Source organism: Glycine soja, chromosome 11 (assembly GCF_004193775.1).
Source record: "Glycine soja cultivar W05 chromosome 11, ASM419377v2, whole genome shotgun sequence".
Classification (NCBI taxonomy): domain Eukaryota; kingdom Viridiplantae; phylum Streptophyta; class Magnoliopsida; order Fabales; family Fabaceae; genus Glycine; species Glycine soja.
Window position 1 is genome coordinate 48,159,896 of NC_041012.1, and position 129,498 is coordinate 48,289,393.

Consider the following 129,498-nt stretch of genomic DNA (forward strand, 5'->3'; position numbering starts at 1 on the left):
GGTGATGACTTGGTGAGGACAAGATGTTGGCATGAAGTCTTTGAGTGCGCTGGCCTGAATTAATACTTGGATTTGGAATTATTTTGGTGTAAGGGAAGGAGGAGAGAGGTTAAGAGTTTGGGTTAGGTGGATAAGAGGGGCATTCAAGAAGGGATTCATTGTTTTGTATCATACTTTGCTAGACTTTGAAAAAGTGAACATGGGAGGTTTTAGGGGCAAGGTGAATGGGGTGGGTTCAACCACCAATGTGGTTCAAGTTTAGTATCTCTCGTCTTTTTTTTTTCATCAGTTTTTTATGGAAGGTGTTTTGTTTTTATAATGGTAATATAAACATTTAAGGTTGACAAATTACAATTATATAGCCTGAGGAAAAAGTATTGGTCAACAAGTGTGGGGTTTCGTTAGAAGTCAAAAGTCGGATATAAAGATTCATAGTTTTGCCCTGTTCGATGCCAAGTAAGTTATTGGTTTGCTTGCCTTATCCTAAGTTATATTGCTATTTTTTTCCATAAGTCTTTTGTTGATACCGACATAGTTAGAGTTACAAATACATATACTGTCGTGGTTGATTTCCGTTAATAATCAGTTAGAGAGTAGGTGATTATTTGACCATAGGAATAAATTGATCTCTATCTATAAATGTTTTATTTTTATATTCCTATATTGCAAATCTATAATTAAGAAACTTCACAACATGGTCCTGCAAAAGTGCCTATGAATTGATGTTGGATTGGGGATGATATTTCCGGTGGATATTTGGCAGCTTTAAAAACTAAAGGGTTCAACATATACGAAACTCATTGAAAGCTGAGTACTTGAAGAATTTGGATTGGCCAATACATTGTGAAATTAACAACATTTCCATTTTTTCTTTTTTCTTTTTTATGAACAACACCTTTTGCATTTCAATCATTTGTCATGATAATTTATTCATGAAAAAGTGCAACGTACTTTAATAAGTTGTTGAAAACTTTTATGAATTTTCAAGCTTTATTGGCCGTTCCCAAAATATTTATCCCCCAAAGTACCAACTGTCACCTTACTCCACGCTTACTTCTAGAAGCAATGTGGATTGGTTAATCCAGAAACAACCCTAGTAATGGGTGGTTATTATCTCCCAAGTAAAGCAATCATGATAATTTTCAGAGTGACACATAGTAATAAAATGAAGTACAATCAGTTTTCCTTTTCAGGTTCCACCCCTAAATACCATCAATTTTGTTTTTGTTTTTCAGTTTGAAGCTAAGAATCATCATATGGCATGAGATAATTGGATGAATGTATCTGATTTCGCTTTACTAATCAATTATGGTAAAAAAGTGTCATTTCAAAAGCAATAAAAAATCATTGCAAGGTGGGTGTGGCATTGACATTCATTAAACTTGTTTCAATTTCACAAAATTGATTACGAGCGACGTTAATAGGATATTTATTTTATTATTAGATATATTAATATGAGAGTTTAATTAAGCAGGCAGTATTATTAAAGTTGGGGGGGGGTGGTGTGAGATAGAAGCTAAAGGGGGAGAGAGTACTTAAAAAGTGCTTAGAGGTTGAAAGTGCAAATCAGAGAAACTAAGCAGGTGGGGATAGGAGGTTGGAAGAGGGGTTAGGAGTGAGAAGTATGGATTTTTGTGTTACTTATTTACGCAGCAAGCAAAAGCATAAAGCCAATTAAATTCGCTACAGTTACCCAATAACTGTCCACAGAGTGGATTTTTCTGTCAAATAGCATCAGCTACTTGGAACCGTGCAACTTTCTTAAATGGACTATTTATAAGGTGAACAGTTCTTCAATCAAAAAATTATATGAAATTCTATTTATGCATTTTTATCATTAATATTCCTAAACTAGTATAGGAGTAAAAAAACTAATGTTAAAACGCGTCTCAATACCAGCATTAGATTCATCCAAGTAAAATTATATTCAAATATCTTAATTAAAATTTTAAGTTCGATTCTTATATTAAAAAAATAATTAAAAAGAAGAACACCAATTAAAGTGTTCGACCAATTTTTTTTAAAGATAATTTATCAGCAAAAATGATAAATATTTTGCAACTATAACAATTTGGCCTAATGATTTAAACTAAATAATAAAATAAAAGTTTTTACTTCTTAATTATGAAAAAATAACCATCCAACATATAAATTAAATGATGTGGGATCGTTTTAATTTAACTAATAATTTCAAATTTAACTCTTGGATAAACAATTAAGTTGAATACTTAGAAGTAAAACTTTATTACTCATATTTATTTTAATCAAATAATCTACTTGACTCAAATAATATTATCACGTAAAAGGATATGTTATTTATATAAAAAAAATTAGAGTTGTTAAAATTAGTGAACCGATTAGAACCAGGTCAATATTTAGGCTAGTTTGTACAATGTTGGTCTTAAAATTCAAATAAGTTAAAATAATGAAAAAAAGAAGATGCGCTAATTTTGTCCAAACAAAATTTGCCGAAGCTGGACCACTTTCCAGGCTTTGGCTCGTGCATTTTTCACAGCTCTATAAAAAACTATGAGAAATAAAATTCACTTCAATAATTTTGACATCTTAAAAAAAAAACAGAAGAAAGAATGAAATGCGAATGACGTGGTTGAGAAGAAATGAAGAATGGTTTTAGTGTGGAAAGATGCTTGGATCACACGCAAGTCACGTGGTCCTATTTTCTTTTTGGTTTGTATGAAAAGGGTTTTGGCGTAGGGCCATTTCTGAACACGTGTGAATTAGAACAACACGTTTTATATATGAGGACACCAACGTCCCATGTCTTTGCTGCAACGCCGATAATCTACTCTCTATATACTCCTTTTTAGTTTCATAATAATTCTTCTTTGTAATTTATATTTCATATGGAAATATAAATATCAAAAATAAAATTGAATTCAAAGTAATATTATCTTCTGAGTTTTCAAAATATTAGACTAAAATAACACTATTTAAAATGATAATTATTTCAAAACGGAAATTATATAATTAAGAAGCTTGAATAAAAAATAATTTAAAAGAAGTTAAATTTATATTTCACATTAATAAGAAAAAAGGAGAATAAAATAAAAGGAAGAAACATCTTCTAGCCTTTCAAAAGTCACCATGGACCTTAGTTTAAGTCCATTTGAGCAAACTCATTTGAAATAGCTTTTGATACAAACAATCATTCATTTTGAATTAAATAACTTTTCGGGAACAATATTTTCAGGAATAAAATCTTAAGAATTTCTAAATTTTTTATTTATTGATATTCAACTTTCATAAGAATATTATCTTTACAACCAATTATTATCACATAAAATAGTTTAATAATTTTACATTTAATTATTAGGGAAAAGTTTCACTCTTACATAATGAGAAAAATTATTCATTTTTCTCTATAAACTAACATTTTTCAAATCTTTTATACTTAAAAAAATTCTATTAAAGAATGAGAAAATTTTATTTCCATTCACTTTTCTTAATTAGAAGGTTAAAAGACTTTTGTACCAAATATCACCTAAAAGACAAAACTTCTTCAAATCCAAAACATTTATAAAAAAAAAAAAACCAAACTCCTTTTCACTTAAATCCCATTACATAACTTTAACTGGAAAAAAGAAAAGAGTGATTCAAATATACAAAAACTGAAGAGAAATGTAGATAATGGGGGCATTGTTTTGATTTGAAGTTTGAACATTGTTGCTTTGTTTGTGAGACTCAAAAAAGGCCAAAAAGAAGAAGAAAAAGTGTGGCACTTTGCTCTCATCCAATGATGGACTTGGTTAGCCAACAAAAATATAAATAAATGTGTAGGAGAAGAATAGAATGACGTTTCATATATGTTTGCTTTGACGTTCCGTTATGGTATGTGTGGTGGTGCCAAGTGCTGTTATTAAACAAGATCGATCGATCGAAACCAAAGGAAAAAAGGTTTATCCTTTTGTCCCTTCTTCGATGACCATGGACCTTAAATTGCTTCAAAGTGGTAATTCTGTCTCTCTCTTTCTCACAAAGTAAAGTGGAATGATTCAAATGAGTATGAATAATAATATATCACCCTGCCTTCATTGCTTTCTCTATTCCTTTTAAAGAGAAAATGGGGTTTTGCAAACTATGCGGCACCTGAAGTATAACGTCACTTGTTGCAAGCATGTTACCACGTCACTCTTCTCTCATATATTAGCATGAGGACATTGGAAATTCTATAATCAAGCAATATTAGCTTTATCTATTTTTTAAAGAATTTTTTAATAAAAAATATTTAAAATTGTAAATTTGAATAATCATCTTACTACGGAACGCATGAATGAATTAATGTAGGATTGTTTTAGCTTAAATGATTTCGAATTAAAGTTTTAGATACATAATTTCTTTAAATATTTGGAGAAAAAATTATCACTATAATAATAGTCATATTTAACTTTAGAAAAAAATCAATACTTTTTTTAGGAAAAAAAAAAGTTTAAGTGCTTTAAATCTTTAAAAGACATTAGCTCACCTAAACTTTACTGGTTCTCCAGCAGATTTGCATAAACAGGTAGCTTATATGAAAACAATATTTATTACAAAAAAACTATATTATAAAAGCAATATGTGTGCAAGTCTATAACCAATTATGTTATTCCACACAACTAATGTTGTCTTAATGTATTATTTCCTTCACCTCAACTTTTTCCTCACTCAGATCTCTACTTTCATCTTCTCTCTGTCCTTCCAATAGTTCAGCATCTTTCTGGGATCCAACAACATAGAAAATTATCGTAGACACTCTTAAGTTATTTGATGTCCAAGTGTGACTAGCCAATTATATTCGATCTCTAATTACATGTTCTCATTGCTTTTCGAAAGTTGAACGATTTTTGTCTACACAACGAAAGAGCGTTGTCCTTGAGCCTCGCGATCGTAAAATATTCGGTCACCTAGTGTGACAAAGTGGAAAACCTCCATGAAAAAAAAAAAAAACAATGACGCATGATAAGCATTATCTATTGTCCAAGCTTAAGTGATAACTTGATTATATTCAGGTTGCAATTTGTGTAAATGTTATTAAAATGAGGAAGTTATTTGTTGTGCAGTTATTATAGATACAGTTTCCACAAAATGGAGTTTAGTTTAGTTATAACTTATAACCATCTATTGAGTTCTTATCACCCTCTCCCATTTTCTCTTTTTCTTCGGTTATCTAAGAATAAGGCTATCTTTTTACCCTAACTCCCCTACATGAAAAAAAATCTCAAAATCAAATTATTTCAATCCGATTAAAACAACCTTTCTAGCTAAAGTCACCAACCATGATCTCTAGCACATGAACAGAATAAATACCATTGAAGCAACAAGCTTTTATTTTATAATGTCTTGATTACATAATATATACGACAATAGCAAGTGAATTTACAAACGTTTATCACAAGTTTAAAGTTTGTTATAGTGTCTGGCTAAGGCACAATATGCCCCAATGAATTGGACAAGACTGTACTTTATAATGTAAATAATACATTACCCCCACTTTGCTATTTATCATATTTTAGGGAAATAAATCACCAACCGTCTCTTCCCAAGCAAGCAACTAATTTAAAATGCATATAACAGTCTTATGTTGATTCAGCAAATCCAACTTTCTTATTGCCATAAAAGAACACTGTATGATAGCGACCCATGAAAATATCCCCCAAAATCCTGTATTTTAGAAGCAACATTCATAAGGTGACAGATTAATATAGGCATAAATATGTAAAAAATTTGAAGGAACATTGGTGCATCCCATAAAAACTATATTTCTATCTCAAAACTACTACCAAAAAGTTGGCCCTTTTCAGTGTATGTAACATGCATGTCTTGTGAGACTAGAACAGTCATAAAGACGAGATTCTTCAAATTGTTATTAAGATGACAGACTAGTTAAGGGGTAAAACTACAATAAGTCATTAAATCAGATAGTAGCCAGAAGATATTACAAGTAAAAGCTAAAACAGAAAACCGTACCATAAAGGTCCACGAGGAGGAGCAATGTCTAAAGCTATAAATCCCCTAATGCATTGTGCTGTGGCCCCTTTTCCCACTTTAAGAATATACTGGTTCATGTAACAAGCATTCATTAAAAAAAAATTGTGCTAAATAAGTAAGGCTTAACACTAGGAAGTTAAGATAGGACAGTAGAAAAGACTTGAATATGGAGGGTGTGATTTTTGGAGGCTAGGGAAAGATAAATTAAATACAACATGCCTTGTTAGCAAGTTACTAGTATCTCTCGATAAAAACTAATTGAGACACTATGGCGAACCAGGAAATAAAATTTCAATTAGATGCCACATGCTACACCTTGGAAGTGATTATTCCTGCTCTGGGGAAAGCTCAAGCACTTTTCCCCCTATGGTGAATGAAACATTAGGCATTTCAGATAAAGTACTGCATTCAACAACTGATTCTCCATTTGGACTGGGAAGCATATCACAGAGCTGTAAATGCAATAGAGATTACACAATATGAGATTCTTGAAAGGACATTGATTATTTTCCAGAAACATTCATACGATGAATGATTTACCGCATTGGCATAGTCTAAGATTTGATCTTCTGTCTCATTTAATCGTAGAGGATTTTTTATCCATACCACAGCCATCTCACAAGCTGTGCATCCGGCATCATTCCAACTATAAGATGTCTTCTCTATGGTTTTATCAACCACACTCTGGATGCCCATACTAAAAATTATACGAGAGTTTATGACTATTTTATTTTAACACAACACAATTGATCATCCAAGTACATTTATCAGAACACAACAGATTGATCAAATCATACCTTACACCTTTTGTACCATCAAAAGTACATAATTTGAGAGCAGACCTGTTGTGGCAAAGCCTGTGAAATAGTAGGAAAATTAGAAGTTGTTGAAAGTAGAAAATATGTGGATGGAATGGATATAAAACTTAATAATAATACCTCATTTATCAGCTTATCCAATATGGTTTTTCCATATTGAGCAACCACTGCTTTGCATTCTTGGTTCACTACACCAACAGCTCCAATTGCATGATTGATTTGAGCAATGGCACCCTAAAATATGCAACGGTTTAAAGTTGAATTAATTTCACATCTCATTACATCAGTTGCTGGATATATATATATATATCAATGAGATAACTATTTATTCCAAAAAATTACGTTTGATTTTGATTAATGCATTAAAAGGAATTTCTTTTCATACCGTTGGGCCAGCTAACAAAGAGGTTCCAGAATCATCAATCGCGGAGCACTTGGAAGCACAAAATTCTGAAAAATGAAAGCATACATCTTATATGATTTATCAATAATTAAGGCTAAACCAGTAATTAGCAAAGAATAGTTTTCATTCTCAAAAATGAAAAACTAGTATAAATTGAAATGTCCCCACTTTCAAGAATATTATTAACTATATATGTTCATATGTCATGGATACCGGTTGTTTTGCGATCAATTAGTACATCTCCTATTTCAGTCTGCAATTTGAAAGGGAAAATAGTTAGTAAAAAAAAAATACCTGTAACATATGTCACTGCAAAACATTATTAAAGTTTCATTATGGATTACCTGCCAATAGCCTTTATGAGTAACTGGAACATATGTGTGCTCACCCTAGTAATGATCTGAATCAACTCCGCCAAATACAATTTGTCCGCCTTGCTTCTCGTCAGTATTGAGGTTTAACCAGAATGAAAATACCGGTTGTGCAAGAAGATGTTGATTGAGCATATTATACCTATGACAACCAGCAATAAAAAAAACAAAGCAATTTTTTCAATTTAGAAACCGGTTGTGCAAGAAGATGTTGATTGAGCATAGTATACCTATGACAACCATCAATAAAAAAACAAAGCAATTTTTCAATTTAGAAATAGAGATAATAATGAGTCTACTTAGATGATAAGGTGTTGCAATTGAGTTGTTGAATATGATAGTTGAAAATTTCATATGTATGCTTCAAATTTTAGTTAAATTCTCCATCACATAACAGAAAGCATCCATGAAATTACCAGATAGGAGAAACCTTCCCAACAGATATGCTCTCTAGTTGCTTCAATAAAATCCTACAGCCAAGTAGATTAAAATAAAGAGACTCATGAAACAGTACTAAATTGAAGAATAACACAGAAGTGTTCATTTAGCAAAATTTACCTGGTCAAGACAATCAAGTCTCCAACCTTGACATAGTCCTGGCTAAAGAAACCTGAAATTTGCCCAGTTCCATAACGGATTTCAGCTGATGACCCTGCAAAAAAAAAAATTAAAAGAAATGTTTCAAAACATCATCATACGGACATGCGAAGTAAACAGATCAATAACCGATCTAAGAATTTGATGAGCAGTAGTATGTCAAAATCTATTTGGAAGAAAATACGGATTGAACCATGGTAAGCATCAGGTTTTGCTTAGTTAAAGTAAAATTGATATTTTATCTAATATCTTTTGCCAATACATGCAAAAGAAATTCACAGGTAGCTAGTAACTTTTTATATTTGTAAATGTACATTGTTATTTCTCCACAAATTTTCATTGCAATTAATAATGTACCTTGATGCTGAAAAATAAAAGAGTATGATTTTCTTTTAATTTCCCAGATGTATTAGAAGACAATCCTGCTAAAGATATGGTTGGACACTAAATGTGCCCTCTATGGTAAAGAAGAGTATATGAACCTAGTAGTACAAAAATGAATGGATGTCTAAAGTTTGTATTTTCTTTTCTTTCTTTCTATTTCTTAGATAAATATGATCATTTATTATGAAGTCTAAATTTGACCGCATTTAAGAAGACCATTAATTAATGATTAGTAATCCTCTTGATAACTTTTAGTCTTTGTTTAATAATTAAATAAAATGAACAAAGGATAAGCAAGAAAAAAGGCATGGGGTAAATTTTGAAGAGGAAATTTCGGAGAAGTAAGTTCCATGGACCAACTACCAAGAATGAGGGATTATGCCATTTTTATTCTGAGTGCTAGATTGGCTTGACTTGTATCTTGAGTGCAAATAGCAAGCAACCTGCACACAACATGGAATCATAGTTTTTATTCTTTTCACCCATTTTAATGAAAAACTAACAAATTTTGTGGAAAGCTTTCAGCAAATATATATAAACAAGGAGAAAATTTTGAAGACTTACTGAAAAGTAACACTTGGAGGAAGGCACCCAAAGATTGGAACTTCCAGTGTCAAATATTACAGTAAATTTCTGAGGAGTACCAATACCAATCTCCCCCAAAATACTGAGCATTCATGTAGTTCTTTAACCGAATAATACTTATGTCATCAGAATTTTCATAGCCACCAAAAGGCCTGGCCTCTCTCAATGTTGCTTCTTCTGAATCAATATTTCTTTTGAGCGTTTTTCTTTGATCAAATTTGTTCTTTTCCAACCCAACTCTAATTATCCCATTACTAGGCCCCGAGAGAACCACATGGAGGAGAAGTAACAGGAGAAGCGCGGCCAAACAATATTGTTAAATAAATAACTATCCCATTCTCATTCCCCTGAATTCAAAACTCTTGGCTATTAGATAGAAGCCACAAGACATGTAAGAAAATTCGAGTATTTCACAATTCCTAGTAACTAAATAAATTTGTTAAAATAACGTAAAAATTGAAAAATTTCTCAAAAGGTCAACATATTTAGTTAAATAAGTCTTTTTTTTTTAGAAGAGTTAAATAAGTCTTTTAAAAAACTTAGTATATGTTGATAATATTTGGACAAATAAATTTCAGAATTTAATCTTAATCTAATCCCCAAGTCCAAAATCCTTTGGACTGATAATTTTGTCCGATGAGAAAAGATTCTCATTATACTTAAGCCTTCACTTAATAAACAACAATCTAAACACTTACATCAACTAAATATGTATTTCACCTTCCTTCCTCTACTTTTAGGTGAAGCCACTACAACGGGACGTAATTATTTCATTACATGTAGTTAGTTTCGTGATATATAATTACAATAAAATGAAAGGAAGAAGAAGTTGAGTCACCCACCTGAGCTGAACAGTGTCACAGCGACGAGAGTAAACAGAGTAATGTGGAAAGAATAGCACGTAACATACATTCACACAACCAGAAAGTTACAGGCCCAACTACCATTCAGCCTTGCTTTCAGTGTGGATGCTCATGGATGCCTCGGACACTCTTTCTACTTTTCAACTCAAGGCCTTTTTTAGGTCCATCAATCTAGGCCTTCTATAAGTTGCGGCCTGGTCAGGTCTCAGTGATCACCTGAGGGCTTTGCTAGGTGCACCTGCATATTGCTTCTGCACCCAACATTAAAACAAAATTCCAAAAATACTTGTTTTTTATTTTTATAGATTACATAATTCATATAACTCATATGAATTACGTGAGTCACACAAATTAACTCATACAGATTACGTAATCAGTATGAGTCATACGGATTATGTAATCCGTATAAGTCATACGGATTATGTAATCCGTATAAGTCATACGAATCACGTAATCCATATGAGTTATGGATTACATGATCCGTAAGTGTTTTTTTTAATTTTTTAATAAATTAATTTTTTTAATAGAAAATATTTTTTATTTATAAAAGATATACAAATTAAATAATTCGTATGAGTTATATCCAAATTAATTGTCACAAAATTTATTATTTAAATTTACATGCGCCTTAAATATACATTAGAAAATTTTAGTGTTATATATAACAACATTATTTATTTTATAACATAATTGAGCTATTAGCTTAGTTTGTTAGAGTGTTGTGCTAATAGCTTGAAAGTATGGGTGGGTAAACGGGCTCAGGTCCATGGACTGACTCGTGGGACCCGCAGTCCGCGCGGGTAATGGATTAATTTTTATAAACGGTCCATGGTTATGTCATATTTTTGGGTTCGCCCCGCTTAACCCATGGACTATGCAGATTTGGCCTGTGGGGTCCGCGGGTTACCCGCATTAGGATTTTATTGCTTCAAATATGAAATCATTTGTTGTTAGAGATGTTTAAGTTTCAGATTTTAGATTTATTGCTTGGATTTTCTTTTGTTAAGACATTATTTATTTTATCGATGTAATTGACTAATTGTTAAGATTTTATTTACATTTATATTGATCTTAATTTGATTGAGTTGCATTTTTATTGATATTGAAATTCTTTTAAAATTAGGCTCGCGGATCGGTTCGTTTGACCCACAGGGTCTACGGGGTGGGGGCGGACCAATTTATTTGGTCCGTGTAAGAATGCGAGGCAGGCTGGCTCGATCTGCTGCCAATGCGGGCTTATGCGGGTGGGCCTTATGCGGGGCGGACCGGCCCGCTTACCCACCCCTACTTGAAAGTCACAGGTTCGACTCCTGCTTGGACCATTAATTTTAAATTAATTCGTAAAACATATTTTTGAAAGAAAAATTAAAAAAACTTACACATGAGGCTTACAGATTAGTTGATCCGTATCCCTTTTACGAAAGGGTAAAATGGGAAAATGGTAAAATTGCTGGGTGTACCAGCAATTTTGTTGGGTGCACGTAGCAATGCCCTCCTCACTTTAGTCCTAGGACAGTCCATTTGGTCCGCCATAATGGTCCTAGGGGATTTTCTTCCTGCATCCATAATTTTTCCAATACACCTAGCCGTGAGAGGAAAAAACCAAAAATATCCTTACCCTGCATTTACAAATACCCTTATAAAATTTATTATGTAAACTTATATGTGTATTAAATATACATTACAAATTTTATTGTTATATATAACGACATTATTTATTTTTTAACATAATTGACATATTAACTCAGTTGGTTAGAATGTCATGCTAATAACACGAAAGTCACAGGTTTGAGACTCGCATAGACCAACGGATTGTCAATCAGTATGAGTCCATACAAATTGACAATCTGTATAAGCTATACGCAAGGATAATGTTGAAACTATAAAAAATATGTTGGGTGTAAAAGAAAAATGATTGATCCAAGAAGAAAATCCCTAGTACTAAAGGGTTTTAGCCCACCTAATGAAAGGGCCTAAAAGTCCCCAACCCACATAGTCTCACTTAATCCCACTTAATATGAGATCAGGTCTAGGATTAACCCATGGATCATGTTATTTTAAAAATATTTTTTTCAACTATAAAAAAATATAGTTTTAACTTGGTCATGGTCTATTTTTGGCCAGCTTTAGTTAGAGCATTTTTTATTGACGTGTTTGTTTACTGGCTTCATATAATTCAGAAAGCACTAGTTTTCTTGAAGCTTCTTGTTCATATCTCTCATTAAAATGTGTTATTTGATAATGTCTTTCTAGCATACTTCCTGCTAATCCGAGCGAGCATTCAAATATTTGCCCTACATTCATTCGTGAAGGTACCCCTAGTGAATTGAAGACCATATCAATGGGTCTTCCATCTTGCAAATAAGGCATATCTTGTCTAGACAAAATTTTTGAAACGATACCTCTATTTCGGTGTCTCCTAACCACTTTATCTCCTACTTTAATTTCACATTTTTGTAAAATATATATACGAATTGTTTCTGGATCATAACTGGACCCCCCTTTTTTTGGATCCATCTCACTTCAATAACTCTACCCCTACCACTTGTAGGTAGTAGACAAGTTTCCTTTAAGGTGAATACCTGAATGCCAAGTATAGCTCGTAATAATCTATCTTCTGGGGAATACGAGGATTCTTTTACCATTTGAGGTGTTAATTTACCCACTAAAATATGGCCTGTTTCTATCCACGACCTAAGGATCACAATTCCATTTTTGTCTAAATTTCTGAGTAAATAGGCTTATAGATATGAAATTTTATTAGTGATTTAGTCAAAGGAATTTTCTAGTGGTTTGAGTAATGGTTATTTTTTGCAAATATCAACAATGACTATTTTTTGCAAATATCAATGAGGACATTGTCGATTAACCTTATCCCAAACATTTAGTCAACTTAGGTTATGACATTTTTGGTCAATCGAGACCAAGACAATCTCCAGTTGACCTTGGTAGGGGTTATTTTTAGTTGATCTCAACCAATGTTATTTTCAACTAATCTTGACCAAATGCTATTTTTAGTTGACTTTGTTTGGGTCTATTTTCAATAGTCCTCAGTTAGCACTATTTTCAATTGATGTTAGTTAGGATTATTTTTTAGCTATCTTAATTGCGATTATTTTTATCCAATGTCGACCTCCGCCTAATATGTGAAAATATTAAAACTTAAGGCTTATGTAGCCCACAAGGCTTTGTGGGCCTTGGACCCAAGTGGACCTAATCCAAGCACTGTGGGTCGGGGCAAATTGATAGCTCTGTTTCTTCCACTTAAAAAGGCTAATCTAAATGTAATTTTATATTTTGGTTGGTGTAGGAAGCAATACTTGGAATGGAGAAAGTAACGGCCTAAAATAGTAAAACTGGCCCCACCAATCGTACATGTAACATTACAGCCATTAGCCACGGTGAATGCATGCGTTATAGTAAACTTGAATTTTTTTTTCCTGAATTTTATAGTAAACTTGATAGTAACACGAATATATTATAAAACAATTTATATAGTATATTAAATGATAAATTAGCGAGTAATAACAAGTCACGTTTTTCAAAATTATCAACATATTAATATTAAATGTCATGTTTTAAATATTTTAAAAAAAATATTTGTTACCTAACATGTTTTTCATATTGCATAATGAAATAAAATTGAAACGCATGCACCGATATTCAGTAATCAGTATTCCAATTGGCGGCCAAATAAAAAGTAAGCAATGTACAAAAAGTAATAAATGTAAACGCATAATAATGGTTTTTGGTACTAACCATGGATTCAGTTTGGTTGTTTTTATATTTCTGGTTTCATAATGTTGTTGATTGTATTTTATCAACGGAGTAGCCAACAGTTTGAAATGTTTCTTCTTTCTGAAACAAAGTAAGATCGTAATAAATTATTTTAAAAATCAGACTAAATCTCATAAAAAATCTAACTACCAAAGTGTGTGATCCTCAACAAAAATCATTATTTATGAAGAAACTGATACAAAAACGAAAATATATATATAAAATGCATTCTCCAACTCCGAAAACGTACCGGATTAGAAGGTTAATATAATCCATATTAACAATCCAATTGGAAGTTCACAGACCCTATACAATTAATTGAATTCCTTACTTGATGAAGCAAAAGCAACAATGTTTCATGCAGTTAGCGTGAAAAATAAAACTTTAATTGAACGATCATGGAGGGCTCGTGCAGCAGAGAATTATAATCTTTGGTCACTCATGATGATTACAGAAAATTTTGTAGAGCAATATGATTCGTGCTTTTTTTGCTGGGTAACATATGAGTCAGAAGCACGGGAATAGTCAATTAGGCTGAGTATTCATGAATCATAGCTAATATATTACTTACTTGAGCTTTTAAATTGGCAGTGAAGGCATGCAGAAAATAAATGATGAAGCCCACAAGGCTACGGCCAAAACCATCAGAACTTCCCCACACAAGTGCTAACATATCAGTTACAAACTCAACTCAAAAGCTACACATTTCAGCTACCTTTTTACTTTACTGCCGTGGGTGGAGTACGTTGCTACTGTTAGGCGTTGGCCTTAAGATACAATAAGGCATTAAAATTGAGTTTCAAGAGTGACCAAAGGAAAGGAAAAAGTACTTATCAATCAACACAAGTATGCAAAAATATGCTTCAATAATATTAGTTTTACCAAAGCCTTATAGTTAGAAAAATAATATAAATTTAATAAACGACGTGCTTGAAAAAAAATGAGATGAATATATGTTTATAAATTATAATTATTATTTGGTATGTAGTATTATAATTGAGGCGGCACAGGCCGTTATGATAAAAAGAAATGTCAAATCACCAGACGTTGATTACTGGTCAAGAAAAAACTAAAAAACCTTCAAGGAGTTGTGTTTTATTTAGGTGGATACAGTTCATTAAATTTTAAAGCTACTAGCTAGCTATCAGTGATGAAACTTGAAGAGTATTGATTAAACGTGAACAATCGGAAAAGTTCTCCTTGGCATGCATTCGCCGCCAACAGAACTACAGAAGGTTTGATTATAAGAATTAATTAAGTTCGCATTGTTTAGACTTTTAACATGGTCACTAGGTCAGGACTCAGGACGGATTAAAGATTACCATACCAACGTTCCTTCATCTTATTTGTTATTTCGTAGAATCATGATTATTTAACCTACATTAAGCTTAGACTAGGCCAAACATTCTCTAAGAAACAAATTTTTATAAAAGCCTATTTGATTAAAATAACAAGGTTGTGTTAGGAATTATAGTATAGAGTTATTAGAAGATATTTATATAGTTAGTTATAAAGAAGGGATGAACATGAAGCACATATGGAGCTTTGAGCCCCTATCCACCCTCACTTGGCCTTTGTCATACGTTTCTTTTTCTAATCCATGCTCCCAATTTCAACGCAGATTTTAATTTAAGTATAATCATAGAAGACGCAACCACAAGAGAAAACTGGAGCCTGTCTAGACCGACTAAGGTGGTAACATTTTCACAACAATTTTTAATTCTTTCTTCGTTATTTTATTTCATTTCTTTTTCTTATCTTTATCTCTCTTGTGTGTGTATAAATTATAAAGTTTTATTGTATAAATGTCATTGCTTATATTAAAATTAAACAAAAGTAAAATACACGATCCTTCACATTATCATTCATCACATATTAATAATTTGAGACCCAGAGGAAGAAGAAAAGTGCCAAAAAAATTATGAATTTTAATTTGTTAGATTCAGAAAATCATGTATTAATTCATGCAGTCACCAATATTGAAATCTTTATATTAACATCGGACGGTTCAAATTATATTATCAATAACAAAGCAACAAAAAAAAACACTTAAAACATGAATTGGTAAATTTTTATTCAACAATTTCAATTTATATGATTGCAACTTTGAAATTGTTAAATAAAAATTGACCATTTCGCTTTCTCTACTACCCAAAAATAAAAAATAAAAATTGATCAATTCATATTTGAAATGTGGTTTTGTTGTTATTTTGTTGATAATTTTTTTAAACCGTTTTATTATAAAAAAGAACTGCGAAGTTTGGTAATTGGATCAATTCTATTTCTGAAAATGATGAGATTAGACGGAATGGACTTTATGAGCTTTTATTATATATATTCCATATTTATTTTGCATCTCAAAGTATAAAACTTATTGACTTTTGTCCCTTTTCGTTTCATCCCCTTCTGCCAATTTAAACATAATCCTAGGAAATATAAATATAGTTTACTTTCTTTTATTTTACAAATGATTATAAAGTATTATCTTATTTTTATTTTATTTTATATTTTAAAAAATAGTTGATAAAATAGTTAAATCAAGATTTTGTTGTTTTTACTTTCTTATACAAATTTTTGAATAGAGAAGGTAAAATAAAAATAAGGCGCATATTTGTAATTATTTGTTAAAATAAGAAACATAATTAAATAATGTTTGCTCAAACTAAATCATAATAGAAATAAAAATAAAATAAAACAAAATGAAATGTAATAAAATTGTTCCGACTTCAGGTCCATTGTATTGTTAGGCTAACGGTCTATAAGATATTATCTGTTTTGGTTAACATTGACTTTACAATTTTGTCCTTGAAGTTGAACACGTCTTGAATGATAAGTTTAACAGTACAATGGATTTTAGTTCGAAAAAAATAATTAATTTTATTATTTGAATATTTCATGAAAAAAAAAATGATTTCATTTCATACTTTAAATTGAAAAATAATCTATTTTATTTATAATCTTATATAAAATAAAAAGAAAAAACTTAATATCAGGTTATGCTATGTTATTGTATAGAATAGAATAAAGTAAAATGGAAATGGAGATCATTAGATGAATGAGATGATCCATTTGGTCTTATATAAGGTGCATGCCAAGTGGGCTATGGATGGCAAAAGACAAATTGAAGATGTCCCCTTGTCTCTTATCCTTTTCCCATACAATCTTAATTTCTTCTTCACATGTCCCAGGAATGACATCCTCTTTCAACCACTCTCAGACGGTTTTCTTGACCCCCCATTTTTCCTTCCCTACTACTTCTTGCCATTTGGTACACAAAACATACATACAACACCTACTGCCCTCCCCTTCTTTTATCTTCTATTCCTTGTTCTTTTCTCTTTAGGATTTAGCCTCTTCCATAGCCAACAAAAATACAAAAGGGCATCAACATCATCATTAAAAGATTCATTCAAGAGAAACCAACCCTTTTGGATTCATTTCCATATCCGTACAAAATATGGGAAACTAATCTACTAATTTCTCTTATATGAAACATGTAACGTTATTTTCAACCTTATGTATGACATACAATTTTTGAGCATATTAAAGAGACATATATATAAAAAAAAGAATATCAACTATCCTTCTTATAATAATATATCCTGAGTCGAACAAATGTAAAAGAGAAAAACAGTATTCAGCTCAACTTAAATTTTGAGCTCAATTGACAGGGGGAAAAATCAAATTAATCTAGCAAAAGATTAAAGGGAAGAAAAATTGGAATAGAGTAACATGTGAACAATAAAACAAAACTATGACTAGTTCAATTTCCATGAGAAATTGGAATAATTGTTGATTTTATTTGTTGTTGCTTGATGTAATATTGCCATTGCTGGTGTTGGTCGATGTGGTGCCATTATAATTAGTACTGGTAGTACTATTGTTGTTTGGCTGTGCACCCCCAATAATGGAAGTGATGGCTGCTGCCAAAGCTGCAGTGAAGTTTGGATCAGCTGCAATGGCAGCACTAACTGTGTCAGCAAGGTGTGGTGGTGGCCTTTGAGATTGATTACTCAATTGGGAAGGGTCTGAATCTTGAGACATTTGAAGGCCAGAAAACTTGGATTGGTTATAAAGTGCCTGACCAAATATCTGAGGCAGCAATGAGGCTTGTGAATTGGCAAAGTTCTGAGGGACACCAGGGAAGGGGATTTGGAATTGGCTTGGTTGCTTTGGGAACTGCAATGGATTTGGAGACTGAGTCAAGTCCAATGTAACAGTTGGGAATGGAGCTGAGGCTGAGATAGTTGCCATGCTAGAAGAGCAAGGGAGGAGTGTCCTTGTGAGGAAGCTTGCATTCATTAGGCCATCAGCACTTGACATTGATCCTGAAAGCAGCATTCTTGCTGCCGAGGAAGTGGTTTGTGCCATTGCCATAGCTGCTGGAGGCAAAGGGTGGTTGTGATTCCCTTCATATGTTGTGATCAGTATTGTTCTGTCTTCAGCACACCTTTGCACCTGTTTGCACATAAATAATGGCAGATATTTTAGTTACAAATATCAAACAATGCAAATAACTTGCTAACTTTGTCCTATTGTTGAAGTGTTGAAGAATTATCCATGAGCCATAATTCAATTTTATTTCATACTTGTTAGTTATCACTCTTGTTAAATTAATCTCAAACTCAACATATTTTTTAGTAGAAGAACATGAGACATGCAACTTTTTTGTTTTTGTTACACACGGGTATCCTCCTCCCAAGACAATCCTAACACTAAATGTGACTAGCTCTCTTGGTGATCATTCGAACCTAGTTTTCCGACAACTAGTCTCTTCCACTAGATCCTATTTGTTGAGATGTTCAACTTAATTAATTTGCAAGAAATTAAGGTTGAGAAGCGACATGACATACCTGTTTTCTCACTGGGCAACCTGCTGCCATGGTACATCTATAATATGCACGAGGACATGGGTTTCCTTTGGCCATCTTCTGCCCATACTTTCGCCATTGACACCCATCAGTTATCTAAGACGATAAACAATCTTGTATTAGTTGAAAGAAAAAAAACAAAACAAAAATTGAACTTAACAAATTGAAAAACTTACCATAGGTGCCTCTGATCGAGCTCTAACAGAAACTCTAGCCTTCCTCATGGTGGCCTCAGCTTGATCAACATTTCTTGGAGGACTAAACTTTGGAACATTGTTATTAGCAGCTACCCCTTGATCCGAGGGACTATCCTCTCTTTCAATTCCCCTACCAAATTCCTTCTTGTCTTGATCAAACACTAGTCCTTCATCACTAGCACCCCCATTCTTCTTGGATGCCACCTCTGTATTATTTGTTGGTGGTGAATCCTGACTTCTTATCACGGACGAAGAATGGGAATGCGAAGTTTCATTGGTGTCAGCATTAGTGGCCAATCCAAGATCCATAAATTGTCTTGGCACCAAGGCTCCACCACCATTCCCAGCTTGCTTCTCTTCTAGTTTTCCATCAAACACTTGATGCGGTTGTTGTTTATCATCCTCCTTGTCCATCTGGTCCTTCATCAAACTCACCAAATGCGTCTGCAAGGCATTGTAATTGTTGTTAACCTGATCAAGCATGTTCTTCAGCCTATGATTCTCCACCTTCATTCTCTCAAGCTCAACTTGAAGAACAACCATCTGAAAAAAAAATTGCATGTCACATATCAAACACACAACAAATGATTTAACTCCCAATTCATGGTGTTACATACAAATCTATTTACCTCACTCTTAGCTCGTTTGTCTCCTGAATTAGGGGATATGTCATCGTCCACCACCATAGATTGATCACTGCTTGCATTGGTAGTAAGAAGATTCAAACCAGTCTATTAAGAGAATATTCACAGATTCATTAACCAGCACAGGATCAACATCATAATTTAAATACATAGATAGATACATAACAATGAATGGTGATCATAAAAAGATATGTGTTGTTGTTCTAGGATAAAGGGTGACTCACGTTTACTTTCAATCCCAAGATAGCGGAGGAATGATCATGTGTGTGATGAAGGTGGTCAAGGGAGGGAGGTGTAGAGGTGGAGGCAGAGGCAAGGTTGTTGTCATCGTCATCATCCTTGTTGCTTTTGTTGGGGAAGAAGTTCATCTCGTCGAGGTGAGGCATCTTGTCATCAGAGGTAAGGTGGTCTTGGAAGGGGATGGTGGTGTTAGTGTTAGAAGTGGATGATGGAGAACTCTTTCTGCTAACAGTGGCATCCATGTTTGTACCAAGTTTCCACTTGTGTTGTTGGCGACTGTTGTTGTCTTTGTTGTCTTCAGGGAAGGAGTTTAAGACTATTGGCTCGTGGGGGAGGAAGCTCCCAATTGGATCTGAATCAATGGAGAGTCCACCCCCTCTTGCCATCAATTTCAATGGAATGAGAGAGAGAGAAAGATATGGAGACTAGGGAGGGAGAGAGAGATGCAAGTCATAGTAAATGATGCAATTGGACTCGGCAATAAAAGAGGGGAGTTGAGCCTTCACAACAAGATCAAAAGTGAAATACAATACAAGTGTCCTTTATATTTTTTCTTGAATATTATTGTAGCATTCCATTGGATTTTAATGCACAGTCTTGTATAGAAAGATAAATACTACTGTACAATGTCACCACCTGTCATGTGTAATTAAGTAATTAATAAGAACCATGAATACTTTTTATATATAAATTTGAAAGTAAAATGGTGATGGGATTATTAATGAGAGTAAGTTTGGCCTCTGACTCGTGCTGTGCTTGCAACGTTCTTCATTGGTGAATATATTATTTAATAAAATAGTAAAAATACAACAAAAGGACTCTAAAAGAAAAAATAAATACCGATTCTCATGAAACAGTTTCTTTATGCGAAACTGACTGCGAATGAGTCCGTGCTGTTTGTCAAATACTTTTTTGTGTGGGTGACTGACTGTGTGTTATACTTTTTTGTTAACAAATAAGAGAAGGTAAATCAGAGAATGCAGCTGTTATTTTGTAGAAAACATTCCAGAAATATAGCAGAGCTGTGAAAACAAATCTTAAGTGATAAAGTGAGAAACCTATTACCCCATATTGATATGAGTTGATCACGTAATATATGGGTATAAACTACTCTCGACCTCGCTAATGATTCTGAAAATAAATAAAAAATAACGGCTTCCTCACAATTTTTGGCAGATTATTGTAGGAAAAAACTCAAAAACAGGTGTTTTTTCTTCCTTTTATTTTGTATCATTTAAGAAGCTTGTATTTTTTTTATACATCATTTAAGAACTTCATATATAAAGTACATTTTGTGGAGCTTTATTTATAATTTATAATTATTTGATGATTATAATTCAATTCATAACACATTCTGAGCTAGTAAGAAAGAACATGAATGCACTCTTGTAAATATATCATTGAGCAAGGATAATAAATTTTAAATATGATTAAATCTTGTCGAATTAGTCTCATAACATGTAAAGTCATTAAAAATTATGAAAATATATGTTAGAATTTCACCAGATAACCAAAGATCTTAATAAGATAGTTGCCGAAAAAATTATGATTTATATTTATATTCACGTAACTTTATAAACTTAAATTTCACATACATGGTTATTGCAAATTAAAGTTTAGTTTTTTGTTTAACATATCAGACGGGAGTAACAAGTCTTTCGTGCGCCGCTGAGAAAGCGCGTACTTGTGCGTCACTTTTAAGTTTTGTCAAATGGAACTTGGAAGAATTTTTATCAAGGTTCCGAAACATTCAATCGTTTCAAAACATTTACGAATTTAATAATATAATCAAATATTAATATATAAAAGTCTTGCGTTGAAAATATAAAAATGTATTCTAATCTGATTGGCATTGAATAATCAGAATTATGAAGATGTAAAAAAGGTATTAAGAAAGATATAGAAGCAAAAGCAACATTAGAGAGTTTAATTTGTATACTGTGAAATTTTCATACTCTGAAGCAATTATAAACTATTCTATTATTTCTATATATATATATGAGATCCAAAAATTTATTGGCCTTTTTGGGTTGTAGCCTGAACCTAGCTAGTTCAAAAGTGAGATATGGGTCAATGGCTTTGACTGAGTTGTTGGAACTGATCGGTGGGATCCTCTTAGACACGTACATAGTGAGAATCGGATCAAGAGGAATATATTATTATTGACCCAGTCGACCCTAGTGAAGTGGATCTCTTTCTTGCTTTATTCAAATTTGTTAAGTTGTTGTAATTATCTTCTAAGTAGTATTTACTGTTTAGTTACACACACCCATTTTCCTTTGTATATATCTTTTCTCTTGTGACCTTTCTTTCGCTTTCTCTTTTCCACATCGCACTGAACTTTTTCCAACACCTTAAATAAATTTCGAGGCTGCAACCGGGAAATATTTACAACTTTTGAAGAAATCGTTAACATCAATTATATTTTTATTTTATGAATTTTGATAAATATATAAATAGATATCAGTGAATATTGCTTTGTAACAATAACCACTAGTCAAAATATTATACAACAATCCTTGAAACAATCATAGCTTAGATGCATCGATCAAACATATTAATAGTATGTTTGGTTTGGTGGTAAAATCGCATAAAATGTGAAGAAAAAAAAATTGACAATGATATATTGTTATTTCAGATTTGACATGAAAACTTAATGGTTTGATGCACCACCGCTTCAAACACACACTCCATCAAATAATTAAAAACGGTTAAAGAAGAATCGAGAAATCTCCTTATATAATATAAACATATAAGTTTATCTTTTTTTTTTTATTATTATTTCACTCTTCTCACTTTGTCTCACATTCACTCTCATTTTATTATTTTTCTCTCATGAAATAATGATGTACTTCACTCTTTCAACATGCATGTGTTATATCTTCTTCTACTTTCAATATTAATCATTGAATATCAAAATTTAATTATATATATATATATATATATATATATATATTATAATTATGCTCTCTCTCTCTCTATATATATAATATTCCCTTATACTTTTAGTATCAACTGAACCCTTTAACAAGTTGTAATAGTAACAATAATAAATGAAAATTTTGATATAAGTTTTGTAATTAAAAAAAGTCATATTCCTTTATTAAATCGATCAGACTAGAATTTTTTCACGTACTAATTTAAGGTGCCTATAAAAAAACTAATTACAAGGTGCAACGCTGGCCCAAGACTGAGTCTCTGACTTGGAATAGTAGGTTTTATTTATTTCACCATCAACATTGCTTTTTTGTCATGTATATGATTTCATGGTCAAAGGAAATACTCATAGATGAAGCATAAAGGTAGCATAAATTAATACCAAGAACGTAAATGCGTGCAATAATGGGAAGTGGCAAAGTGCTTAAGAGTAAACATGCAAATGAAATGATTATCTATATATGGGACAAACTAATTAAAGAGATGTTAAAAAAATAGTTTATTTGAACTTACAAAAATAAATTTTCATTTTTTTATGATGAATATTTTAATAAAATTTACTATTAAATTAAATTTTCAATTAATAATATAAATATATTTTAGAATCAAATTTATAGTATAATGTGATAAGAAATTATTAAATAAATACTTAATTAAATTATTTATTTAAATCCACCTAAAGAATAAATGAAGAACAAAATATACACATATGGAAATTATATTATAACTTGACTGTTATGTGGAAGTTTATGTTTTTTCTTTAACTCTTTAGTTCATAAAAAAAATGAATCTTGCTTAATTTGAAATTTGATAAAAAAAAAATAAGTACAATCTAATTAAAAATTATTTTTATTAGGTATCAAACTCTTTAATTATTTGTTACCCGTCCTTAGTGGTGTCTTTCTTAATTTGCTTCATCACAAAGAGAAAAAGAAAGAAAAAAAAAACTTGAGTGTTCAAAGAAAAAACAAATAAACGATAATGTATATTGAACTATTGATAGATGATGTGAACAAGATTTATTAGAAAGCAACGTGGGCCGCATTATTTGAAGCTTCAAGAGCAGGTCCCCAAGGGCACAATACATAGCGTTTCTTGATTCTCCTTGTGTCCCTATGAGTAATTCACCTCCACTTTATTTGATATTTATTAGACACGTGTATCATTTTTTAGGGAATTTTATAAAATTTTAATTATAAATAATTTTTAAAATCAGTTAAACTTCATAAAATGTCAATGAGCTATTTAACTGGTATTTTAAGGTAAAATTAAATTAAATATTCAAATAAATAATATCAAAATGAACATAATTACATGCAGCAATGTAGAAGAATAACTAATTCATATACCAATAATAATAATAAAAATTTCCCTCACATCAAATTCTAAATTATATAGTAAAGTGGACTTTTATAGTCCAATTTTAAAAGTCATACTTAAGATGATTTTTTTTTTATTGATTAGTAGTAAAAATATTTTTATTGACTATGTTTGAAAATTAAACTCTAATGATTTTTGAGGGAAAACTCGAATGATAATATGGTTATGCGTGACTTCACTAAGTGTTAGATAATTAATTTAATTGTTTAAATAAATGAAATCTCAAAATTTTAATTTGGATTATCTGTATGATTATTTACAAGGGAAAACAAATTTATTTTGTTACATAAAAAAGAGTTTAATTAATTTTAAATCACTATTAATGTAAAGATTTTATACTGTCAACTAATTAAAAAGTACTATAAATATAATTCGTAAAGTAATTATTGTAAAATTTAATATTTTTTTAATTATATAACAATTTAAATTGAATAGCAATATAAAAAAAACCTTCCCATAGTAAATCTATTCCGTTTAAATTCTATAATGAATACTTATTTCAAATTTATTAATATTAAATTTTCAAAACATCTTAAGAATATAGTCTATAACAAGCTAATGTACATACACAAAATTACTTAGTCACTATGAATAGAGAAAGAAAAGAAGAAGAAATAGGCGGGTAAGAGAGAAAAATGACTTTAGTTTAATATAAATTAGTGCGCGCGCGCGCATATATATATATAAAAAATGTTATGTCAATATTAATTACATGAATCACATAATTTGGGTTTACAACCATGTAATAATTTTTCCTTCAAATAAAACGGTGGCCCTATGGTGCAAGAGCAAATCCAAAGTTAAAGAGATGCAAAATCTAATTTAGAAATTAAGTTGCGTGTATACAGTGGGCAGCAAATTGGTAAACAAAAAAGGAGTAGGTGATCATGTTCCATGTGAATATGATTTTTGCATGGAAAGTTGTAGGTTTTTAGAAGAAAAACCAGATTCAATTCACATCCAGTTCTTTTATCTTTCTAGTCAATACAAGACGAGGGTCTCCTCACTTTCTGTCTCTTATGAGTAGCATCTCAATATTTTTGTTTTTGAAGGAAGTAGCATTTAATATTTAAAAATTTATATTAACTAGCTAACGTTATTAGTCTTTAAATTTAATTCATTTAAGCATTTATTTTTTGAGTTAAGTTAACGTAAACAATTTTTGGAAGACTCTTTTTTCTGTTTTGATTATAGTACTGGAATGAAATAGTTTTTGCCGACAAATTGAATATTTCTCATCTAACACTGTTTATTCCTTATTTAAGATAAAAGATTATCTTATTAATTTAGCTAAAATGCATTTTAAGACAAATTATATATGTGTGTAGTTTTTTTATCATAAAAAGAAAAATACAAATAAAAACTGTATGTGAAATCCGTACAAGTAATATCATGAAAGTGTTATAAATGAATTACAGAATAAGATATACTTTTTAAAATCATCTTCTTATAATTCTGCTTTGTATCCAAACTTACTCAAATTTCTCTATCGGGCACAGTTCACGCAATCAATCCATTTTTAAAGTAAAAATTTATCTTGACTTCATTAAAAAAAAACTTTTGGCCATTGTTGAAACTACATTGATAGAGATACTAAAAAAATTAATTTTTTTAAAAAATAATTATAATTATAAAACTATAACTAGTTTTATATAAATAATTATTTCAAATAACTTATTTTTATTCATCCAAAATTAGTTATGTAATTGATTTTAGATATAACTTATTATATAACTAATTTATTCATAACTAGTTATATATCCATATTTTAAAAATAATAACTAATTATATCAAAATTATACTTATTTTGAAAACTAATTAAGATTATAGTCATTATACTCAGTAGAGTTTTACATCTCACCAATGACAAGTTCGAGTTTAGAGTCATCAGTATGGAAATATTTTGTCAATTAATTTAAGCTAAACATTTTTTTTAGAGAAAGTTAAAAACTTTTAAGAAGATATATAATGTATAATTATTTAGATGAGTTATTTCTTATAATTTTATGGGACCTTATAATTTCATATAAATTTAAATATTTTACGTGAAATTTACTCGAATAATAAAATTATTAAAGTAAATAATTAACTTAATTTTATGAGTCTTGCTTAAAAAATAGTCTATTTATAGTTTAAATTTATTAAATAACAATTGCTTGCATTAGCAATACCATCTCATTTGTTCTAATGAAATAAAATATTAAAGCTTAAATTAAATAATTCATGTAAACACTCTCGTTAAACAGATTCTATAATTATTGAGTAAAGTCAAATAAAATGTTAGGGAAAAAAAAGACTTCATTGTTTTGCCATTATTTATCATTTTTTTAAAAGAGCCAGTATTTATCATTGATAATTAAGTAATCTGTAAACATCATATATTGAATTTTCGTTGTGACTTGTATATGCTGACCTCTCTTCAGTCTTCTCCTTGAACCTTATATATTATTTTCCACCAAGCAAAATAAAGTGTAGAAGATATTTATTTTGAGAAACAAAATAAGTGAGTTGAGCATATTTTAAAAATCCATTTCGACCGGTATCATAATTTGGTTGGTTTAGTTATTAAATTGGTTATGCGTTTTATCCGAGATGATTCAGTCATACCTGATCAAATCCGACTTATTTAAGATAAATCCGATGATCTGGACCGATTTTTAAAACACGTTTCACGTAAAAAAGATGTTCTAAAACACTCTAAAAAATAACTTGAGACTTGTATAATTGTGTTATTAAATTATTATTTGTGAACTTGTGTTATCAATTTTAATACTTCAATTCTTATTTTGGATTTTGAAATATGAATGAACTTTTCTTAATTAAATAATGTTACTCATATACTTATATATAATAAATATACATATAATTTTAAAATTTTTAATATATATCAAACTAATTACTGATTTACCAGTTAAACCATTAACCTAGTATCTCAACCGAGTCAATAATCAGGCTGGATTACTTAACTTTGGAGTTGAGTTCCTGCAAACCAATTAGAATTAGAATAAAACATGCCTTGAGAAACTTACAGATTGTTTGTCAACAAAATCCACACATAATGAGATTTGAATCCACAACATACGATTTAATCTTACCAGCTTATTGGCAGCGCAAGAAATTCAATATCATTAATTTATTGACATTTATTAAATGTCAAAACTATTGTGTTAGCTATTTAATTATAATATCCCCAATGTATTAGCTATTTCTGGAGAGAATACACAGCATCTAGTAGTTTTTGACTATTTATCTTGCCCAATGTATAGATGTCTCACTTGGTGCTTTTGCTTTTGCATTTCGAGTGACAAAATATCCAACCATTACATTACATATGATTAGGCAGAGGGAGAAGAGTGCAATGCGTGCACCAAGAATGGGAAAGTAAACATGTAACGGTGACACATCTGAATCTTAAAATGATAAAGTTTTGGAAATGTGTGGTCCAATTATTGAATTTTATGGTTGGTAGGTACGCAAAATGACTGGCTCAAGAGATTGGTCAGAGTTAAGCAGCAACTTTTTAATTAGTCTTTCTTATTTTCCAATTTTGTCACATGATTCTTTTCTTCTTATTAGAACTGTCAATTCCTTAGTCCACACCATGGCAATGCGTTCACTCCTGCCCGTGAAAAAATGTACCTACTAAATGATCCTTTACATGTTCAAATATGGCTAGATTCTGGTTTCCTATGTTTTCTCAAAATGATAGTGGAATGCCAACAATAACAGATTCTTTGCATAGTTTCTAGTTTCACTTTCAATTTTCAACTCAAGTAACCTTATCCAAGAAAAATTGAGTGTTTCTGATTGGACATAGGGCTTTCGATCTGCTTTCTATTTTTTCTTTCTTTTTGGTCATGGTTTTGATCTGCTTCTGAATGGTCCATTTTTTTTTGCAGAAAAAAAAACCAATTTAGTTAATACGCGCAAAAAAATAATCTTATTTATACAATGAAAAATTAGCACAATAAGATATCTTATGAAAATAAAAAATCAACGTTTCAAAGGAGAGGACCACACACTAAATGCATAGTAAGTACATGTTTGGAAACGGAACAGGAATATGATTTTTCACATCAAAATAAACACTACTATTTCACTTCTTCGTTTTCTAAATTAAAAACGTGATTTTGGGCTCTCAAACGTGTTTCCAACAAATTAATTGGTTTTGCACAAAGGTAAAAATTGATGGTGTTAACTTAATTTTGTAGCCAGAAAAATAATGTAAAAATGATAAATCAGGTATGGATGGAATCATGTAAGACTCTTTTGTCCTTTTTTATTATCCTTGTGATGCATCTAACGGTTGGGATCATTCTCTCTCTGAAACGGTTACAATCCTCTATCTGGTCGTGTTTGTGTTATCTGGAACTTGTGCCCATCGTTCATCTGCTAGCTAGGAGGGAGGTAACTCACCCTAATCCTTCCCTTTCCTTTTTTTTTTTTTTTTTATGATTATCAATGTTCATATGGTTGCTAGTAAAAGTGTAAACATTTGATTCAAACCACTATCCTTTGAATATTTAAAACAAATAGAACGATTGAAAAACTTAACTATTGTGTATAAAAATAATAAATGTGTCTTACAGGTTATACTAGTCAATTAATGATTCAATGAGATCTCTAATTTAATGACTCCAACCCAGTCAATGATCGATCCTAGCATAAAAAGTTGATAAATATGCATTATACAAATTTCACAATGTCAAAATTGGGAAATTTTTTACATAAACTCGGAAACATATGATTTATTGGAATTCATAGGTAAATTTGGTTTATATAGGAAAGTTAGTGAATTCATTCTTATGGCATGCATGGAAATAACAACACAATCAGTTTGGTTCGGAGCTGATTGGAGATGTGCAGCTTGGCTTCGTTAACATTGGGTGCCCAAAAAGGCAAAATCAAATGATTATGCACATTTGGTCCAAGGAATTCAACGTTTCATGCACCACAGTAGGTCCCGTACAACTACAAAATAAAGTGCAACAGCTTCTCAAAACCTATCTTCTACAAGACAACATTCTCTATCAAACTAATGCACATCGCTTCTTTTCATCACCGGAATGACAAGATAAAGAGTAACAGGAACCACACAAAATAAAGTCAATGACAAGAAGAATGAACAACACACCACCACTAGCCCAAATAGTTTACTTTATTGAAGAAAAGCCGCAACTGTTTCAATATCATTCCCAACTCAAATTTCACAAATATGCATCCAAACTTCAGGAAATAACCATAGTGTAGCAAGCAGCAGAGCTTCCACAGTTTGTGGGGCCATTAAACGGGTTCTATATAACCACTTAAAAGGTGGAATACACTGCAGCATGTGACTTTAGAATTTGAGGTAGAAAATTATCTAACAAGACAGATAATGGGTCATCCATGTCTCGAAGCGAGACCAAGCAAGCTGAACTGAAGCTTCATCTTCATCAAGCATTCCCATGTTCTTCATCCTCTGGATTACTTCAGTTGACCTGTTCATGAATGCATGTGCATTGCCAGGATAGATATGTACTTCGTGCGGAACTCCGGATGCCTTCAGCTTCTCTTCCAATGCCTTGGCTGCCTGAGACATCAAACAATGTCAATACAATATCCAGTGGATTAAATTTGAACATTTTCATCTATGAACACAATTGTGCCATCTCTCTTTTTCCTATTCATGATGTCTAATAACAACAACTAGCGGTAAGTGACTGAAATGTACCTTGTCCAACAAAATACTCATCACAAAATAAAGGCTATATATTTCAAATAAGTTCTAAAATGAAGAGCAAGATTACAATTTCCATGTTAGTTATTATGAAAACAATGGAAAAAAATATGTTTCACGACATGCATGCAATGGCAACAGCCGAGTGATAGAAAGGTCAGATACCCAGTTTATAAAGGTTTTGTTTCCCAAAACAGTTTTCTCTCTTAAAAGACACCCACACTTGGGGAAATTGAAATCTGTATCAGTTAAGCTTCAAATTTTCCTCAATTTTATTTAGGGTGTCTGGGCATGCTTGGTATAAGAGGTTGATGATGGGAAGATGAAAGACAGAGCAGGGAATAGAAAGTTATAGGGAGAAAGGTTTTGTTTTTGCTCAATGATACTATCAAGAAGGTGAAAAGCTCAAGTTTATAAATTATTTTGCATGTCTTACTAATTGAAATATGAGTGAAATTAAGATATAATTGCAAAGAATTTCTCATACTGTAACATATGAAAAGCCAACATAATTGTCCAGCTCTCCAAAGTGAGCCTGAACAGGAGCCTTGGCTTGGGCAGGGTCTGCAAGTTGAGAAGCAGGAACTGCATTGAATGCTATAGCAGCGCCAACCTCTGGAACCAAGACAGAACCAGCAATAGAGAGAGCACCTCCCATACAAAATCCAGTTACACCAAGTCACCAACCTGTAACAATAAATGATGATGAAATATTTTTATAATTAATGCAAAATGTCTACTCCTAATATTGAGACAGTTAAAGAAATTAAACTTTATTGAGCAACACATAAACCTATGTTATTTGGCACTTTAATCTAAGTATATAAACAACCATATCAAACTTTATAAGAACACTCTGGCTCTCTGCCCACAATAATTATCTTAACTCAACAAACTCCTATGACAAAAACACTATTGAGAGAGGCCAGCATTTACAGTAAGACACGCAAAATCTCAGCAGAATTATGTCCTATTTAAAAGGTAGATTTAAAAAAATACCTGTAAAGAAATTCCAACTTAATTAGATCAATCTATCAATATGATCATAATATACTATTTTCAGATTCGCTATTTCACTAGCCATTGGATCAAAATATTAAGTATAAATAAAGTTTTATAATAAACCTCCAAATCAAAATTAGCAAAACTAGAGATATAATAAGTATACATTACAAGCAGGATCTATCTTTAAGGGCCTAAAGCAACTTCCCTTTCACTCATTCAGTTCCTTCACAAATAAGACTTAGGTCCTGTTTAGATAAATTTATCCAACATCACTTATAGAAGGAAAAAAAAAGAAGTAAAATAAAATAAACTTTCCTCGTAAGTTAAAATCGATTTTTGGAGAAACTAAATGAGAGAGATTCTATAAATTAGCTTATGCATAAGCCAATTTTAACATATGGAAGAAAAAACCTTCTGTAACCACTGCATGATGATAAAAGCACAATGAACTATTCAGACGCAGGTTAACAGAATCAAATATTAATACTATGAAATACTGTAGATGACAGGATTTTTAAGATAAACAATTTTTCATCTTGAAAACACAAACAATGCCCAACCTTCTTTGAACCATTCGCTTTAAGCCAGTGATATCCTTCACAGCACCTTGCCAATCAAGACCATCCATCAAATGCTTAGCTTCAGCAACATCCAGACCAACCTTTCCTCTGTACAAACTGGTTAAGAAAAGCAAAAGCCAGTGATCCAAATGCACATAGAATGTGAAATATTGCCACATAAATGAGGAGTTGGTAAAATTTAGGAGTCATTTTGGATTTTTGGTTTGATAAAACATTTTCTGTTTTCATTTTCTATTTTAAGTTTGTATAAGAAATAGTGAAAACAGAATATGAATACATAATGTTTCCTGAATAAACTTTTTAAAACAAGAAAAAATGAAAACAATGTAATATTTTTTATCTTATCTTACTCTGGGATAAGAGCTTTAAACCCACTACCAAGCTGAGAAATCTTCACAACATGGTTCTTAATTTCGTAATCCACACCCCACCACTCCTGAATCACAACAATTCCAGGAGCATCCTCTTTTCCAACCACATACGTGTCAAATCTCTGATCATTGGTAACAAAAATAGCATAACAAAATTAAAAATTGAGTTCCAGTGCAGATAGCAAACAAGTCCAACACCATGACTGGGAACAATATCTTGTTAAAACCATTCCAGTCTAAATCACGACTTTATGCCGAAATGCATCAAACCTATTGGCCATGATGGATCACTAGCATAGCATGAAACAATCAGATCTAACTACAATTCACTTGTCAAGCACAGATAAGCATATATAACAGTTTCCACACAGTAAGCACGGTCCACAAGGGTAAGTGGAGTGAAGGTAGCATTCCGTTACAAAAGATGATACTAACAGAGACCTAACCTAACATATATGATAAAAATTCATCATCACAACACATTGATCACAAAAAGCTTGCAACTTCTATATTATATTTTTGGGTATGTGGCAAACAAAAAATCTTCGCTAAAGAAGTTCATAGAATCCAATCAAGAGGGAAATAAACAAGTCAAAGATGAATTTAGCTGTTGCAATTCCAAAAATACACGGACGGTCCTGCTTTATATTAAGAATTAATTGATATATAATAAGCAAAATCAGTAAAAATAAGTGAATGTAGTCTAAAAAGAAAGAAAGAGAAGTGCGATGGGAAAGAAAGAGGGTACACTCACAGTGTCATCCCTTTGAATCTGAATTTTCTTGAAAGGGGATGATGTGCAGTGGAAGCCATGGTATGGAAATGGAGCTCAGCCAGAAGCAGATGGGAGACTTTCGCAGCATCACTGATGAATAGTGGCCAAATTTATAAGAGAAAATACCCAACGATATCTCATTTGTTACTCCTTCCACTCCTTAATATTGTTACTCATTTGTTAAATTTGTAAGATGAAAGATGATTTTGTATTTGATTTCTCAAAGATGAGAAGTAAAAATTTAATTTTTAAATATGAAAAAAATAGGACAAATTAATTATACTGTTAAATTTGTAAGATGATTTAATATTTAATGATCAAGTTATATTTTTTATAATTAATTTCACATTATTAAACTGGAATATGTACCTCCAAGTTTTGCATATAAAAAGAAACAAAATTATTAAATGCTACAAGATTATGTAATCCCAACCAACCTTTTGGTGACAATGTAACCACATTCTAGATTTCTAGTGAACATGTCATAGAGTTATGTTGTAACCACATGGTCCCGGACTGCTGGGACCAGGTAGAGGTACTAATGTCTCCCGAGTTTGCTGCATGATCCTTTCGCAAATGTAAAGCTGCAAAGAATTTAAATGTTCTTACGTTGAAAATTAATCGTGGACATGTGACATTCATAGTTGAGCAATCGTATCACCAATCAATAAGAACCAGCGGGTGTTTGTTTGGCTACCAATTGTTTGGGAAACTTTTCCACACTAGGGAATATAATCTTTTTCAGATCCTTTCAACACCACATATTGCACAACTTTTCTGTCTCTGCTGATAAAGATTCACTACTTCCAGCCATCTCAAATCCCTTTGCAAACTGTCCTAGTTTCTTACAATTTGGTCAATGGCCAACCAAGGACATGACCTCCCTCTCTATGAAAAAATATGGGTCAAGCGAAAATTTCAAAGAGTGATAGACACATTGATCTTAGTCCTCCTTCTCCTGCTTCTTAGTTACCGACTTTTCTCATCCAACAACTTTACTTTCCCGTGGTTCCTTGCTTTCATATGTGAATCTTGGTTTACATTCACTTGGATTGTGATTCTCAACACCAAGTGGAGTCCTGCAGTAACCATAACCCACCCAAATCGTCTCCTGCTACGGTACGTAATAACATGAAGATTTTATATTATTCTGTTATTTATGATTACATAATAATTAGTAATTTAGTCCTTACTACTCATAATTAGATTGATCCTGTGTAATCCTATTTGCTCATTATAAATAAAGGCTTAGTGTGGCCATCCTTAACACACAACATTATTGTAAAGCACTGTTATAAAGATATTAATGTTAGCTCCTTTGATAAATCAAGCTGGTTCTGAATTCGATTCCCCATTCCCATGATCACAAACTCTATCACTTTTGTACTAGTAGCACTAGCTAAAGTTGTAAGTTATTAAATGCTTATTCTTGCTTTTTAGTGGCATGGCATATGATTATTATACATTTGCATTTACATTTTGTTTTATATCTCAATAGGGTACCTGAGTCTGAGTTTCCACCAGTTGACTTGCTCGTGACAACAGCAGACCATGTACTTGAACCACCAATCATCACAGTCAACACTGTCTTATCTCTTCTAGCACTTGATTATCCTACTAACAAGCTAGCTTGCTATGTTTCTGATGATGGTTGTTCCCCTCTTACTTTCTATGCCCTTATGGAAGCTTCCAAATTCGCTAAGTTTTGGGTACCTTTCTGTAAGAAGAACTGTGTACAAGTGAGAGCACCCTTCAGATACTTCTCTGACATTGCCACTAACAAAAGTGAAGACTCACTTGAATTCAAACAAGAATGGTTACAAATGAAGGTAAGTACAACAACCTTGCCCTGCATTGTTAACATTCCAAAATAGTCTCCAGTCTCCTTAATTAACAAGCACTAACAATGAGATAAGCTCTAAATATGAGGGCAAAGGAAATTAGGGGATATGCTCTAACTTCCAAATGCTCTGACCATGAACTACAAAATGGTTTGTCTTTTGCATTTTGCAGGATATGTATGACAATCTTTGCCAAAAAATTGAAGAGGTGACGGGCAAAACAATTCCATTCCAACTTGATGGAGAATTTGCTGTTTTCTCAAATACAGACCAAAGAAATCATCCAACCATAATTAAGGTAACAAATATAGCAGTAAAAAAAATATGCATGCACCTACAGAGTGTCTGCAATGCTTTTGTTTCTGTGTAACCAATTCAAGTTGCTAGTCAATTTAGATTCATTTGGTCCCTGAAAAAGTTGATTGGTTTTATTTTCTGTTCTAAAATAATATTTACAAAAATGTTGTTTCCATGGTAACAAATTTTTAAAAATATATAGCAAAAAAAATAAAAATAAGTAGCATCTTCATAATTATTATTATAATAAACAGAAGAAGTGCTACATCTCCTATTCCATAAATTATTTACATTACCAATTATACTCTTCCTTTTGTTCTTATTTACATTACCTATTTTACTTCCCTTCCAAATTTGTAGAAAATCTTCCATTATGCGAACCTGTTATTTTGTTCGTTTAAACAACAGTTTTTATGTATGAACAAGAAAGCACTTAATATGTATGAGCAGGTTATATTGGAGAACATGGGTGATCTTTTAGATGGGTTGCCTCACTTAATCTATATATCCAGAGAGAAGAGGCCACAGTATCATCACAATTACAAAGCTGGAGCTATGAATGTCTTGGTAATTAAGTTTGTTAACTGATATATAGTTCATGAAATCTTGATTCTCATTCTTTGAATTAATATCTAGCAAATTCATTCTCATCTTTCTCAATAACTAATATGTGTAGACAAGAGTCTCTGGGTTGATGACCAATGCTCCCTTTATATTGAACGTAGACTGTGACATGTTTGTGAACAATCCAAAGATTGTTCTACACGCTTTGTGCATTTTGATGGATTCACAAAGAGGAAAAGAAGTTGCTTTTGTTCAGTGTTTCCAACAATTCTACGATGGAATAAAAGATGACCCTTTTGGGAATCAGTGGATGATTACATTTAAGGTGTTTTTCTGCTTTAAATGAAAGTTCAAACTTCTAAGTTTACTCTTCATTGGTAAAGGTCATGAACTAAGGAGCTCTCTAAACTAACATTTTCTTGTTTTGTTAAATGCAGAACATTATAATGGGAATGGCAGGACTTCAAGGACCTTTCTATGGGGGAACAAATGCTTTCCATAGAAGAAATGCTATTTATGGCCTTTATCCTGATGAAATTGAAAGCGAGAGAAAAGGTCATTGAGTCATTCTCAGACTCGAATGCACAGAATTCCCTGATTCTTTATTATATGTCTCAAAACAAAATCTATATTGGAGAGAAAATTCTTATTATATAGATGATATTTATAAAATCTTATATTAACCCAAGATGATTCAATTCTTAATCAATATACATCAAAATTGACATAAGTGATAGGAAAATGATATAAAATCTTCAATTTTGAAAGATTTTAACATAAACAACTAAAGTAATACAGTTATAAAAAGAAGGATATTATTAATTGTTGATTCCTATATAGTTTGCCTAAGACACGTTTAGTATTTTGTATCATCCGCAGGAAAATTAGAAGAAAAGATATTAATAGAGAAATTTGGAAGTTCAAAGGAGTTTATCAAATCATCAGCTCAAGCTTTGGGAGGGAGTGCATTTTCTGCTAATGATATTACTACTTTCAACTTTATTGAGGCAGCAACACAAGTTTCCAATTGTGAATATGAATATGACACTTGCTGGGGTAAACAGGTAAGAAAAACAGAAACAAATATATTTTTCAAACAAAATTAACTATTTTCTCAAGAACAGAAATTTGTTAATTAGCTTTGAGGAATATTTTTGGGAACTCTAGATGGGGTGGTTGTATGGCTCAATCTCAGAAGATGTGCCAACTGGGTTGAATATTCAAAGAAAAGGTTGGAGATCAGAGTGTTGTACACCAGATCCAATTGCCTTCACAGGATGTGCTCCCGGAGGAATACTCTCTACAATGTTACAACAAAAGAGATGGGCTTCAGGCCTCACTGTAGTCTTCTTTGGAAAGCATTCTCCAATTACGGGCATGCTCTTTGGTAAGACCCAGTTCAGGGCAGGCTTGTCTTTTTTTTGGCTTACCAACTGGGGCTTGCGTGGCCTATTTCTAGTTTGCTATATTGCTCTACTAGCATTTTGCATTATTACCAACACCAATATCTTTCCTAAGGTTAGATTCAAATTCATATCCAATTTTAATGGCAAGGTTATATGCTAGAGACAATACAAAGGATTTAATTCCAATCCACTTTGGTTTTGTTCCAGGGACTAGGCCTTTGGATTCCAATTGCTCTTTTTGTGATTTACAACGTACATACTCTATTAGAGTACCTTACAATTGGGTTGTCAATACGACATTGGTGGAATAATCAGAGAATGTGCATAATTAGAACCACGACTGCATCGTTTCTTGGATTTTTGAGTGCTATGCTTAAGCTATCGGGGATATCGGATTCTGTCTTTGAAATAACAGACAAGAAACCCTCAACTTCTGGTGCTGATGGAAACAATGCAGATGCTGGAAGGTTCACATTCGAGGAGTCCCCAGTTTTTGTGATAGGCACGACCATTTTGTTGGTGCATATGACAGCAATGTTGATCAAGTTTTTGGGGTTGCAACCTACTCATAGTGGGAATGGGTGTGGACTTGGGGAGTCCATCTCTAGTATGTATGTGATAGTGTGTTACTGGCCATATTTGAAAGGGCTGTTTGCTAGAGGAAAATATGGGATTCCCCTATCCACTATTTGCAAATCAGCAGTGTTAGCATTAGTGTTTGTGCACTTTTGTAGAAGTAACGTTATCAGTTGATGACTTGAAATTTCTCTTGATAGTGTTCTCATATTTCTTTGGATTATGTGCTTATTATCTGTTAGCTATTAATGAATGAAAGGTGCTAATTAATTTGGAGAATAACATCACTTTCTACAACTCCTGTTTGTACAATACTCAAGGATGGATTTGAATTTTTTTCACCAAGCATATCTTTCTCTTTATTTTCTTTATTGTTTTTATTTTGGTATAAACATATCAACTGATCATCTCCTTTGGGCTTAAAAGTTGAAGAAGAAAGAACCTTCTTTGATGTTTTCCCCACTAACAGCTCCAAAAACTTGGACATGTCACTGTTGAGATGTCAATGACTTTTTCGCACTCTCAATAGTAGTTTTGAATCACAACAAAAATATCCAACTATTATTTTGAGAACCAAATATCAGAACCGGACATTTGTAGAGTATTCCAAAGTTGGCAGCAGGGAAAGTGGTCAAGTACAACCTGATTTCATTGTGAAGTGGTTAGATATCCCAAATCAAGTGGTGGATTCTTTAGCAAAGTTTAACATTATTTGTGAAGTTTTAATTTAGAACTTATTCCTGATTTATTTTTCTTCCTTTTTTAGTGAATGCTTCATCCATGATTTTCTGTCGTGAATTTTAGTTTGTAAAATTTCTTTATAATTACTTACCAAAAAGAATGTGATATGAATTACTTTATATAATTTGTTCTCTTTCTTTTTAGCCTTATTTTCATTAGTTATTCATCCAATGAATGATTGTGAGAATATCTTAATTCTTATCTTTCTACTTCTAGAACAATACAAATTGGAAATTTCTGACCAAAAATCGCTTTCCCTTATAACAGCTTTATATATATAGGTTCATTTTCGATGAGTCTCCCATTTTTCTACCTGGGACAACCATTTTGCTTGTTCAGCTTACAACATTGGTTATCTATTGGTTGGGGTGGCAACCACCAGCTGAAAGTGGGCATGGATGTAGTGTAAGTGAGGTGTTCTGCAGTGCATATTTAGTTGTATGCTATTGGCCATTTTTTAAAGGAATGTTTGGGAAAGGAAAATATGGGATTCCCTTATCCATATTATGCTAGTCGATGGTACTGACCTTCCTATTTGTGTAGAAGTACCATCACATATTGAACATGCTTTTTTTTATTTTTATCAGCAATAATAATATTATATTAATTATACTAGAGGTGCTGAAATATATACATAAAGGATCGAGAGGCAACCAACATGACTGTAACTGAAAGCATAAAATATTTGTCATTGTTCATTAATTTGTTTCCAGAACATGAAAAAAATAACCACCATTTAGAAAACAAATCTTTATCTATACAACTTAGGATTTGCATATGTAAAGATACGTATTTTGAGAATTCTAATAAAACAATTATCACACCTTCTAATGAATATAATAGCTCAAAAAATAATCAATCAAATACCAGGATCCACTTGGCATTGTTGGAAAGAGATAATAAAATCACTTTGATATGTCTTTAACCATGACCTCACATCAAAGAGGATTTTATGCCATAATTCCTTCTCATCTTGTATTTGCTCTTCAAAAATTATCTTGTTCCTTTTGTTGTCATAAGTTTCATACAATGGAATTAAGCCCAACAAACCACCAAATATTTTGGTTTTTTTCCCCTTGTAAGCCATGTGACATTTGCCGGAAGTGATCTACCAGCTATAACATGTGATGCCGATTGAATTTTCAATAATTTATACCATCTCCACCAAATAGCTTGTGTCACTTTGTAAGAGAAAAGCACATATGAAATGTCCTCATCACTGTGTGCACACAATCCACAAGCAAAGTCATCCTTTAGAAGTAGAATTTATCTGTTATGAAGATTAACCTTTGTAGATAATCTATCATGCAAGACTCTTCAAATCATAAAAGAAGTCTTATTTAGAATTTTGATTTGTCAAAACTGCTTAAAAACTTCTTCCTCATTCGATCCCACCTTCAAGTTATGTAAGGCTAGATATGTGGATTTAATCGTAAAGTTATATGATGGATTCATGGTCCAAATCCAATGATCTTAGGCCTTCAATATTAACATTATTAAACAAGGCAAAGAACTTATCCACCAATTGTTTCTCCCATTGGAACTATTTTTTCCTTCATCTAAATTCCTAAACCCACCTACCATCTCTCCATATATCCATCTTTTCTTCACATTCTTTTATTTGTTCCGAATTAAGAAACAATCTTGCCAATTTATGTTACAAACTCTCAGTCCCACTCTACCTATCCTTCCAAAACCTAGTATGTGACTCATCTCCTATTTTTCATTCCACCATCTCATTAAACCATCTATCATCTTCTCTTCCACACATTTTTCTTATGTTCCTCCACCAAATAGACTCATTTGATTTCCTTTCACGATCACTCAACCCTTGTCAACCCGAATACTTAGAATCTAACACCTTCTCCCAAAGTTTTCCTTTATTGTGGAAAAGATATTATCTTCATTTAACAAGTAAAACAATATTAAACAAAGAAATATCCTTGACACCTAAACTTTCGTCTTCCTTAGAACAACAAATTTTCTCCCATCCAACCCAAGATATTTTCTTCCTCCCATCCTCACACCCCCATAAAAACCTCCTTTGTATACTCACCAATCTCCTAGAAATTCCTTCCACAATTTTAAATTAATATTGAGCATGTTATTATTTAACATATTTTACTACTTGCATTTCCTTCTTTATATTGTAAAGTGAAAGCATGAATCCTTTTAGGAAGTGTTTGTTAAGGAAAAAGTTGAGTTTTTTCGAAATCTTGAGTTGAGTAGTTTTCCATGTTTAGTATTCATTTTTAAAAAAAAAATAAGATTCATGGAAAACAATATTTTTTGATAATGCTTTTTAGCAAGTTTTCATGAAAATTTTCTTATGTGGGGAGATGAGAATTTTATTTTCTTGAGTTTAATTTTTCTTTGGTTTTAATAAAAATTTCATGTTACTTTTATTAATGTGATAAATAATTAAAATAACGGATAAAAATATCATATTACTATTTGATTCTTAAGAAATTTATTTAAATATTTTTTATAGTCAACCAAACAAATTTTGCTTATTCTTAAGAAATATAATTCCCACAAATCATGATTTTTTAATATGAAAAAAGTTATTCTCTATCAAATCATAGTATATTTACTTAGTTTCTTTACATTGTAAAATCAAACTATGAATCCTTAATGTATTTTACTAATTGTTTCTTTATATGCAGGTCAATACTAACTTACTCCAGTTTTTTACATTATTGAGAGTGAATCCTTTTACATTAAAATTCCGCTGGTAATAAAACAAAAAGAAGAATTACACATTAAAAGGAATATGATAATAATATTTTTCAATTTAAAATGGAAATTAGGATTTGGTACGATAAGAATTTGAGTTTTAGAAAATGATAATGCGAATATAACAAATTTTATATTTAATTTTGAACATTTGAAAACTAAACTTATTTTATATACTATTTGTAAAGTTAGTTAGGATTCAATTATGTGATAAATATGGTCAAAAAGCATAGACATGAGATGCATCAGGATCAACGCGCTTCTAAGACGGTCGAATCCCTCTAAAAGCTTAATATGCAAATGTAACAGAAAGTGAATTAGGCCCAGCGGTGGCAGATCTAGCAATGTTGTTATGTGTAGCAAAAGTCGAAAACATAATAAATAAACAAGAGATAGACAGAGATTTTTATTTATTTTTATCAGTAGAGACTGAGAGATTCAACGTCAGAGAACACAAGGAAAAAATAAAAAAGCTAAGAAAAAAGAGCAATATAAAATTGAATTAGAAGATATTGTAAAACCATTTAATTATAGAACAAGTTTTTATTTTTTTAATAATTAGTTTAAAAACTGCATCTTATATAGTTTTTTATTAGTTAAATTTCAATGCAAATAAGACATTAAAATTATTTTTAAAATAGATTTATTATTTAATTACTATTATATTACTCATTTTATTTTACGCTTTTTTCTTTTTTATTGTAAAATATATTGTGTGAATATATTTATTGGAAAAAAAGCTTTATTATATATTTAAAAACATAGCAAAAGATAAGATTAGCTTATGGTCTGAATATTCTTACTTAAAAAATAAATAAAAAAGGATTAATTATTAATACTTGGTACTTATTTAAAGTATTTAATTAATGAGACAGACAGGTGAATAAAAATATCCTTTGAAGAAGGAAACAAACAAGAGTTTGAAGAAGCAGCTTGAATTTGTCTCTGTGCAGAGCAGAACCCCATAACATACAGTTTGAGAGAGATGGGTATGAATTGCGGTGGCGTTGTGGTTCGGTTTGGTTTGTGGGTGGTGGCGATGTGCATTGCAGGCTACATAGTGGCCCCCCCTCTCTACTGGCACCTCATTGAACTCCTCAACCATTCCTCTGTTTCTTCTTCTTCTTCTTCTTGCGCTCCTTGCGTCTGCGATTGCTCTTCCCAACCCATCATTACTATTCCCCAAGGTAACTTCACAACTTTTTCCATCAATTCCCCCTTTTACCCTTTCTGGGTTTCTGTTCAAAATCTTATCAATTGCCTCTTTCCTCAAAATAACTACTGCTTTCATCAAGCCATGTGCTTCCACTTTAGATCTGCTTCCATGCTTCTTTTTGTATGTCTATTTATTTATTGTTGTTACTATCATAAAACTAGCTTCAGTAATTCATGAATGTTGTATCACGTGACGGTGTGGGGCTATAGCTTCCCTTAATTAAACACTAATCTTCTGCTTAAGTAATATGATGGAAAATGAAATGTTGTTAATCAATTACCTGTGTCACCGTTTTGCTTGGAAATGTGCATTTGTGAGATAGTCAGATAGCATTGACCATGAAGTAGCATATTCACTGCAAAGTGCAAACCGACAAGCCGGAGTATCCCTGCTTATGGTTTCAATTAAAGCAAATAATAACCTAAGCACAATAGCCTTGAAACATTTATTAAGCCCATGCTTGCATATCACTAATAAATTTCTGAATTATTTATCTCTGTACTCAAAGCAATTCTAGTTTCAATTGAAGATTGTTGCTGGTTTCTCTTGATCTAGCATCAAATCAAACATATGCTTACTCCAGTTTGTTTATCTGTATTTGTGCAGGACTTAGCAACTCTTCATTTGAAGGTTGGTCTCTGGTTTCCTGAATGAACTCCAGTGAAATATCCCAGTTGGTGTACTGTACATGAGTAAAGCTTATCATAATCTCTCTCTATGACTGAATTTGAAGCGCACTTGTAGTTGTATGATGATAAGAGCTCAAGTAACATAATTACTCTCACTTAATTAATAAGCTAACTTGTTTCTCCTTAGGTTGGGTTGGGTTGGGTGACTATCAGGATCTGAAATCTCATGTGTCTTTTATAAAAGACAATTCATTATTTGGCCAACTTTTCTTGTGTTTGAAAAAATCTATTAATGAAAGATTGTGCAGTATATAATATAGAATTTTGTTGTATGTCAATCTAGTACTTTACAGTGCTAAACAAAATTTTGGTGCTTAACTAGTGTTGAAAAATTTTGCTCTATGAGGCAACATATAATCTGGTGTGTTCAATTGAAGGTATGAGCTTGCTTGAGTTAGATGTTACTTCATGGTTTGAGTGTGATGTATCATTTTCAACATTAATAAGAAATGAATCTTTTACTAGATAAGTGTCTGCTTGGAGATACAATAAAAGCTTAAGGGCTGAATTTTTATTTTGCCTGCAGTTGTGTCATCATAAAAATACTGCTTCTATGTCTTTTTCATATCCAACTCCTTTTACCAACTGCTATTTCTTTTCTTGATTAATTGAATTGTTATTAGAATGTGCAAAGCACAATCCGAAGGTGGATGGAGACACTGAAAACAATGTTGCGGAGTTACTGTCGGAAGAACTAACTCTACGGGAAACTGAAGCTTTGAAAAATCAGCATCGTGCTGACATGGCTCTGCTGGAGTCCAAGAAGATTGCATCCCAGTATCAAAAAGAAGCAGACAAGTGTAATTCAGGAATGGAAACATGCGAGGAAGCCAGGGAAAAGGCCGAGATGGCACTAGTGGCACAGAAGAAGCTCACTGCATTGTGGGAACTGAGAGCTTGTCAGAAAGGATGGAATGAAGGGCTTGCCAAATCTAAAAAACAGTCTAAAGGGAAAGTACAGACTGCTTAGACTTGGTGTGACCTCCATCTAGTTATTGCATAGTAGTTTCAGCGAAATGATATTTAGTAATTAGTACTGGTAGTAGCAAATCATCACATATAGTCTATATAATTAAGGTATTCATAGAAAGTCAAAATTGTAAAATGGCAATACAGATGTCATTGTATTTCTAACCTCCATTTTTGGTACTTATTACATATATAAGACTGTTGAAAGCAGGAAAGTATTAAGTTTTTGTGACAAACTTCTTACATAAGAAAATTGTGTGCCTAGTTTCTGAAAGATCTGGTTTGAAAGTCGATTCTGATTGTAGCTTATTCTATAAATATAGCATTGAACATCAGAGATAACATTTTGGGTAAAATATATTTTTAATTCATGTATATTCAGTAAAGTTTGGTTTTAATCCTTGAACTTTCAAATCAATCATTTTGGTCTTCAAACTTGAAAATTACATGGATTTAGTCCCTCTCCTTTAATACAGTGGTGGATTTAGAGACTAAATTTACATGTTTTTGAAAGTTTGAGGATCAAAATAGTCATTTTGAAAGTACACGACTAAAATCAAATTTTATTAAAAATACAAAGTATAAATAACATATTATACCGTAATGTTATTGTCTGCCTAAGGTGTGCAATGTATCTAAGCGTAAGTAAGTCACCTCATTGTTCCTTAAGTCAGGATGGATTAGTTATTAAGCAAGGAATAAAAAATGTTAATGGATGTATCATACTCTCATTTACACTTCCATTTATAATTTTATATCATAAAATGTGCTGTGCCAAACTTTTTGCGGTGCTCAATTAGTTTTATATTAGGCTTTAACACGGCTTTTTTACCAATCGGGGATAAAAAAAATTTGTAATTTTTCAATCGGAAATATATTTTAAAAAATTACTCAAAACGGGATAAGTCGTAATAGGTGTTACAACTTCTAACAACACCTGTTACGACTTATTATTTTTTTAACTGAAGTTGTGAAAATATTTATGACTTCAATGCAAAGTTTATTATTTTTTACGATTTTAAAGTTTTATTTTTAAAAACGGAAGTTGTATTTTGTTTTACCACTTTAAGTCATAAATGTTTTTTTTTATTTTTTAAAGGTTTACCACTTCAAACCTGATTTTTTTTAAATCTGCTTTATTATTATTTGTAGTCATGTTTTTTGTTATGTTAACCTTTTTTTTTCTTTTGGTAAATCTATTTTTTCTTTTAAATTTAATATTTTTTACGGTTTGATTTTTATTTTAAATAAAAAAGTTAAAAAAATATATTTAAAAATGTAATAAATAATATTAAGTTGATTTTATTAGTATATTTTTTGTGATTTTATTTGATATGTTATTATTTTATTTTAATGTTTTATTATTTAAAACATGTTATATATATTTTTAATATAGTTTACTTTAATGTTTTGTTAGTATATATTTTAGTATTATTGTTATAATATATTAAAAATTATGATAAATAAAAATTATTATATTTATTTTCTTCTGGTACCTATTTATATATATTATTGTTAATTTATTACTTTAAATCAAATAAAAAAATATTTTTTGAGACAAAATCATTTAAACCTCATTTATATATATATATATATATATATATATATATATATATGTATAATATTTTTTAAAATCCATGTATATACAATTCTTTTCCGTATCACAATGAAAAGTTTTTAGCCTTCAATTAATTTATATTATATATTTGCATTATAATAAAGGAGATTTATTTAATCATAATATTATTATTATTTATTAGTAGGAATCAAATCAGGATATTTAAAATAATTTATATCTTACTTAGTCAATTAAATTAGATTCTTAATAAAAAAAACAAACAAAAGATAGAGATATCATATGAGGTGGCGCCTCCTATTTCCTATTTCTTAGATGCTAAAAATCACATATTTTAATAAATACTTGACCAAATCATTATGATAATTAATTTTAATTTTTAATCCATTTAGGTATAAAAAAAAAGTCTAAAAACGGGGTCATGATTCATGAATTAGAATTTTTCTGATTTATTATTAATGAAACAATGAGAGGTATACAATTGTGTGTAGTTACTCTTGCAACGTCAGCAACATGAATGTTAATTTTTTACTTCTATGCGCCATTCAAAGAAAAAGAAACGTACACAATGTTTGTAAATTTTAATACTAGTATATTTCTACCCTCACCTTATATATCCAAGCTTCTTAAGAGCACTGTAACTAGTTCTTCAAGAGACTGCATGGACCACATATCCAAATCACAGTCCTTAGGTGTGTACTGTATCCCCACACCCTCAACATATGTTGGTTTATTTCCATGAAAAATATCACTTCCATTAATATAAATGTGAGTTGTAAATGGGTTAGGCACATTATTGACCTACAAAAGAAAAAGAACACTTACATATGCTACAGCATGCATTAAAATGTTGAAAAGAATTTGGACTAATTAATATTTAAATTCTGCCTCAAATTATTGCCATCGACAAAGTTTTTGAATTTTAATATTTTATTCAAACTGTGAAATTTGAACATCTTTAGCTATAAATATTTTTATGAAATATTTTTATGAAATTAACAATGGTGAGGGAATATTAGAATCGGAGTTATGTCAATCTTAATCTTCTATAAAAGACACAAATTTTATCCTAAATATGTTGTAGAAGTTCGCTAACGAAATCTTGCCTATGAACAAAAAATAGAAAATATAGTATTTTTTGCAAACAATAAAAGCATCAGAGCAAGCAAACGAACAGCACATAAAGACTAGTCAAAATATTTCCTATTTCTTGAAGTGAAGATATAATTGAGTGAAGCAGATCTAAACTGTTTCGGTGATAGTGGCATCATCATCAGGTAGGCATATATGGCAAGATCATCCATGTTGGGGCAGCTTTGGATGCTCAATCCTTTCTCATTTGCCAAATGCAATAGGCATATGAAACACAAATGTGGAGATATGTCAATAATAGTTGCAGCACCATTGCATTTACTAGGAAAGTTGGTCAGCATATGCTTGAAAGATACCACTTCTTTTTTACTGTTTAAGCAACCAATGAAAGAATTAGAACTTATCACTCAACTTCAAATAACAGGAAAAAAAATTGATCATCTATGCACATAGAACAGTAAGGCAAAACATGCAGCATTAACAATGTAAGAGTAATGGAGAAAAAGGTTGACATAACACTATGAAAGAAACATACTGCTGCAAGCATTTTATTTTAGTGAGGGAAGATTCGAAAGGGGATGATATTTCAAGTTTATAACTACACAAGGAATATACAGTACCAGGCAGAGCCTTTCAAGAAATGATGAAACCTTAGCATACCTGAATCGGAATGTGAACGGATTCTTGAATATGGTCCCAAAGTGTTGTTTTCAGAACCTGAACATTGACTTGTTTGGATGTTTTGTCATACTGGACTTCAATTTTATTGATCTGTGTTATTTAGAAATCATCATTCATACTTAAGCTCAAACTGCAATAATTTTTGGCAAAATTGTGTATAGAAAGTAAAATTAATGAAGAGGAATAGAAGAACTCGTGAAAGATATTATCCTTTAATCTGCATGTATGAATTATGAATTTATGATACAATCATACAGAAATATTCATATATCAAGAGCAAAAGTGTTAACAATGTTAACAAAGGCAACAACTACTTGGACAAACACCTCTTAGAACTAAACAAAATGTATGATTTCAATCCAAATACCCAGAGAATCAACCTTTTTGCCAACTTCCTTCCTGCTTGCTTGTCCACTTTCAGCATTAACATTCCCTAAAGTAGTGTCTGAACACTATGATGTAACATCCCAATTTTTCGTAAATAAATTTAAAAAGCTTTTTAGTAATAAATAAATAAATATAGAGTAAATAATAGGCTGAGTATCCTAGGTATAAATAGTTATGTTAAGTTAGCTGCCTCCTTTTGGCCTCATTTTCGTTTTTCCCCTTCTCCTATCAAAACCCTTTCTTTTTCCCGCAGCCCATCAAACCAGTCTCAGAAAAACGACGATCTCGAACCCGTTCACCGTTGGATCGTCGTGAAATTTGAGTATCATGTTCGCAACACAATTCCGAGCATTCTCACCGTTGGGAATTTTGATATCATGTCTGAACTGAGAGAAAAACCCTTCGCATTGTAGCCTTTTTCTTTCCCGCAGAAACCCAGAGCTGTCTTGGTAAAACTACGATCCCGGTTTCGTTAACTGTTGGATTATTGTGAAATTTGTATATGTTGTTCGAAATTCAATTCCGCACGCTTCCACCGTTGGGATTTGCGAGATAATATTCGTGGAGGGAGAAAAAGGAATCGTATGAAGACAATACAAGTGGAGGTTTCAATCTCTTCTCCGTCTCTCTGACGTTTGAGAATTCTATCGGAGCAGTCAGATGAATAATTGAAAGAATTTCCGGGAACCGCTAGAGATGTTGCTATCGCTGGCTGAAGACACGTGAGCCCGCTTAGAGGTAAGGGATGAGTTATTTACAGTTGAGGATTAGTGAGAACATGTGTAGGGATCCTTAGAAGATTAAATTGGGGTTTTATTTTGAAATGTTTATTAAATTGAAATTTTTCCTTTATGGTTATAAATAAAATATTGATGTCCTAATGAAAATTTCTTGATAAATTGTGTTCTTTATATTTGTATATTTCGACCTATGATTTTGATATAATTGTGTAATATTATTTAAGGGGTTTTAGTCCTAATGTTATGATAGTCTTTTATATAAATGGTTATATTGAGGATATGAAATGATGATTCAAATTGTGAGTATGTGATGAATTGTAGAAGAACATGTTGCTGTGAGATTATAATATTGTTATTGAGATTGAGTATAAGTGTAAAGTTCAACATGTGTTAATTTGTGAGATACGTGTAAACATGTGATGGTGAATTGTGATACTATGAGATGTGAAATTGTGAATGAGTTCTAGTTGTGGATAAGTGTGTAATTAACACTTGATGTGAAATTACTTGTGTTGTAAGCTATGAATTGTACAATAACCCGACCAGCGTTATCTTGAGAAAAGCGTTGATGCGCAGTGTTAAAGAGAAAATGTAGGTTTCCTATTTAGGAACCAGTGTTAAATCGTAGCGCAATTGTGTTGAACGTGTTTAAAACACGAGTGTAAGGTCGTGGGTATTGTATAATTCATGAGCAGTGTCTGCATGTAAAAAAAAATTATTTTAGGGGTTGGACCTGAATCAGGAGGGAGAGGCCCTGACGGACTCTTCGGAGTGTAGGCCTTGGGGGTCACCGGGTTTGAGTGCTCCTTTAAGCCTATGCTGATCTCATATGGTTGGAGCATTCTCGCAAAACATCGTGACCCTGACTGGTCTCCTTATGATCTTACTTAGTGAGAGTGACCTGACAAACCCATTGTGTGGTGTGTCTTGTTATGTACTCCTAAGCGCCCCAGGGTGGTTTTTCACTGACATGGTACCACATTGCATATAGAATTGAGTCTTAGCATAACTATTGCATAAGCTTGCTAATTGATGTGTTATTATATCTTGATCGAAGTGTGGGATTCTTGTGTAATGTGATTGATAATTGAAAAGTGAATTTTGAATGATGAAGTGGTGAAGTTACGTGAGCTATGTTTAAGCAAGTGGTATCTCATTTATATAATATGTATATTTAATTGTCTTGTTTCTCTATTAGCTAGGAATGTGATAACTCACTCCCTGTGTGTTGTTGTGTTTGGATCCTGTGATGATCTTGAACTTGTGTTCGGGGGAGCAGATGAATAGGTGGATGACTATGAAGAACTTCATGCTAGAGGACACGGGAACACCACGCTCTGATAGGATGTGACATTAGGATATAGGTTCTATATTAATTGTATGAGACTTATATGACTTTCTTTGAGTCGAGATGACTTTATTATTTATTTGGACAAGTTTGAATATGATGTAGAAGAAAGTGAATGTGAGTCTTTTACCCATTTGAAAAGCTTGTATTTAAAAATGTTTTAAAAATACTTTTAATTAATATTTGAATTTTTATTCCTTTATTAATATATATGTGAGGGGTAGAGGGTGTCACATATGACACCGTGCATTAGAAACTATTAAAAAATAAAAAGTTAAAGTACCGACAGTACTGGAGCCATTCATAGTTCAGACATTCTTAAGATACCGAACATTAAGTAAAAATATATAACTTGTTGTACAATTAAGGAAGAAAACAATCCCCATGTCCCCCATCTACAAAACAAAGGATAATATTGCTATAGAACTAGAAGGGCAGAAAAAGTTCAGAATATAAGAGGGTAATTATTGTAACCTTGCTCAGTATCTTGGCATGCTCTATTCATTCTAGCAAGGACTTTATATGCTTCAGAATGCACCGAATCCACCCTTAAGGAGTATATTGTGACTCCAGCTTCAAGTGTACAGCTTGCCTGCCCAAACAAAAAACCAATGAATATAACAAAAATGCATAGATAAATCTGCTTTTAGTGTCGCAGATGTCTCATTGATTGTATATTTACCAATGTTATCAATTGCAGATGGCGGAAGGCCAAAATTCTGGCATATAAACACACCATTGCGCCTTATGGTGCTGCCATGGCAGACCTTCCTTCACAAATTGCCTATGGCTGTTGGCAAAATATTCACCTAGCGACACCATGGCCACTATTTAACAACACTGATAATTACACTTGCAAGTCCATGTGCGCGTGATAAAAAAAATATATAAACAATAACTTAATTCAAAATATTAGCTTATTATAAAAAAAAAATAACATTTTTAACAGGTTGTTGAGATAACGAAAAATGATTCCTTAAAATTGGCTTTCCAAAGCGAGGTTTTAGCATTAGTGTAGATGGCATTCATTGAAAGAAACTGCATATAAAGAAACATCATATCATAAACACATAAATGTACTAAACAAAGGCACAATTTAGGAAATCAGAACCCAAAAAACCAGGCAGTGCCCGGAGGAAGATGATATTATTTTCTTACCGTTCTCAAAAGGCTAAAATATAATTTTGAACCTAAGCTGATTTTTTTATAGTTTTGCCATTCGAAAGTTTTAAAAGTTTCATTTTGATTCTTTTAAGGCTTAAATTCCTTCCATCAGTTTTTTGTATTAACAGTGTTAACTTTAGCTTATATGGCAAAAGCTCATCTGACACGGCATTCCTCACAATTTGTCGCATCTCACCAAATCGATCAAGATGTGGTAAACTAAAGAAAAGGCCAACTAAGTCTAAGTGACTAACAGAAACAATTTTAGGGGCCAAAGAGAAATATTTTAAACTTAGAGGATAAAACTGAAACAAAAAATTTAGATGAGTGACCAAAATTATGTTTTAGCCTTCTCAAAATTTAGGTATGTTTGGGAAGAAACCGAACTGAAAATTCCAACAAGTTTTGAAAGCAAGGAACATAGAAAAATAATCTGGTGTTTGTTCAGACAGGGAAGAGAATGGGGTGGTTGAGGGTGGAAGTTGGCGGCGAGGGACTTGCGGCGGATGGCGGAGGCGCGGGCTGCACGGGCTTGGGCCCGTTCAAGCTGATCATCGTTGGAGCCCATGAAGAAAGGGCTCGTGGGAGATTGGATACGAGCGGACATCGGAACCCTGTTTTGTGGCCCGTCGTTGGATTAGAGCTTAAGGTTTTCGCCATTGAAATGTCCTTCTCTGAGTTCATGCAGTTGTTTGGTAACAGAAACAGAAATGGCCTGATTTAATTCCCTCCATTATTTGTTGAATTGTTTAGAGAGAGGGAGTCACTTGCCCAGAAAGGAAACTGGTGTTGCCAACTTGGAGGTTGTGTCTTGTGTTTTTTTTTTTTAGGTTTTAATTTTAATATTTTCTGATAATTTTATATTAATTTTAGTATTTATTAAATTTTATACTGTCACAATTAAATAAAAATAATTATACTATACATTTAATTTTGTAATAATTTACCAGTATGTCCGCAAGTGGTTGGGATCTAAGAGCATGTCAAGCTTCTTGGATAAGTTTGGATATATTTTTATTTTAATCAATTGTTATTGGATCTCATGTCCAAGTCCAACAGTCCTTCTTATACGAAAATGGTCAAATTATTAATTTGATGCTTTTATTTATTTTGATTTTGTTATTATTAAAAAATTTAATTTAGTGGCTTAATGTTTAAAATTGATATAATGTTATTTTTTTGTCCAATAGTGAGAAACAGCATTAACTTTTTTTATACGACACACAATAAAAAGAAAAAGACATGTAGTCGTGACATAGGACATATTTATTAGAAATTTAAATGATGTTGACAGAAAGAATAACATTACAATAGTTTTAACAATTAAGAATCAAATTAAACTTTTTAAATAATAGAGAAATTAAATTAAACTAATTAAATAAATAGAGGAATCAAATAAATAATTTAGCCAATAAAGTTAACTGATCACTATTAAAAAACAACTCAAAAGTATAGTACATTTATTTAGTGTGTAGAAAGAGTAAAGACATACATTGCTTGTTAGGTTCCTAACACACTAAATCTAGTGTGTGAAGCTAGAAAATTTAATAAATTTCAAGGATATGATTCATAATTAACGTAACAGCTTAAATGAAATGCAATAAGTATAATTCCAGTAAACAAAAATTAACTCAACAAAAGTTTATGCTCAATAGTTAAAATTAAATGAAACATCTATGTTGCCTAATTCAAAATCAAAAGGAGAATTTTAGACAGCTCACCGTCACAAGGAAATGAGTTACATGTAAATTTCAAAAGAAAAATGTGTTACAGAAAATGCAATAAAGAACATAGTGATAACAATTCTATTTACTCTCAAATCAGCATATGGAACTCCGTAATAAAGAGAATTGTTGACAATATTTTTTAATTTTTATTAATCTATTATTAAAAAAATGTTTGCTTAAAGAAGTTGTCCAATAATAAAAATTAAATTGATTTACCAAAAATGTATATGTTACTAAGTGGGTGTTTGGTTACACGTTAGAAACCGAGAATGTCCGTAAATGACAACCATGATAATTGAAAGCTACAGAGTTGTTTTTACTTGGATGTGGGAGTTTTAGGCGAGAATGGAGGAACCGGACACAAAACCAAACAGGCTTTAACACTACTAATCCATAAATCACGTACAACGGGTGAGAATCAAACTCAAACAAGTATAATTAAAAAGCTCGAAAGTCAAACTGTTATAACCATGGAGAAACAAGAATCTTCTTAATCTACTTGAGGATGAAACACAAAATGCAACCTCCATTCAAGTGTCAATTGCCTTCCAAGTTTCGATTTGCAACAATAGGTGAAAAAATAAGTCAAAAGTGTGATCTCAAAATGTGTTGAACGATCAATTAAGACAGAATTAACAAACCAATTAATTACTGTGTACAAGAGAAGTCTGAATGTCCATAAGTCAGGACACAGGATCTTCAAGGTGAGCCTTCAACGCACTTTACTCACTTGCAACAGAAGGCTTTTATGCCCTTTCCATGATGATCTCATTTCAGCCATGTACCGACAATTTTTACAAGGTAGAGGATTAGTATCAGTCACATCACATAGCATCTTAACTTGATCTTCTCATCAAAAATGCTATAATGCATCCCAATGTGCCACCGGCAACAACCTGTACAAAAGAAAACCGTAATCACTGCCTCACTCTGGTTATTATTTATTAAAATAGGTATGCAACAATCAAAAACAGAGGACCCCAAAGCTTCCCACAAGTAATGGTTCTTATAACACAGCTCCTGCATCCTAGTATACCACACGTGAGAAACCAATGTAGTAATGTACCAATAATGCTTAGCAACTACGTAACATAAATATGATGGCGATTGGACTATGAAAAGTAGGGGCAGCTATTATGAGGATCAGCCAAACATGGAATATGTATTCCAAGAGCTTCTGTAGAATCTCTACTCATACATATAAATACTCTAACAACAGATATTACTTGCCAATGAAAATCGAAGTAAATTGCTGGTCACCAAAGAGAAGAGAAAAAGTAGACATCTATCATAACAAGGAAGCAAGGGAACAACCTTAAGCACCACAAAAAGCACAACACACCTGAAGTGGAGTATGACCAAGTGAATCACGCAGAGGTCTAACATTGGAACAAGGATGTTCTGGAGGAAGTTCGCACACAATTTGATTAAGCAACTGCAGTACACAACAGAAACAACATATTAAATGTGTGTGTGTGTATATAAACTAAGGGCACAATGCAAAGCAAAACAATAACACTACCATCGTGCAAAGAAACTTACTTCTGCTTGTCTACCTGCATGAAGTCTAACTCCCGTGGCATCATACATCACCTACAAAAGTTACAGAAAATCTAATCATCCCACTTGATTATAATAAAGATTCCTTAAAACAAATTATAGTACCAAAGATAAGGAAGCTCAACACATTTGTCAAATGATTCCTTAACAATTTCTTCTAAAGAGAGAATTATGAAGGAAAAAACAATCAGCATATTGTAGAATCTTCCAATGTAGACACAGTTTACATGAGACAAAAAGATGTTACTACATAAGAGCTATAACTTTCCGAGACTAAAACCAATATATAAAAGAAGTAATAATAGTAAATTTCATACGCATACAATGTATTCTTTAATACTCCGTCAATTGAAGAATCATGACAATCATAATGGAAATGTTAAATTTGCTAGTGGAGTTGTTTTTCAGAGGATATGGAATAACTTGGAATCGTGGCAACGGAGGATTCAAAAGGCAGAGATCCCCACTAAATAAATATTGTAGATGAAGCTGAAAGAAAATCACAGAAAAGTTGTATTTTATTTCTCTTCTAAGTCCCAATTTATGTAGGTCATTGTTAAATGTTAATCTTGATCATAGTTAATTAATTAATAAACTTTTTCAGACTAAACACAAAAGAAAGCAAAGTACTATGTGAACATATTTCCAGACATATCAAAACCAGGAAAATGAAATAAAATGCACGAAAAACAACATGGGTAAATGTTTTGGCAAATCAGGGAACATATATTTTAACACAAACAAATCAATAAAAATATAAAATACATACAATACATGCCAAGACCACTGCAATAGCAAAGGCGGGTGACCCTGCCCCTTCTTGGAGACATATAGCAACAGCCAGAGCCGAGACCGTTGCAGAATGTGACGAAGGCATTCCACCCGAATCAAGCAACCTTTTAGAATCCCATCTCTTCTCCTTATACCTGAATATCTAGGAGAAAAATTTTGGAAAAAATTAAGCTCATATTTCCAATCTCATACAAATTATGCTGATGTTTCCAATCTCAAACAAATTATGCTGATGTTTCCAATCCCATACAGGTCTGCGCTAAGAAATTATTCAGTTTTAGAGACAAAAAAAAAATGCAATATCGTGTATTCAAACCTCCAAAAATTTGCTTACACTCGTGAGAAGACGTCAGCAAACACATGCACCAACTTAAACTAAATATGATATTCATTCCATTTTCACGGTTGGAAAAATTAACGGCTTAAATCACTACTTTTCTACTGAAAGGTAAATCCCTACAATACTAAACCAGACATTTGATTGCTCAAACTATAAGCACAGCAGAAAGAGTTTTCTCCCTAGATTCATTCATTCGCAATTCTCTAATTTCTAGAACAGAAACCAAAAGGCCGGACCGTACTTTAATTTCAAACCCTAAAACCCAAATCTCACTAAATTCCTAACCAAATATACAGTCTGAAACACGAATTGTCGACGAAAACACAAAATATTTGCAACAGAAGCGTCCAAAAAGGAAGTATGATGCTGGATCCTAAAAAAAAAAAGACAAACGCGCGCTTTTCTCATCGCAGTGTTTTGATCTAACGGATGAGGGAAACAACGATTGTACGGAAGATAAGTGAGCTAAACATAACGGAAAGGAAACGCGATGGTGAAAGTGTGAGAGACGGACGCACCAGGAGGTGAAGATCTTGAGGAACTGAGCGAGAGCGAAGGAGAGAAAAGCGGAGAGGAGAGGGAGATTGGTGGGAAGCGCGTAAGGGGTGGATGCGGTGGTTGCTGCTTGCAAGTTGGCCGTGACGTCCGCCATCGTCAACACTTCTCCGCCCATGTACCAAACTCAACAACTCCTTAGGGTTGGTAAGTTACCCTCGCCCGCACTCCACCTCCTACTCCTTGCTTCTCTGCTGATGATTGAGTCTACGCAGACAAGCCATTAAATTCAATATTATATTCATATTATATACTACGATTTTATATATGGAATTCATTCATTACATTAAAAAAAAATTAAAGTACAATTCAGATTCTATTCTTAAAAAAAAACATTTATGAATCTTACAAATGTATCTTTACTTTTATTTTATTTAATCTAAAATATAAGTTACCAAATTCATTTTTTAATGGAAATTGTACATTTAAGATTTGACTTGAGTAACGATATTTAATAGAAAAAAGAAAATTATATATAATTAGCACGTGTGATTTATTTACTTTTTAAATAAATATAGTCAAACATGTTAGGTATGAGTTACTTATTCTTATAAATAAAAAAATAAGTAGTAATATACATTTTACATAGTACTTATATAAACACATACTAGAAATGTGAAGTAGTTTTAGAATTTTGATAAAGCTTTTTTTTTTTAATATTAGCACCTTATTAATGAGTAGTAATGCAAAGTCTTCAAATATATATGATAAGAAAAAAAGGAAAGAAAACATAAGGTGAGTAAAAAAAGTGTTGAAGCTTGGAATTGATTTATTATTATTATTATTATTATTATTTAGAAGGACATATGTCCTCCGTTAAAGACAAATGAATATTCGGTTTGATGGGAATCAATCTCCCAACAAGAGCTTCTGTTTTTTTTTTTAATAATCCCAACAAGAGCTTCTATTTTTTTTTTTTTAATAATCCCAACAAGAGCTTATTCTATACACAAGATTTAAATTTAATAAATTTGGTTTTGAAAATACAACTTACATTTATATAAGTCCAACGCACACGTAGATTTTTAAAATTTACACTGGTAATTTGCTTGCTTGAGTTGAGAGTTGAGACTCCACTTAAGTCGCATCACTAGATAGTAGAAACGTCATCTTTCTACAATTCAAGACACCCCTAGATGCAGCATTCAGATCACATAATACGGAAATATAGGCAAAATAATTGTTAAACCTTCTGGAGCGTGAAACGTTAAACTAATACGCAAAATAGCTTGAATTTTCTTCTGGGCAATGATAATTAGATGGTACAACATTGGTTAAACATCCTCTTTAGTCTTTATGTTCAACCGGATTAACTGTTTGAGCAAACAAGTTTAATCAAATGAGCTGTTGGGTATAATTTACATCTAATAATATGAAATATATTTTTATAATAAAATACGTAAACTAATTGAAACACAAATTCTTTTGGTACTCCGCTGGCCTTTAAAGAAGAAAAACAGTGATTTTGAAATTTCCAGTTTCCAACTCAGTCTTCTGGCATGTCAAGCTTGAAACTAATAAAATTTAGATTCAAGGAAAATAAGGTTTTTCTCTTGCAACAAAAAAAAGTATCGTTTCAAGAGAGTTAATTGCCACAAGCCCAGAACTATGAAAATGTCATCATAGTTCAGACACTCTCCAAGGTTTACCATGATACATTAGATAGGCAATATGAGGAAAACAAAATTTGACAGAACCTAAATCTACCAACTTACACTAAGAAAATTTCAGGTATAAACCATTGAAGTGATGCTTTTGTTCAAGTCTCAAGCTTCCGATAGAATTCAGCCCAGCCAGCAAAAGACCGAATATGCTAGGTACTGTAGCAGGATTTCATACTTCACGACCAAGAAATTAGTATCAATATTATTGTTATAGCCAGCTCTGCCTGTTTTAGTTTTACTGCATCAAATTCTTGGAGCTGCATTGAGAATCGCAAGTGATGAGTTTGAGTGCCAGATATATATAGGAAAAGACTCCTTTTGCCTTTCATATATATATATATATATATATATATATATATATATATATATATATATATAGAGAGAGAGAGAGAGAGAGAGAGAGAGAGAGTAAAAGACTCAGATAAAGAAAGAGTAAGTATATAACAGTACAGTATTGGCACTGCTAATTGCTAATAGAATTAATAATTCATGTCCAGTCATGACTGCCCAATGATGAATTGATGACACTTCACTATCAACAACTAAAAATTACATTTACAAGGGAGGTACAATGAAATTAACTAATTTAAGGTGCAAAAGGCAAAACTTTGTTAAGCTTTACAAAAGAATTGACTTTAAACTTACCCAAAACATAGCATTATAGCAAACGAGAGATAACATAGGATCTGTAAATGTCTTCTATGATAATAGAGGATCATACTGACCACAGTTATATACATAAAAAAATCACTGTTATTATCCATTTGCACATGAATTCAAGTTGTATTTCTCTATGAAGGTGGCAATGTCATGTTCATGTGTAATATGTTGTACGTTATATATTTACAGAGATTGGGACAAAGTCAATGAAGCTTAATTTATCTAGTTTCTAAAAAGAGCTATGCAATGTTGCGTTGTCCAACAAACCAAGTTCAAATTCATGTTAGTCACTATAAATTTCACTAAATAAGAGTATCTACCTCCACCAATTGTTGCTTCAGGCAATCGCTCAATCGAGTACTTGCGTTTGGTGATGTACATTATTGGAACACCGGGAATCTGTAATACAGAAACCCAGATCATGGGTCTGGCATCAGGGTCCAATATTAAAACAATCAAAGATGGAAAAGTGAATAATGACTTTACCTTCCGAATTCTCCTCTTCAAGTCCCGATCACATGTTGCAACAATGTAGCACTTGTGCTGTTTCCAAAAAAATGGTTTATGTGAATAAAGGGGGAAAAACACAAAGAAATAAGCAGCAAATACGTGTTATCATTACTTTTACTTGAAAGTATTTCTAATAAAACTGTTAACCTAAATGAATATCGAATAGACGAATATAAATTGCAAAAGCAAAGAATTTGGGAATGAGTTCCTTAACAGCAAGAATGAAGCAAGTAATACTCAGAAATATCCATCTCTTAGCCATGAATTTAAAAATGAGGGAAAAAATTGCTAAAATTTTTCATAGTTCCAAATTACAACTTGAGAGGGGTGATATTCTATTGGATTCCAATATTCTATTCAATATGCATCACAAAAGTAGTGGTAGAATTTTGTTTACTGATCTAGATGATCATACACTGCTAAGAGATTTAAAATATCATGGTCCCATATAATAGGAAATAGGTAACAACCAATTTACTAGGGTTTTTGAATCAACAAAATTTACCATCATCTTATATTGTTCTTGCCTTCATTATTGAACCAAACAAAAATGTAAAATTGTTTTCTTTTCCCATTCCCCAGGATCGCAATACAGGTAAAAAAAAAACAGTAAAAAGACTATTTATCATCCAGCTTGAAAAATCATTAATTAATCTTAATAATCAAATTGCTCCCAGATGCTCCTTAGCATTTAGCTCATAAAAATATATCACACCTGAGTAACTCTCTCAACAAGGCAGTCATCAGCATAGGTCCCTTTATGAGTACATAGTATTCTCTCAAATCGAGGATCCTTGGCAATCCTGTTATGTATAAAAGGGATAAATAAATACACCCAGAAATTGAAGCAAGAATAATATAATTCCTTTTCTCTACTAGATTGAGGGATAAATCATACAAGAAATGTGATCAATGACATGGCAGCAAAAAAACATGATATTCCATTGGAAAATAAAGTCCAGGAGTCCCATGATATTGTTTGACCTTTGTGATTTTGTCTTTTAAAGAGAGATGATTCGCTCTTTGGAACTTAATCCATTTGTAATAGATCCCTCACATGTCTATCCTTAACAGAATGTGATAATGGATGAAATTATATGAACAATGATATGGCAACAAAAAAACCGTGATATTTCAAAGGAAAATAAAGTCCAGGAATTTTTCGGTTTTATATGGGTACGTACATCTACCCTCCCCATACCTCACTCTAAGGGAACCCCCTCATGCATTGGCTCGCCCTTTTTATATGTAAATCTCAAATGTTTGAAAATATAAACTAATAATCAAGAAGACATAACATCTACCTTAGAGCTACACGATATTTTTGGCCTAACTTCTCGAGTTCTGCCATCACACAGTCCGTAATACAAGGGGTGCCTGAAAATCCAAAATATCAATAGAACAAAGGTAATAATAGAATATGGGATGTTTGATTCAAATATACAATGCCAATGCCACATTACAAAGACGAGCTTCTTAATCTTGGCAAAGGATATCACAACATAATATCTAAAATTAATATGAACCTCAGCATTCAGTTAAACTAAAACAACAAATACATAAATTAAGACAAGTAATCATCTACTTCAAACTCACATTTTGCATATAAGCAGTCCATCATCCCTTTCTCCAGATCCAACTACATAAAAAAAGCCAAAAAATTGTGAGACACTACCAAGGAAACTTCAAAAATCCATCACACACTAAAATACTTTTGATATTTTTATTCAGTAATAGAGTTTAAAGTTAGATTTATCATTGCAATCCTTTTGTGAAAACATCATGAGCATCGTACGTATGCAATCTACATACAGTCAAACATTATCAATTCCATATCACATACTGCAACTTTGAACGGAGCATTCCATGTAAACGTATATATGTAGAACCAGAACTGTCATTTGTTTACTTAAACGAGGGAAACAAATATTACCCCAACAAACATTTCCAAACAAAAAGCTATAAAATTAAAGCAAAAAGAAGCAACTCACTTTATTTTGGATCGAGAAATTGATGAAGTTGGTGTCCACCAAAACACGATAAGGGGGTCCCAGTGCAGTGTTGTATTGAAAGAAAAGCGCTGAAGAATGAGTTGGACTGAATAATACAAATCCAAACCAAAGATTAAAACCAAAAGAACAAGGGGGAAAAGCAATAAACTCAGTCAATTAGAAGGGGGGAAAGAGTGAGGATGGAAGCTTACACATTTCTGGGTAACTTTTCCTTCATAAGATTCTTCTTTTCTGGGTTCAAAACCTCTTCTTTGTAGCTGAATTCGACAGGATTTCAAGGAATGAAATTAGAGCAAAACCAAGCATAATAAAAGAACCAAATTTTAGGAATTGAAAAGAAGAAGAAAAATACTCACCTTTTGATTGCTTTGGAAGTGACAATCTTCTTCATAACAGCAAACTTTGGTCCCTTTTTAGCTTTACCCATTGTGGGCGGAGAAAAAGAGCTAAATTATGCAAAACCCTGGTCAGAACCAGAAATCAACAGCCCTGGCTTAAATTATCTCATTACATCAAATTGTTTAAAAATTGAATTTAAATATTACAACAGGGTAAATACAGGGAGTACAATACAGTAGAGTGGGTTTCCAAGTATTGCAACAAAATTGAATGACTCCACTTCAGAAAACAGTATTCATAAGGTTTTTGATGAATTCACGTGCAGTATTGAAATTTAATGAATCCAAATAGAAGTAAGAATGATGTTCGCAGGTTGGTAAGAAGGTGATGCTTCTGGGTAATCAAATCAATTTTATAATATAAGTTGAAAATTGACATGGTTAGTGCATCAATCAAGCAGGAAAATAAATAGAAAATAAGTATTAACTAAAGAATTTATGTACGGTGAAGCTAAAGCTTGGGAGCAGAGAAAACAAGAAGAGCCGTTTGGGGCTGAGAGCAGACGGAGGAGTACCTGCAGGGCTGGCTGAGAGAAAAGCGGCGCGCGAGAGAGAGAGAGAGATGCGCAGGTTCGTCGTGGGGTGGAATAGCCGCACAAGGGGAAAATTACTAGGGAAAAATATGAAAGACAGCAAGTGAGACGTGAGAAAATAAAATAATTATATCATCAAAATTTAAAATTACGAAGAAAAAAATCATTAAATATTTCTCTGGTTATTTAGTTTAAGTAATAATAAAATTAAAAAATTTCATTTATTTGAAGGAATAAAATATCATATAAATAAAACAAAATAATATATAAAAAATATTTTATTTAATAAATTAAAGGCCGTGCAAAAATTCTGTTACATTATCCACCAATCCATAACATTACTTTAAAGTACTTATTGTAGATTTCATGTTATTTTGTTGTTTAATTTGAATTTATTTAATATATGATGATAGTTTGTAAAAAAACATTATGCTAAGACAATTTGACAAAATAATGAACGGTCTAGATGCATTATTTGAAACCATTTATATTAATTTACAGTAACTAGAATTATTTTAGACATTTACTAATTTGCCGCCTTTATATCCTTTTGGTAACTACTAAAATCTTGTAAAATTTCTTAGCGCCCCTAGATTTTGTAACAACACATTAGAAAAAAAATCCAACTCATTTAATTAAGCAGGTTGTAAATCACGTGTATCATGATCATTTTTTTACGGATAAAAAAAAAATATCACACTTACACTCCTGGATCAAACCATAATTGATGTTTTCTCCATCACTCTCCTACCTATCATCATTTCCTTTTCACTCCTATTGTTTTTAAACAAGAGGAATTATTCAATCAAATTCACATATGATATCAGAATAATTTTTTCTTGTCGCCAATAAAAGACTAAGGTGTTGATTGTGTTCTTTTTGGCTGTGAGAAGCAAGTAAAATTTAAAATATACTTTTTTTATCTTTGAATTGTAGGAGTACTTGAAAATATTTATTTTTGCATGATTGGAATTTATTCTTTGAAACTCTTAATAATTTTGTTAAGGTATTTAAAAGTGGAGATTGGATTTTTTATGTTTTTAATATTATGAGTTTATGATTGATTATTATTTATTACAACGAAAAGATAATATAGCCTATAAGTCGAATATTCATAGTATATATATTTTTTGTTTGTCACAACAAAAACATAATATGGTCTATATGCACATAATAGAATGAAAGTTTTTATAAAATTATTATTTTTTAATACAAGTTTATATGTAATTCTAAAAGTTTTCAAGGAGATATAATAGTTTATAAAAGTGAGTTGTATTTAATTTTCTTTTATTTAGTATCATTTAAATTCTTTTTGGATGTAAATACTCATGCTATGTTTGTTCTCTCTTTTATGTTCGTTTTATGTTTTCATGACTTAACCCTTTCTTTCACCTCCTCCTCTCCAAAGATACACAAGTGGTCTGACTTCTTGAAATTTGTTGACTTATTCAGGAATTTGCTTATCTTTTTGGTAGGCCTCCATTGCATTTAAAGAGAGTATTTTTTTTTTTGCCCTAATATAATACAACTATAGGAATAAAGGTAGGAATAAATATAGAGAAAATTCATTTATTTTGAGATGTAGATGATCCTATTATATAGATATACTTTTGGTGTAATTATGATATTTTGTGTGACATACATATAAATAAAAAAACATATAAAAATATGGAATTAACTAAAATAATTTTATTCAATTGAAATAAAAACTCATGTCTCAATGTCACACCCTATCAAAGAATTGTGTCACAGTGTCCTCTAGCACGAGGTTCCTTAAAGTCATCCATCTAGTCATCTGCTCCCACGAACACAAGGTTCAAGATCATCAAAGGATCTAAACACAAACAACACATAGGGAGTGAGTTATCCCATTTTTAAATAAAATACAGATAAACAAATACATTGTCAATATAAATTATAGAAGTATTTATAACATAACTCAACTTAATATAATCCACATTGTTTCACCACTTTATCATTTAAAATTCATTTTTCAATCACCAACCATGTTACACATGAATCACACACCTCAAGTCAAAACATGACAACACTCATCAATTTCATAATAAACAATTCACAAACATTATGCAACATTTATACTAAGACTCAAACTCATATGCAATATGGTATCATGTCAGTGAAAGACCACACTGGGGTGCTTAGGAGTACATAACAAGACACATCGCACAATGGGTATGTCAAGTCACTCTCACAAAGTAAAATCATAAGGTGACCAGTCAGAGTCACTCTATTTTGCAAGAATGCTTCAATCATATAGGATTAACATAAGCTTAAAGGAACACTCAAACCGAGTGTCTTTACCCCTAAGGCCTAGACTCCGAAGAATCCGTTAGGGCATCACCTTCCTGATTTAGGTCTGACCCCTAAAATAATTTTTGCACGCAAACATTGTTCATGAATTATACAATACCCACAACCTCACTCGTGTTTCAAATACGTTTAACACATTGTGCTACAATTTAACACTTTAGGTTTATAATTAGGAATCCTACATTTTTCCTTTAACACTACACATAAACACTTTTCTCAAGGTAAATATCAGTCTGATTATTGTATAATTCACAACTCACAACATAATTATTGTCACAACAAGTGTTAACCACACATTTATTCACAACCAAATTTCATGTCCATAGTTTTAACATATCACAATCCACCATTACATGTTTACGTGTATCTCACAGATTAACACATATTCAATCTATCCATTACACACAATTTCAATTACAATTTCATGATCCCAATATAACAATTTATTACCCTAATATAGTAATCTTGTCCAAAATACAAACAAATTGTACGAAAATGTTTCTCACAACATGGGGAGTAAAACCCCTCAAACAATTTCACATAATCATACAGGAAAATTTACAATACAATAAACATTTCAAAATAAACTTCAACTTGATCCTCTAAGGATCCTTACACATGTTCATTCTAATCCCAAATGTGATAAGCTCATCCCTTACCTCTAAGAGGGTTCACATGTATAGTTTAACAGTGATAGTAGCATCTCTAGCAGTTCTCTAATATTCCTCAAGTTTTTCCTTTGTTTGTTCTCTTAGGGTTTTCAAGCGTTAGAGAGAATGAAAAAATATTAGAGCCTCCAATTCACTGTCTATGTGTGATGAGAATTTCTCCCTCCATAGACATTACTTTGTATATCCCAACGGTGGAAGTGTGCGAAAATTCATTTCGAACCTGATGTCCATATTTCACGATGATCCAACGGTTAATGAGTCTGAGATCATAATTTTATTAAGATAAGTTTGGGTGTATGCGAAAAAAATAAAGAGCTATGTGCGAGAGACATTTCCCTCACCATAGACATTATTTCGAAAATCTCAATATAGGTATGTGCAAAAGTAAGTTTCGAACATGGTGTTCAAATTTCACGATGATCCAACGGTTAACGAGACTGAGACCATCGTTTTACTTAGAAAGGTTCGGGTGTATGCGGAAAAAAGATAGGATTTTGGGAAAAGAATAAGGAAAAATGAGATTGAGAGGAAGAAGAAGGGTATGGATGTATCGTGAAAAATGATTTAACATGTTTCTATTTATAACTAGGATACTTAAGGTCTATAATTTACTCTATTTTTTTTCTCTATTTTATCATTTTATAAAAAAACCTTATTTTACTCCCTATCAAATGAATAAATAAAATATTTTTTAAAGACATATTTATTTTATTTACCTTAAAACTATTATTTTAATTAATAAAATTATTCAATTATAAAAATTTCATTATTTTTCTAAAATGCTATTTATTTTTAAATAAAATTCTTTTTAATTTATTTTACGAAAGATAGAGTGTTACATTTTGAGATACTCTGATGATTATTATGTATGACTAACATCACTATCAATTGATATTTTGGATAGCATGTCAAGCACATGTTATCTATGGCCTTGATATCTAACTATATATATGTGTGTGTATGTTTTCACAAATTATTCAATATAAGATTTGTCTAATTTTTAGGAAAAATTCGGATGAGTTTTCGATAATTTCTTTTGATTGATCTTTTAATTGTGATTTGGAGTGAAATACTTTTAGGTTAATCAGACTAAGTATTGAAAATAAAATGGAGTGGGTCATGACAATTTTTTTTATTCTAGAGTTTCAAAGATAAGTATTGAAAATGTTTTTTTTATGGTATTGAGATAGTAATCCAATTTTCTGTAATTTTTCCCGTATAACAATAATGAAACTTCATTTATTTACTTTTTACACTTTTCTATTTTCTAATTTATAATAAATCACTTCAATAAATAAGTTTATCTACCTAAAAAATATACTAAATTTTATTATCATTTATATAAAACATATTTCAATTAAAATAAAATTTTAAAAATATAAAATTTAATAATTTTTTCAACTAAAAAAAATTAAAAATTAATTAAAATATCTTATGCAAGGTGAACTTAGATGAAATCCATCTTATTTCTTTCTTATTTTTCTTCTACTCCCATCAACCAAACTCAACCTCAAAGTGCAAAGAAAGAAATAAAATAATTGAAGTAACAGGCTCTCTTGGCTCCATCTTGAAAATTTGAAACGCGGATCTGAAACAAACAAACGGTCGTATACTTTGAATTTAAATCCATATCCAGCGTTCGATCACAGAATCTTCTCCTCTCTCCTCCGCTACTCCTCAATTTCCTTTCTCCATTTTCCCATTTCTCATCTCAATTCTCTCTCTCTCTCTCTCCGTTCCGCAAGTTCTCCATCGACACGGTTTACTTGACAATGCCGTTCCTATCGGAGGCTGCGAGTGCGATTAAGAGCAGGTTCGGGTTCCACGACCATCCCTCCGAATCGCTTTCGCTGGTTCAGAACACTCCGGATCTTTTCAAATCCGCCGTCAAAGACACTCTGTCGCAAAGCTCCATTGTCCGAAACCTAAGCGATTGGGACGATGAAACTGTGGTTGGACCAAGTAGCGCCGCCGTTTCCTCTTCTCAGAGCTTTGAATTCGCCGAGGACCCTTCCTTCTGGAAAGATCACAATGTACAGGTATAGTTCGGTACATTGCTCAAATACAGGTTCACAAGATTTAATTTGAAGCTTTCCAGTGTTTTCAGAGTAATGCTGGTTAAATAATTTTTCCTCAGTTTGTTAATTACCAAAATTCATGTCTATAATTGTTTTTTTCTTTGAGTAGTGAAATTGTATGATTAGAAGACTATATTGCTGTATAGCAGGGGAATTGCTTGCCTCTGAAATCGCAAAAATTATGGTTTAAGAGTTGTTTTTAATTAAATTAGGTTTAAGTTTCTTTGTTTTTTTTTTATTATTATAGTTTGATTTAAGGGAATTGAGTTTGATATGGTTTACTTTTGTGAGCTAGGTTATAATTAGAATGCGTCCTCTTAGCAACTCCGAAATATCGGTGCAAGGGTATGGAAAATGCGTTAGGCAAGAGAGTGGTCAGGCGATTACTTGGACTGGGCATCCCGAGTCGCGGTTTACTTTTGATCTTGTAGCTGACGAGAATGTTAGCCAGGTAAACTTGTTTGGCTAATTTTGTTCATATTGTGGTTTCTATAATAATTGTTTTTTTTTTGTTGGAATTGTTGTACAAATTGATACTTCACATGACTGATATGACAGGAGAATCTCTTTAAAGTAGCTGGTTTGCCAATGGTAGAAAATTGCATGGGAGGCTACAACAGCTGCATGTTTGCTTATGGTCAAGTGAGTCATTGGTTTGCTCCTGTTCTTGTTGACTTGTTGTTTCAGTTAGTTTGATTAGCATTGCTTTGTATTATTAGAGTATATTCTAGCACAGTAATGATTGTAAAGTTTTTTGTATAGTAAATTTTATGTTTTATCTGGACTTGTTCTTGTTTAGAACGCGAGAATGAAATACTTTTGTTGTGGTCACTAAAAATAATTGGTTTTTCTCAATAGACTGGAAGTGGGAAGACACACACCATGCTTGGTGACATTGAGGGGGGAACTAGAAGACACAGTGTCAACTGTGGGATGACACCAAGAATTTTTGAGCACTTATTTACTAGAATTCAAAAGGTATAGCTTATTATTGGATTAGACACTCAATTGTTATTTAAGGAATTTATACCTTAGATTAATGTATTGCTTGCCCATCATGTGATTTGCACTCTACTTAAAATATTGAAGCCAATATTTGTCAATTTCCATTTTCTTAACACCATTTATTGACTATATTATATCTTATATTGTTATGAAGCTATTTTACCATGTCCATTACATTGTTGATTATCTTGAACCTATGTTCCTACAAGTGGTGTTCCTTAGGATTCTACTAATGTCATATTTTAAAATTATCATTGTTTACCTTGCCAGTTGTATAATACTTGAGGTTTTGACTTGTTCATATTTTAAATTGGACTGTTTAAGTACTGCTTAAATTTGGACAATGATAATTTAAGATAATCTTATGTTGCAGCTTAATTATTCTTGTATATTTATATTTGCAAAATTCTAATTTAAGTCTGTAATCTGTTATTGCTGTAATATGCCAGGAAAAAGAGGCTCGAAGAGATGAAAAGATAAAATTTACATGCAAATGCTCTTTCTTGGAGATATACAATGAACAGATCCTTGATCTTTTGGACCCATCATCTAACAATCTGCAGGTAAGGCTAACTATTCATTCATTGAATATTTCTGAAATTCCTTCAAATATAAAATTATGCCCTTTTTTTTGTTGGATATCTTTTCTCTTTTTGCTTGTTCCCTAAAGCTCTAATAATTAATCAATAGCAAAAGTGATTTCCATGTCTTTGGGGGTTCATCTTCTAGAAGCTACTAAAAAAACACTAAAAACTACTTAAAGCTTAATATAGTAATGAGCTACTACTTCTCTGTGTGTTTGTAAAAGGCAATTTTAAATCATAAATCTGTGTGGCAGATAAGAGAAGACAGTAAGAAAGGAGTTTATGTGGAAAATCTTACGGAAACAGAAGTTACTTATGCTCGAGAAGTCATTCAATTACTTATTCAGGTACGTAATACTTCATTTTTGCTCTTGAATTTTTTTTAACATTAATTGATCTGATATTTTTATTTTTTAAAGAGATTTTCAGTTTGCGATTGTAACTATCAATGTATTTCATTTTTTGGCATTTGCAATTCCATTCAAATTGAGGAAGAGAATAGCCTATATGAAATTATTTGTCACTTTTTTCCCCCACAGAACCTTACCCTTTTTCAGTACAACTTCTAAGTTAATAGGCACTGATTGAAAATAACAATGTTATTTAGGGAGCTGCGAACAGAAAGGTAGCTGCCACTAACATGAATCGTGCTAGCAGTCGTTCTCATAGTGTATTTACTTGCATCATTGAGAGTCAGGTGAGTCAATATTGATGTTTTTTTTAACCTATTTCATGAAAAAAAATGCTAAACTATTATGTTTTCCAAGTATATCATGATACAATTTTATGTAACTACTTTTTTAGTGGGAGTCTCAAGGAGTGACTCACTTTCGGTATGCTCGACTTAATCTTGTTGATTTGGCTGGATCTGAGAGGTAATTGATTCCTAAGAGTGTGTATTTCTGTTTTCATGATTCAAATGAGCAAAGAAGAAGTCTGAAGTATTTTACCTCATTTAACATTCATATAATATTATGTATCCATTTTGATGATAGACAGAAGAGTTCTGGTGCTGAAGGGGAACGCCTCAAGGAAGCCACTAATATCAACAAATCTCTTTCAACTTTAGGGTTGGTTATCCACATTGAGAATATTAATATACAATACTATTAATACATTATATTAATATGCAATAGTTCCTACTAGTTATTTTAGTTGTGGCATTATGTTAAAATAATAACAATGTAGGTGATAATAATATTATACTTGCAGGCTGGTGATTATGAACCTAGTAAGCATATCTAATGGGAAGTCGCAACATGTTCCATACCGTGATTCAAAGCTTACATTTTTACTTCAGGTTGGTACTAATATTTTCTAAATTCGTGTTGCTTAGGTGATCAATTGTAGTTGCCAATTAGATTTTAGTGTCTGAACTCTGGACATTTGTGGCTGCTGATATCAGTCTTATAAAATGAAATATTTTTCTTGCAAAACTGTTTGTGGATATGGAATAATTATCACACCTAATTTTATAAGTGATGAAATAACTAGAAAAGTTATCTATTTTTATAAGTATGAAGTAACTACTAACTAGAAAATAATAAATTTGGTTGTGAAATAATTATCACACCTAACCTAATTACTATATAAGAGACATTGTTTTTTGCAATAGCAAGTTTCTTTAGCCATAAAATAACATCAGAGAAACCTATTAATTATCAATAAACGGGCTCTAGATTCAGCTATATGCCAGAAGCTTAATGCTTAGTAGTTGTTTTTCCTACCTAGAAATTAGACATAGGTTGTGGAAGTTTAACTGAAAACTGCGCATGTAACATTATAGGGTGGAAGCCCCTGAAATACAGATCTTTTTGATATTTTCGATGTACAATTTATAGTAGTCACAAGTTTATTAGTTAGTCTGTTACTTAAAAAGTTCTGATTGGATGATCCTTGTGATATTCTGGCCTAATAGTATTTTGAAAATTGAAACATCTAGCATGTGTTTAACCGGAAAATTAATAATTTATAAATGAATGTTAGGGAAAAGTTGTTATTTTTGTCTGAATTCTTTATAAATATTCTGATTGGATGATCCTTGTGATATTCTGGCCTAATAGTATTTTGAAAATTGAAACATCTAGTATGTCTTTAATTGGAAAATTAATAATTTTAAATGAATGTTAGCGAAAAGTTGTTATTTTGTCTGAATTCTTTATAAATAAGGAGCTGCAAATTATCAATTAAGTCTGATCAGTATTCTGTTTTTTGCTTTACAGGACTCTCTTGGAGGGAATTCAAAAACAATCATAATTGCAAATATAAGCCCCTCCATTTGGTCAGTGAGCCTCCTTCCTCTATGCTTGTACTAAATATCTTTGCATGAGGACTTGGTTTCTTTTAAAGAATTTGGGGAAATCAGCAATGAGCAAGTTTCAATGCTTGTTTGTCATAAATGGATTTTTAACCTCACTGTTGCTTGATGAACTTTACTGTAATTTCTTTTATTTATCATTTTTTGTTGCTGTATATGGTTAACTGCATTTATATTTATATTTGAGTGACATTTGGTAACTTTTGCAGTTGTTCACTTGAAACATTAAGCACATTGAAGTTTGCACAACGCGCCAAATTTATTAAGAACAATGTATGTCTTTTCATACTTTTTGTGCTTATATATTGATGTGCATCTATTATCTACCAAAACAAGTGACTAGCACATTGTGTATTATTCTATGTTTGTTATTAATTTAAAAAGCTTAATAATGATTAGTACTCAAAAGAAAGTTAGAAGCTTTTGTGGAGCAATCTTAACATATCAATCTGTTTTGATATGTGGATGATCTGTGTAGACATTTCTAATAATTGCTATTTAAATAATTATGGATTATGGATTTTTCTCCAGGCAATTGTAAATGAGGATGCGTCCGGAGATGTCATTGCCATGAGAATTCAAATTCAACAACTTAAGGTATTCTAAATTTGATTTATCCTTTCTTCTCTTATGTTCTGAACATGGAAAGTGTTTGGCGGCCCTTTTTTTTTTTACATTTTCTAGGGAAGGTAATAATGACCAAGTAATTTAGTCATATTAGATGCTTATTGATTGATTATCAGAGAAGTATGACAGTGAGCAAGAGTTTGCTTTCACTTTTCATCTGACTTTGAACACTAATGGAATAACTAAATCAACTTAAATTTCATGCCATCATCAATTTATAAGAAGGTTAATTGGTGCCTTTGTATATAATTACTTAATACTTAATTACTTAATTTCTTGTTAGAAAAGTACATTGACCAAGAGTTTACTTTTACTTTTTATCTAATGGCTTATAGGGAAGTGGAAAAGCTTCCTACAACTTGTATTTCTGCCTTGATATCTACTAAATTACTAAATTAGCTGGTTTGTACTGTAATTTCTTTTGGGGGTTTCAGAAAGAAGTATCCCGTTTGCGTGGTCTAGTTGGTGGAGGAGAAATTCAGGATAATGACATTTCAGTAGTCAGCTTCCCTGGTTCTCCTGGATCCTTCAAGTGGGAGGGTGTGCAAGGATCATTCAGTCCATTAACCTCTATTAAAAGGATATCTCAGGTCAATATTATTTTGTGTCCAATAAATCATTTAGTCTCCCACAACCTTGTTTACTGATAAACATCTTTCTCTTTTTGCAGAAAAAAGACTATGACGTTGCCCTTGTTGGGGCCTTTAGAAGGGCAAAAGACAAAGAGATGGAATTGCAAGCACTAAGAGATGAAATTGAAGCGTCCATGAAGCTGGTATCTTTGAAAAGCCATATATTTCTTATTGGTTTGTTATGAGTTTTGAATGATTAATGAGGGAGAGAGTAAATAAGTTTTTGACCAATAAGTAGCAATTTATATGAGAAACATCTATCTTAGTCAGGTTGTCATAGAGCTCCATTCTAGTATTTTTGTATAGTTCTTCAGTATTTTTAACGTTTTAATTTATAGTCACTCTCACTCTCATTTGTTGATTTATCAATAATGACATTTCTTGATGTTTTTGTGATGAATTAAATGGTTGAAATATGGGATGATTCAGGTGAAACAAAGAGAAGATGAGATTCAGAGTTTGAAGATGAGACTACGTTTTCGAGAAGCTGGAATAAAAAGATTAGAAACAGTTGCTTCTGAGAAGATCTCAGCTGAGACACACTTGCTAAAAGAAAAAGAGGAGCACTTGAAGGAAATTGAGGTCTTGCGGGCCCAGGTGGATCGGAATAATGAAGCAACTAGATTTGCTATGGAAAATTTGCAGCTAAAAGAAGAAATTAGAAGGCATGTTTTATTGATACGGCTAAAATCCTTTTTTGTTGCTTTTTTTTTTGTCTCTTATGCATGCAAAAGTAACTCCCTTTGATTTCATGATTAAAATAAAGGTTGGGAAGTGACATAGTTACTTTATGACCAAAAATCAATCTTCTAGTATGAACAATAAATATGGTTTCTATACATTTCCCATTATTATCCATAAATATGAAAATATGTTGATCATTTGAGGCAAGAACACAGCCTCATGGTATTGTCAAACTCAAAAGAAACAAGTCAACCAACCAGTCCAAGTTCTCCAACAAACTAGTGCTAGCTAGATTACCAGTGATTTTTCTGTGATCTACATGTTTTCCATGATGTCATATTGGTAATGCTTATGTATCTTGAAAACAGGTTAAAGTCATTTTGTATGGAAGGTGAACGAGAACAGATGAATGAACAAATCATGGTATTGGAAAACAAGGTATGAAGGGATGCTTTTGTACTCTGTAAAATTTTCCGTCAATCCCTTTTATGCTGATTTTTCTTTTTTTTTTTCCCTTTCACTTGTATGTGCAGTTGTTGGAAGCACTAGATTGGAAATTTATGCATGAAACAGATCTGGTAAGGGTTCAGGTTTTCACTGTTTTTATTTTAACAATTTTTTCTCGTGTCTAGAATAGAAGGCGCTGTAGACTCCTATTTGACCTCTGTCTTTTGCAAATTTAGAAAATAAACTCTGATTCAATGATGGAAGATGTACATAATGATGGTAATCTCATCTCCAAACAGGTAAGAATGATATAGTATTTCCTGCATTTATATTCATGTTTGAAGCAGTGAATGTCGCAATAGCTTACTTAAAGATAGATGTAAGCTAGAATCTGATTCTGATTGTGCCCATTTATCAGGTTTTCAGATTAGTGATCACTTTTCAATGACCCACTATATAAATTTCATGAGTCTTTAACTAAGTTTCTGAATTCAACATAATTTACCAGTTTGTTGTTGTCATTAAATCTTGCTAAATTAAGCTTTCTAGTATAAACATTGGTGGACATATCTTGAATCTAACGAAATGAAAATGATAAAAACAAGCCCATCACAAATAGTGTTTTAAATCTAAAAAGAATAATTCTGGTGCTCAACTGGTAGTAGGTAGTGGTAGACATGGAATGCAGTTTAGACTTTACATTCTGTTTCTTCATGTTCTTCATTTACCACTTTTTAGAATGGTCAGGGTGAAGACTCTAAATCATCTATTTTTTTTTTCATTGACAAATCCTGTTTGATTATTTGAGTCCCCCACTATTATCACATTGTGGATCTTCTAGAAGCCCGACCATCAGTGTAATATGCCCAGTCATTGAATAAGGAGCCCTAGTAATTATTTAGATATTCGATATGTAAAAAGATAGATTGTCTTTCTATTTAATTATCTTACATTTGTAGTTGTTTGTAATTTTTGGTGCTTGCATTTTAAATTTTCTGTGAATATAACTTATTCAACTTTTTAATTGTTTTTAATATTTGTCTTTAGGAGTCAAGTCCAAAATCACATTGGCAGTCTTTGCTGAGGGAGGAAAATGAGTTTCTCAAGATTCAGGTCTAGATCAATCTTGTTTTTACTCTTTTATTTTAAACTTTATTCAACTTACTAGTTCATTTGTCTGTCACATTCTCTCCGACTTAATATATTTTATCTACGACAGGCTATACAAAACCAGGCAGAAATGGATACAATTCGCAAAAAGCTAGAGGTTTGCCTTGAAGAGAAAGAAAAATTAAAAAGGTGTTGTTTACTCTCTCTTACTCTCAATTTTCTCATATTAATATATAATTATGGGGGGTTGTGTGTTTCTGACCATTATTTGGATATAGTTTTTGCCTAAATGTCACTCTCGACATATTTCTTTGTTCACATTGTTTCTGCATAAATGTGTACTTCTCTTTGTTGTTTATCATGAACAAACAACACTTAAAATTCATCCTCTAAATTTTATCTTGCAGGCATGTTGATGATTTGATGGAAAAATTTGAACAAGAGAAATGCCGAACAATTAATGAAGGAAAGGAGCAAATGGATCTTCCATCAACAACTGATATGCCTGTCATTAACAGCAATGACCAACTTGAATTGAAAGCAATGGTTGATGCTATAGCTTCTGCTAGTCAAAGAGAAGCAGAGGCTCACGAGACAGCAATTATGCTGGCAAAGGAGAATGATGAACTCAAGATGAAGCTTAAAGCCTTGATTGAGGATAATAGTAAACTAATTGAATTGTATGAACAAGCTGCTGCTGAGAAAAATAATAGAAATGTTAATAAAGGGGAGGGTGCTCAAGAAATTGGTTCTGAGATTGACAATGGTTGCTATTCTCTTGAAACAACAAAAGAGGAGACTGAGTTGAAAGGAGTGGTTGAGAATCTCCAGCATCAGTTAATGGAAATGAATGAAGAAAATGAAAAGCTGTTGAGTTTGTATGAAAGAGCCATGCAGGAGAAGGATGAAATAAAAAGAACTCTTGCATGTTTTGGACATGAAAGAGTTGAAACCAAAGGAGATATGGACTGCCCAGAGAAGCTTGTTGAAGTTGATGGTGGGGAAAGAGACTCGAGAGTACAAACTGTCTCTCAGGAAGTGCAGGGTAGAGATGAAAGTAAATGTGAATCTTCTACATCTGGATCTGATGTGGACTTCGAGTGTGATGCTCATGAACAGGAACATCTTTTAAAGGATGACAATGAGGCTGATATACTGGTCAACTCTGAGAAGAAATATGAGGTATCTGATCTCAGCGAAGCAGAGTTATCAGAGGAATTAAATTGTGCTACGAAGAAGCTTGAAAGAGTTGATGAACGTATCTCAGATGCAGTCAAGACTATAGCTTCACTTGGTTGTGCTGAAAAGGCAATGGTCCAGGTTGATGAGCTCTCTAGAGAAATTGAGGTCACAGAACATGATATTCAGGTCAAGCGTCGGCAGTTTGAATCCTTGAAACTTCAGTTTTCTGAAGCACAGGAAAGAAGAACAATAGTCAATAAAAAGTTCTCTGCACTCAAATATTCATTATCAAACTTCTCCTCAACATTTTCTTACTTTGAGCAACGGGAAGCAAGGGCAAGAGCAGTAGTGAACGACTTGACATCTCATCTTGCCCAAAACAAAGGTGAATTGGCTGCTCTTCAAGCTTCCAAACAGGGACTGGAGAATGCTCAAAAGAGGAACCAAGAATGTGAAGTTGAAATAATGAAAAATGTTGCATCCATCAAATCAAAATTGGAGGAGGAGAATCGCAAGTGCGAAGGTGAGAAGGTTCTATTTGCAGTTGAAAACACACAGAATATTGATTCCGCATTGAAAATTTTGCATCGTAGTTGTAAAGCCACTGAGTTACTTAAGTTAGAGGAAGATAAAACAAAACTGCAAGCAGAGATGAAGCTTTCTCAAGAAAAACTTGGTGTTATAAGAAAGGAACTGGGGAATCTAAAGAAGAAGGAGGCAAATGTAGAGAGCCAGATACAAGCTGTTCAACTGGAAGTAAAGAAACTTTTGAGGAACACAGAGGAGAAGGAGCTTGCACTTCAGCGTGTGATGAAAGAGAAAGAGATGCTCTTGGAGTTTAGAGATAATGGTATGTTGGAAATAGAGCATATGATCATTGAACTCCAGCAATATGTATTTGACTATGAGCTAAAGGAGGCTGAAATAAACATTCTTGGAGAAGAATTGCAAATAGATTTGATAAGAGCCGAAGAGTTACAAACAGCCAGGGTCATTGCTGCCAACAACAAGAACAATGTCCTTTCTTCTATTTCTTATTCTGGCATGTTTGGGAAGCTGAAGGAGGAGATGCAAAATCTGCGGGCATCAATTCTCGAAACAAAATTGTTGCTGGAAGGCATTTCCCATGCCAACTAAATTGTCGCTTTCTGTAATTAATTCTCCATTTGTTAATTGTATCCTGTTTTGTTTAATTTCCATTTTGGTTCTGCTTGAGAACCAGATTGACATTTTTTTCTAACACTTATTTGGAGAATGAAAATATTGTCTTTCCAATCTCATCTCTCATTGAACTGATTTACCCACATTGACCGTTGTATATCACAGCTAAAAATCACTGTGAACAACAGATATTTAAAATCTGTAAGTAATCCAGCTGCACTCATTATGTTGTTTATTGGTTTCATCAATTGTTTGATAAAGGATTTGGTCTTGGGTTTGGTTTTATATTGATTTTTTCAACAATTGTGAGGTCCCTTTATCCCACATGCTAAAAATTTATCACCCATCCGTGAACTATTGTTTTAGGTGATGAATGGCACATATGAAGAATTACAACGACTATAATTTGTATTGAAGGGATCAAGGGAATAATGGTTTGCTCTTCAGAAAAACTAAACGACACTTTTTTTATTCTTTAAGAGTAGAGAACGAGATGTGATTTAGTTTAGAAAAAATGATTTGTTCACTTGAAAGTGTAAATGCCATTTTACGTGAATAAAGGGGTAGCCGAGAAAATAAAAAGAAACATTCAGACCTTTTAGAACAATAAAATATATCTTATGAAAAAAAGAACAATAAAAATATATGGCCCTATGGCAAGATACTCCCTACGAAAACATGAAGGATCAAATTCACTTTTATTTAATCAATTACAATTCATTTGGGAAAGAAATTAAAAAATGCATCATAGATAGCTAAATTATCTAATATTATAAGTAAATGAATACCAAACGGAAAATATATAATTTTGAAGAAAAAACCATTCGATGAAAGAAAAAAAGTAGAATTAATAAAAAAAATCGCTTAATTATCGTAAAAAATTATGATTTTAGAGTATATAATAATTAGTTAGATTAAATTACGATAAAATTATAGTTTCATTTTATCATTGATAATATAAAATTTATATCAACCAATAAAAAATTAAAAATCCTTAAAATTGGTTTATTGGTGAGAAATTTAGATAATTTGCATAAAGTTATACTTCTAACCCTAATGTCATTTTTAAAAAAAAAAATCAAACCATCTTTCAATTGAGATTTTTTTTTTCTTTTACGATTCAGGGTATCTTTTGGTTAATAGCATTTTTTTTGTTAAGACTTATATATCAATTATTTGAAATATTAAAATTTATATAAGAAATGAACATTTTCTAATAGATGTTATTCCATTTAAATATATTAAAAATTGAATCATTATTCACATGCTTCACAGGTATGACTATTTGTCAACTATACTTTATCATATTTTAATATTAGTATCTCATTATTATCATTGTAAAAAAACATCATTAATAAAAAAATATAATAATTATAATAAAAATTAAAAACACATCATACATAATTTGTGATTGAAAAAATGATGTTGTATGTGTTATTTATTTATTCTATCAACAAAACTAAAACTCAAAGCTTATTAAAATGGACTTAATCCATATTTACTTGAACTAATGATATGTTAGTGTGTATTTTTTATCTATAGAAATTAAAGATAATAATAAGAGATTTCTAAATATATCTTGTTAATTAATTGAATTATGTCTCTTAGTATTTTTATATCAATGATATGTTATTGATACGAAAAATATATTGATTTTGTATATGATTAATCTTTATTAAAAAATTTAACTTGAGATGAGTGAAATTTTTTCCTTTCCATATTTTTTTTTTTACTTATACATGTTGGTATGTGCTACTGTTTACTCCTAACATTTTGAATACGTTTAAATCGGTGAAAGAATATATTTAAATAAAATAAAATGTAAAATAGTAGTAAATACATATGGAGGAAAAAGAAATAGTAATTAATAGCATGTACATAGTCCATAATTGTAAAGCCATTTTTCTGTTTTCATCTTGATTCAAGCTCCCCCATCCATTTCCATTTCAAAATCCCTCCCTCCTTCATTTCCCCATTTTCCTCTTCCTCTTTTGGTGTGACAGCCATGGAGGAATGAACCAATGACATGAACCGCCGCGGATTCCTCAGCCCCCCCTTCGCACCCCCTCCTCTCTAACTCTCTCCTGGACATGACGCAGAAGATCCTTCTGCGCTCTCCGCCGGTCACCCGCCGCAGGGAGAGGCGGCGCGTGGGGGAGGTTGCCGGCAACGCGACGGCGGAGTGCGCGGCGGTGTGCTGCTGCGTGCCCTTAACCGTCATGGACATGGTCGTGCTGGCCACCTACAAGCTCCCCGCGGGCCTTCTCAAGAAGGCCATGCACAAGCGCAAGGGACGCCTTCTGCAGAAAAGGAAGAAGAAAACCGAGGCGCTCTTGGATCACGGGCCTGTCAAGGCCGATAATTCTGGGCATGGGCTTGGGCTTGGGCTTGGGTCCACACTTGAAGAGCACCTGGCGAAGGAGGTCGCGGAGGAGAAGTTGGAGGCGTCGAGGTTGGAAGACGAGATGTGGGCCCAGTTCAACGGGACCGGGTTCTGGAGAAGCGCTTCTCAGCGCCACCACCAACAACAAACTGATGGGGAATCATGCCAAGAACTCCAATGATTTCGGTACACGTGTCGCGTTTCCATTCGACGACAACTCAACGAACGCATTCATTTACCTGGATTCTATGCATGCGACAATGTTTAATGTGCTGTCATAGACGACCATCATCATATTGTTGGGTTTAGCCATCATTTATCGTTCTTGTTTTTTCCTATGTGTATTTTAATTTTATCAAGTCTATGCATTATTTTGATAAGGTTACGACTTTCTGAAATTGGAATTATTTTTAACTTTAACGTGTACTAGGAACGAGTATGTAGAAAGAAGCTCTAATTATTGTGTGTTGTACTCGCATGCATGCATGGGTCTTTCTCTTTCATCTGCATCAAACATTGCCACATGGAATTTGAGGTGGTGATGAAGTGAGTGTCGAGAGTTATGTATTCATTTTTAAGGTCGATGGCTATCCGATTGCAATGAGTCGTTTTAGAGAAACATTTGTACTAACATTTTGATCAAAACGGGAGAGAAGTGTGTCAGACGAAAGGCAATATTATGAAAACCTAAGGGAAAAATAATGTTGTGAAAAAAATATTTACTAAGTAATATAATTCGCCATAGTATATTTGTATAACGCTGATTGATCAACAAGGAGCATGCCATTGTCATGTTGAGGGATTTTCATCAAAAAGTATATGTCTTTGTTACTAATTTATGGAGTTGTGAACATTCACGACCTATCTCACTATACTAGAGTTGCGGATTAAGTGGGTTAGACAAATAAAGAAAAATAGATTCAACTTAGACTTATTAAATGAAGTCTAAATTTGATGAAAATCTTTTTTTTTTAGCTTTTAACAAATTTTTACAAACCAAGCACAAATTTGGGTTAACTCTTCATTTATTTTTGAATTTTTAGACTTTATTTACAAGAGTTAGACAACTTTGTTTTAAGCAAAATCTTATCATGATATATTCAATTTCTACAAAAGTACTAACTTTTTGTGATTTCAAGATATTTCACTATTGCTGTCCTTTTGTTCCATGAATGTTTTTATAATACTTTTACAAAAATCCTTATATACTGACAATGGATTAACCTCTAAAATCATTGATGAGATACTTGGATCGTTTGGTTAGGTAGGCCAACCGTGGAGCACCAAGCAAAGGCTGAGTCACTATGCAATCGAACCATTAGCCAATATAAGTGACATAACGCTTGAGATGTCAATAGGGATTTGAAGGACACTACGAACACCATATGCATGCCATTTGAATCATGCACTCCCTTATTTAAAACTTGTATCTTCCATTGCATTTGCATTCTCGAATGTCCAATTTGAAATATAAATCTACATTATGTAATGAACTTTTTGAAATATAATAAAAGATACAAGATTCAATTATATGGGTGCAGGAAACAAATACATATATGCATTGCCTAAATGGGCTGCCAAAGCTTAGGGATCCATAGGAGTTAGGCCCAATCAATGGGGTGCACAACACACTACCGCCTAGGTACACACAACAAGAATGCTAAACACACCACCTTTGACAAACTAGAGAGTAGAGATGATGGTTGCGGAAATAGTTAGAGAACATAACATATATAAATTTGATACTACCACCATCCCACCAAGGACACACATAGTAGTGTTTGTTGAGTTCTCTAGCTTGAGTCTTGTTGACTTCAAGATTCCGTAGAAAGTGTGTTCTCAAGCATAAAATTAACAATTCTAATAAATTTACTTATCATAAAAATTTAACATGTCTTGCAGGCAATTATTATCATGGTTTGTTTGCAAGAATTATCCCAACAAGCTTAGACTCAATTTGCCTAACATAATAAGCTAGATTAGCATGTCCTTAATCCATAAATTTGGAATGTGACAAAAAAGTAATATTAAAATTCATCATAAATAAAATTGACCGAGTTAGTATATCTTTTAAAATTCCTGGTTTATTCAAAATAATAATTTTACAGAAGAAAGGTATTAGGTATATGTCAGACTAGCACCGCGATCGAACTTGTTTGCTTGCTGATTAGGGGGCTAATTACTTTAGTTGACAGCTTTTACGGGTTAAAATTTGTTTACGATTCCAATTCCAATACCCCTCTCTTCAATATAAGGTCCGTTAAAAATCTTAATTTTCGTCTTTAACATTCTGGAATGTTCAAGAATAAGTTGGTCTGTTCTTGGGATTTCTGGTAATCTTCTAGCACGAAGATAAATTTATTTTTTAATAGAAGGGTTCTTGGTCTTTGATGGTACCATTTTTGAATTTTTCAGACGTGGTCTATGATCGGTGCCTGTTCAATTTCGGGCAAAAGACGCATGCTTATTACACTAATTAATTTAAAACGTCGGATTCAAACAACTTTAATTCGGCTATCAAAAGTCAAAACTAGGATAGTCAGAGAGGAATAATGGGTGATTGGGTATTCATGCAAATTTTCCAGAAACTAGACTAAGGAAAAGATGATTTAGACTAATTAGAGGGAAGAGGAAAAGATGTCCCTCCCATAAAGTCACGCGTGTATTAATACTGGCCAAAGTTACAAATGATGAACATAAAGTATGAGTTCATTTGTGTGGTTATTAATCTTACTAATTACCATGCATCTAAGTCAGAAAAAATCACTACAGTTCTTCTTTGTAAGCTGACTGCCTCAGATTGTTCCTTCTTTGAACAGTGTAAGTTATGCCTCTCTCCAAGTTGTGCTCACTTGCCACTTGGTACTTATTGTAAGAGATTATTTTTGGGTGTCTTTAAATTGGGGAGCAAAGTACAATTTTTTGCTTGAGATCTTTGGATGCGATTGACTTCATTAGTCTGCTATAATTTAGTTTGAATTCATGAAAAATGTCGTGTAATTAATGTATTTACATCAAATTCAATTTAGATTAATTCTTTTGGGTTTGTTTTTTTAGGTATATGTTTTGTCACTTGCGACTTAAAGGCTAGAGTCTTTAATTCAATCAAGTTTTCTTTTCTTTTGATAAAAAATCTATCGTTGAAAAATCTGTATTTTAGATTTTTCTGATTAATTTATTTTCATCATTTATAATTACAATCCAACCAATAAATTATCAAAAAGCATTTTTTGTTATGTGTATATTGTCAAATTTTATCATTTCATTTCTTGTAATTTTATGAGAAAAAAAAGTTATACACAAACATAATATAAAATATTTTTAAAAATAATTATATAACTAATTTATAAGATTCTTATCACAAACTTTTGATTAAAATTTAGAGTAAAAGTTATGCAGAGTTTTCTTTCTTACATATAGGTGGTTTTATTTCCATTGATGATTAATGATCTTAACTAAAATGAATTTGGCCAGGTCGAGATTAGGATATTTTGAATAGAATGATTATTTTATTAAGATTAAAAATTGTGATTATGAGAATCTGAAGCATGATTGGAGCAGCGGCACGTAGTAGGATGATTTGACAAGTTGATGGGAGAATGACGCGTAGGGTGAGAGACTCGTCAAAGAGATTCACTGGGAATGCCACGTGTCAGAGAGTGGAGGACCAAGAACGACTGAGCTGTGCCGTGGTTAGCTGACTCCATGGGTTGGTTTCTTCCAAAAAGTAAAAAACATAACATAAAGGAACCTTTCACTTTGCCTGCACCCACAACTCTTTCTCACCCGCTAGGGTTTCCTTCCATCGCATCTTGATTTCGCAACCTCGTCTAGCAATTCTCCATGGAGGTAACAAAGTTTCGATAACTCCGTTGCGTGCTCTCAATTTCCCCCCTCTTTTATTCCACGCCTTGTTCGTTTTCGTTTAGGGAATCTGCTTGTTTCTTCCGATATTCTTAATTTGATCTGATTCCTCGCCAGTTATTGTTTGATTTTTTTTTTTTTTTTTGGAGCGGTGTTGTTTGTTTTGTGTCGATTTCAGTGTGGTTTTGTTTTTGTAGGGTGCTGGGATGGAAGAGAATAATATTATTAATGATGATAATAAGTCTGAGGCGCATTTGACTTCTGCCGCTGCTTTTGTGGAGGGTGGAATTCAGGATGCTTGTGATGATGCTTGCAGCATATGCCTTGAAGCTTTCTGTGATAGTGATCCCTCCACGGTATGGTTCTGTAGGTGTTAATTTAGATGTTATGGTAGTGATTACTGTGTGTCTACTCTGTTGATCAAGCTACTCTTGTACCCTTGTTGTTGCAGGTGACAAGTTGCAAGCATGAGTTTCATCTTCAGTGCATTCTGGAATGGTATTGCTATTTGGCTTCATTAATTGAATCTTTCGGGTCAATCATGGGGATTAATTTTGATGGGGCTGGGCTGTACTATGTTGGTAATGATGGGTGTTTTGCTTGCTTGCTTATTATTATTGCTGTGTACTGCTACTGTTATGGCTGCTGCGATGTGTCTTGGTCACCGAAGTGGTTTTCTCAAGTAAACAGTTTATATGGCTGTATATTTTTCCTCATATTGGTTGAAGAAAGGGCTCCTTGATAAGGTTTTTTTTTGTAATGATTTAAAGGAAAACACAAATCTGGTGCCCAGTTTAAAATAAGATATCTCTATCAGCTGAAAGAGAATGTATCATGAATTTTATTCATGCGATTGAAGTTATTTGTTTGAAGTTGGAAGCATTCACAGTTCTGGAGTCTTACTTTCATTGGCCTTGCTTTTAGTAAATAAATAAGATGGGTATGCAGGCATGGAAGACCCAGTACTTGAGGATGTTATTGCCTATGGTTCTCGGGGCTTATGTCAACAACCCATGACATGCTCCCTGAAGTCATTATATCATCATTGCTTAAGACACTATTGATCTATAGTCATACCCAACAAATTTTATAAACCATAAACCAGTAATAACAGGAACTTTATTATTAGCATTCTAGAATCAAAATTTCAACCATTATGCAGTTGTTACTCATATATTGGCCCCTTTTCCATATCAACTTCCTCAGCTACTTGGTCAATTCATTGCTGTCCAAGTGATATGTTCCTCTAAATAAAGGGAATGTCTTAGACAGTCTTCTAGTCTGTGTTTGATGAGTTAAAGTTGCACTTTTTTTACTGTTGAATATTGATACTCTGATTTTGAAGTCTGTAGATATGGACATTTATTTGCTAACATGCTCCTGTTGGGGTTCACAAATATTTTATATACATATTTTCATATTTCTTCCTTGTCTTGTGGTTTATTCTTTAATTTCATGAACTTCTTGTCCTGGAGAAAAAAAAATGTTGGTATCAAGGGAAAAAGCATTGGCTAAATCTGTGCTCGTCGCCACAATCCAATTGTTGTCTGAATCACTTAACAATATTTGGAGGATAGACTTTGTATTCAATTCTAACTCTTATGTTGTAGGTGTCAAAGAAGCTCCCAGTGCCCCATGTGTTGGCAACCTATCAGTCTCAAAGATCCAACAAGGTTTGTAGTTTTTTTGTATGTTGTTTATTTTATTTATCTGTCCCTGTCATTATTTATTTTTGATATTTACTCACATTTTTTGTTTTGTATTTGCAGCCAAGAATTACTTGAGGCAGTGGAAAGAGAGCGGAACTTTAGGTTCAATCCATCTAGAAATGCCACCATATTTCATCATCCAACACTGGGGGATTTTGAGTTACAACATGTATGTGGTCTACTTATACTAGATTGGAAACATTTTGTACTATTATCGTGCATGATGTGATTTTTAAGTTCTCATGCAGTTGCCAGTTGGAGCTAGTGATGCTGATCTTGAAGAGCGTATTATCCAACACTTAGCTGCTGCAGCAGCGATGGGAAGAGCACGGCACGTTGCTAGAAGAGAAGGCCAGAGAAACAGATCATCAGCTCAAGGTCGCCAACATTTTTTGGTTTTTTCAACTCATCCTAATTCACCACCCATGGCTCCTGCTTCTTCCTCTCCATCTCAGAGGGGGGATGATGAACCAACTCCTACAATTGATGTTGCCAATCTGTCTCCAACTCCTGCAACTGGAGAAGAATCATCGCAGCCGACTTTAGTTCCGCCTGTTCAAGCAGAACAGGTGTCTGCTTCAGGATCTGGAACTACTGCTCTTGCTACAGATCATCAGGGATCATCCTACAACAATAGGTAATCTTCATTTTTCGGTTTTTGAATTTCTGGATCATATTAATGTTTTCAAATTCATAATTGGCTAGTATTCTACCTTTAGAAGTTCTCAACTGTTATGTCTGAAACATCATACAGGAGATCTCCTAATCAGTCATCTCCAAGTAGTCAAGACAGAGCAGGACCATCAGAATTACAGTCATTTTCAGAATCTCTGAAATCTAAACTGAATGCTGTGTCAACAAGGTAGTGGTCTATCCTATGTCACATGTGGTGTGGTACAGTACAATTGAGGAGTTCTCCCATTGTAATTTGAACTTCTGTTTTCTTGTCTTTCAGATACAAGGAATCAATTTCCAAGAGCACAAGAGGGTGGAAGGAGAGATGGTTCTCCCGTAACAACACTATGTCTGACCTTGGATCTGAAGTTAGGCGAGAAGTTAATGCAGGGATTGCGACTGTGTCACGCATGATGGAACGCCTGGAGACCAGAGACAATAATAGAAGCAATAGCAATTCTGCTCCAAGTAATATAGAGGATGGTTCAGTGCAGGGATCTAATGATCAGACTTTAACAGCAGGCAATGAAGGGGGCTCTCTTGTGAGAGACAATAACACAAAAGCTTCTTGTGCTGCAGGTTCTAGTTCGAACTAAGCATATAGAAGGAATTGCTTGAACTCTGAGATTTGTTTTGTCCAAAAGGTAAAATTTTAATTACACCGAATTTTTAATTTAATGTGAAGAACTAAAGATCCTACATGTTTTGATTACAACCTCATCAGAAGTATTTCCTTTTGTGATGTAATTACTGTTCCACACATCCTTTGTAGATATTACTTGCATTTTCTTGTTATCATTGTCTGCATGCTCTTGTCTTTATCCTTGTGAGATTTTGCTGTTGAATAAAATAGCTATTTATTAATGTTTAATCAGGACCTTGATATGGATTTTTGTTGCTTTAATAAAGCATGGCAGATATTTTTCTAATCCATTTCAGTTCTTATTATACCATAACATTGCTTGCGTGTGCTGGTTGTTTACCCGATTGAGTGTTTTGTTAAGAATGTTGTGCTAATTGATGTTTCTATGGTATCAGGAAGAAATAGAATTGCCCATTGGGGATGTGAAATTCCATGGATGGCATTGCCTATTGGCTGGCGCAGACCAGGCAAGTGATAATCCATTGGCCTGCAGAAGACCAACAATTGTGATATTGGAAATAAAAAACTTAAAAAAGGAAGCAGTGGTCTCTTTCGTTTGAAACCTAGGAACCTATATATGATTGTATATTCACATTGTAAACTTATTTATGGATATTCCTCAGATAATCTTTGCATAAAGTACTGTGTTTCTTTCTTCTACTTCCAGAGATAAATCACTGTTTTAAACTTAACGTTAATTGGGGTATTAAGTCATTCTCTGGAAGTTCTGTTCGATTGTGAAACACAATCAGAGCAGTGTACATCCTACCATTGCTGTAAAAATTGCTATTACTCGGTAGGATCGCCCGATTCTACGAGTTTCATCCCCTTCTGTGTTGGATCGCGCACTTAGGATCACAACCTTTTGAGATTGGACATTGGAGTGAAATAGCCTATCATAATACAAGATCGTAGGGTTTGTGATCTTTCCTGATTTTTATGTGATTGTTGCAGCTGGTTAGGTGGGTCGGGTTTTGAGTACCCGCAAAAAACCCACAAATCCTCACCTAAATTAACTGTAATCTCCCACCTAGTCATTCCTTGAAAGAGTTTCTCTTTTTATCTCCTTCATCCCTACTTGTTCACAGAGGAATTCAAAATCATAAAAATAATTCGTGGGTCACCCGTAGCCCATATGATATACGGACCTTGTTTTATAGAGTCTGTTTAAATTATGGATTTTTAGTCTTGTCCATTTAACCCGTGGGCTTTGTGGGTCCTGTAGATTTTTTATAATTTAATATAAAAATATATAATATTAATAAATATGAGATATAAACTTAGTAAAAATAAAATTAATATATATATAGAGAGAAAAAAATTAACTATTTTATATGTGATTTAATGATTGATGAATGATGATAAAATATTTTGATTTGGTATATAATTATAGATTAAGTAAACATGATATAAAAAAATGATTTTAGGTGGCTTAAAATATAAATTATGTTACTATTTTGGGTAAATAAATTTTGTATTTGATATTTCATAGTTATTTTCTAAAATAGATCAAATTTTATATTTTAAAATTTAATTTTATGTTTTTTAAAATTATTTTTGTCTAATGCGGCTGACCTACTAAACCGGCAGACTATACGGGACAAAGTGTAGACTTGCTAAAATTGAATCCATTTGATATACAGACTTCACGAGATGAACTTTGTGATTTAGAACAAGCTTACCCACATGTCTAAATGAGATTTGTAAAACAATATCCATGCTCATATATATATATATATATATATATATATATATATATATATATATATCAGCAATGTAATAATGTCCCCATGCTTCTAATATACTACCTCCTAAATCCTAATATATTCTCGATCCTAACTAGGAGGAGTCTTTCATAGTTAACCCTCCGTAATTATATAATTCAATTTTCTTTCACGCTTGATCTAAACATAATACATTAACTTAAATAAATTTACCAAATTATTTATAAAAAGGAAAATAAGAGAATAAAAAATTACATGATTTTTCTCTTAACTTATAAGTTAGCATCGATTTATATATCTCGGTTATTTTAAAAGTTTTATCTTCTAACTTTTCTTAAAAATGGGTTAAAAGTTCATTTTAACTTTTATAAAAAAATAATAATTAATTAATTTTATTTTCTTATGATTATTTATAATAAAAAAATTATGTAATCTGACTTATGATACAACAAGATTCACATTTGGTTACAATAATCACAAAGTCGTAGTTGCTAAATCATTAAATTTTATAAGGCCGGTATTAATATATGCATAATTATAATTTCTAAAGGCAATTACTCCTCCTTTTTTTTCTCAGGCACTCCCCTTTTAAATCTGTTTACCCAAAATATCCTCTAAAATTTATTTACACTCCGCTCTTTCTGGAATTCTTTTTTGGATAAGCAAAATCGTTATTAAAAAAAATCCAAAAAAGCACAAGATGTGATGTGTCAACTCAGGAAACAACAATACAAAAAGATTGAAACAGCATGAAATGATATATGTTTCTCCACCTAATACAAATATTCACATCTATCAAAAAGCTATCCTTTAATCTCTCAATACTAACAAGCTTTACGCCAATGGTGAAATAATCTCCGTGGCGCTAACTAATTGCAGCCAACATTCTGACTTTGGATACTCTAAATAATGTATCCAGTTTCAGCGTGGGTTTTAAATGTGTTGTTTGGGATGCTTGGACTTTGGAGGGTAGACAGATGGGTGTGGAAAAGAGGTTCGTCGTCATATTGAGTTTTGGTGGGCATGTTTTGTTCACCTTGTATCAGGTAGTTCTAGGAGATGTAGGATCATCCCAGACACATACGTAAGGTGATCGACGACTCAGAATCTCCAATTTTGAAAAGTTCAACGACTTTTAAAAAATCTAGAAAAAAAAAATTCATTAACTTCATTTTGGTAAATTTCTTAATATATAAGAATTTTATATATTATTTCTTTTATGATTGAATTTATAAATTCATAAAATTTTTTATCAATGAATTATTTATGAAATACGTTTTTGTTCTTTAAGGGTTTCTTTTTTAATTTTTGCTTCGGGGGTTGAAAAATGTGGGAGATCACACTGAGGATGTGTAATGGAGGTAATGAAGAATGATGCTAGTGGAAAGTGATTCTCGCCATATCCTGTTTATATCAGATCAGGCATGAAAGTTCAGAATTTGGACTTGGTCCATGCTATTATTACGTGTTGTGTGTTTTCTCAAAAGAGAGATTGATATCTTGGTGCAATCCTGTTCGGGGTATTTTAATAGGCTGAGTTTGTATCCACCACTGCATGCACTCATTCCATACACTAATTGATATTATGTTCTGATTACTCCCCTCTTTAATAGCATTTGCCTTTTTAAATGACCTAGTAATATCGTAGACATATGCTTCGTTACAAATACGTTTATAAAGTCATTTTCTTCATAAAGTCATTATATCCACATCAAGATTTAAGACTGATTCGAGACATGCAATGAATAATTCTAGGAAGGCACGACAAAAAAGGAACATTAATAATTGACAATATACTATTTAGAGAAAAAGAAAATTGAATAGTTTTTATTTTCCATAAGTCACAATTTACCTATACATCTTAATTTTTAGATGCCTTCGCATATAATTTTTCCCAAAATTGACTTTGATAAATTAATTTTGATTTATGTAACAAATTCTATTCAATTTAATTTATCTCTTTATTCTCTTCTGTATTTACTGATAATTTGATCTACATGACCTCAAATCTAAAATAACTAAAATGTAATTGCGAATAAACATAATTAAAGTTGTTGATAATCAACAATAGTTAATATAAGTAGTAATACTTTATGTTTTATAATTAAGTGATTAAGAGTTTAAATCTTGATTAACTCTTAAAGACTACTTTATAATTGTACTTTATATCAATTATGATAAAAAATCATTGTTGATAAGTCCCTAAATCTTAAGGGGTCAAAATAAAAATATAATAATCGTTTGTGCATATAAGTTTTCCTATCATATTTTCTAAACGACTAAGTCAATCCAAATCAATATGATATATGTTTAGTTGGAAATATGTTCCTAAAGTCATTTTCTTGGTAACTAAAGTCATTATTATGGATCAACACCCATTTGAGATATCCAATGAATAACTTAGGAAGGAAAGGAGAAAAAAATTAATTAATTAAGTTTGACCATACTTATAAATGTTATTGACAATCCTGTTTAGATTTATATTTTATGTACTAATATTACAATCTTTCAGTCTTTTAATGATATATTATTGAATAATAAATTTTGATCATTTGGTAATGAAAAAAATTAAGTTTAACCATCATATATATTAACAAAATTTCTCTTTTTAATGGTGTATTAATAATCATTACATGATAATATAGAACATTTCGTAACAGTGATGTAATGAAATTTAAATAAAAAATTGATTTACTTGTTTTTTAATAGATTATTTATTTGAATATTTTAAAAGAATTATTCATACTATTTATGCTTAAAATAATCATCCTTAAACATACACTAATATACATTAAGTAGCCAAGTCAAAAGTCTTTACAGTCCAAAAGTCAAAACCATTTTGAATGGAGTATATCTAGATTTTGTAATATTTTTTAGGGGTGTTCAAATTCAAAATGATCCAAAATAAAAATTGAAGATCACAAAAAAAATTAAAAGTCAAAACAAAATTATTTTGTTTGGATTTGTTTGGATAATTTTTTCTTCATATTCATTGGTTTGATTTGATTTGGGTTTTATGTTTTTGAAATTAAATTAAAATATACACTGATAATAACACTTTTATTATTTTAATGTTATATATTTTATGTGTATACCATTTAAGTTTTATAATAATATTATTTATATAGATTTATACAACGTATTTCACTTTATTTTTCAGATATTTTTAAAGATATGTTTTAAAATTGATAAAAATTTATCATATTTTTATTGTAATACATTTAGCATATAAATAAGTTTCGTATATTATTTTTAATTTAATTTAAAAGGTGAAAAGAAAATATAAATTTTAATAAAATTCACCAAAAAAAAAAATCTGTGCATGTTTTTTAAGTTTGATTTAGATAATTTTTTTTAATGAAAAATCAAACCAAATAAAACCTCTCATCCCAAGTATTTTGAGTGAATCTAGTTTTTATTTTTATTTTTAAGTTGTTAATGATTCTTTTGTTTATATTCACACCCAAAGCAACATTTTAATGTTTATTGTTTTTACAGCAGCATCATGATTTTTGGTTGCTCACTGTCAAACCAAATACATTATTAAAATCTAACCGTATCCGAAAGTTACAAAAAATATACAGGAAAGCCTAATTTTTATTTTTAAAATGGTTATGTTAAAGTAAGTAAAGATATAATAACTAATAAGTAATAAAAAATATATTTATAATTTATTATGTATGTATGTAACGTTGTTTTAAAAAAAAATCTTATTTTTCCCCCTTAATTTTAACAGTGTTTTTATAGAATGTTAAAAATAAATATTGAATATTCTACAAATATAAAAATATTTAACAATTTTTTAATAAACTAAAGGCAATAAAAAGATGTTACTGTATAACAATTTTTTTTTGGTACATATAAAACATAATTTTCAATTACTCTTTGAAAAATAAATTTAAATAATTTAGATTTAGAGCCACCGACAGTTTTGGATGTAATGCCAGAATTCAGATAGTGTAGTGTTAGACTGTTAGTGTAGCTAACTCACGCACGCGCCAGGGCCAGGGCTAGACAACAAAAGGGTGGTGGAAGCCAGAGTGACGTATTTCTAAATGTTTTGTTTTTTAATTACTTTTATTGTTATTATTATTATCTTTAAATAAATTGATAAATCGAAATTTAAAAATATTATTTTTGTTAGTAATATCGACTTCTCCGTCGATTAAATTTTTTTTAAAAAAAAAAAGAAAGAAGAAGAAAATAGTATATGCATACCACGTAGTTTAGCCATTGAATTGAGTTTGTAGACTGAAGCTATACCATAAAAAAGATTTGTGTTCAGTACACCGCTTATCATTATTTTTTTTTCTCTAGCCATTATTTTTAGGGAGGTAGTTTAGCTAACTCAAGGATTTTAATTCTTTACTTGCATGATGATTCATTTTTCCTTTCTATACACATTGTTTTTTTTTTAATGATTTTTACATATGTATTGAATCAAATATTTCAGAATTATCATTTATATTAAAATTATTTATCCGTATAGTTTAATTGGGTATCGTCAAATTTAAATATACGGCAAATATATATTATATTCTCTTACAAATATAAACTTTTTGTATGATACATTTTTTTAAAAAAAATCTTTATTTAAATTTTCTTATCAAAAGGTATTAGAACTTTTTTTTTGTTGACAAATAGTAGAAGTTTTCTCATTAAAGGAAAATATAATAAAAATGAAGGAATATGAAATGCCCGCCGGCGGGGGACATCTGGACAAGAGGCCCTAGTAAGTCCTAACTAGGCCATGGCCATGTTTATTTCACTTTAAGAAAAAGAAAAAAAGGTTCGGATTCATCACTTTCCTTACACATTTCTCTACCCACTGCAACTTTTCTTCTAAATCTAATAATACTACTATTCAATCCAACACTTTGTGTATTGTTTTCCACGTTTTCTCCTACATATATTATATATATGTAGATTTTGGTTGTTATAATTAATGTATTAATATCAGTTCATGTTGGTAAACGAGAGTTTTAAAATACTGGAGAAATTTCTATCCAGGGTTAAGACTAATACTAGTATAAATCACATAACTAAAGCAAATGTTGTATTTATTACAAAATCTTTAGGGAGTATTATATAAGTAAGTTTTTGTCATTTAAATATTGTTTATCTTACTTTAATTAATGAATTCAATAGTAGTAATAAAAATATGAAGGCTCTTAATTGAGAATTGTCATTTATGCATAAAGGTGAGATGATGTGAGGGAACAAAATGTTTAACAAGTGATATTATTCGGGGAAAATAAGCATAAGCATATGCTGTATGAATATGACAATGATTTGGAATGGGAACCCAATGCCAAGTGGGCACCACCAACATTAACTAGAAGAGTGCAGCATTTTCTTCATCTTTAGTTTCGGTGCAAGAATGACCCACATTAAAATGCTCATTACATTACTAGGCAAATATCTCTCAAAAGATCAAAGGTGAAGGTTGAGTACCATTGTTGTGGTGGCTATGGCTAGGTAGGCTAGTTAATTAAACATGGTTTTTTAACCCCTCATCTAATAATTTTCCAACTACGCAACTGTTTAATGTCAATGCTACAGCTTGAGTCAGCTGGCTAATGGACCCCACTCTAACCTTGTTCGATTCTTCCCCTTTTAGGCCAATACAAACTCGCCACGTGCCTACCCTTTTCCCGATGCAACCGACACATTCACTTGGGTTAATTTCATACTAGGCGCTAAAACTGTGCCGCTGCCGCCACTTCTCCTATTCCAATCTCACTCAAACAACAAATCCAGATTAGTAATTTTGTTACTACTAATTCAATTCAATAAACACTTATTAATACATTCACTACCTCACATGAACATCTCTTGTACTTGTGTAAATATAAAAATTAGACGTAACAGAATAATACACGTAACACGTGTAATCTTTTAACAGTATTACCTCACACATATTACGATTTACGCGAATAATCGCTCCAGACCACAGAGTCGAAAACGAAAACCTCTCTCAATCACAAAAAAAAAAAAAAAAAAAGCTGAAATGAAACATTAAGCCACAAGATTAAAAAACTGAACACCTTTTAACTCATCCGAACCAACACACACGTTAAACAAATTTGCGTATAAATAATTATTCTGGTTATTTAACGACCAAACCAAAGGAAAACAAAGAAAGAAAGGCTTGCGAAGCCAACCCCACATGAAGCGTTTCTGCTCCTGCGCTGTAAGACACTACACCAAGTGGTAGTAGTAGTAACAGTGACAAAGTGAAGTGCTGCGGTTCCACTCCACCGCATTCTCGCCATGGATCGCCACAGCATCCCCGGCGTCTCCAACCTCTGCATCTTCCTCTTCCTTGTTTCTCTTTTCCCACAAGCATTAACGCTGCGGGTCTCTTCTCCGTCGTCACCGACGGGTCAGATTAACTCAAATTCAATCCTCGTGGCTCTTCTGGACTCGCATTACACGGAACTCGCGGAGCTCGTTGAAAAAGCCATGCTGTTACAGAAACTAGAAGACACTGTCGCCACTCACAACATAACAATCTTCGCTCCGACCAACGAAGCCTTATACCGCAACCTCGACCCCGATTTCAAGCGCTTCCTCCTCCAACCCGCCAATCTTCACTCCCTCCAGACGCTCCTCCTCTCTCACATCACCCCCGCCCTAATCGGATCCCAAACCCTAACACGCCACGTCACCACTCTCTCCGACCACAACCTCAAACTCTCCGAAAACCTCACCACCGTCGACCAAGCCAGAGTCACCCACCCGAATGTTGTGACCCGACCCGACGGCGTCATCCACGGCATCGACCGCCTCCTCCTCCCCCGTTCCGTCGAGGACGACTTCAACCGCCGCCGCAGCCTCCGCTCCATCTCCGCCGTCAAACCCGAACCTGCCCCGGAGGTCGACCCGAGAACCCACCGTCTCAAAAAACCCCCCCCACCGGCGAAACCTGGTTCTCTTCCAGAACTTCCGATCTACGACGCGATGGCTCCGGGACCCTCCCTGGCCCCGGCGCCGGCGCCGGGGCCAGGCGGCCCGCACCACCACTTCAACGGCGAAAGACAAGTGAAGGACTTCATCCACACGCTCCTCCACTACGGCGGGTACAACGAGATGGCAGACATTCTCGTAAACCTAACGTCGTTGGACGTTGAAATGGGTCGTTTAGTCTCAGAGGGTTACGTGCTCACCGTTTTGGCACCAAACGACGAAGCGATGGCGAAGTTGACGACGGAGCAGTTAAGCGAACCGGGGGCACCGGAGCAGATAATGTACTATCACATAATCCCGGAGTACCAGACCGAAGAGAGTATGTACAATGCCGTTAGAAGGTTCGGGAAGGTTCGTTACGATACCCTACGGTTGCCGCATAAGGTGGTTGCTCAAGAAGCTGATGGGTCCGTTAAATTCGGGCACGGGGACGGGTCGGCTTATTTGTTCGACCCGGATATTTACACAGACGGGCGGATCTCGGTTCAGGGGATTGATGGGGTTTTGTTTCCGGCGGCGGAGGAGGATGCGGAGCGGGTTAGACCCGTTACCCAAACGGGTCAGAACGCTACGAAGCTTGTTGTCAAGCACAGGAGAGGTACGCTTTTGCTGTTGCCTTTGTTGTTTTTCTTTGGATAAGGAAAAAGGGGAAATAGGTTATAGTGATGTGTTTGGCTGGATAGATTTTATTATTTTGTTTTGTGTGGCTGGTTTTGGTTAACTCGATTGATTGGGTAACCTCGTTATTTTCTCTTATTGAATTTGGACAAGCTTATTGAAGTTATGACTTGGGATTAGTTTTGGGTGGCCTTGTGTTGTGGGTTATAAGTGGGACTGGAAGACTTGAATTGTGATCAATATGAGGTTGAAAACAAAAAGAAGGTGTGTCTGTCTAGGTATCTTCAATCGGGAGGAGTTTGGATTCTTGTTTGATCATTTAGAATAATGTTGTCAATTTAGGTAAATATTTACATGTTTGGCTTCGTGTGGAGGATATGATTTTGAGTTGAAATAATTTTAAATAGTTTTTAGGTTATAGGTACTTCTTTTTTTACTACTAACTTGCTTTTAGAATAAAAACATTTATTACATTAAAAACAATTTTGCAAAGTAAACTTCATTCAAAACTAATCTTGCAAAATGCCCATCCAAATACACTAAGTTGTTGAATGAGGGATTAAGGATTCTTATTGGACAAATGCAGGGATTTTGAATTGGAACTGCTTCACGTTATGATGGAAGAACTGTGTTATTTGCTGCTTATTAGTTATTACAATCAATACTGTGCAAAACTTTTGGGTTTTCGCCTTTTATCTATTTTAAGAAATTTATGTCTGTGGTGAAGTTTCTGAAAGGCGAAACAGAAGTTTTTGAAAAGAAATTAAGGGTTCTTTGTTGTCTTGAATTAAAACAAGACAAAAGGGTTGAGAAACCCAGTGGCGGGGTTAGTGAATACTGAATGGTATGAGTTTTCTGAGTTGCCTTTGTGTATGACCTTTTTAGAGTAGAGCAAAACGTAGCTGGTGCTGCTAAATGTTAAGGCCTACCAAATGGTAAACGTGGAGTGTAGATAAAATTAGCTTGCCTAGCTTTTAAATCTTTCCAGTCAAGTCAGTTTCCATGTGCTATGACCATGTATTTATTCATATTTTTCCTCTTACGCAAAATGCTTGTGAGCTCCACCTAATTCTTAATAAAATATCGAAATGTACATTCTGTAGTGAAATGATTCTTTGTTTTTTTGGTAATTTATACATCTCTTTTCACATGCTAACCTACATAAAGCAGTTGTTTATCTAAGGCTTGGTTATATTTTTTTAGGTCATACTTTGTAACTGATTACATGAAAATGTCACTTGTAGGAAAATTGCTGGAAACAGCATGCTGGATGCTTGGAACCTTTGGACAGCATTCTAGATTCGCCTCTTGTCAATGAAGAAGCCCACGTTTTTGTTGCTAGCAAGATTTCTCAAAACAATGAAGTGAGATTGCAACTTGTTGTTTCATTTACTAGATAACCATCTGATTAATCGGATCTCATTAGGTGGTATGATGACAACATATATAAAATTTTCTTGGACAACTTAGCTGTATATCTTTCTTGTAATTTGCTAATCGCAGTTATGCTGACTTTTTAGTTTAACTTCAAAATGTCTATTTACACATTGCTTGAACATCCTTTGATGCAGATCCAATGGATATCTCTTCGATGTAAAAAGTCAAAAGAAAAGGCCATCTTGCTTGAATGGGATGTAGCCAGCTGCTATGGGCGTGATTTTCCCACATTTTTGTTTTGCTCTTTTTTTTTTTTGTCCATTATTGTCTTTTGTGCATTTGGGTCAAAAGCTTTTCTAGTCTACTTGTCATACCATATAATGCATATATGTGCTTAGATTCAGTTACTACTTCTACTCCAATTCCATAGGTGGTTGTGTTGCTGGGAAGGAAGGTTTTCTTTAACCAAACAGGGAATCTTTCTGTTAGACATGTGCCCATTCAATAAATAATTTTACGGAAGAAATGGAAATACAACAATAAAATGATTCTTTACTGTGTATACGACATCTCTTGCCTGGCAACTAACATTTTTCTGTTCTCACTTCCTTCTCTATCTGCAAAATAGAGACCCACGATATATTCAAGAGCTGTAAGTAGCTCTTGCAAGTTGCAAGGCACCTTTTTCTAATCCTATAAATTGTAATACATAATCAAACCATATTGGAGTTATTTACATGGTGAACAAGGGACGGGTTGGAATCAGCGAAAAAAAAACAAGGGATGGGTTGGGACAGATTTATCCCTGTATTTATCTTATTGAAATATTTGATCAGATCATATACTTAAACCTGAATTTGATCATGTCAAAATTCAAAATATATGAAACAAGATCGAGTCAACCTGATAGGCAATATATTAATTTTAATAATGTATAGTTAAATCATAAATGAAAAAAGATGAAACATGAATTAAAATATATGCTATATTCTGCATCAAAAAAATAGATTTAATATTATATTTTAAAAAACAATATATGGTTATAAATAAAATATCATGTTATATAAAGTATTGTTTATTAAATTAAAATGTTTATTATTAATATATAATTGTTCAAAAAAATCATACTTTTAAAGATAATACAAGACATCAAATTGAATTGTGGGACAAGGTGAAATGTAATCCGACCTCTTCTTTAACGAATACACTCTGTTTAATTTTAAAACATAAACCTGTTAAAATCAACTTCGGACAACATCGGATTCATACTTAGTGTGAGCATCGGGTTAGTACTTAGCGTGACGGGTTGGATTTTATTCATCCTAATTATTTCATTGTATTAAATAATCGATATCCAATAAGAAAGAGATGTCAAAGACTCAACAAACATAGCTGAAGTGCTACTATTTTTTATAGACCTCGCTCTTATGCCATTCTAATAAAATAAAGAGAGAAGTTGGAAATGAAAAAAAAAGAGTAATTTTTTCAACTGGGAATTCAAGGTAGACTGTATGAGTGACTTATGTGGGAAGAAACTAATGTTTTTGGGATCATGTCAAGTTGTAAACTGCCATAAAAGGCATAAGAACACTTCCCATCCAAAGTTTACCCGTCTTTCTCCTCCACTTCACTCACACAGCTCTAACAACTTTACCCTCACTGTCCTCCAATATCCGCAGAAGTTTACCTTCAGGGCTATACTTGACAACTACTGCATGGAACCTGCCTCCAATATGAAACATGCATTGAATCCTTGTTGGTATCTTGAGTATGACTTTTCTCATTTTTGGGTAGAGAGCATTCAGGTAACTGTACACATACCTTCTACAATGGATAGCCACCCAAAAGTCACCATTTCCATTTACTCTAACATTGTCTGGAAAACCAGGGAGGATTGCCAAGATCTCTGAAGTACCAGCTTTAACTCCTTTTAGCCAGTACTTACGTACCCTATAGAATGAAATATAATGTCACGAAAAAAGTTTTCATGATAGGAACACATTCTCTAACACATTTTTTTTAATGAATTTTTTTTTTGAAAATTACAAAATTATGGAAAAGATAGTTTCTAAATTTCACTTCTGGATAACACTAGCATGAGTTCAGTAGAGAAAATAGAAAAATCTTCTGGAATTGTTTAATTGGTATCTGCCAACATTAACTTAAAACCAATCAAATTAGTATCTTTTTCACCACATATAGAGAAAATAGAAAGGGGTTATGAACTTATGCGAATATTAGACTCACCTTCCATTCATCCCTTCAGAAAAGACAAAGAGGGAAGCATCCTTGCTCAAGGAGATGCCGTTTGGAAATTGAACGTTCCTCATGAGAACAGTGGTTTCCTTAGTGGCAAGGTTGTATTTCAAAACCCTGCCACTAGCCTCACCAGAGAGTACTAGAGTACCAACTGAATGAAATTCCTGCATGCAGAATTATGTCAGAACCGACAAAGCAAGCCAGACTAAAGAATATAACATCACGGTTTAAGAATTCCAAGCTAAAGATCTGTACTGAGAATTTTTTTCATATATCAAAGACCTTAGTGACTGCGTCATTTTGGGGAGCCCAATCGGCTTAATTCCCATCAACGGAGATTGCCATGCAAACAAAGAGCTTGTTTAAGCGCAAAATCCAGTTATTATAGTCATTACATTATTTACATTAGAACTACACCGCAAGAAGTCATTACTCAATGACAAACATAAAAGAAATAAGTGTTAAATTTGAAGTTGTCACCTAAGTTTATTAAATTGGACAAATCTTAAGAATATCCTACATATGCAATTTAGATACGATCTTAAGGTTATGGTGTTCCTCTGCATACATTTCCCTTTATTTTCCACAAATTGTGGAATGATTTTTATCTGTCTTCTTATTCTTCTTCATTATCATCAAGTGTCAGGAAAATGACATTAATTTCAATTATTAATCCTACTTGTCGATTCCTTCTGCATTGTAGCATCTTCCGGAGATGGATAAATTTTAATTGCAGCATTATATATATTCACAGTTTCACACAATAATTCATGCAGCATAAGGTAAAGAGTTATGGGAAAAAACCAAAAAATTTGGAAAGAAAAAATCCACATAAACTAACTGTAGTGTTGGATTTGTTTCAGCTACCTTCATGGAAGCCTCCAACCAACCAATATTGTCACAAGTATATCAATGAATGGGTAATAGTGTAACACTATTCTCACGTAAAGTTGTCACAATAATTTTTAAAAAAACGAGAAAGATAAAAAAAAGGTCCAATAAAAAAAGTATTGTGAAAAATTATGACAGTAACATCATTCTTAACGGATGGTAATACAATTCCTTTCATTCTAAAAGCATATATATTAAGCATGGCAAAATGAGGATGCTTTAGGCTTTATTTTAGTACTTCTCAATTCTCATATAGTCATATATTAAAAATGTCGTATTCACATGTAATCAATGATATAAGCTTACCTCCTCTGAAAGTTAGTGCTGCTATCTGTAAAATAAAGGTTCCCCTCTGTATCAATGTCTACATCATTAGTAAATCTCAGCGGCACCCCTTCAGCCTCAGTTGCAAGAGATGTTGCTAAACCACCCTGAGGCCCCACCTTCATCAGTCCATAATATGCATCTGCAATGTATAAATCACCAGTGTTTTTGTCAAATCTGAGTCCCAAAGGCCTTCCACAGATGTGCTCAGTTTCGAAATAACTCATCGGAGATGCAGATTCCTTAGGATTACATAGTTCTGACCTGTCTTTACAAAGAAAGTGCAGTAAATATAATCATGTGATGGTGCAAACGTATATGGCCACAATGAGGTAAAAAGCATCATGAAATCAATCATTTTTCTCCCATTCAAACTTTTCACACCTAAATAGTGCTATCGCCAGAATTACATTTTATCTTCCAATAATCATAGCCAGAAACTAAATATAGTATATCAAAACTCAAGATGCCGTAAGCAGTGACAAAAGGTATAAATGTTACTTAGCAGAGTTAGTAAGCTAGCACTATTGAAACGTGTCTATATTCTATATTGTTCTTATGAGCCGAGATAGTAGAATATTGGGCCCACAAGGGGACAAGTCAGTGAATTTACACTGCAAAGACCGACTTGACTTGATCTCATGAACATGAGCCTAATTCTCCCATTAGCTTATTTTCAATCTTCAAGCACAAGTTAACTTATGAAGACTTGAGAAGTTTCTTTCTCAAGTAAAGTGAGACTTAAACACTTGAAATTGCTAACATAACACAACATATAACTTTTTATATTCAGCTTCTAAAGTGAACAGCTTTCCTTAAAGAATAAAGTAAGTAATCTTAGTAGTTAATAAGAAAATCAATAGTTGATATTAGATTAACATGTATAACAATTTATAAATGTTTTGGAATATTAATTGTTAATTTTCTCATCAACGACTTCAGATTATTTACTTTATTTTTGGAAGAGTTAAATCCTAGCTTCCTGGCATGAAAACTGTTCAGAGAATTGTAAAATTTAGCAGTTGAGTTGGCAAGGGGAGGATTGAAGAGAAGTGTGACCTATTGGGGGAAGTGTGCAAAATCAGTCCAAGACTGTCCATTCCAAAACAAAATCCTTCCATCTGCTACACCAGTGTAAGGGCCACGACCAAGAGGATCAAAGGCAATGCTCTCTGGTCCTTGCACTTGGTTCACAAACAAGACCTCCGATTTCTGCAACGAGTTGTCTTTGTCTCGGTCCGTAGGAACCTCAGACCATGCGGGCATGTCGATTTTGTGCACCTCAAAGTGAGGGAAACCAGCAATGGGGCTGTGCCCAAAGGGGTCTAATGCACAGTACAGAGCAAGAAGGAGGAATTCAATGGAGAATCCTCGGGGCAGCGTCATATATGGCATGGAGAAGAGAGAGCAAGGCCTGAGGAAAAGGGTGTGTGAATGTTACGATGAATGTTACGATGTTAAGGCACAAAAACTGTTTCATGCTTGAAAGCTGGTAGACTGGTAGGTGAGGCACTTATAACTTCTTTTCAAACCAACGTGGAGGAACATACTTGGTAAACAATCATGCTCTTTCAACATGTAATTAGAAGTTTCATCCCTCAATATCTGTATTTTGAGGAACTAGTATCCGTGTCTCAACTGAGGAATACATTCAGTAAACAGAAAAAAGAAAGAAAAAAAAAGCTATATGTTAAGACTTAGGAAAACTAAACATGTTTTTTGACATTAAGAGAATTCATAATGACAAATTATATCATTGGTTCTTAAGTAACTTTCTGCGGATTCTAACGTTGTCATATTAACTTTAAGAATTTTATTAACATTTTACTTTAATAATGAACTCACTAAGAATTTAAATTGAGTCTCAAATGTTTATTTATTACTTTTAAGAAGAAAAAAAATTCTTTTTTAAAGGCATTTTAAACCTTAGTTACTATAAAATCAAAACCACAATAGAACCTAAAATTAGTATTACCCCAATTTTAAATTAATTAATTGGTTAGTGATCTATTCCTTTTGTGAGAAAGTAAATGAAACTGGTACATAGAATGGTATGGTCTATACACACACAAAAAAAGCTATGGTCTAGCCTAATCTTGAGGTGTTAGGTTAGCATCTGTTGCCACTAATAATATCTATTTAAAGTACAATAAAAGATATTAAATTAGAGAGATAAAGGGGAAACAGTTGCCCTAAGCCATTTGACTATGTAGTGTAGGAAGCTTTGGCAACATATGCCCGTGATTACATGTTGATAGGTTATTCTTTCACTAGGGGCAATGGATATTAAACCTGACACGTACACAAGTTAATATGTTGGTATGGCAAAATATCATGACGATAATTAAAATAAATGAAGCGTCAACGTTTTTTTATAGGTAAAGTGTCATCCACGTTATAGCTTGCATTTAATTTAAGATTTATATATTATATCATAAATAGATATTCCATTCCTACATATATTTTTTTATTGATTAACAGATAGATGATATTGGTTTTGTAAAATTAATTTTAATTAAATTTAAATTTAAAAATAAAAGTAAGCTAATGTTCGGAATATAAAAAAATGTAAGAAAAATTGTGCTGATAGTATTAGTTATTGGAAGAATAAATCCGAATCAACGGACAACTTTTTAACTTAATTTGTTAGTCATGCATCTGTATCTCTTAAGTCATTAAATCAAAATGAAAATGACTTCACTCCAAAAAAATTATTATTAAGATCAAAGTATTTGTACAATATAAATTACTAACATGAAATATATATCGTGTAAGAATAAAAAAAATAGCGTGCATTTGAGCAATTAAGCACAGTTTTGATTTTAGGTGATATTAATTAATGTTGTAAAACTAACTTTATTCAAACCTAGATTTAAATTAATTAAAGTGTTTTATATTTGAAAAGTTTTATCTAAAAAAGTTATAATAAATTCAGTGTAAAAATTTAATTTAGTATAAATTATATTTTGCCTTTTAGTCAAATGAGCTTTTTAAGTACCAATTCGATTTCAATTTATTATAGCCAACTGTGTTTATTTTTCACTAAATCATTTTTTTTTTTGCATATTTGAACGAGTTTAAGAATTATAAAGTTCTTCAAAATATGCTATAATGCTAATATTAAGTTGATAATTTTAAAACTCTCTTTATATAAAAAATAGTAAAATAATTAGGCAAGTATATATATATATATATATATATATATATAACATAAAAAGTGTTATTTAGTAACCCAATCCCAATCAAAAGAGTTGGCTTGCACATCCTTATATTTTTAATTTTAGTTGTGCGGATTATTTATGTTTATTTGTTGGTTAAAGCCTACAGTTATATTTCAAAGACCAAAGTCACCAAGCAGACTCAACGACACATTTAATATTGGCAATTGCTATATCAACTCCCTATTTTACTAATACACTCTCCATTTTCATTGACTTTTCCCAAACTACCCTGCCAACAAAACACACTCCCCTCTTCCCTGTCTCCCCTAATTTAACTCTTCTGGAAAAGAAAAACACCCTCCTGACAATTAATATATAAAAGGATAGAAATATAATTAATATAGCATTCATATGATGATGCATCACCCTCGGCATTTTAGATTACAATTTTAACCTAGCGACATGCTAATTGCTAAAGACAGAGCCGTTGTCAATATGAATGGAAGCAACTCCGATGACATTGAGATGAGGATCAATGACACAACCTTCAAACTAGTGCCATATGGTACCGATTGTTCAGTTGCAGAAATCTAACATTCAAGGGTAGTCCGTTTGGGCAAGGGAATACAAAAAGGGAAAAATAATGCAAAACTAGATGATGATGCAAACTCAAAGATACATAACCCTCCACATTTTAGATGATAGCAATCAAGCTTTCAATTTCATTTTATATGATACCGATGAAAAAAAAGCCCTGAAAAAGTAAAGCATTATTGTCTCGTCTCTGGCTGTCTGTACAATGTGATGATACTCTTAAAAATTTGCTAAATCAAATAGATGGGGTCAGAACCAAACCGAATAACACTACCACAAGTTTCTTGCTTTTAATGCCAATCCTACCTCCGATTTTGGTGACACCCCCCACCTAACGGAGCCTTCTGCTGCCCCATTCGCCTTCACCATTTGAAAAGCCTCCACCTCCGTTGATTTTTGAAGAAGCAAGTCTGAGGAAGCCACTGGAGAGGGGTCCAAAAATCATAGAAATGCTACAATGAGCGGGCAATTAATTTGTCAAATTAATTATATGAGAGGGCGAAAGAGATGAGGGGAGTGTCTTTTGCGGGATAGTTAAGGAATAAAATTTGAAAGGGGAGTGGATTAGCAAAAAGGGGAATGGAAATAGTACTTGCCCTAATATAACAAGGGTTGACCAAGCAGCAACTTGACAGATCAAACTCAAAAAAACAGGGAATTGCTTTGTGCACAGTAAATTGCTAGTACACCCTAGATTTGTAATTCTAATATTATCCTTCTAAAGTTGATACAAATTCATAATATGTAAGAATAAGCTTATGGATTCATAATCCATAATTATGGATTACAATTTTTTTTTAAAATGTTGTACAATTAATGGCTCATGCAAGATTTGAACCTATGACTTTTAGGATGATACTTTAATCAACTAAGCTAATAGACTAATTATGTTATAAAATAATTAATATCGTTATATATAATACTAAATTTTCTAATGTATATTTAATACATATATAAATTTACATAATAAATTTTATGATAATTAATTTTGATCTAATAATTAATTTGTTTACATATATAAATTTTATGAAACCCATGATTTTTATTTAAAATTTATATATGTAAAAAAATACATTATTAGATCAAAATTAATTATAATAAGGTCAAAGTTTTAAATAATGTATTTTGATCTTATTACAATTAACTTTGATATAATAATGTATTTTCCTGCATATATAAATTTTAAATAAAAATCATAGGTTTCATAAAAATCTATATATGTAAACAAATTAATTATTAGATCAAAATTAATTATCATAAAATTTATTATATAAATTTATATGTACATTAAATATACATTAAAAATTTTAGTGTTATATATAACGACATTAATTATTTTTTTAATATAGTTGGTCTATTAATTTAGTTGGATTGCGAATCCGTAAGTTTATTATTACGAATTATGAACGTAAACTTATGGATTATGAATAAGTTTACTGTTAGGAATTATGAATCCATATCAGTTTTACACAAGGACAATATTAGAATTATCCATCTTATGTTAAATATATCAACAATTTGACAAGTGTTCAAAATAATTACCTTAAAAACATTGAAAAATAGATTGAGTTACAATAGTAGCTCAATCCAAGGAACTACTCTTCCATGCATTTTTTCAACCAAAAACACAAACCTCCAACTAAAGTCCCAGGTGAAGGTTAATTTTTTGTTTCTGTAAATATAAATATTTAATTTAGTATTAGCCAGCTTATCTCTTCGTATTTTATTTAACACGTACCCTTAAGATAAGGGGCCTCGATTAAGTCTCCTTACTAGACTTAACCAGCCAGATGACAAAAGAGAAAGAAATAAAATCATTACCAACGACGCAATTTGAATGAAGCTGCAACCGCTCCTAATTAACAGCCTCCTATGATTTTATATTATTTAGGTGAACAATAGCCTTCTAGGAAGTGGAGCAATCCATAATTCCATATGCTCAGATTAATTCATTCCCTTATGTGGGATAGTGTTACCTACAATGAGCTTCTATACCCTAAGGCACCTCTCTTTGTTAGGACACATTCTACCCAATCTTGACAAATGGCAAGTAGTGGCCTGATTAATCCCAAGCCCTCCCCTAGGAAAGTTTATAGCAATCATTTGCTCTCTTGCGGAAGAAGTTTCTATTCATTCACTCTATCAAGTAAGTCACTTATTCTCTTGGGAAGAAGATCAAAAGACTTGTGGTAAGAAGGGATAGAATTAATGAGGGTCATCCTTCCAGCAGGGTGCACAAGTATTTCCTCCATTCTTTGAGCCTCTACTTTGTCCACATTCCACAATACTCTCAAAATCCTTAAAGTATGTTTAGTCTTTGTATCACACACCCCAAGTGTTCCCAATGCTTCCCCAATAATCAACACCAAGAATCTGATTTTGTCATTCCGTAACTCATGAAATCGAACATCTTTATACATTCTAGCTAGACTTGTCTAAGTTCTCAAACCAGAAATATAAGCAAAAAGTGGTCTAGGAGGTCCATAGTTCAAATGCAATTATAAACATTATTAGGCTTAGCAATTAGGACTTTGTCGTCAGCATGAAATATGTATGATATATAAGTGGATGCCGTGCGTGTTTGCTATCTTGATCGTATCGCACTAATCAGCCATTGCCACAATCCCTAACAAAAGGGACAAATTCTTCAAATATAGAAGGAGAAGGGATTCCATTAAGAGCACAAAAGATGGGATCAAGGCAAACACACCATTCAGAATAATTTTAGTGGAGACACTAGTGATATAATTCATGACAAGTTGAAACTTGAAACCAGTAACGCGTGCAATTCAGGACAAGTGCTTAAGAGTGCATGTTTAATGTTTACTTGCATATAATTTTTATCTTCTTCATATAACTCACAATTCCCACATTCACATTTTTATTTTTTGCTTTTCTGTTTGTCTCTTTCTTCAAAAATTCTCACTATCAATATATTTTACTTTTGTAAGTTATGCGACTAGCCGACATATATGAAGCAAAATTTATTTGTGTAACAATATTTTATTGTTATATTAAAAAATGATATTTTGACATCCAAAAATGTTAATTAACATACAATACAATGCAATGAGAGAGAGAAAAATATATAATAAATAATTTAATGTGATAAAAAGAAAGATAAAAACTTAAAGATATTAATAGTGTTTAAAATTATTGAGTGTTCACATATATTTTTCTTTTATATTTAACGGATAACGTTAACTATGCAAAATCAATTTGAAAAGACATCAACCGTGTTTTTGGGAACTAGGAACTATGGCATCATGTATGGCATCTTTTTGACAAAATCATGTCGGTCGATATATTCTCCTACGATTTTTTTAGCCTATTTGTAAATTTTTGTGAGGAGCTATTTGTAGAAACTATTCAAAAGAGTACTTTTCTATCTAAAATAATTTTATATTATTATTTAATTATTATATTGATAAGTTTATTAATTTTATAATAATTATATTAAAAACTATATTATTAATAATTTATAATTAAATAATAATATAAAACTATTTTATATTATTTACATGTAGTATTATTTTCTCTTATAATTAACATTAAAATTTTATATCATTATTTTATTGACTAAAAATAAGATTTAAAAATTTGCATTTTTTTCCAACCTGAAATAATTATTCTTCTCTGTAAAAGAAACAATTATTCTTTTCATTTTTTTTCAACAATAATTGAATTGATTAAGGGATTGCTCTAGACATTAGATCACGACCAACATATCGAAATTTTATGCATTTTCATTGAATCAAATTGTTCCTTTTTTTTTATTTTAAATATGAGATCTCCACATTCTATGACAATCTATTTCCCCAACCAGTTATTTAAAAGAATCTTAAATTAAAATTCTTTTTAGAAAATTATTAAGATCCTAAACTAGTAAATCATAGACAATCTACGTCAAATAAGTTATCTTTTGAAGGGCACTTACCTGCACTTTTTGCATGCATGTGCCCACTTCCATCATAAAGTAACATTATTTGGGCTACAGGTCAGAAGATCCATTCCGCTTGGTCCCTGGCATCTACTTGTAAACACACACACATACACACACATCTTTACTTACGTAGCAGTTAGCATTTGTTTAATTTGCGGTCATACCCACGTTAAATTTGTAACAGCAAATGGAAATCTTTGTCTCTAAAATATTTTTAAAAACAATTCACATGTTAATTTCAATTTTTTAAAATAACTAGAAACCGAAAAGAATATTAACATTTTATTAAAATCAGAAACTATTTTAAATAGCCTCTCTAAAAATTAGTTGTTTCTTTTAAAGTAGTTTTATGACCTCAAACAAACAACATAAGTAAACCTTTATTTTTATTTTGAAATCTCTACAAAATACTCACTAAACTATTTATATCAGAATTACCTTTTTAAAAAAATTGTAACAAATTGACCATTAATCATTTTCAACATACTTCACTTTGCATTGAGTTGAAACAATTTATTAAGTAAACCTTCAAATTAGTCACTGAGATCATATATTTATTTTTATAAACCATCACATGTATTCATTATGTAAGATAACATTATTTGAATTAAATAAGATCATTATGTAAAATAAAATAAATATTTAACACAATTGTATGTTTATAACTCAAATTCGATACTATTGTTTAACACAAGTGTCCTCTACCTATTCTTTCTCTTCATTTGTTTGGAAACAGTTAATGCTACAAATGACTGGGTTTGCAAATGTTGATGCCAAAAGACCTTAGGAATCGCCTTCACAACATTGTTATGGCCTCATAGGAAAACAACAAAAGAGAGCTTGATAAGATATGTCATGTGTGGTTTGCTTCGATATGCTCTTTAATTATAGTTGCATAGAAATAATATTGCTTAAAATAATGAGGGTGCTAATGTTGAGTATGTAATGGATTTAATTTAGCTTAGATCTTGACCTTGGTTAAGTGCTAAGGCGAAGGGATTTTCTTTCTCTTCTTTTGATTGGTCTAAATAACCTTTGTTGTGTATGAAAGCTTTATTTGTAACAAATCTATCACCTATACATGGATTAAGGTACTCCTTGTACCATTTTTAGTTTTTGACTAGGTCTCTCCATGTTGACTACTTTTGAAGAATCTGATATTCCTCTCCTTATGGCCTCCATTTTCTATACCATGCTAATAAAATCCTATTCCTTAAAATTTCCTTTCAACCAATAGCCTTTTTTCCACCTTCCCAGTAGAGCTAAATTGGAAAGTCCTTAGTCTTTGATTCTTAGATCTCTCATTTCTTTTTAACTTACACACCCTTTCCCAATTTTACCAAACCCAATTTACCCCTTCCATCACCAAATCACCTCAAAATTATTTTTGAATCGTTGTAAGAGAATGGTTATTGGAGTTAATTTGCAGAGAAACAAAAAGTAAATAAAAAAACAAGAGAAAAAAAAGAAAAAGATTGTAGATTTAATATCTCCCGTTAATAAAATATTAATGATTAACAACTAATATTTATCGATAAAAAATATTAAAATACAAGAAAAGACAAAATTGAGGATAATAATGCCCCCATTATCTTTTGCTAAGGTTTACATAAGACTGCTTACTCTTCTACTGTTAACTCCCACTGAAATATCGAGATAATGGGGCCATAAACCCCCACTATTAGCAATGTTGCAATTAAAAAAAAGTCTTTTCTACCCCCTCTTCTTTTGAGTTTATATTACTAATACCAAACCAACTATTATCATAGAAGTTTACCTTTTGCCCTGAGACCAAGTTGTAGATTAATATTACATGGGCAGCCTCCCCCCTGAAATGTCAAAACCTTCTAATATTGGCAGTTGAAAGAAAACATCCGCCCCCTCCAATATTGGCTCCTAAGCCACTGCGTTAGTTTGCCTATTTTTATCATTCATGATTCATAGAAAAACTACAAATAAAAAAATTGCTGAATAAAATGAGGCCAACAAGGCCATATAATAAGCACTAACGTGATATAATTTAAATTTAAATGATATAATTTAAATGGCCCAAACTACTAAATATAATTTAAAATATACAAAAAAAGAAATACTTCATTGTCTTTGCATAAAAAAATAGTTATTTTTCTTTTAAAGGATATATGATATTTTTATTTTTGTTAGACTCATTTAAAAATTTATTAATAATAGAAAATAATTGTTTATTTTGCTTATCAAATAGTCTAATATATAAAAAATAAATACTTAATTCATTAAAATCAATGAAAGTTATTAAATTGATTAATTTAATTAATAATATCATAAATTTTATTTTTATTTCAAAATTACTCATAATATTAAATGATTTAAGTGATGCTTATTTTATAAAAGATAATTTTTCAACCAACCAATGAGTATACCTTTATATTAAAAAAAACAAAAGAGTATACCTTTATAACCTAATAAATGTATTTATTTTAATAAAAAAAATAAGTATATATTATTAATAGACATCACTACTGTTTGGAAATCCGGACAGATCAACTGGTTTTACCGATTTGATCAGGAATTGGTCACGTGTCCAATCCCACCTTTCTTAAAAATCAGTGCGTCCTTAAATTGGCTTAAAACTCTTGAACCAGAAAAAATTTGGTCAAAAGTTGGTGGTTTAATCAATTTAACCAATTTCGCTCAAAACTTTTTTTAAATAAAACTTACAACATAATATCGTTTTGTTTTTTTTTTAAATTATAAATACTTTTAAGTGAAGTTTACTTTTTATTATTATCAATTTTTATATATTATATTTTTTTTCAATATTACAAGAATATTATATTAAAATATTAAAAAAATATTTTATTAAAATTGATTCAACCCTAATTTGGCCATTTACGTGTGAATCAGTATCTTTACCGATTTGGTGATCGGTCTAATCTTGATAACATTGGATATCACAATTAATTAATAATAAAATTGAATTTTAGCAATTAAATTTTCGTTCCCCTAATATTTTTTTTTTCTTGTTCCGTCCTAGCGTGAGACAAGCTCAAAAATATGAAGCGCACATTTCATTTTACCAAAAATATAAGAAATTTCAATATGCTCTTTCCCGATCTTGTATCCCCTAAATAAATTTTTTCCTGCAGCGGATCTCATGATTCCTCTAAGATTTTCTATTATAATCAAAAAGAGAAGAGGGGAAAAAAGATTTCCTTGTCTACCACTCATTACATATATTTCAAACATATAACTAAATTTTCAGAAAAGAAAGTTGTCTACCGATTGATATCTGTTATATATACTATTCAAATGAAAAAAAAAATCTATCATTTATAGAAACTTAATTAGAGGTGTTTAGTTTTTTAATTAATATTTTTATTAATTATAAAATATCACTTATCTTCATTATATTTGTTTTTAAAAAAAATATGGAGAAAATAATGAATTAGCTAGGCTAAAGTAAAAAAGAATATAAGAATAAAACTTCTTAATGTTTGGTTTGAGTAAACGAGATTCGATCTCTGACAATCCACTTGGCGATAAAATCTTTAATCGAAGGATGCTTAATGCGTATCCAAAATCAAAGACTTCAGCATGTTCTCATCAACACCTACAAAATTTATTACTAATTCATAGCAATTGATTTTTGCATATTGTATTCTTCAAATTAATAAAAAAAGCTAGATAAACTAAACTATATAAACTTCACCAATTAGGCAAATAGGCCCTTGTAACACTTGTACATTATAATATCAAATGCATATGCATTCTATCGCTATAGTAGATTACAATTGTTACATCCAATGAAAAGATTTGGATCATCCCTTCATGGAGAGAATTATTGAGATTACTCATATATATAATTTTAAAAAGTATTTCCTAGCTCTTGAAACAATAAAATGATATTTTTCTTGTTGATATGTACCAGCCGAGTAGGTACATTGTTTTTAAAAGGCTTGCGAGCAGAGCAAGGCCTAATTTATATTGACAAAAGATAAAAAGAGAATATTGGTGGATACCACACTTGTGTCACAATTCCTTTAACCGGTATTATGATTATCAAACTTTCGAGTTAACTCGTTAATTCTTACGAGTTTATGAGTCCATTTATCCTCTGTGAGTTAATTATTTTTTCAGTAGACTCTGGACAAACTCTATAAACTCTAAGTAAACTCGGTAAACTCTCGAGTTTATCATCGAGTCAACAGCTTAGTAAGTTAAAAAAATTAAACCAAAATGTAAGTAATTTTTTTTTTATTTTTTGTCTATTTAGCATTCAACATACCTTGTGTTATTCTCAAATACAAAATTCTCACCTTTAATAATATTAAACCCTTGTTCTCTAATAACATCAAACCCTTAGCTTGATAAGAATGATCTACCACTAATATAACGTCTACAAGTTATTATCTAGTTGTAATGTATTATTATTAGACTTATTTAAATATTCTGAACTTTATGATTTACTGTTTTGTTTTATTATATTGTTGAAATGTTTAATTAATATGTTATTTATAAATATTTTGTTATTATTTTTATATGAAGTAGACTCTTATGAGTTTATGAGTTGAGTCCACAAATCGAGTTTATAGAACTCTCACGAGTCTATGTAAATTCTCGAATTTGATAATCTTACCTAGTGCTACCTTGCACCTATTCTCTCTAACCTTTTCAAGTTCTTTTTACAAATTACTTTCTAAAAATACTATAAGTTATTAAAAATGATAATCTAAAAATTTATTTTTTGCAATACAATTAGCATAATTTGAAGAAAAAATGTTCATTCAGTAAGAATATTAACAAATTAATATTTGCTGATGAAAAAATAAATTTTTAAAATAAAACAATTATTTTTTATGATATAATATTAGATTGACAAAACGAACTGAGTTAGGTTTTGACTTTACAACACTTGAGTTTGACTAAATCAAAGACTTAAAGTCATTTTAAAGTTTGACTTAACATTTTCAAAATTCCAACATGACCAATTAAACGCTTTTTTTTTGCTTAGTTAAAAGTGTATTTTGTAGCAAGGTCTATTGAATAATATATATCTTATTTTGTTCATGTGTCCTTTTTAGAAACAATCATAGTTGAGTTGACACTAATCATCAACATATATATCTCCCCATAGACACTTTTTATATTGAATAATATTATAAACATAGGCTAAAGGAGTATATATATATATATCAAAACATTGGATTATTATAATAATAATTTGATTTGTTAAGTCTAATTTTTTAATGACGTGGAATATGAATTTTTTAATTTAAGATTTTTTATTAGTCGGAAACATAAAAACAGAAGGAGCAAACTACAAGCGCCTAGTATGAATTTAATATGATTTTAAAAAGTCTTGTCCTAAATTAATTATTTAATTAATATGTTTGACTTCACCTAGGTTTGATGTGAGTTAGGCGGTAGGCTCTTAGCAAATAGCAAGTAGTAGTAGTATTATTAATCGATTCCAAATATTAGTCTAGGTATATATATTTAAAGATAAAGGAAATTGTAAATATATAAGGAATAAGTGAACTGGGGAAAGGGTAAATAATAATTTATGATAATATGTTGAATTAATTTAATTATAATTATTAATTTTGAATATTTTTTTCAATACTGCTATGATGATAAGAATTAGAATGAAGAGGCAACAATATTACAACAAACACACCCACCAATAATGCCCTAATTTTCTAAGCATGTGAGTAAATACATGGAAGAACATAAACTTCGATGTGCTGTGTTAACTACACGCAACTATAAAGTTTTTTTCCCCTAAAAATTGTCGTATGAATGAAATATTCAAAATTAATAAATATAATGAAATTCATCATATTACAACAAACATCCACCAATAATGCCCTAATTTTCTAAGCATGTGAGTAAATACAAGGAAGAACATAAAAGTTTGATGTGTTGTTAATTAACTACGCACAACTATAAAGTTTTTTTCTTCCTAATCTCTGATTAACTAACTAGTGATTTCAAATGCAAACCACTTGTGTGCCTTAAATTAGCTAAACAATCGTCCATCTTCTGTTTCACATCTACTTCTGCTAGACTAGTTCCCTAAGAATTCACACATGCAATTAATACAAATAAGCCCTAAGAATTCACACTTGTGTGTCTTTTTTATGTTAAATTTATATCCGTCTTAAAATATTAATATATAGCAAATTTAATTATCGTAAAATTCAACTTTTATCGATGTATGTAGTTAGCTTACAATACTTCTCTCTTTTTATCGCCAATGGATGTTTCAAAAGATAATGTCCGAAAGAATGGAACTGTATACACATGACCTGACGAAGGTGTTGATGGAAATGCAGTGTACGTACACGGGGCAAGGCACATTTCAAATTTTAGTTTCATCAAGTGATAGCTTCTTTCTCAATCCTCCTTTTTTTTTTTTTGTCAAAGTTAATAGCTATATATGTATTTGTATTGAAAAAACTGATCCTTATAACTAATTTGTGACTAAGGCAAAGTGATCATAATGTAGAAGTTCTTGTGGAAAGTGATAATTAATAACATAAACGGTTGGTTGATATAAGCACGCGTTATTCTTGGATTTATTAGTCCCTTTTGTTTCAAAATATTTATCCATTGTTGCATTCCGGTGCTACCTATACCTTTTGAATGGTGGGAGTAAAAGTAGGAAAAAAAAATTCTCTAATGGGTAACAAACATGAATTAAACTGAAAATTTATTTGTGTTTATTTATTGAATGAAACAAGACCAACAAAAAAACCTGAAAGACTAAGTAATGATAAAATGAAAATCTCACGTGTAAGACTTCCACAGGAAAATACATGAGCATGTACAGTAAAATGTCTATTCACTTTCTGATGAAATAAAATGACTATTCACTTTGCAAATAGTACCCCGCAATAGATAACCCGAGGCACAAAAATGGGACAAAAGCCAATTTACAATCCATGCTATTTGCATAGTCCTTCGACGTCATTATTGTTACTAACCCTTACTACACCTTTATGTTGACTTACTGTGTGATTAACAAACATTAAGAATAATTTGATTTAGACATCAGGTTGATTTAGAAGATTTTCTCATTTCATGAACTTGAACCCCTTGAGGGTCAGAAATCAGAGAATAGACTTGAAAAAGGTGTTAAAACATTTCTTTGAAAAAAAGTGGTAATAAAAACTAGTGAAACATTTGACAACCTATCTATCTTTCACTCACATACATACATTTGAATGACAAATTCTAAACATGTCTCTGATCCCTATAAGCTTTCTCTTACTTACAGTACTAGCATTGAGTAATAAGAGCACACACACTATAGTATTTCTATTTTTCTCTCTCCATGATAAACATTCGCTAGCATTAATATCTCGCCCCCCTCGTCCGCTACAGAAAGCCAGTGAGAATGGGTCACTCCCACCCACTCATTTTCTCAATCATAACACATCCACCCTCACTCTCTGCTTCTCTGTCTTTCACAAACGCGGACACACACAAACACAAAATATTTTCACACTTCCTATAATCCATCTTTTCCAATTCATAATTCATAAAGTGTCTCTAATCCCACTCCACTTCACTGGTTTTCCCCGACCAGACTAGTCCCATCCTAACCATTCAGATTTTAATTTGTACACGTCCTCTCTTTCTCTCTCTTTCACTCTCTTTCTTACCCCATTAAAAAAAATAATAATAATAACAAAGTTTCTTTTCTTTATTTAACCTTTATGATTCTCTGTCTTATATTCTTCTGGGTCTTCTGTAAAATCCTTGATCTAGCTTGTTTCACTTTGTTTCAGTCAAGGAATTCTCCTCTCTGATCTGCCCTATAAATCTACTAAGCAAACACAAAGGACAGTCACAATTTTTTTTTTTGTTTAAAAAAATGTCAATGGACATGATGGCAACCGAACGTGTTTGTTATGTTCACTGCAACTTCTGCAACACCACTCTAGCGGTACAGTTCTGAATTCTCTCTTCTTCTTCTGTTTCTCTCTCTCTTTCTTTTCACTGAATTCTTCTAAGTTTGTTGTTATTATACCATGTGTTTCACCAGCTAATAATTTGTCAATAAGTTTTTTTTCTATATTTCTTGAATCGAGATCATGAAAGCAAGGAATTAAAGAAGGGTCACTTCCCCCAAGGAATTGGAATCCATCATTCAAGTGAATTTCTTGACTGGAATGTACTTTAGATCATGAATTAATCGACTCCTAAGTCCTATCTTATATTTTATGGGAAAGTGTAGCTGGATTTTCTAAAATACCCTCTATTTATGCTAACAAGTTCAGCTATTGTGTTAATTTGATCAAAGGTAAGGTAAGTGATACATATATTCAGCAATCAGCACTCTCATGAGTAATAGAAGAAGACAATTATTAAACTCGAAATCCAGAACCTTTCAAGGCATATACTAATTTTGAAGGGTAACACAGCAATTTTGTGAGCCTGAATGAGATGTTTTTATATACAAAACGCATATACCCATAAGAAATTTGATGTGTGTGAAAAGGTAGGGCTACTCCCAGGTATTAGGGTTCTTGTAATATATGAAGCCCTTTCCCCTCTTTTTGTTTAATTTTTCAGAATAGTATATAGCATGGTATGATCTCACATGCTATATATGTTATGTTGTAGAAAAAGTCAACCGCTAGCTGTTTTTGATTTATCACTATTTTATTTCTTGTTTTCTTTCTGAATATTCACACAGCTCATAAAATTAAATCTATACACAAATCTAAGTGGTGTGGTGGTTTCTCTTTCCTCAGTCAATTTCTCTTGATTCCTTTTCACTGATGAGTGATGAGAGATTGAAGGTGGTGCATTCTGTTCATCATGATTTGCCAGTGAAGCGTCATTTTTTTGATGATCAAGGGTTTTTTCACAATTTCAGACTTGTTGCTACCTTTTAAGTACTGAGACAGTGTCCTCTCTTTTCTTTCTACAAGAAACTTGTGGCGATTATGACGTCCAGACAAATCCATTTACGCACCAGAAAAATGCCATGCCCTCACTCTCTCTCTCTCTTTATTTTTCCTTTACCTTTCTCTCCTTTCATCATAATATCTCTGTTGAAATTACTCCTTTTGAGAAAGCATTATCTTTCTTTCTTTCTCTCCTCCGATCTTGACACTGCACAAGGAGCAGTAAATTTAATCTGCTTCATGATGGTGGTGATCACTTTTCTTTAATCATACCTGTTTGGTAGCAGTAGTGGTTAACGGTGTATTTGTGTTTCAATTTCATTTTCATGGTTTCCGTTCCAGTCATGTCATTTTCATCTTTCTCTTTCCTCCTCGATCGCTATGAGCTACAATGTCTATCTTTTTTTCATCTTTGCCTTGTTGCAGTGTCAGCCCAAAAGTGAATGGAGACATTGTGAGAGTGCTAACTTTTAAATTTTGCCATGTCAGTTCCTCAGCTTCCTGCTATATGCTATTGCTAATTTAACATGTTGTAGTATTCAATATAGCTGCACTAACTTGCTCTCTCTCTCATAATGGAACAAAATATTACTACTTCCCTTACCTCTCTCTCTCTCTAAACCTCATTTGTCCTCTTCATCAATCTCTTTCTTCTGCCTCACCAACCAATTTGTTTTCTTATTGCAATGCTGGTGCTTGGAAGCATCTTTCCATTGAATGTGATAGCTTCAATTCTCCAACATTTGTATAAATACTTTAACATCGACAAGTCTGAAGCTCTGATATTAATTTGGTTATGGCGACGGTCCAAGCAGTTATGTACGAAATAATTTAAAGCATCGAGAATCCCAACATAGATGATGTATATACATCAAAGTTTGATTTGATCAGGGTTTGACATACAACACTACTTTTCTTCAATTCCCTTGTGTGCGTTTGTGTGTAAGAGAGAGACAAATTAAGATTACATATTCAGCTTACTTAGTTTCTAACTACTAGCTAGTGAAATTGAAACTGATAACATGTGTTTGTTTTTGTAATCCAAAACGGGTTATTGCAGGTTAGTGTTCCATGCAGCAGTTTGCTCACCATAGTTACGGTTAGATGTGGACATTGTGCCAATTTGCTGACAGTTAACATGGGAGCATCACTTCAAACTTTTCCTTCTCAAGACACTACTCAGGTATATATATATATATATATATATATATATATATATATATATTTCACAAGTTTAATTTTAGTTCCTTTTTTTTATGTACTATGGATGATATTATATACTTAACTTTTATCATTTCTATTTACATTTTGCACTCCTTTTGTTGGGCTATATATATACTGCATTTATGTGTGTGTGTGTGTGTTTGTCTTAGCGATTTTCTACCGTTGGTAAGTTACAGAGACAGCATCTCAGTGTTCAAGAAGCATGCAGCAAGGAACTAGGATCATCATCAAAGTGCAAAACATTTGAGACCGTAGACCATGATCAGCAACCTAGGATTCCTCCTATTCGTCGTGAGTTACACACACACACACTCTATTTAATTTATCTCATTAATTCTTATTTAGCTTTTGGCATATAATTAATATCTGATTCTGAGTTAGTAGTAATTTGAATGAAGAAGCCGGGTCCTATAGCTAGCTAGGCCAGCCTGAACTTTTTCCGTTAAACTCTGAGAAGGTTTAAGGACAAAATGATTCAGGCTACGTTATGCCACAACACAACTGGCACATGTGTTAATTAATGTAAGCAAGCAGAACAATGTCATCATTGAGGCCACTTGTCCTTAAACTCAGTTTTTTCATGAGAGTGGGCGTCCATCTCTCTGAGTATCAAATTTTTTTGGTACAAAGGTATCCCAATTTGGTCTATATTTTCTTCATCTATTTAAGTGTCCCCAACCAGATGGTGACCTTTCGCAACAAATTGACCCATCCTTAATTGATTGCAATCATGCTGTGCCCTAGCTACATATACATCTCATAACACTATTTTACATTCACAGTTGCAAGTTACAACTAGCAGTTAAATAATTCTTTTTACTAATGTTTATTACAATCACTTTAACCAAACAGTTATATGAGATATGTGCAAAAGGATATTTTTAAAGAGAAAAGCTTTTTCTAACGTGATGTTTTTTGTACATTAAAAGAGGGACAATTTTTGTTGTCTCCGTTAATTTTAGGGAATATTTATTAGCTGCGTGTGTACGAAATAAACATTGAATGAAAGATATAGAAATATAGTGTCTGATATGGTATTAATGATTTGATTTTCAAATAATGGTACAATATGACTTATATACACTTTTTCATGTCAGATTATTGATTTGATTGTTTATAATAAACTATGCCTACATAAGAATTTTCATCCTTTTCGTCGTACGCGTAGCAGCTAATGATAATTGAATTGATATTGGTAGTGATACTTCAGTAACTTTTTAGTGGATATTGAATTTGCCTCTGCGCCAGTTCGTCCTACTATATTAAAAGTTCTAGATCAACCTATTTTGGTTGTTAGAACTTAGAAAGTCATATTTAGTGTTAAAATGTGTTAATTTAAATTGTTAATTTATGGTGTCTATATTTATCTTTATATTCTGTACAATCTGTTTAATATTTTAACCAAATAATCTCATGATCAACGCAGCTCCTGAGAAGAGACAACGTGTTCCTTCTGCTTATAACCGGTTCATTAAGTAAGTGATCTTTTCAAATTTACTTTTTTAAATAAACTTCCTGCTTCCATTTCCCCGGCTACTCTTGTTACTTGTATAATTTATATCCATGTATTCTAATTAGTATATATGATTGAATAGAGTTTGGATCCCATGAGTAATATGTTCTAATTATAAAAAAAATTTAAATTAGTTAAATCGAAGGATTGATGAGAATGACTATTCATGATTCAAATAATATAATTGGTTGAATGATGGACAATTGGATGAAATCATGAATACGTACATTAGAAATAAATTATATTAATTTTAAACAGTTATATACTGATGAAAATTCTTATGCATATAAAATTATTAACAAATTAAAATTTTAATATGATAGAAGCAAATGGGATGACTATTAAAACTTTAGAGAATTTTTTAAAAATAAAAAAAATTCAGATAACTTTGGACACTAATATAACTTGAAACAACATGAAGATATGCCATTGGGAAATGATAACCGATTTTAAAACATTGTTATTATGCAATGTCAAACACATATATATTGAGATTAGTTCCTTTTTATTCATCTTTTTTAAAAGATAGCCTACAAATTAAAAATATAATATTTTCATTTATATTAGAATTATTTCTTTTTTTTAATAGATTATAACTTGAATCTGTTAAATTACTTAAAGATATAATTTGTTAACATATTTTTTTAAAAGCAAAAATAAGTGATGAAAACTCACCATATTTATGTATATGTGTGCATTGCGTATGTATGCATGTGAGGATTCATTACGTGTGTTTCATGAAAATGTGATTTTTTTTTTAGTACATCTGCTATTCCGTTTGGGTAATAAATCATTCCGGTTGCAGGGAGGAAATACAAAGAATTAAGGCTAGTAATCCAGATATCAGCCACAGGGAAGCATTTAGCACAGCAGCCAAAAACGTGAGTTTAAGCTTTATTACTATTTTTCCATTTTAGCATATGTATACCGGTATATGAATGCATGAAAGTTCTATCTCTATTTTTTCCCCTCACATGTGGTGACTACACAATAAAAGATAACTTTGTCGTTTATACAAACTCGGTGAAGGTTGAAATCCAATATCCCCACAATTATTGTAGAAACTTTACCAATAAAGCCAATGCCTCCTTCCAGTTAGATGCTGCAGGTTTATATCAAACTTGGGTGTAGTAATGGCAACTGATCATGTCCTTCTACTGCTTCCTATAACGAGGGTTGCTCTTATTTAAGCAGTTAATACAATGATAAATACAAACATGCATGTAGAGCTCAGAAAATGGTTTGCAGGGTGAAATACGGAACTACAAAAAAAAAGAAACTGTTAAATAAATTAACTTAAATTTAAGAAGTGTTGCTATATATTTAATAAATATATATATATATATATATATATATATATATATTAGAATAAATTAAGATGATATGTTATATTCTATGTCTAGAATGATGCAAAACCGTATCAACATTTATAAACCACATTGCTCTTATTTGGCATTATGAATATTGCATAAACTAATATCTTGTTTAACCGAGAGAAGAGTACTCCTGATATACTTAACTTATACTAAGAAGTCGATCGAAATATATAACACTTGGGCTTATAAAAAAAGAAAAAAGGGAAACATTTGAGAGATCTGTACGATTCAATATCTGATAAATACATACATTACATAAATTATACATTTGATGATGGTATTTACACATACATAACATTTTTTACACATTTTAATAAGATGTAAATTTCAGTGTACCTACACTATTATTTCACGACTTGAATTTTTAGTTGAAGTAAATATTGAGTTTAAATTGAATTGAAGTTAAGTTTGTTAACTAATTAAGCTTAACTTGAATTAATATTTTTTTGATTTATTTGGTTCATGAATTAAGGATATGAGTTATGTGAATTATTTGAATAAAGTCCCATTTTAGTCTTTTACTATATATATGAAATATTTACTTTACTACTTGACTTTAAAAAAATATTATTTATTTAGTTTCTTTTTAAATCCTTTCTTACTATCATTTTGTTCCAAAAAAAAATTAAAAGAAAATGACTTGAACTCAGGAGTGAATCAAATAGTTCGTAAACTTAAATTAAACTGAAGCTGAACGGAAATAATTAGTTCTACTAAGCTATGTTTGACTCGCATTGACTAATTTCTAACCTTATCTACATAGATAAGTTGGTCATGCATAACAATGGTGATTTGCAATTATTCTTTTTACATCATTTTACATTTTTTATAAGTGAAAATGACATTTTTCATGAGAACCAATTCTCATAGTTGTGATTTTTCATTCGTTTTTTATGACTTTCAATTCTTCACAACTCTCTCTTCTCTTCCTTTCGTTTCAATTAATGGCATGTCTCATACTAGACTTCCTAATACCGGTCTACAATATAGGGTAATTATATATATCTTTCAATTAATGGCATGTCTCATACTAGACTTCCTAATACAGGTCTACAATATAGTTGTAAAACCTATCGTCTTTCATAGAAAACCAGTTAATGTTCTATACATAAATTTATACATATCTTTTAACACCGGACCAGTCACTTTTGAAAACTGAGAAATAGAATGAGGAAAGTGATCTGATGTGGTTGATATGTGTAACAAGTAGGCATTTACCATTTAGATGTTGGGATAATATTGTTGAAGCAAAAATGGTGTAAAAAGTTATGTATGTAGGATAAATTAATACAAAATATATGTATTGGATATGACAAAATAATCTTTCCCAAAAAAATATAAATTAAATGGCTTGGTCAAGTCTGTAAGAAGAAAGATATGAATTATGATGATATTCTTTTATTGCGGTTTCTTTTACCTGACTTTGTTTAAAACTTGATTTTCAATTGTGTGAAATAAGTTTCACATTGAAGTTCTGAACCTATAATACTTTGAAGTTCTGGAGAGACCGAGAATAATGGTTTCTTCAATTTTTTTTGTATGTGAATCTCCTTGGTTTTTAAACTCTCTTAACTTAGTAATATTTTATAGTCAATAGTTCAGTTCAAAGGCAAACTTTTAACTTTATAAAGGTTAAAGCTAAAATGAGAAGCATACAATGGTCTTTTTTCTTATTGATGTATACTTATCCTGCATCTTATTTCTTTTTATGCTTTCGATTTGGTCTTATAAGACTTTAATTTATATCTGGGTTAGAATACCTTTTATTCTCCATTTCTTAATAAAACTTTGTTTATAAAAAAATTGTTCAGTTCAAACACAACATCACAATCCCCCCCCCCCCCCCCCCCAAACACCTTTTTCCTTATCACATAAACAATTGCATTTTTTACTTTCCTTTTCTTCTCTTTCTATTTCTCTCTTCACACTCATTTCACACTCCAAAATAAGGTGTAAAAATGTCATTAATTTTAAAATTTAATTAGAATATACATTAATGATATAAATTATTTTATATTGTCATTCAATTTATGAATTTCTATTACTACTAATTGTTAACTTTTGTTATTAATTGTTTTAAAGTCACATCTAGAATTTTATTTAATTAATTAAGCATATAAAAATCTTTACACTTACAATGTATCAAAACTAAATTCTTATTTTTATTCTTAGTGTCTCTTTAGATCAGTTGTAAGAGAATTACCTCTTTTTTATGTCCCCTTATGTGTGTATACACACGTTATTGAAAATTCAATAGTTTAAGTTCTAAGTGGATAAGTGCATAAAAAATCCGAAATTAGGATATTATAAATAAAGTGAGGAGGTGGAAGGATCCAAAGACATACTTAAATTTTTTAACTGAAACATAATTTCTACTTAGGTGGAAGGATTTTTGTAGGTTTATGCATACACACACATGATTTGGCGTGTTTATATAGAAAAGCATCTAATTTTCTCTTTTGTAACGATTAGGTACTCTATGAGATCAAGTTTGATACCTAGCAGAATTTATGGAATCACTTTCTTAAACTAAAATATTTAAAAACAGCACCATATATAGTTTGTGATTGTGATTCTAAATTTTATTTTTGAACGCTTGTATTCTTCCCTTGTTCGTGATGGTATTACTCTAAAATTTCTAATATTATATGCTATTTAGAGGCCGTAGTCTGCAACATGCGATTCCATTTTATGCTTTCCTCCAAATGTATAACTCGCATACACTGTAACACATGCTCTGCACGAAACTCCAACATGGAGTATTAATTTGTAGGCCAATATATATAATTAAAGCCACATATATACAGGTGGGAAATTTAAAAACGAGACCTGAAATTATTGACAGGTTAAGTCATAGTTATTCTAATTCCTAAGTTTTAGTATGTATAAAAATTATCTAGCACAACTTGTGATGTGATCCAATTTGGTGTTTCTTATATCCTGTACACTTTCTAGAGTCTTGCATACTATATATATGGTTTAAACTGCTATATTGTACTAGTATCCTTTGGAACCTTTAATTTTCCCTTCTGATTTGTCTCATCTTATATGAACTTATATGCAGTGGGCACATTTCCCTCACATTCACTTTGGGTTAAAGCTGGATGGCAATAAGCAAGCAAAGTTGGACCAGGGGGATGGTACTCAAAAGTCTAACGGATTTTACTGATTACATATATATAAACGGAAGTTTATCATTATCAACTGGTTTTTTCTGTGCTTGACCTAAATCAGTGAAAAATGAGGTTGATCAAATTTCCCAATCATACAACTGGATGGGAAGACTCCTGAAAATTGACCTCAGCATCTCACCCATCTTTAATATATATTATTATTATATGTATGTGTTGCCTTTTTCTAGTTGTTATGAAATGATTGCTATTCTTGTGATTGCATTAAATTACTATGTTGAACTTAGTCACTTAAGTAAGTAAACATTATTGTAAGTTTCCTTCTCTTTATAATGTGTCTTGCTATTTAGTATCTATATCTGCTTACTCTTTTGGGTGATTGCGTCTCCACATATCAAAGGACGAATGCATCATTTTATTCTTTTGATGATGAGCGATGAAGCTAGCATACCATGTGTCACTCTCTCATCCTCGAAGAGGACCACTTGAACAGTGCTTTTCATCTTTGAGAGGGTTACCATTTGACCCTTCTTTGGGTACATGGTGTGCTTCATCCAGAGGGACAATCTTTTATCCATCATGTTTCATGAGGGTTTTTTTCTCTTTTTTTGGAGGGTGCTATTCTTAATACCTTGGAGTTTTGTGCTGTGGGGCTATCTGAACTAATTCAATTCCACAACCACCGTTTTTAAATAAATAAAAATCAAATAATTTTCTCTTCCTATCTCTTTGGTTGATTCTTTTGTTGTTCTTCAATTCCTGGACCGTCTTGTTCAGTTAATGCAGTGCAGCCTTCTGAAAGGAACACCATACAGTGCAGGTGTTGCATGCATGTCTTCCTCTGTCACGTTCGCAGCAGTCCAGTTTTTTTTTTTTTTAATCTTTCAGAAAAGGAACTATGCAGAAAAGTGATCAAAGAAAAACTACAATTTCCTTTAATTAAACCCTAATTCATAGCATCCCCCAAGTTTCATTAAAAGCAATATAAAGTTCATCCTATAACAACTATTGACTGAAACGGTCGAATTCATAAGAGACTGTATGATTTGATTTGATTCCTGAATAATATCTTATCGAAACTACTCGTAAGTCTACAAGTCTATTTAGTGATAGACATGTTAGCTCATAAATCTAATTCTCAATGAAAGGCTTTATATATTGGTCTGTTTAAGAACAGGCCCATTTCTCTATACTAAAGGCTTTATATAAAATACAACAACAAAATTTTATTTCATTAGGTGAAATTGATTATAAAATCACACCATGTCATTTCATATAAAATAAACCATTAAAAATTAATAAAACAAGTCGGACTTTTATAAATATCAAGCCAAATATAAAATAAAATGCTTATGATACTTGTATAAAGCAAGTCCGATTTTTATAACAGGTGAGACTTAAATGGTAAGAATAAAGCAAGTCAGGCAAAATTTGACTTAGTCTAACTTAGTACCACAAAATAAATTATAGATGTATAAATACATATATGTATATCCATATATTTGCATGTAATCCAAGAAAAGGTTAAAAAGGCTAAGAAAAAAAAAATATTTTGACCGCTCTTGAGTCTTTTTAATTTCCTTTTTATATCCATCTCTTTATTTCCTTCAAATTCTCTCAACACTTAATCTTAAAACTTTTGTTCTTATAAATTAATAAATAAAAATTAACAGCAACTATATCCATCGAGAAACATATGCTATAGGCTCAATCAGTAAAAGATTAAAAAAAAACGTGTGTGCATTTATGCATAACTTTGATAATTTAAGTTATATATCTTTTTTTGAAGAGAAGATTTTCCTCATAACCGGTGGCCAGTTCTTTAATTAAAAATCATTGTTAGTATAATTTTTTATAACTAAAATAGTTATTATAAAAATAAACAAAAACTGCTGTGAATAATAATTTATGATTAAATGATAATATAAAACTAATTAACCTATTTTCTCATAAAAGTATATGAAGAACATACATATTTCTTTGTTCAAAACGCTTAAATTGTTCTTTGAGATCTCTCGTAGTCGACTCAGCTCCATTAGATCTTTCGATGAAAACGGATAAATGATTTGGATTTTTAGTACAGATCACAAGTATGAACCAAGTTATATGAAGTGTTTAAATTAAATTTAAAAAGGTGAAAAAAAATGCGCGAATAATTAGATGGTCTTACTGATCTTTTTATTCGTCCCAACTCCCTATTGTGTATATGAGGATTAATAGAAAGTGAAGCCCACAAAATTCTTACAGAAGACGCGGTTTTCTGAAAGTTAGAGCAATGTGATACTAAAGTAGTGATAATTTTACTTTTTATTTTAAGTGTGAAAATTATAAAAATTCACCGATTCATTAAAGCCCTTCCTGTATAGTAGAGGTGTTTATCAGATGATTTTAAAATACAAATTGCAATAACCAACTTAAATAAATAAACTGAAAATTGAAAAGTTGATTATCTTTTTTATTGAATTGGATTAGATTTTAAATTTTATATTAAAAATTAATCCAATTCAAATCAAATCGATTTTCTTATATATAAAAAAATGTAGGTGAACTAAGTTTTAGAGACGCATCATCAGAATCAAAACTTATCTCAAAGTTTAGTAAATTTAAAGAAATATTTTTTAGTAAGTATATAATGTATCATAAAGAATCAGTTCATTCATCCATCTTGTATGTATAATGCATGCCCTACCAGCTAGCGCCCTTAAACTTATGAATGCTGTAGCTAGCTGGGAAGATACTGGAGGGCACATGCAGATTGAGTTTGTTGTTCTCAGGAATCCATGAAGTGGCTAAAGATATATACAAAATGCTTCAGTAATGTTGACAAGACGTATGGTTTAACACAGTGGTATAAGTATGAGTGGGCTCTATATATGGGTCAAAACGCGCATGCTTTGTGGGAAAAATCCGACTATTTTGTGATGCCCTCAATCTAATGGGGTCATGACTGTTTCTGAATCATCATATTTCAATCCTTTATTCAAGGGAAAGACAGCTCCACAGTGCACCAGATACTCCAACAAACCACCGTAATCTCATTATCCGTGGCCTTTTCTCTTCTGTTATTGTCACATTAAATGAACTATCAATTGATCATTATACTTTTTTTTAGAGGATCAATTGATTATTATATATGTACAGCGGTATATATATGACTATGTTATATACTTAATTTTATTTGCTTCTACTTTATGAATTAGTGAGTTACTTAATTTAGACTAAAATCTTCAAATGAAAAAAGCCTCAGTTTGCATTAATTAAAAGCCAGTTTCATCCTCTTCATGAATATTAAAGCAAAAAAAGAAAATTAATTTAAATTTTATGCATTGACAGTTTGACAAACAGTATAAATAAATTGCATTTTTTAATTAGTTAAAAATTATTTTAAATATAATTTTTAAAATAATTATTGTAAAAAATATTTTATGCATTGAAAATTATATAGAGAACTTTTATACTAAAATATTTTAATTATAAGATGTCATATATGATTAGTTTATATATGATTAGTTTGTTATTGACTTTTATAGTAATTATCTTACAATATATTTATTATATTTTTTATTGATCGATAGTGTAAAATAAAATTTCTTATATTGGCCATATATAAAATTAAACTTGTATATTATTAAAGCTAACAATTTAATTTATCATGATGATTTATGGTTCAACAAAAGTGTAAAATAATGATTTTCATACATACTGTTGTAAAGTTTCATTTTATTAATATTAAGAAAATATCAAAATAATAACTCTGGAATTGAGCTATGGGAAGTCTTCTTGTTTTCATTTAATAGTGTCCAGCTGTTGAGCACATGACAAGATTATAGACTACTAGTTCATTCTATTTGCACCTGTTGATATGAAAGCTAAATTTCAATGTTTGTTGAAATACTATTAAATAATAGAGTATAACAATATTATATGTACATAAGCATGATTGGGAGCACAAGAATATATATATATATATTCTTGAAAGTTAATAGTAATGGGGAGAGGGTTTGGGTTTTGAAAGTGAGGAAGAAGAAGAGGGTTGTCAAGTGGGATAAGGTTAAAAGTACAGAATCTGAAACGTCAAATCAAGATAAGTTGGTGGGTTAATTGGATGCATGTGTGTGTGTGGCATGGATCTTGTCTGAAAGAAAGATAGCTAGATAGATGGGTGACTTGACTTTATCTTGGCCTAGGGTTGCTGAAAACAATAAATGAATGTTTCTGACTGTCATTTCACTTACGCCGTTGCCAATTTGCCAGTGGCCAGTACCCAGTAGGACCATCATCCATGGAGCAAGAGATTCCTTTCTGGACCAAACAACCCCGGTACTTTCTTTTTGGCTTGCAATGCCCTACTTGGCATGGCATGGGTATTTTTATACTATATTAATAATCAACTAATATTTTATTCTTTATTCTTTTTAAAACCATTTACTTTTTGTATAAACCTGTATTAGTGAATATAATTTAATGATTATATGCGTAATATTTTGTTTTATCTCTCCCATTAATTTTCCATATAAAAATTTCTCTTTTAACGCTTTACACGGGAGAAACTACCAAGGCCGGTATAATATTTCTTTAAAACTTTTGAGAAAACATACTTAGTTCGATTGATGCAATAGATTTTCAATGATATTTTCGGCTTCAAAATTCAAAGGATGTTAAATAATATAAAGATGATGGTAGTGACAAGAAAAGAGATGTGACTTTGCGAGAAAAATAGTGTGGTTTATGGCAATGACATAGACACGTAGTAAGCTAGTAATTTCATGATTACAAAAATATAAAATACAATAAAATCTTATCTCACTCGATAAAGTTGAAAAAATAAATTACATCACACTGTTTAACACAATTAAAAATCCAACCTTCAAAAACATTATTTACCTTTACATTTTCCTTAATTGACTGCCTTTCTTTAAAATCTTTTTTATCCCCATCTCCTTCTCACAATAATAAAACATGCAATCTACTTTTGAAATTACCTTAACCGGTTCTCTTTATAAAATATTTTCTTACAAAAAGAAAATAATCTTTAATCATGAAACTTGATCGCAATTTCACACCAAGCATATAAACAAATATTGAGTACGGAACAGATCAGTGTGAATATCTCAAAAAAAATATAAACAGATCAGTGTGATTTCAGGAAAATAACAACAAAAAAAACTTCTACTTATTCTAAAAAAAAAAAAAAGTTACCCTGTTTTTGAATGATTAACATCATGAACACATGTACATTCGATTTTTTTTTATGTTAAATCAATTAAAAAACACAAAGACATGTATAGTAACTTTAGATTACAAGTGGATCTATTGTTTTACAACGTAGAATCGAATATTAACCTAGTCTGATCACAAATTATATAATTCTTTTTAGGAAATCCACGTAAAGTTCAACTGCTAATGGACACATTTTGGTGAACCTTTTGATTTTGGAGTCCAAACGAAAACATTTTAAGATGTGGGAATTTTCAAATTTTTAGTTTTTTTTTTTTAAAAAAAAAAGTTGCTAGTATTTTGAGCTGGTGCTCTCCATCTCTTCAAAATCCTTCCCTCTACTAAATAAACAGTAAAGCAGCCAATATCACTAATATATTTTATAATTTGATTTCCCTGATCTTTTTCTTCGTTACCTTTCTTCTTTTTTTTCGGATAAGATAACTGAAACCAGCAAAGACTACCAGCTTCAGCAATTGGTGTTAGCTGGGGTGGTCTCAAAATAAGTCTGTCCTGCTAAAGGGTAGAGAATGTTTACAACTAAGAACGACATAATGCTGCTCAATTAGCAGAATTCAAAAAGCCAGTGGTCCTCCTCCTGGTTAGGCTTAAGGCTGCCTCAAGTACTATGGTACTACAACAATCAAAGAGGGGTCTGGCACGTCTTACACTAAATTGGAAACCAAGAAAATGTGGTCCATCCTGCTGAGAACTAACTAGTGTCAGACATTACGGGACTACTCGAATCCAGTGCTAATGCAAAAACTGCAAAGTGTGTAGTTCATTTCTTCTGTCTGTTATCCTTGCTCACTGCTCGGTTCATTTTGTCCATCTATTTGTCCTTGCTCACTATTCAGTGTATTCTCGATGAGAACACTACATATTTGCTAAATATAT

The 129,498-nt window shown here is 31.8% G+C and overlaps 10 protein-coding genes, 2 long non-coding RNA genes and 3 pseudogenes across 19 annotated transcripts; 7 read left to right on the forward strand and 8 right to left on the reverse strand.

The window, feature by feature from the left end:
- Positions 1-5,304: 5,304 nt before the first annotated feature.
- LOC114373375 lies at positions 5,305-8,493 on the reverse strand (annotated as a pseudogene).
- Positions 8,494-8,924: 431 nt separating this feature from the next.
- LOC114375523 lies at positions 8,925-10,043 on the reverse strand. Its single transcript, XR_003658778.1, has 3 exons — positions 9,989-10,043; positions 9,126-9,493; positions 8,925-9,004 (listed from the first exon to the last, which is right to left on the reverse strand). It is a non-coding gene; the product is annotated as an uncharacterized LOC114375523 (long non-coding RNA).
- Positions 10,044-17,346: 7,303 nt separating this feature from the next.
- Positions 17,347-20,260, reverse strand: LOC114377058 (probable WRKY transcription factor 31). Its single transcript, XM_028335437.1, has 5 exons — positions 19,723-20,260; positions 19,484-19,585; positions 18,834-19,397; positions 18,640-18,753; positions 17,347-18,244 (listed from the first exon to the last, which is right to left on the reverse strand). Exons 1-5 carry the CDS (start codon positions 20,122-20,124, stop codon positions 17,585-17,587), a joined length of 1,842 nt encoding a protein of 613 aa, XP_028191238.1. The 5' UTR covers positions 20,125-20,260; the 3' UTR covers positions 17,347-17,584.
- An 8,652-nt stretch (positions 20,261-28,912) lies between these two features.
- LOC114373376 lies at positions 28,913-32,987 on the reverse strand (annotated as a pseudogene).
- Positions 32,988-32,997: 10 nt separating this feature from the next.
- On the forward strand, positions 32,998-37,470 carry LOC114374675 (cellulose synthase-like protein B4). Its single transcript, XM_028332345.1, has 9 exons — positions 32,998-33,625; positions 34,005-34,335; positions 34,520-34,645; positions 35,095-35,211; positions 35,321-35,533; positions 35,646-35,763; positions 36,088-36,272; positions 36,376-36,726; positions 36,822-37,470. Exons 1-9 carry the CDS (start codon positions 33,366-33,368, stop codon positions 37,365-37,367), a joined length of 2,247 nt encoding a protein of 748 aa, XP_028188146.1. The 5' UTR covers positions 32,998-33,365; the 3' UTR covers positions 37,368-37,470.
- Positions 37,471-41,557: 4,087 nt separating this feature from the next.
- On the forward strand, positions 41,558-43,815 carry LOC114373707. Of its 2 annotated transcripts, XM_028331225.1 has the most exons (3): positions 41,558-41,854; positions 42,490-42,513; positions 43,196-43,815. In XM_028331225.1, the coding sequence occupies exons 1-3, from the start codon at positions 41,653-41,655 to the stop codon at positions 43,540-43,542; spliced, it is 573 nt and encodes a 190-aa protein (XP_028187026.1). In that variant the 5' UTR covers positions 41,558-41,652; the 3' UTR covers positions 43,543-43,815. The 2 variants fall into 2 exon arrangements, with proteins under 2 accessions (XP_028187026.1, XP_028187027.1); XM_028331226.1 differs by lacking the exon at positions 41,558-41,854 and having other exon boundaries at positions 42,507-42,575.
- Positions 43,816-46,128: 2,313 nt separating this feature from the next.
- Positions 46,129-51,416, reverse strand: LOC114375696. Of its 2 annotated transcripts, none has more exons than XR_003658821.1 (4): positions 50,048-51,416; positions 49,600-49,957; positions 46,870-47,342; positions 46,129-46,578 (listed from the first exon to the last, which is right to left on the reverse strand). It is a non-coding gene; the product is annotated as an uncharacterized LOC114375696 (long non-coding RNA). The 2 variants fall into 2 exon arrangements; XR_003658820.1 differs by having other exon boundaries at positions 46,870-46,980; positions 49,840-49,957; positions 50,048-51,415.
- A 1,255-nt stretch (positions 51,417-52,671) lies between these two features.
- LOC114377426 (uncharacterized membrane protein YuiD-like) lies at positions 52,672-55,726 on the reverse strand. Its single transcript, XM_028335921.1, has 5 exons — positions 55,467-55,726; positions 54,586-54,742; positions 53,799-53,849; positions 53,599-53,691; positions 52,672-53,152 (listed from the first exon to the last, which is right to left on the reverse strand). The coding sequence occupies exons 1-5, from the start codon at positions 55,619-55,621 to the stop codon at positions 53,093-53,095; spliced, it is 516 nt and encodes a 171-aa protein (XP_028191722.1). The 5' UTR covers positions 55,622-55,726; the 3' UTR covers positions 52,672-53,092.
- A 1,219-nt stretch (positions 55,727-56,945) lies between these two features.
- Positions 56,946-61,375, reverse strand: LOC114374004 (rRNA-processing protein FCF1 homolog). 3 transcript variants are annotated; one of them, XM_028331584.1, is made up of 10 exons: positions 61,263-61,375; positions 60,706-60,812; positions 60,541-60,606; positions 60,329-60,434; positions 59,934-59,976; positions 59,642-59,714; positions 59,053-59,140; positions 58,314-58,370; positions 58,148-58,226; positions 56,946-57,424 (listed from the first exon to the last, which is right to left on the reverse strand). In XM_028331584.1, exons 2-10 carry the CDS (start codon positions 60,774-60,776, stop codon positions 57,411-57,413), a joined length of 597 nt encoding a protein of 198 aa, XP_028187385.1. In that variant the 5' UTR covers positions 60,777-60,812; positions 61,263-61,375; the 3' UTR covers positions 56,946-57,410. The 3 variants fall into 3 exon arrangements, with proteins under 3 accessions (XP_028187385.1, XP_028187387.1, XP_028187386.1); XM_028331586.1 differs by having other exon boundaries at positions 60,706-60,795; positions 61,263-61,373; XM_028331585.1 differs by lacking the exon at positions 61,263-61,375 and having other exon boundaries at positions 60,706-60,838.
- A 4,449-nt stretch (positions 61,376-65,824) lies between these two features.
- LOC114377326 (kinesin-like protein KIN-12E) lies at positions 65,825-76,394 on the forward strand. Its single transcript, XM_028335789.1, has 22 exons — positions 65,825-66,321; positions 66,656-66,811; positions 66,919-67,002; positions 67,219-67,338; positions 67,815-67,928; positions 68,204-68,296; positions 68,557-68,646; positions 68,754-68,824; positions 68,945-69,019; positions 69,162-69,249; positions 70,172-70,230; positions 70,476-70,539; positions 70,798-70,863; positions 71,328-71,483; positions 71,564-71,668; positions 71,955-72,190; positions 72,578-72,647; positions 72,743-72,787; positions 72,893-72,955; positions 73,704-73,769; positions 73,876-73,955; positions 74,174-76,394. Exons 1-22 carry the CDS (start codon positions 66,055-66,057, stop codon positions 76,083-76,085), a joined length of 4,080 nt encoding a protein of 1,359 aa, XP_028191590.1. The 5' UTR covers positions 65,825-66,054; the 3' UTR covers positions 76,086-76,394.
- A 1,555-nt stretch (positions 76,395-77,949) lies between these two features.
- LOC114377328 lies at positions 77,950-78,949 on the forward strand. Its single transcript, XM_028335791.1, has one exon. It carries the CDS (start codon positions 78,200-78,202, stop codon positions 78,671-78,673), a length of 474 nt encoding a protein of 157 aa, XP_028191592.1. The 5' UTR covers positions 77,950-78,199; the 3' UTR covers positions 78,674-78,949.
- Positions 78,950-82,159: 3,210 nt separating this feature from the next.
- LOC114377327 (E3 ubiquitin-protein ligase RHF2A-like) lies at positions 82,160-86,057 on the forward strand. The gene is made up of 9 exons (XM_028335790.1): positions 82,160-82,341; positions 82,554-82,712; positions 82,808-82,854; positions 83,967-84,029; positions 84,126-84,234; positions 84,314-84,702; positions 84,820-84,927; positions 85,021-85,384; positions 85,779-86,057. The coding sequence occupies exons 1-8, from the start codon at positions 82,336-82,338 to the stop codon at positions 85,334-85,336; spliced, it is 1,197 nt and encodes a 398-aa protein (XP_028191591.1). The 5' UTR covers positions 82,160-82,335; the 3' UTR covers positions 85,337-85,384; positions 85,779-86,057.
- Positions 86,058-93,190: 7,133 nt separating this feature from the next.
- Positions 93,191-96,633, forward strand: LOC114376330 (fasciclin-like arabinogalactan protein 15). 2 transcript variants are annotated; one of them, XR_003658942.1, is made up of 3 exons: positions 93,191-94,674; positions 95,939-96,123; positions 96,266-96,633. XR_003658942.1 is itself a non-coding variant. In XM_028334411.1 (3 exons), the coding sequence occupies exons 1-2, from the start codon at positions 93,381-93,383 to the stop codon at positions 96,010-96,012; spliced, it is 1,368 nt and encodes a 455-aa protein (XP_028190212.1). In that variant the 5' UTR covers positions 93,191-93,380; the 3' UTR covers positions 96,013-96,058; positions 96,266-96,633. The 2 variants fall into 2 exon arrangements, 1 of the variants encoding a protein (XP_028190212.1); XM_028334411.1 differs by having other exon boundaries at positions 95,939-96,058.
- Positions 96,634-97,477: 844 nt separating this feature from the next.
- LOC114376023 lies at positions 97,478-100,967 on the reverse strand (annotated as a pseudogene).
- A 13,624-nt stretch (positions 100,968-114,591) lies between these two features.
- On the forward strand, positions 114,592-123,740 carry LOC114376356 (putative axial regulator YABBY 2). Of its 3 annotated transcripts, none has more exons than XM_028334449.1 (7): positions 114,592-114,847; positions 115,016-115,173; positions 117,201-117,323; positions 117,541-117,655; positions 118,791-118,839; positions 119,683-119,758; positions 123,318-123,740. In XM_028334449.1, exons 2-7 carry the CDS (start codon positions 115,102-115,104, stop codon positions 123,420-123,422), a joined length of 540 nt encoding a protein of 179 aa, XP_028190250.1. In that variant the 5' UTR covers positions 114,592-114,847; positions 115,016-115,101; the 3' UTR covers positions 123,423-123,740. The 3 variants fall into 3 exon arrangements, with proteins under 3 accessions (XP_028190250.1, XP_028190248.1, XP_028190249.1); XM_028334447.1 differs by having other exon boundaries at positions 114,594-114,847; positions 117,514-117,655; positions 123,318-123,738; XM_028334448.1 differs by having other exon boundaries at positions 114,594-114,847; positions 117,535-117,655; positions 123,318-123,738.
- The last annotated feature ends 5,758 nt before the right edge of the window (positions 123,741-129,498 follow it).

What these genes read in the sequence shown, in the direction of transcription:
- LOC114376356 (XM_028334447.1), top strand. Translation starts at nt 115,102, where the DNA reads ATGTCAATGGACATGATGGCAACCGAACGTGTTTGTTATGTTCACTGC. An exon ending in TAGGATTCCTCCTATTCGTC is followed by an intron (nt 117,656 to 118,790) that starts GTGAGTTACACA and finishes TGATCAACGCAG; the next exon opens with CTCCTGAGAAGAGACAACGT. An exon ending in TTAGCACAGCAGCCAAAAAC is followed by an intron (nt 119,759 to 123,317) that starts GTGAGTTTAAGC and finishes ACTTATATGCAG; the next exon opens with TGGGCACATTTCCCTCACAT.
- LOC114373707 (XM_028331225.1), top strand. Translation starts at nt 41,653, where the DNA reads ATGGGTATGAATTGCGGTGGCGTTGTGGTTCGGTTTGGTTTGTGGGTG. An exon ending in CATCATTACTATTCCCCAAG is followed by an intron (nt 41,855 to 42,489) that starts GTAACTTCACAA and finishes GTATTTGTGCAG; the next exon opens with GACTTAGCAACTCTTCATTT. An exon ending in TAGCAACTCTTCATTTGAAG is followed by an intron (nt 42,514 to 43,195) that starts GTTGGTCTCTGG and finishes AATTGTTATTAG; the next exon opens with AATGTGCAAAGCACAATCCG.
- LOC114374675 (XM_028332345.1), top strand. Translation starts at nt 33,366, where the DNA reads ATGGCCAACCAAGGACATGACCTCCCTCTCTATGAAAAAATATGGGTC. An exon ending in AAGAATGGTTACAAATGAAG is followed by an intron (nt 34,336 to 34,519) that starts GTAAGTACAACA and finishes TGCATTTTGCAG; the next exon opens with GATATGTATGACAATCTTTG. An exon ending in ACACCAATATCTTTCCTAAG is followed by an intron (nt 36,727 to 36,821) that starts GTTAGATTCAAA and finishes GTTTTGTTCCAG; the next exon opens with GGACTAGGCCTTTGGATTCC.
- LOC114374004 (XM_028331584.1), bottom strand. Translation starts at nt 60,776, where the DNA reads ATGGGTAAAGCTAAAAAGGGACCAAAGTTTGCTGTTATGAAGAAGATT. An exon ending in ATTTCTCGATCCAAAATAAA is followed by an intron (nt 59,977 to 60,328) that starts GTGAGTTGCTTC and finishes TTTTTTATGTAG; the next exon opens with TTGGATCTGGAGAAAGGGAT. An exon ending in GGACTGCTTATATGCAAAAT is followed by an intron (nt 59,715 to 59,933) that starts GTGAGTTTGAAG and finishes TTGGATTTTCAG; the next exon opens with GCACCCCTTGTATTACGGAC.
- LOC114377426 (XM_028335921.1), bottom strand. Translation starts at nt 55,621, where the DNA reads ATGGGCGGAGAAGTGTTGACGATGGCGGACGTCACGGCCAACTTGCAA. An exon ending in CTCAAGATCTTCACCTCCTG is followed by an intron (nt 54,743 to 55,466) that starts GTGCGTCCGTCT and finishes CTAGATATTCAG; the next exon opens with GTATAAGGAGAAGAGATGGG. An exon ending in ATGCAGGTAGACAAGCAGAA is followed by an intron (nt 53,692 to 53,798) that starts GTAAGTTTCTTT and finishes TGTGTACTGCAG; the next exon opens with TTGCTTAATCAAATTGTGTG.
- LOC114377328 (XM_028335791.1), top strand. Translation starts at nt 78,200, where the DNA reads ATGACGCAGAAGATCCTTCTGCGCTCTCCGCCGGTCACCCGCCGCAGG.
- LOC114377326 (XM_028335789.1), top strand. Translation starts at nt 66,055, where the DNA reads ATGCCGTTCCTATCGGAGGCTGCGAGTGCGATTAAGAGCAGGTTCGGG. An exon ending in GGAAAGATCACAATGTACAG is followed by an intron (nt 66,322 to 66,655) that starts GTATAGTTCGGT and finishes TTTGTGAGCTAG; the next exon opens with GTTATAATTAGAATGCGTCC. An exon ending in GAGAAAGAAAAATTAAAAAG is followed by an intron (nt 73,956 to 74,173) that starts GTGTTGTTTACT and finishes TTTATCTTGCAG; the next exon opens with GCATGTTGATGATTTGATGG.
- LOC114376330 (XM_028334411.1), top strand. Translation starts at nt 93,381, where the DNA reads ATGGATCGCCACAGCATCCCCGGCGTCTCCAACCTCTGCATCTTCCTC. An exon ending in TGTTGTCAAGCACAGGAGAG is followed by an intron (nt 94,675 to 95,938) that starts GTACGCTTTTGC and finishes TGTCACTTGTAG; the next exon opens with GAAAATTGCTGGAAACAGCA.
- LOC114377058 (XM_028335437.1), bottom strand. Translation starts at nt 20,124, where the DNA reads ATGGCAAGAGGGGGTGGACTCTCCATTGATTCAGATCCAATTGGGAGC. An exon ending in TCTTGGGATTGAAAGTAAAC is followed by an intron (nt 19,586 to 19,722) that starts GTGAGTCACCCT and finishes TTCTCTTAATAG; the next exon opens with ACTGGTTTGAATCTTCTTAC. An exon ending in GTTGCCCAGTGAGAAAACAG is followed by an intron (nt 18,245 to 18,639) that starts GTATGTCATGTC and finishes ATGTGCAAACAG; the next exon opens with GTGCAAAGGTGTGCTGAAGA.
- LOC114377327 (XM_028335790.1), top strand. An exon ending in CTTCAGTGCATTCTGGAATG is followed by an intron (nt 82,855 to 83,966) that starts GTATTGCTATTT and finishes CTTATGTTGTAG; the next exon opens with GTGTCAAAGAAGCTCCCAGT. An exon ending in GGGATTTTGAGTTACAACAT is followed by an intron (nt 84,235 to 84,313) that starts GTATGTGGTCTA and finishes GTTCTCATGCAG; the next exon opens with TTGCCAGTTGGAGCTAGTGA.